Source organism: Eleutherodactylus coqui, chromosome 1 (assembly GCF_035609145.1).
Source record: "Eleutherodactylus coqui strain aEleCoq1 chromosome 1, aEleCoq1.hap1, whole genome shotgun sequence".
In the NCBI taxonomy this organism is placed as follows: domain Eukaryota; kingdom Metazoa; phylum Chordata; class Amphibia; order Anura; family Eleutherodactylidae; genus Eleutherodactylus; species Eleutherodactylus coqui.
The window spans coordinates 109,012,804-109,156,982 of NC_089837.1; the positions used below are offsets into that span (position 1 = coordinate 109,012,804).

Here is a 144,179-nt window from a genome sequence, read left to right on the forward strand (position 1 = left end):
GTTATCACTTGTGTGGGTAGAGTCAGGAATCACATAACCAGGGGCTCATCACTGTATCCAGGAGTCTGGTGATGTGTGGAAATCAGGATGGATGTGGATGTAGCAGAATTGTGTGTGTGTCAATCAGGATGTAGCAGAGCTGTGTGTGTCATGTGTGCGAATCACGATGAATGCAATAGAGCTGTGTGTGTCAATGTGTGTGAATCAGGATGGATGCAGTAGAGCTTTGTGTGTGATGTATGTGAATCAGGAAGTGGCAGAGCTGTGTGTGTGATGTGTGGGGTCAGGATGGATGTAGTAGAGCTGTGTATGTGATGTGTGGGGATCATAATGGATGTACCATGTAGCACAGCTGTGTGGTGTATTGCGACATCAGAAACACCAGTACTATAATTTCCTAATAAATACTAGTATCTCTATATGTGTATCTATCCCCTCACTCCAGCTGTAGAAAACTAAACAGATCACTTGCCTTATAAATTGATATATCTATTGAATAATAATCCAATGCTGCAGCTCCCTCTGCCAGCACATGTGCTCTGAAATCCCCTGAGCTAAACCTTGCAGGGGCAGAAGCATGGACCAACCATCAGCTATCCCTAGAATGTTGGTCAGCGCATTATTTTCAGTTACTATACCCTAAGAAAATAGCAGCTTGTTACATATGCATTATGTAGATGGATGTTAGCAGGTTAGAGGGCATTCACATTATGTTTTCACTGGGGATCAAGACTCAGATGGAACTGCAAAATAAAGCATAGGCTGTCAGTCAAACAGAGACCTTATTGGTTGCCTTTCATTTCCAGAATTAACTGAACCAAATAGAATCTGGTCTGACTTTAATGGGAATCCATTACCTCCCTCCAGCATCATAACCTGTTAAGTGAGGTGACAGGGACTTGGGTGATGTATTTTTTTTTAACTTATCAGCTCCCTTGTTCCTGCGGTTCCACCGCTGAAGATCATGCACTGTACAGCACATCTAACTCTTTTCAGAGTCTATGAGTGGAACGCACATGGCACTCTGAAAAAAGTTGGATGTTCAGTGCCGTGTGTGATCTTCAGCATGGGAAACCGCAGGAACCAGGGAGCAGATGAGTAAAAAAAATATATCACCTGGCTCAAGTGGCCAGAATGAACTCCAGTCAGCCATGGTTTAAATCAGTAACATCCAGCCAAAATATGTAGCTCGAACAACAATTCCCAATAGTTCATATTTCTGATTGATCTCAGAACAATTTTTTATTCAACATTTTTTACATTAATGTCAATTTGCCTTCTTCCTTTTGGTTTCTTTGTACTGCTTGTACGCATAAAACCTATAACACTACAAGCTCTGTATACACATTTGGTTATAAAACCACATTGTTTTCACTTGAGACAAGAATCTTATAAAAAAATTTCCCAGCTGTATTTGGAACCCATCATTGGTAAGTCCCGTCCATTAAATAATGCAAAAGGACAACTTTAGATAAGTGTGGAGTAAAAATGTAAGGATTTAATAGAAAAAAAAGAACTAAAATAATTAAGTAGTTGTGCCTCAACTAAAATTCAAACATTCTTAACATACTGTATATGTAAAATTATTTAAATTGTTCACCATTACTATACCAAAAAATGGAAGTGATCATCTTGAGAACCTCTTTGTTTTTTGGTTTAGACTCTTTGGTGGAAATCTGGTATCTGCCTAGCGACTTTGAACAGATATGTGTATATACACACATATTCACACTCTTTGTAAAAAAAAAAAAAAACAAGCACCTAGAAGGAGTTGGCATCTTGCTGCAAAATTCGGCATGCTGTTACATCTCAGGCAGATGTGCAAATTGGAGTTGTGGTGTGATTAGATGAATGGTCTTGTCAACTGAGGCCCTAAAAGTGATTCCAGCCTAAGCCTATATAAAAAGGCTCTTGGACGCTACTTGTGTGTAGTGATCTCGTTTTCTGCTTGTGTAGAGCTTGTTGACCCCTAAACACCTCTAAAGTGCAATTGTAGAAATTTTGTCCAGTTAAGAGTTTGGGGTGGGGGGGGGGGGAATTAATGGAATGCAAGAAGCAGGATGGTCCTCGTCTGGGCCATTCTGACCAGAGTGTTAGGAGGTGTTAAGACCAGTGGATGCATGGGAGCACACAAACGAGGCAACCAGCTCAGGACACTCTCGACAGACCACCAGTAGAGAGGATGGTCTGATGATCCAACAAGCATGAGCAGCTCCAACTGTTTCATTGTCTGCCGTCCGGAGACAGGTGGTGCCATCATTACAGGCCCCTATTTCTATCGAAACCCTTTCCAGGTGCTTGGCTGAAAGACATTTGGTCTCACAGCATCCATTACGTGTACTGCCTTTGACACCCAACTATCAACGCTTTCTTTGGCAGTGGAGTCATGAATGACAAAACTGGACTGCTATAAAATGGAACCGGGTCATCTTCAGTAATGAATCAAGGTTTGGGCACTGATGATGGCCAGTTTGTGTCTGGAGACCTAGGGGGAAACTGCCTTTGCTGTTGTGAGGGTCTCTGGGGGCCATTACATACAACAGCCAATCAACCCTACTAGTGGTATGAGGGACAATGACAGCTCAATGATATGTTTAGGACATCCTGCAGAGGACACATGTGTGGCAGGACTTCCAAGAGGCATTTCCCAGCAGGATAAAGCTTGGCCGTACACAGCAAGGGTGTCACAGGAATGTCTCCAGAACATTGTGACACTTCTGTGGCCTGAATGATCGTTGGATTTTTCAAGAATAGAAAATACATGGGACCACCTGGGAAGCCAACTTCGACAGCCTACAAATTTGCACGATCAAGAGACTCAATTGCAGCAAGTGTGGAGCAATATGCCACAGGATACCATATGGAACCTGTATATCTCCATATCACATCTTGTATCCAAGCTAGAGGTGGTATAACAGGGTACTAGAGCCTCCATGCCCACTGTATCACATATTGTATCCAAGCTAGAGGCGGTACAACAGGGTACTACAGCCTCCATGACCGACCGTATCACATCTTGTATCCAAGCTAGAAGTGGTACAACAGGGTATTAGAAACTCCATGTCTGCCTGTATCACATCTTGCATCCAAGCTAGATGTGGTAGAACAGGGTACTAGAGCCTCCATGTCTGCCTGTATTACATCTTGTATCCAAGCTAGTGGCGGTACAACAGGGTACTAGAGTCTCCCTTTAAGGGTTCAGTTTTCTACAATTTATTATCCTTTTGCTCTGATATTGTAATCACTTTCTTACATCAATGTTAAAATCACATATAAAAGGTTTCTTTTGGATTCCAACAACTCCTTTTAGGTACTTGGTTATTTTATCATATACACTCATTGTTAAAAAAACGTATTAATTTAGATGTAATACACTGGAGAAAAGCCTTGCTATTCCACCCCATGGGGAGTCATGGAAGCAGACAGCCACTGCTCGTAAACATAAAAGAAAAATAGGCGTTTTCCAGCAACCTGGGTGCTATAAAAGGATTTCTTCATTTAAGCATTCCAATAAAACCATGGATCAAAACCCAGCATGAGTATTTTAAACGCCTACATGTTTCAAGCAGTAGCTCTTAGTCATGGTATAAGGTAAAACAAACAAAAATGTAAAAGCATGAAACATCCTCCCTCCGTTTTTTATGTCCGCCGGAAAAGATAGGTCTGGACCTATCTTTTCAGCCAGAATACTCCAGCCTGTCCAATGGGAGCCTATGAGAGCTGCCAGAAAAGGGAGGTAGGAGGGAATTTAGCAGTGGCTCTGCCAAACTCCCTCCCCGCCCCATGCCAGCTGTTGGTTAAGGGAGGCGGCGGGACAGGGCAGGAGCTTAGCACACTAGGCCCCCCCCCCCCCTCCCATTGCCATCAGCCGGCAAGGGGGAGGGAGTTTAGCAGAGCTAAACTCTACCATGCCCGACGGTATTTCGGGCTGCGGTGTATACTCGCCGCACCCAAGCCATCTGAACAGACGTTTAAATCGGAGATGCAGTCATGACTTGCTGCGGCCATGATGGGGCCGGCCGAAACTTGCAGCGCCCATGTGAAGGAGCCCTAAGGCTTTATTCAAACAAAAGATAAAAGATATAACGCGACTAATTTAGCTGTACAATAAAATCAAAAACAGAAGTCTATGGATCCCCTAGCATTGTGCGGTCCAAAGTTAGGGTAAGACCTATATTATTGCACAGAGAGAAATTTCGGTCACTGAAATAATGTGCTTATGTGTTATATCTGCCGCTTGAATTATTTTGCGCGCAAAGAAAATGTTCATCTGAATGCATAGGAAACGATTGGTTCAGATGGTCATGATTTTGACGCTTGTATGAATAAAGCCTATCACAGAAATGGGGGATCATAAGCATCCCTGTCCCGGTCTCATGCTGCCTGAAATTGGTGGCAGGTTCCCTTTTTAAGTCATCCTAATCTATTAAATGTATTAGGTTGTACCAATGAGGTCCACAACCCCAGGAATACCTCTCCCTGTCTTCGAGATGTGGGATTTTTAACTATCAATTTCCAGAGCAGCCAGCTTAGACAAAACCGTGCTCATCTGTTCTTTATAGTGCATGTATTATTTGTATCGGAGGCTTGAAGTATACACTAACGGTGATTCTTTTAGATATCAGTCCACTACTCAGCACATGCAACATAACAACAGTTTACTGACATGACTTATTTAACATTATGGTTTGCAAGCAGCATTATTGGGACCATCTCATCAGACAGAACATCTGCTGGTGGATTGGAGACTACAGCTGAATAGCCATTGAGACATGTAAATGTTTTCATAAAGGCTTTATTTAAATTGAATATTATGATGTCTTGTAGATTTGTACAGGAAAATCCTGTTATTTGTCTAAATTGGCAACAAATTGTACTTAAACCTGGGTGGAATATTTTTTGTGATCTCTCTACGCCATCTAGTGGACAGTCCAATGTAGCAAAAAAATCAGTTGCTCTAAAATACATTGTTAAAGGGGTTGATGTACAGTTTTCCCTATCGACAAGAGATAGGTGAAAACTATCTGATTGGCGATGACAAGAACAGAGTCCCAAAAGTCTCCAAACAAATGGAGCAGCAAGCATGCAGGCTACTGCTCCATTCATTTCATTGAAATTGCAAGAGCTAGCCAAGTACTTGAACTCCACTAACTCTAGCAGTCCCATTTAATTGAATGCAGTGGCAGCACACCTGTAGATCACAGCTCCTTTCACAATGGGGAACATGGGATCCACATTCTCATGATCAGTGGAGGTGCCAGTGGTCAGACCCCAATTGATAAAACAGTTATGCACTATCATGTGGTTAGGGGAGAATTCTGAATCTTGGCACAATCTCTAACACAACATTGCAAAAATTAAGATGAGTAATCCAGTATCAATGAAACATTAGCACAATATCTAGAGCTCAAGATGAAACCTTGGCCGTGGTTATCAATTAAAGGAAGTCAGTCACCTGTATTTGGTATATGAAACGAAGGTCGACATAAAATGTGCCAAGTAGAGATGAGAGAGTATACTCGCTAAGGGCAATTGCTCGAGCGAGCATTGCCTTTAGCAAGTACCTGCTCGCTCGAGACTGAAGGTTCAGGTGCCGGCGGCGGGCAGGGAGCTGCGGGGGAGAGCAGCCACTCACCGCTCCCCTGCACTGGCACCCAAACCTTCAATCTCGAGCGGGCAGGTACTTGCTGAAGGCAATGCTCGCTCATCTCTAGTGCCAATTCATCCGGGCTCCCTCTCCCTCCATCATTGAAAGTACGCCCCTTAGCATGGATGATTAACTTCTCTAGCTCAGACTAGATCTGCACTGTCTCGCACCGGCACCACAATTCTATCCATCTTCGACACACGCATGTTACATCATTGAAACCATGGAGCGATGAACCATAGAGCATTGGATTTTTTTTTTGTAGCCCACGCTTCCCTATGAAGCCTCCTTGCTTATCGCAACATACAAACTTGCGATTTTCGTGCAATGTATTTTTATCATTAGAAAGTCCTATTGACTTTTGCAGAAAAAAATTAAGCGGTTTTATCGCAAGCGGCCGCCATGCAAGATTATTCTCACAAAAAAGCATCAATATCGCTGAAAACTCGCGGGAACAAAGACGTGATTTTCTCGTGGCAAAATCGCTGTTACCCATGTGAAAAAGGCCTAAAAGTGAGTTAACTTACTCGCCCGTCTCTTGGCCTTTACCTGCGGTGCACTACATGCAACATCACACTCAGACATAGTATCCCACGTGTTACTGTAACACACAGCAGGAAACAGAAGTGTTGCAGCTTGCACTAGATGAAGTCTGTTCGGCCGCCCCTTGTAAGATGGTAGCTGCCATCCCTGTGTTATAGCTGTATGGCGGTAAATGATCATATTAAAGCAACCTCTGCAGTGGTAGTCTAAGATACTACATGATGCTCTGACTGGGCAGCACTGGTTAATCAAAGCAGATGTAGCGTCTTAGGCCAGTCTCACACAAACAGGTCAGATTCCCCATCCATTGAGCCCGCATATCTTCTTTTCCTGTAGTGCGGATAAGCGCGGGCTCTTGCCAGCCAGGCGAAGTACAGATTTTTTTTTTTTTAAATATTTGTTTTTCCCACGTCATCACTACACGATGACGTGAGTACCTGTGACCTAGGCACAATATCAAATGCGGATGGGCTGCGGGTCGGATGGCCTCCATTGACTTCAATGGAGGCCATCTGCGCTGAGTCCGCAGAAAAATAGAGCGTGCTGCGATTTTTCCTCCACTCGTGGAAATCGCAGTTAGTTTCCATGACTTAAGGAAAAAGCAATCTCTACATACCTTCAATGCATGCAATTTCCTGTGGCTCCTTCTCTGTGTGGGCGCAGACTGCAGATTCCATTATTTAAATCCCTCCATGTGAGACCGGCCTTAGACTGTAATGATGCATACTAATACACCGTGTATACCAGGTAGTCAGACAAGCTGGTGTGGCCCTCTTTTTTCCTCCAGGCCTGTAGGGTTGCTCTAACTCTCTCCATGTTCTCACCTCTTCGGTAGAACCTTCCCAGTCTTCAGTCAGCCACTATGTGTAGATCCCCCTTCGTGTGTAGGACCTGTGTATTCATGGCCATGTGACCATGTTGTCACCGCAGGTTCTTCACACTAGTGACTGTAATGCATAGAGCACATTGTGTGCAGCTCGGAAGATAAAGCGGGGGGGGGGGGGGGGGGGCTAGCATTTGCCAAAATTGCCAGATGTACATGGACCAGGCTAGACTGCCCATCAAATTTTATATTTGGACACACAATGGTTTTCTCCCTACAAATTCCATATAAAGAATATAGTTGTGGCATAAAATATTGCAGGCGACATAATAAACGTTCTATTCTAGACTGACTCCTAAAATATAGTTAGAAATTCTTAGGACTGTCATTGCATGCACACATTTTAATCCCTTCAAGGTGGCCCAAAGACTATAAACCTCCATCTCTGCAGGGTGGGGGGGGGGGGGGGGGGTAAAAAGTCCTTGCAGAGAATCCCCCTATAGCCCACCCTATGTGCAGAAGCTCTGTGATCTGAGAGTCTTTTGCTAGCTAAGATCATAGAGCTTTACCTGGGGACCAATTAACATGGTCTCCAAGCATGTGTTGGCCATGATGGCCAGCATCACAGTGACACAGCACTGCTTTGCTCTCCCCCTTCATCTCAGATATCAGGCAGCCCATCTCAGAAAAAGGAAAGTTGAAAAATGATGCCAAAATAATGTGGACATATTGTAAGTGTTATTAAACTAATTTTCCCAAAATGTATTCTTTGTTTTCTTAATAAACATAATGCATACCAACCAAAATGTACCATGGATATAAAGTACAATGTGTCTTGCAAAAAATATATATATCTTAGAATCACTTCAAAAAGTAATACCATGCCAAAGTAATAAGTGGTATAGATTAATGCCACGATTTACAACAGTTCTATGTAGAAATGATAGTAAATATAATTGGCTCTTTCTGCTAAGCCCCTCCCACTTTTTGAAAAGTGGTAAGAGCAGAATAATATATCACACGCACAATTTATAAGTTTTCAGGGAAAGAAAAGAAACTTGCTAATTTTTCTTTTTTACACCAGCAAACTGGTACAAAATCAGATAAATTTCTCCCACAACGCCTGGCAGAGGAACGATGCACTGACACATGGAGTGCCTAGGAGTTCAAGGTATAGACTCTAGCCCCGGTCCCCCTTTCATTACTTCCAAACCCTAATAAAGCATATAAGGTAACCTTAAATTTGACAAAGCTAAAACGTAAATATGGATACTTACAATGGCTGCCATTGCCTGGTCTAGCTTTATGTGACTGCACTAATGCCATTCCTCCAATTATCATACCTCTAATACACATAATTAAGACCCATCAGCATGCATGAAAAGCTTTGTTTTTTGGCTGCTTTCTCAGGGGCTAAATGGCACCGATTGTGTATCACACAGCAGAACACTGTGCGTGTCATTGCAAATTTTGATCCATTTTTTTGTTTTTAAATTTGAACGGCACATTAGCAGTGCCATTTGGCACACAAGACTACAGACTAGAAGTAGTATGATTACTTCATTTGTGTGATTAATTAGGAATACAAGAATTCTTATGGAGGGTGAATGTATAATATCAGACTCCTGTCAGGTTTTTCAAGAAGTCGGTTGATATAGCTCAAAGAGCAAAATATACTACATGTTTTAAAGCCTATAGTTTTTGGTATATCTTGAAGGTTAAATCATTGGACATTAAAGCCCCATTTACACGGGACAACTGTCGAACAAATGATGCCCGACACTCGTCCCCGCATGTACTCACTCATGTACAGTTGTACAGGAGTGAGTATTATTGGATTGCAGTGGGGAGGCTGGAGGAGATTTCACTCCTCTCTCCCCCACCCCTCTCTAGTCACTTTAACAGCGGTCGTTTAGTACTGAACTACTGCTGTTTACGCTACACGATCATCATTCAGAATTTTAAGCTGCATCAAGTCCTGATCGCCGATTATTCAGTGTAAACAGCAGCCATTCAGTACTGAATAGCTGCTGTTAAAGTGAATGGAGAGGGACGGGGGAGAGCGAGGAGTGAAACCTCCTCCAGCTGCCCCTCTGCAAGCCAACAATACTCGCTCCTGTGCAGCAGCACGGTAGGGAGTACAGACAGGGACGAGTGTCGGGTATTGTTTGCCCAACAGTCGTCCTATGTAAATGGGCCTTAACCCTTTCCAATCCACTGTCTGACGTCTAAAGACATTCTGATTGAAGGCTGTACAGCTCTGATGTCAGAAGACATCCAGCAGGGTATTCTTACTGTATATTACTGGCTGCTCTGTTGTCGGGGGCCTCTCCAGCATGCCCCATGCAGCAGTACAGACTCTAGCCAGCAGATGGTGCCGTTGCATAATAGCAGAAAGAAAACCCCCTAGAAAACCCCGAATCCAATATTGGATTGCAAAGGGTTAAGTCACTATTTGTCCTAGCATGTCCATTGTAATGGAAAGCAAAGGATCTTTGGTTGGAATGTTTTTCCGTTTAGAATCATAGATTATGGTCGAATGTGTTATATTGTAGCAAAACAATTGGATTTTTACCACAATTGTCCTTTAACTTTCAAACACACATTTGTCATTGAATGCAATCTCTAGGATTTTTGCTCTTTCTTTATGGGACAGTTGGATAAAAAGCAGGGTCCTTTATTCATCTCCTATAAAATTACGAAGTCTTTAGTAAAGACCTAAAGCAAGTAAATATGATCCTTTTTTTGCTGCCCACATCAGTTATTCTATTTTCAAGAAAATCAAGAATATTTCGCATATTGGAATGCTATGCTTAATATGAGAGGAGGACATGCACAAATCGTAAACCTAGCCGAAAAGTGTTTTTTTTGTTGAGGGAATGGGACCAACAAGAAATGTGCCCCCCCTCTCCAATAGCACCTTTATAGTATGGAAGCCCTTGTGTAAAATAAATAATCCGTCTATGGCTTTATAGAACATTCACACTATTTTTCCAGATTGCATTTGCTCTTGTTTTCATGTCTGATAAGATCTTAATATGTGGTGGTGGTGGTGGTGGTGGTGGTGGTGGTGGTGGTGGTGGTGGTGGTGGTGGTGGTGGTGGTGGTGGGGTGGGGTGGGGTGGGGTGGGGTGGGGTGTGTGTGTGTGTGTGTGTGTGTGTGTGTGTGTGTGTGTGTGTGTGTGTGTGTGTGTGTGTGTGTGTGTGTGTGTGTGTGTGTGTGTGTGTGTGTGTGTGTGTGTGTGTGTGTGTGTGTGTGTGTGTGTGTGTGTGTGTGTGTGGGGGGGGGGGGGGGGGGGGGGGTAATGCTTTCTTCAGTCTGACTCTGAAGATGAACATATTTAGAACTGACAATATAAAAGAGAAGAGGAAGCTATTAATGAAACAGATAACAGACAGGAAGTCATTACTACAGGATAGACCGGAACAAGATGGGAACCAAGATAAACCAAATGATTTATTACATAAAGGCACCACAGATTAATGGGACATTAAAAATCACAATTGACATGTTTTGCTAACAGCTAGTTGCATGAAAACAATTACTGTATTGCCAAATGTCACACACAGATCTTCAGAGATAATTGCTGAATATTTCATAGCCGGGTACAGATTATTACTTATGGATGCGCACAACGTGTTAAAATCCACCGCAAGATCCACATGTCATATGCAGATTTGCCCCAGAAGTGGTGCAAGCTTCACTCTGTAAGTATGCCTGGAGATTTTGAAGTAGATTTGTCCACTTCTCGTGTGATCCCACCCAACCTTTAATGGAAGGCTAACACAAGGTTGTGAGGATGCCTACATAGATCTTGCACTGATCAGCGAGTCGGACCAAGTGATCTTGGAGGTCCATTCTAACTCTACCAGTCTATGATCCCTTGAAAAGATTTCTACTGCAGGATGTTCTCCCCATGGCATGTTTATACTAGCGCAAGGATAACAATGAAATGTGTCGGCAGCTGTTTACACAGCTGGGTGTGTGTTTGCAAATCCCAGCTTGTGTTTAAACAACTCTTGTAGGTCCTTTTACATGATAAAGTGTTAATGGCCATTAACACTTTATGCAAATACATCACTAAATCGTTCAGTCCTTTGAAAGATTCTTTGCATGTAAAAAGGCCTTTAGGAAGGGTGCTGCTCCTGTCCCCACAAAACCAACGGCTGCTGATCATGCAAGTAGATAAGGCAGGCTGAAGGAAACACTCGCTGGCTAGCGATACTTTTATGGAGAAGTCAGAGGCGGTCAATGTAATGCTGCGTTTGTTGGACTGAACCAGGATCAGGCAATGCATTTCATCAGACCCATGTATTTTCCAGAGGTTAGGAGAAATACAAATGTTCTACGCTACACCAGAAAACTGGTTATCCCTTTACCTCTGCTCACCATGCAGAGGACTACATAGGTTATTAAAAAGAAAAAAAAAATTACAATATATATCTCCCCATCTCAAGTGGAATATGATCTCAACAAGAAGAGAGCCACAGATAGTGTAATGCTTGCAACTAAAAAGCTAAAATGGCCAGAGCCATATTTGCTACTAGACATTGGAGGATCTGTGCCTAGGGCAGCTCTTTGAGAGGCACAGTCCCAGCTTTCATAGAGAAGAGGGGGAAAAAAATGTATTTATCCCCATGTTTACCACTGGACTTAACAACAAAATTTGGTAGGGGTCTGTGGAGTGTATTTGTCACAAGGTGGGCAAATCAGGGGCCACGAGGACTGGTTTGTGCAGCAAAAAGTAAAAAGGAAGGAGCTAAGCAATTCTCCTCCTTCCCCTCTACAGTGCAAGCACCAGTTTGTTTGAGAAGCAGGCTTTTCACTGCTCTGCCACTTCATGCATTGGATTGCATTTTTGAGGAAATGCCAGGGCCACTCTACAGGTCCGCTGCTGTGCAAGTTGTACATTTATGTACAGAGATTTCATGGTCTGCAGTTCTTCAGTTTGATTTTATGACTGCCAGAACATGATGAGAAGATTATCCCTCCTTCCACTCATCCATAAGGACAAAGTGTAAATGCAGCACACTGTACAGTCCTGGCCATTTTCATAAACAGGTAGACTTGGAGAAAGAATGGGAGCAAAACTGGTCATGGGTTGGCAGTCAAGTTGGAAACACATGATGGCGTGGCAATGGAAGGATGGAAGCAGAATTTGGCACAGAGTGCTAAGGCAGAAGAAATACAGTCCTAAGCTCTCGCTCATGACTTCAAGGTTGACTCAGCCTTTCAAGGTTAGTAAGAAAAAAAAAAAAAAAAAAAGAGTACCCAGCTTGCTGGGGGGGGGGGGGGGGGGTGAAAGATCATTGGGGAAAGGCAATGGCAAACCACCCCACAAAAACAGTCTGCCAAGAAAATATCACAATGTGACGTCACCCTAGGAGTCAGTCATGACTCTGATTAAACCAGCTTTTTTTTTTACCTTTACCTAACCATACTTGTAACTACATATTATTCTCCATAAACTCAGCTTATTGTATATTCAAAGGTCTGTGGCATTATACAGACATTGCAGAATTTTGCACCACAAGTGCAAAAATACATCTCCATGAATGCAAAGACTATAGGCCTCCATTCTTGTCCTATCACCACATAACTAATTCAAAGCGCCTTGTCACCCCATTACAACATAGCTACGCATTACTTGCACTGTAAACTGCGTACCAACATCTGATATACTGCAGTTTCCTGGGGTGGTGCTCCTTCAGTTAACATTCATCTGTCGTTGTCCCTTTGGAATGCTCATTATTTTAGAGATCAACCTCGCTTGTCCGGACACTTGAGCCTTTTCCTGGTGCATGGCACAGTCATCTGCTTCTGAGAAAAGTCCCACGTGGGAAGAGGGCCTCCTTCTCATTCCACGCAGTGCATAAGGATTTAGCCTTTGTCACAGGCATGCATGGTTCAGCAGCATTCTGCCGCCTCCAGCCACTCTCCTATAAGGTCGTAAGTGAGGTTTAACTTTCTGCCGTACTGTGGTATAAGCCACACACTGTTTATAGGGGGATGAACTTCCCCAGTTTCAAAACCTGTGTTGCGCTCTCCCCTCTATATGCAGTTTCCTCCTTTTTACATTGGGTACTTGCTGCGCCTGGAAAAGTCAGGCTCAGGGAGCGGGGCTTAGCCCCATTCACTTGCCCTATTGCAGGCTGTGTCATCTAGTAGATGAGCTAACCTTCTAACCAATACCACTGAATGTTCACATCAAGAGTACATTAGGTTATAGGCAAGATGAGCGATGCTTTGTAGTGAGATTTTGTAGCCAGTGCAGATGCAGCCTAAAGCCCAGGACCAAGCGCCCTAAACTTACAGTGCTTGGTCCTTAAATGGAAAAAAAAAAAATTGTGAAGATTTTGCATTCAATGCAAAAAGACATTTTACAGCTGTGCACATATATTGATGTGCATGATTTTCCCTAGGACTAGCACCCTTTAGTTGTGAAGCCCAGCAAACGCAGTATGTTAAATTACTTTAAAGACCTACAATGTGTGTGTCAGTGGGTCCAGATCAATAGTAAGTGGCAACAGCTCTGTCACATGAATCCCGCAGACATTCAAGGGCTACAATGACTTACTATCAGCTGTGCTGCATTGTGTGGGACCCCACTGCCTCTGAATTCATAACTTTCCACAATCAGGTACCTGGCTGAACCCGATCACACTACATCAGAAGTTGACTAACAGATTTTTGTTTCCAAAAACATTTTTTCCCCCCAGACATTGAATCACCTTTCTCAGCACCCATAGTCGCTGCTATACGAGAACTGTACAAGGTACTTTCCCCCCCCCCCCCCCCTAATCCTTCTCCGTGTAACAGAACTGTTTGAAACTGGAATTTTAAAGAGTATTGAGAACTATGGTAATGAAGGGCCAAACAGTGGCATTTTATGGTTAGTACAGTTTGGCAAGTTACAGAAGTATTGGCTATTTACTATGCCAGAGGCAAATTAGAAAGAATAGTCACCAATATTTAGTATCACTAGATGCAAGGATAAAATTCATTTATTGGCACAGAAGCTAAGTATATTGAATGGCTTAGATTTTTATATGAATTTTTCTTTTTTGTCTAAAATAAGGAAAAAACACATTCAACTTACTTTAAAGCGCCTCAAACATGAGGTGCAGTCTGGAGTGCTTTATTTGAAAGAACACATGCATCATCTGTTACAGGAAATATATATAAAAACAAAATTACAGTCTAATCTCCAGTTTTCACAGAATACATAGAACTGCCTCCTTAAAAGAAAAAGAAAAAAAAAAAAAAAACTTCGTTTGTAGAATGTGTGTCAAAGTACCACCAATGAAAGCTGGGGTAACTCCTAGCAAACAGCACCCCAGCGACAGATCCTGTACCGTAAAATACATTAGACGCCAGTTTACGCTCCACAATGCAACTGACATCCGAGATACCATAAGGGATGTAGAAGTAAATATACAAAAACCCATCTAAATGGTTTAAAGGGAAAAAAAACTCAGTAGTTAAAAAACACACAAACATCAGCACTGAGTTACTGTATCAAAAATACATACAAAGGTCAATAAAAACAGACATTGTTACGCACAGTGAAGCCTTCCCATTTAAAATAATCATTCACAAAATAAAAACTAGAGCAATGTACAAAACATGGGGTTTTAGGATGCACGATCTTCGTCCTCAAGGTTTGTTGATCTGTCCTGTAAAAAGAACCGCACCTGGAAAAGAAACAGACCACTTATAGACAACCTTCAGGGTACTTCATGTATATGACAAACACCTCCTGCACCTTCTCTTGCAATTGGCAACATAACTCAGGTTTGATGGGGTATGTGGGAAGGGGATGGGGGGCACAGTTTCTCCTTGTGGAGTGCACCAAGTAGGTGTAGGGAGATTTATAGGATTTGCAATGCTCCCCTGTGAAATCTAGTATGCATGTCTCCCTACCGGGAGAAACTGTTCTTTCCCCACCACTCCAGATCTAGAGCAAAGGCCTCTCACACAGCCAATCAGAATCCTGCTTTGCACTAATGATTGGGCAAAAACCCCAAAACCACCATGTGCAGATGGGAATCTTTTTTCCCCCTTTTGCTTATCCAGAATCTTCTCCAAATCTTCCTAGTAATAATACAAGGCCTGTTCAAGTGAATCTGTCGCCACATTTTTTCAATGCTAACCAATGAGAAGGGGGTCTCAATGATTATAAAACTACCTTTGTTTCGAAGCAATGCCCCACTCCAAAATATGCATTTTAAAAGCACTTTCCGCACCGTATGCAAAACACGAAGTAGACCGTCCAATGCCCTCTTCTAGCCCTGATGTTTAAACACGCCTCCCCAACTTCTTGGCCAATCTCTCCAACGGCCAGAGATGGAGCCTTCATGCAATGCAAAGCTTTCACGTGCACAATGTTTAGGACGTGTGTAGCGGGCAGTAATTTACTGTGGCTCGTTAATAAAAATCTTGTAATACAAATGCTGCAGACTACCAATAAGACATCAGTGGAGCAGGTTTCATTATCAGAACAAGAAGCGAGTCCAGACCAGAGCAAGACGTAGACCGCCCATTGGACACTCAAAAACACAAGTTCAGCAGAAATTTTTGCAACTCAGTCAACAAGATTTGCAGAATTTGCTGCTTTAATTGCGGTTTTTATACACGTACTCGTATGTTTACATGTGGATTTTCTGTGAAATGTGTTGCTTTTTGTGATAGAGGGCACGCTGGCAAACACAGACTTCAAAACATATTCAGTGCGTTTCAACAGTAGAAATGCATCAAAATCCACAAAAGTGCATTTGCAGATTCAGATTAGAATAAAACCTGGCTTCACCAACATGCATGCGTTTTTTTTCCTTCTACGAATGCAACTCCGTTGTTAGCACTGTTGCCTTTTAGCGCCTAGGTCCAAGTCCCACCAAGGAGAACATCTGCATGTTTTAAAGGCTTTGAAAAACTCCATATACACGTTGCCCTCGATCAGATTTGAATCTACATCTCCTGCACTGCAAGGCAGCAGTGCCAAGGACTAAGCCAGCAAGCTTCTTCACCGTCCCTCCTCCAGAAGAGGAAAAGATGAATAATAAACACAAAGAATATGCAAACTCCATGCAGATGGTGTCCATATAATAAGACATGAACCTACAACCTCAAAGCTGCAAGGCAACAGAGCTAGCCACCAAGCTTCTTCCTTCTTCCTCCACATGCTTCTTCTCCGGAGAAGAAATACAGCCAAGAAGGAGGAAGAACAAGCACGGTGGTTCAGTCATTAGCACAGTTTCCTTGCAGTGCTGGGGTCCTAGGTTCCAATCTGTCTAAGCCCCCTGTCCACATCCGAGGTGGAATGTCGCTAGAGATATTCTGCTGCGAGGGAGGAGGGGAGCGCTGACAGGTCTCACAAAGAGCATATCTAATAGATAGGTTCACGGCAGAGAATCGCAGCATGCTGCGTTTTGAATCCTGCGAGCCGAGAATCGCAACAATTCTCCACTCATGGACGTCGGGCTGCACCTTCTATAGTTCTCCTATGGAAAGCTTTTCATAGTGTAATCCGTGGGTGATGTATCGCCGTATCGCCGCAGATCTCACAAGGACAACTCTCCGGTGGACAGCCAGCCTAAGGAAAACATATGCATAGAATGTCTGTCTCTTGTCTCCTTTCCCTCCAAGACCAAGTCAAAGTGTGGTGGCTCAGTTCTGGCACTTCTGCCTTACAGTGCTGGAGTTCTGGGTTCAAACCTGTCTTAGGACAACAGCTAGATGGAGATTTTATGTTCTCTAATTATTCTCGGTTGTTTTTCATCTCCTATGAAGCAAGTGTGGTGGCTCAGAGTAGTTTTACATAGACATGCGAATGACTGACTGTTCGATTTTGCAAAAAAAAGGCACAATTTTATCGCCTGGCCAATCACGACAAGCAACAGTTTACAGGCACACACTGTCTGAATAAACGGGACTAAAGAAATATCGAACATAATGATCAATAGGAGTAAATAAAGCAACAATCACCTGTTGGGTTATGCCTGATGAAAAACAAGAATGATCTGTCCACGATAAACCAAGGAGGAGATGATCTTGCTATCAAAATTGCAGCTGAAAGTTAAAAGAAAAAAGTTGCCATTAACTTTACCATCTATTCTACAACTTTGAAACAAACCAAGGGTAAAAGGGTAGGATTGTCCGCATAAGGCAAACCTAAGCAGAGATCAGCACTTATGGGTTTTGGGAAGGAAGAGGGAGGGCTATGAAGGTTTGGATAAAAAAAAAAAAAATACAAAAAACACAAACAAACAGCTCTACACTTAAAATGAGAGTATTAAATAGGGCTTTCTAGTGAGCCCTTGAATACCTGGAGCTAGCTATGGGTGTATATTTTTCACCATGGATTTTGCAGTGAAAGCTCAACAAATCAAGGATGAATCTGCTGCAAAATCTGCATGTGTTACTATGCTGTGCAAAGGGTTAAATCTGCAGCTTTTCTGCAATGCATTGAGCGTGCTGCGAATTTGATAATTAAACATTTACATTGTGTAAATACTTAAAATACCTCATCTACATGTATAGTAGTATGAAATACAACTTTGTATGATAGAATCTGCGTCTATAGAGGCACAGATGGACTACAAGTGCCGCCATATACTGTTGGCTCTGTGCATGAGCACTAACGGTACAATGTGGCTTGACATGTCTAATCTTACAATCAGGATTAATAGTAAATTGGTGATACTCTGAGTCATTAGGAAAGGGTAAGAGAGTAGAGTGAGCTTCAGGATTGTGGTTCTTACTAGTGCCCGCTGAGGCCCTGGTACCATCTTCTTTCACTTCGATTTTAGCTTTCTGCAGCATATGGGAAACATAAACTTGCTCTGCTCCTATAAAAAGTAAAGGCCGAGTGATTTAAGGCACAAACCATAATTGCAAGACAGAACAATTTATAACACGGTCTAGTGTATTACATATTTGGAATCAGGATAAATGAAGCAATTTTTCACCATATATTTTTTTCTTGGTACCTTTTCTGAACTAGTATTATGCGCAAAAAAACAAACAAAAAAAAAAAGACACTTTACACATTTGAAATCCTTAGCACAAACATCAGTGGTTAAAACTACTATTTATATGTCCACTAGATGGCAGCAAAGGATCTGCCACTGAAAATGTATACAGCATTTTGTATTAAACCAGTTACCCATGCCAGAGTGAGTGATCTTGTCATATTAGCCCTCTGTACTTGAGATTGGCCCACTCTTTCAGACCATTGGCACAGATACCTCCTCTATTCCAGTCTACCATCAGATGGTGTCTGCATGCATGAAATTCTCTGGAGGTCCTGTGCAACTGAAATTTGTAGTTCTTTTAACTTCAGCAGGCAACTTTAGGGTGAATGCCCACGGACAGATTTGTTGGCGGAATTCCGCAGCCATTAGGTTCTATTGAATCTAATAGCTTTCTGCCTGCCTTGTTCTTAATCACAGTACTCCCGCGGCATTAATCTGCGGGCGTACCGGCATTGCTCATGGGGATGAGCGCTTACTGAACTGTTAAATTTAGTGACTTGTATCGGTTTTCTGTTGTAACGTTGTTGCTAGTCGTATACTGCTACATCATGAGTTGTAAACACAATATACAAACATTTAAGTACTTGTATGTCCAACATGGGTAGATTTGCAAATTTTCGGTGCAGACTGTTAATCTCAAGCATTTACTGTAGCTTGAAAGATTAAAATCTCATCCACACGTTGAGGGGGAAAAAAAATCCCCTGTGGAAACTAATGAGCCTAAGGCCTCCTTCATAGACTTTACCGCAGCGCTTTCAGCACCGCGCTAATCCCAGTATATCGCTCCCAATGTTTTCAATGGGACCGCTCAGACAGCCGCTCGATCACAGCGCTTTTCAGCACCACGATTTTCAAGCGGCATCTGTTCTATTTTTGAGCATTTAGCGCTCATCAATTATTTAAATCGAGGCGCTTACTGCAGCGCCTGCCTGAGGGAGGCCTTGCAGAATTTAAATCTGCAACATGTCAATTATAAACACAGTATTTTCAGTATGGATTCCACCTATTTAGATGAGGGGTGAGTTTCACACCAATTTCAGTATTAAAAACTGCACCGCATGATTTTTTTTTTTTGGGGGGGGGGGGGGGGGGGCGGATTTTGCCCTGCGAAAATGTCAGCTGCAGACAGTCTGCAGTAAATCCACCCTTAGAGCATTATCATCGGTTTTTACCGTGCGGTTACATATTTTTCTGCACTATGGCATACCACAAAAGTTATAATACTCAACAGCTCTTCATAAAGCGAAGTTCCAAGGAGACATTTAGAAATTCATGCGAAATTCTTGCCTTTCAGAAGCTACCAAGTGACTGTTCATGCCAGCCTGTATCCTTGTAAAGCACTGCAGACATGAACCATCCCCAATGCTCATTAGTGGATGACAGGTCACTATAACGCTGGGTTCACATGGAATTGCCGCGGAATTTCTGTCCGGAAAGTCCACATGGCAAGTCCGCCTGCGGCTCCTAATCCCAAGATTGGGCGGCAAAATGACGAAATTTTACCAAATCTCGTCCACATGCTGCAACCTATCTGTTGTGCCAACACGCACGAAAACGGACAAGCGGCGCGGAATTCAATTCCGCAGCATGTCAATTCTTTTCTCGTTTCCGCAGCAGCCTCTCTCCTCTCTATGGGCAGAGAAAGCTGCAGAGGAATGCGGACAGCGAAACCGCTCCAAAACCTGCAGCTAAAAGTCACGGTTTTTGAAGCCTAAAGACCATTATACAGTTTTTTATTTTACACCCAAAAATCGCGCCCGTAAAAGACATTGTTTTGCTGCAAAACTTGGCATGCAGTTATATCTCAGCTAGATATGCAAATGAGCGTTGCAGAGTGATTAGATGAAAGGTCTTGCCAGCTGAAGCCCTAAGAGTGGTTCCCCCCTTGGCCTATAAGGTGGTTCTCAGAGGCTCCTTGTATGTAGACCTCTTCTTCCACTCATGTAGAGCTTGTTGCCCGCAGCACAGCTCTCATTTTACCTCAGCAGTATAAGGGATGAAAGCTGAGCTATGATTGGTTGCTATGTGCAATAGACTTTCATTTAGTTAGTTGTCAAAGAATCCTGGCGCCACACACTTAGGGCCCCTTCACACAAGTGTATGCAGTTTTTACAGTCTCCCGCATGCGCCATAAAATCGCGTGAATGAAGAAATGACGCGATCAAGTCCCAAGCTTAATTACCATTTTCTCGTCCATTCACACGGCTGGGTGTGATGTATTAGCGGCATAAATCCTAGAAAGGACTTCTAATGCCTAAATATAGAGGCACCTGTAAGCTCTTCCCTGCGTTGGATGCTGTTAAACTCAATAGCCCTACCTTTTCATCAAGCTCCAATAGGAGTCTATTGGAGCCAGCAGCATATATCAGTCGAAAGATAGAGCAGAATCTATTTTTTCAGGCAACGTATAAATTCGGTAACCAATTTTGGTCGCATATGTGCCATTTTTTTTCATGGCAAAGAAAAAAACAAAAACAAATATATTGGAAGCCAATGTTTCAGAGGGTCCCAGTTTTCGGCGGGCGTGAAAACGCAGCTATATAGCCAAATAAAAACACTCATGTGAATAAAGCCTTACCGTGGCCACCCTGTAGTATTATTATGGTGATAAGTAAGAGGCATAGGGTGTAGTTACATAATGTATACACATGAGGGCAGAGTTGATCGATAACAAAACTGTATCACATCAGGATAAGCTGTGCATCACACACACACACACACACACACACACACACACACACACACACACACACACACCCTGGTATAGTCAAATGATACACATTACAACACCAGTATTTGCTAGAGATGAGCGAGCACCAAAATGCTCGAGTGCTCGTTACTCGAGTCGAACTTTCAGTGATGCTCGAGGGTTCGTTTCGAGTAACGAACCCCATTGAAGTCAATGGGCGACTCGAGCATTTTTGTATATGACTGGTGCTCCGCTAAGGTTTTTATTTGTGAAAATCTTAGCAAATCACCAAAGTCATGTAAAAAACACAGAAATGGATAGGGCAGGCGAGGAGCAACATGCAGGGCTGTATTTCGGGCTCCGAGGTCTCACTATTAGGCCACAATAGTGGCCCCCCCCCCCCCCGCACTGTCAGCATAAAGATCGTTCTCCTCTGCCACAGCTGTAACAGCTGTGGCAGAGAAGAATGATGTTAGCCCATTGAATTCAATGGAGCCAGCAATACAGCCGGCTCCATTGAAAGCCATGGGCTGCCGGCGAGCGTGGGATGAATTTTCAGGAAGGGCTTAAAAAAAATGTAAAAAAAAAATATATACTCACCTTGTCCCTGCAGACGGAGTTCAGCTGCGGCCGGCCGGCAGTTCTCCTGAACTGCTGTGAGTAGTATTCAGCAGCCGGGGATTTAAAATCCCCGCCTGCTGAATGAGCTGCCTCTGATTGGTGAGGCTGTGACCAGAGGCAGCTTTCACTCACCCATTCATGAATTCATGAATGGGTGAGTGAGTGCTGCCTCTGATTGGTCCCTGCGCTGAGCCAATCAGAGGCAGCACTCACTCACCCATTCATGAATTCATGAATGGGTAAATGAGAGCTGCCTCTGATTGGTGAGGCTGTGACCAATCAGAGGCAGCTCATTCAGCAGGCGGGGATTTTAAATCCCTGGCTGCTGACTACTACTCGCAGCAGTTCAGGAGAACTGCCGGCCGGCCGCGGCTGAACTCCGTCTGCCGGGACAAGGTGAGTATTTTTTTTTTTTTAAACACACAGTTTTGGATGATTTTCAGGGAAGGGCTTATATTTTTAAGCCCTTCCCAAAAATTCATCCCGAGATCACCGGCAGCCCATTGCTTTCAATGGAGCCGGCTGTATTGCCAGCTCCATTGAATTCAATGGTCAGTGCTCGTTTAATCGAGAAGAGTACTGCGTGGTGCTCGTCTCGAGTAACGAGCATCTCGAGCACCCGAATACTCGAACGAGCATCAAGCTCGGACAAGTATGCTCGCTCATCTCTAGTATTTGCACATGATCTGTGAAAGACTTCAGTCGCTGACCCCTAAAGCCTTACTAACCATCGAATTTACCATGGCATGTCCAGAGAGGCAGGGCTAGAGCTATCCATGCAGACTTACACCTGTGGTAGACGCATTGCCCCCTAATCGGTTTCGCCATATCTGGCTGACGAGTTGTATAAGGACTTTAAGGTGTGTTTACACAGAACTATCATCAGAAAAGTATTCAAATGAATAAAACTGAATCATGCAGTCTAGCAAAGGTTGCCCGAGCGAGGACGAGCAGGTGAGGAAGTCACCAGATAGTTTGCACAGGCAAACAAGAATTACGAGAGCCTTGTTTTGTCTAGAAGGGCCATTCATGGCTAGCTTTCCCTTGAGGGGGCTTAGCAGGGCTGTCTGTTGCAAGGTGAGGCTCTGGACGGGGTTATCCATCTCAGGGCGATAACCCCTTAGTTAGGTGCATAGGGCTCAATAGCCATTACAAAGCTTTAAGAAAGAGTTTCTTCTATATTACTCTTTGCTCCTTGAATTGTGGAATGACGAGAACCACAAACTTCAGGAACCAGTTTTTTTTTTTACAGATGACAAGCACAGGCTGGTGTTGCAGTGTGTATCATGACGATACCAATGTATTATTTATGAATACTGTATACTTGTCAGCCATGCTGTGCATTCTCTGTGTGCCTTTACTCATTAGGTTCGTCTTTATTGCTATTGAGTGTAGAGAATACCCTTTTAGCTTCTAGTGCATTAAAAGGGGTTTTCCAGGACTTTGAATATTTATTCTATTGCTAACGTATCCTGAGGATAAGTCATCAAAAGAGGATAGTCAGGGGTCCGCCACTAGTAATCCCACCAACCAGATCGTGCTGCCCATACTGCATCAGTCTGGGTTGGTACGGCAGGCACAGTTCCCATTGAATGTGAAGCCCCCATCCTGTTCTGACTGATTCTCCAAATTCAGAACAGACCACTGCATTTAAAAAATAAATGAAGGTTAGAGAGTTTAAAATAAATCAGATTTCCAGAGCATTTCTTTTTATTTTCTTTATTTTTAAGTAGCCAGCCCCTTAAAGTAACAAATCCTGGTCTGTGCCAAATTTCCAACTTTTCTTGGCATTCAGTTTTAGAGACTACTGAGAAAGAATAGGGTATAATACCGAAAAAGGCCGTTTTGATAGCTCTGTGTGAATTTCTAATTTTCAGTCTATTTTTTGACTTTAGGACAGCCCAAGATGTGACAAATGTACTAACTGGCATGGACCTTTAGGCCTCCTTCACATGGGCGACGAAGTCGGGCGATTTTCATGCAGTGCAACAGTGCTACAAATCGCATGTATGTGAAGCCCATGCTTTCCTATGGGTTTCTTCACATTTGCGGAGTTTTGTAGCTTGCGACATTGCAAGTCACAAACCTCTTGAGTTTCGTGATATGCATGTGACTCGCGAGGTTTCGTAGCCCACATTTCCCTATGGAGCCTTCCTCTGTTGCATCGCATGAAAACGCGATTTTCGTTCAGTGCAATGCAGCTTTGACAGTAGGAAATCCTACAGGCAAAGCACTAAACTAAACCCTGGCTGCAGAAAAAAAATGAATAAATAAAACCAATCCCCTAAGAGGGGCTGTCATCTCTGGCACGGGTCTCCCCTGAAGCAACCCAACACTTGCTTGAAGTCTTCTGCCCACCTTTCCTGGATTGGAGGATTAAAATCCCCTTCTCCAGCAGCTACAGGCTCTAATTGGTTGAGGAGCTCTGTGGCTCAGCCAATCAGAGCCAGTGCTCATTGAACCAATCACTGGTTCACAAGGGCTTTGGATCAGCCAGTCACAGCCAGCCCTTCCTGGAGGCGGGGATTTTGATCCTCCATTCCAGGCAGGGCTAGCAGAAGACTGAAGACAAGTGCCCGGACATGAGGAGGAGACCTATGCCGATGCTGACAGCGCCTCTTAGGTGATGTATTATATTTTCTGCAGGTAGGTCTTATTTTTAGGGTAGAGCTTCTATTTCAACAAGTTGCACAACTTTGTAGCACCACAAAATCGCGGTATTGCCGCGACAAAATGCAGAGATGTCACACGGACCACCGACACAATATCACTGCGATTTTCTCTCGATGATATTGTGTTGCCCATGTGAAGTATGCCTTAAATAAATTTGCTGCAATTCATGGCCTTTGTGGAGGGGGTTATGTATTGTAGATTTAGAAAGTGAACCATTGAAAAAGCTTTAAAACCGAGTGACATGCAGTGAGAATGCAGCGACACTTAGGAATCAGGCTCTATCAACTTACTAGTAATCCTGGTAAAATTAGCCTTATACGAATCAAACATATCAGTGATCCCAAGATTTCTAAGAGGTTCCTTTAAATCAGCATCAGCCTCCACTGTGAACCTAGAAAGCATGGATTAAAAAAAGGGCACGAGGTCACTAGCATGCAAAATTCTAGTCATAGTAGAAAGTAGTAGTAGGCAGTTGAAAGAAAAGAAAAAGTTCAGGATGCCAAAGAACAAGATACAAACCAAGACCACCACAAATAGGTCAACCGCAGAACTGAAAGAAGCGGTGAAAGACCAAAATGCATGGAGAATGTTGATCCATAAAGTGACCGAAGGTTGGTTATGACTGAATGGATCACCATCAGTCATAGTAGCGAGTTAAACAGTAAGTTTGTGACTACCAAATAGAAAACACCATCAAGTCATGGCAGTTTTATTTAAAGCTTGATTCTGGTCCAGCACACACAGTACCAACGCATTTAAACCCAACTAACTTTATTACTAATTAGCCAAGATGGCTTCACCGATTTGGGTACTGTTAACCCAACTAGAAAGTTACACATAGAAAGACGTGCCAATGCAAGACTGTTACAATTCCATCAGTAAATTCCAACAATCCATACATTTCTGAACAGTCCATGGATTTTTCTTAAACTCGAGGAATTTGTGTAGATTGTAATCATCTTCGAGCTCACACTGAATGCTACTAATGGGTTTCTCAGTTTCCTGGGCTGTAGTTTCATCGCTTATATTCTTTATGATTTATTATAGTTCTCCAATGTGTCCATAAAACATTGTGCTGGCCATGATTTTTCGATAAGTTGTACAGAGGGGGTGGGAAGTTATAAAAAAAGGTTTGCAACCCTGAATTCCATACTTCTACAAGCTACCACTTACTGCATGTACCATGTCAAAACTAAGAAACAGTAACTTACTTAGGGAGAATCAGCTGTACTCTCTTAGGGATCATGGTCATCCAGATTTGCAGGGTTTTTGTACTAATATGTGGTATGATTGCAGATAGTGGTGTACTCTCATCTGTAGGAAGGGCTACCAACATGCTGACACTCCCACCATGGTAAGGCAGCTCGATTACCTTGTACATTAGGCCACTGGGGGTATTTGCCGATCCTAGATTGTAATAGAAAAAGTATAACAAAGATAAATGTAACTACCAACAATCCAAAAGTTTCTTAAAACTTCCTAATCTCACAAATATAAATAATAATAATCATCTTTATTTGTAGAGCGCCAACGTATTAATTAAAAACAATTGCAAGGTTGAAAACAGAAAAATGTGGTTTAATACAACTGAGATAATATTCAAAGACGCCCAAAAGACAATCAAGTGCTTTTGCTAGGAAAGCGACCTCAGCCATTCAGTCCTCAGGCTAATGGATGGAGACCCCACTCTAAACCGAATACACTCTTACAGTGCATATGAAAATGGCTATAGAGACTTTGTAGTGCTTTTAACTATTCAGCTACACTTATACTGAGTTGTGTGAAGTCTTGTGGACTGCAGCGATCACTTGATGATAAATCTGCCATATTTATAAAGTTAAAACAGGGAGAGTGCAGTGTAAATTATTTTGCTCAAGCAAAGCTTGCAGCAAGATACAACAACTTTTTGCAGCATATGCCTGCTAACACCACTTTTCTGAGAAAGGGGAGTGGCTTGTCTGGAAGAGGCATGGTCACTGACATTTAGTTTCCTGCAATATCACCTTTTTCCAGAAAGTTTGGAATCCCCTTTAATGTCATTATACATATATACACATACACACTAAGTCACAGCAGATTAGACCTCTTTCTCCTCCTCCCTTGCGTGTCTGGGTATAAAACAAATGTCTGCAGAATGGAGCCTGCACTCTACTGTCATATGAAAGAAAAAATATTACAAAAAGGAGTTCTATCCTGAAGATGGCTCAATAGCTAAAGGTGGAAGGTCACCAATAGCAGAGGGTCAGCCACTCACGACACCTGGCAATCCGCTATTTTTCAGGGCCAGTACTGTATGTATGGCGCCTTCACAGACAACTCTTTACATACACTGCACAGTGGCCACAGCTGGTACTGCAGGCTTAGACCCTTTCACTTCTATAGGACTCAGCCTGCAATACAAGCCGGGGCCACCGTGTAATGTACCAAAGCAGTCTGCTTCAAAAAGCTGAAACAAAAAGCTCCATATTACACAAATACAAGTCCAGGGGAAACAGCTGATCACCAAGAGTCACAAGGAGCGGCAGACCCCCACCAGTCTACTATTGATGACATAGCCTGAGAATAGCTAGAGGTGGGAAAACTCCTGTCAGCCATGCCCCTTCTAAGCTCTGTCCTCCTGCAGGACTTTAAAAAGTCCCGCAGGGTGAAATGGCACATTTTTTTATTTTTACCATTGAGAATAAATGAGGAAAAGTACAGATTATAGCAAGAAAATGGAATTTCATGAACACAGTACATACCACACCGAAACAGAGAAAGTTGGGCCAGCATCGGGACTTGATAAGTCTTTCCATCAGGACCATGGAAGGTCCGCTTTTTAGTGTTCTCTGGCTGAAATTGCGATTTCCAAAGACCCTTGAAATACAGGGCATTGATTACAATCAATCTGGTCATCGAGCTGTCTAGCAACTCCGGAGATATTAAATTGTCGATCATACCTGTAAGACATGGAAAGAGATGAATCTGGATGGTAAGTGCACATCAGTCCCCAGTGTCATTAGTCCATGTATGGTTTGTGTTCCTGATCTTCTACTAACCAGATTACTATAAGCTTATACTGAATGACCAATTGTACTGATTTCTTTAGAAGTACAAGAATTTCTGCACGTTATGCTTATTTGATAAGAGATCTCAAAAACACACAGTATTATATGTAGATTTGCAGAATATAACTCTTAATGTAGGACATCTGCATGTTTTATGGTCAACAGTTTTTATAGAACTAATGATCCAGAATAGTATTCTCCTTTAACCAACCCGGCTCACTATCCCAGAGGGTTAGATTTGCAAGTACTACAGAGTGTAAACATATTGGCGTATTTTAAAACCTCTAACTATACAGTTTTCTAATAGATATTATACAGTTTATCCACAATTTTGAATTTTACCCTCTTAGCGACAAGCTTATTTTTTGCCTTAAGAACCAAGCGTTTTTCATTGTTGCAATGCAACAGTCGCAACTCATTGACACAGCTGTATGAGGGCTTGTTTTTTGTTTGTTTTTTTTTTGGGGGGGGGGGGGGGAGGGGTGTTGGAATGAATTGTACTTTTTAAATGGCACCACTCTGGGGTACAAATAATTTTTCAAATTATTTGTATGGCATTTGCCGTGCAAGATAACTATTTTTCTTGTTTATGTGATTACAGTTTTGCAATACCACCTATTAGGTGTTGCTTTTTGTTTTATACACTTTTTTGTATTTTATTTGTGGGGAAAAGGTAATATATATATATATTTTATTTTTATTTTTTTAACTGGATTTTTCTTCTTTAAAATGCAAAACTTTTAACCTTGGACACCATTTAGTCCTTGAAAGAGGCGATCATTCAATCACTTAAAGGGGTTGTCCCGCGCCGAAACGGGGTTTTGGTTTTTTTTCAACCCCCCCCCCCCCCCCCCCCCCGTTCGGCGCGAGACAACCCCGATGCAGGGGTTAAAAAAAAACACCGGACAGCGCTTACCTGAATCCCCGCGCTCCGGTGACTTCTTACTTGCCCGGTGAAGATGGCCGCCGGCATCTTCTCCCTCGGTGGACCGCAGGGCTTCTGTGCGGTCCATTGCCGATTCCAGCCTCCTGATTGGCTGGAATCGGCACGTGACGGGGCGGAGCTACACGGAGCTACACGGAGCCCCATTGAGAAAAGCAGAAGACCCGGACTGCACAAGCGCGTCTAATTTGGCCATTAGACGGCGAAAATTAGACGGCAACCAAGGAGACGAGGACGCCAGCAACGGAGGAGGTAAGTGAATAACTTTTGATAACTTCTGTATGGCTCATAATTAATGCACAATGTACATTACAAAGTGCATTAATATGGCCATACAGAAGTGTATAGACCCACTTGCTGCCGTGGGACAACCCCTTTAAATAGTACACTGCATTGCTAATAGTAGTGCATTCTACTTAGCCTATGACAACAGCTCAATAGATTCTGCCGAAGGCAGGGTCTAATAGGTTGAGCTACATGTCAGACATGGAGGCCTTTGTCAGGCTTCCAGCTGCCATGAGAACCCATTGGTACCTTCCAAATAGCACTGCGGAGTGCTGATAAATGAAAGTGGCCCCTCCCTTGGTTATCTTCTTATATGCTGCAGTTGCTATTGTTTGTGGCATGTAAGGGCGTTAAATTGCCAGGATCTGAGGTCTCTCTGCTCATAACAAAGCAGGAGCCTGGCTGTCAGTAGTAAGCAAAGTTACCGCTGAAAAGATGTATGTGCAGGTTTAAAGCCCATTAGTGAGGTCAAAAAATGGCGTATTGGTCGGCACTAAGGGGTTAAATCTTAAACTTTTTTTCCTTTAACTAAATCCACATGATCCATTGATAAGATTCCCTTGCTGTATATCCTCAGTGTACAAGGCTGACATTAGTAAGTGTAGCACATCTGTGAGCTGCTCACCCTTTGTCTCATTCTTTACCCACTGGTTGATCATAGAGGCAGCTGTGTTCCTGTCCTGGAAGTCAACACTTCTTACTTGACTGTGAAAGACCTCTTTATTTTTGCTGACAAAGGCTTCCTCCATCTTGAATCCGCTGTTGGCAAAGACTGCATTGGCTGTGTTCACAATATCTTTATTCTTCTTTGCTACTATGGCCCTGTTGATCCTTTTCAGTATTTTCCCAACAACTGAAAAATATTTTCTCTTTAATGAAATAACACGTTCAGCAAAAATGTAAAAAAGGATAAAAAGGTTAAATGACAAAGAACGAAGCAGGGGAAAAAAAACACAACATTTTTTTATTGCCATGCCGTTATCCTGGGACACATTAGGCAGTCTACATTGGGACACAGATTATAGGACTGCCGAAATAAAGGGACATTTAAAGTCAGGCAGAAGTTCATAGTAATGCATTTCTTAAATGACAGATGCTCTTTGAAAGTCAATGCATCAACTATACTTTTATGTATACATTTTTTTAGTTTTCTACTTTATTTTGCGATTGCAGATTTTTTAAATTCTATTTTCTGACTATGGGGCGGCCATTTTGCCTGAGCTGCTTTTAACAGCATTTACAGACATGCTTTACAGCAGCTTTATAGGCCATTCACACAACAGACAGGATCTGATCCACATGACTATGGTAGATTGCTCTAGCTATCCCCTGTGCAGAGCTCATTCTGCAGGGAGAGGGAGGAGGCAAGGTGTAACCTTCACTTTAAAAGTTTATGATACTTTCACATAGATCCAAAACTATCCTCTGGCCCTTTTACATGGGAGAATTTACTGTGAGTGATGCCAGCGATACCCGCTCCTCTGCCTGACAGCTTGTACTGTGTAAAAGAACCATTTGTTTTTATTACAGGGGTAAGCCTACTTTAGCGTATCTTTTAGATATGCTATAAATGTCCAAAGTGCAGTCGCAGACAAGAGACCTGTGCATCTGTGGAAAGTAGGGGTCCCTAATCCACCAAAGCTAAGTGGCTGCCACATCAAGGTGAAGCATGTATGGAGAGTTAGGCCTCCCTCACACAGGGATTTTTGCACAGCGCTAAACGCTGTACAACACTCCCATTCATTTTAATGAGGCTGCTCACACAAAAGTGTCAAAACGCAGCATCTTCAACGCTGCATGTTCTATTTTAGGCAGTTTTCAGCTGTGCGTTGCCCATTGAAATTAATGGGCAGCTGTTTCAGCACTGCCGAAAGCGCAGCACAACTTAGTACCATGTTTTTGAAAGTGCTTAACGGAAGCCCTAGCTACACTACCTTTATAAAAAAAACAAAACTAATTTACCTATCTGGCATCTGGGTTCCTGTCGCTGCTCTCCAGGGCTCCGGGCAGGCTTCTGGGCACTAGTCATCGCCGACAGAGCATATTTTGCTAGTGACAGGGTTTGAAGACCCCTCCTCCAGCAAGAGACTGCTCCAATTGGTTCCTTGAGTGCTGGCTCAAGCAATCAGAGCCAGTGCTCGATGAACCAATCACAACTGTGATTGACAATAAATGGCATTGGTGCATCCAGCGCTGGCTCTGATTGGCTGCCAGAAGCCTGCCCTGTGCTCCAGAGAGCAGCCCGTTAGAGGAGTATTGCTTTTTTTCCCTGCTTGCTTGGCTGTGTTTTCAACTGTGTAAACGCAGCCAAAATGCTATCAAAACACATCCCAGCGCTGCTGAAATAGCAGTAAATGCAACGTTGAAAAACACTGCGTTTCTGCAAACGCCTGTGTGAGGGAGGCCTTAGCCATGCATTCACACTGCTGTCTCCATTCACTTAGGATGCCTGTCCATGAGTATTTGGTTATTGCGTTTCCCAAGGCGATAATCCGGCCGCGGGTAACGCAGTGAACACTTTCCATAGCGTTGCTATGGAAAGTGCAGCTGCCGCGTGTACGAGCGGCGAATCATAGTGATTCTCCACTCGCGGGATCTAAATCTGTCTGATAGGCTTACCCCCTCCTCCCCCGCTGGCGATATTCCACAACAGCCGTGGACAGGGGCTCATATGAGTGTTATGAGGAGTAGACAGAGAAGCACATGTACAGTCACCACTCTATTCTCTACCTATGCAGCCACCTCACCAAGGCAGTCAAGTGACCCCCATTCTTCACATAGGTGCAAAGGTGGGACAGCATCTATCAAACATTTAGAACATATCCTGCAGAAATGCAACGACTGTCCAGGGTGGGAGTACTCCTTTGAATACAGGCTTATAAAGATTGACTATATTGAAATCAATAGAACACTAACATCTTCTCTCAATTCACACTGTACATGTAAAACAGTTCTTCCATTGTAAGCCATGCACACCCAAAAATTCTGATAAACTAAATATAAAACAGACCATTCACTTTATACCGCATTGCCGTTGTCAGCTGCTTTTTCGTCTTGCCATCTGCACCCAGCTGAAGCATGCCGAGCACCGAAGCAACTCCATGGGGGGAAATGACCACATTTTCATGAGGCTTGTTCTTTACCACTTGGTTAAACACCTGGATTCCAATGTCTGAACCAAGCTCCTCAAGAGATAATAGGTTGATCTGGGATTGCACAGAGGTCAAGTACACCACTGTAAATAAAGCCAAGAGCAACTTCTTCATGATCCTTAAAAGCTATCAGGCCCACCTAAAAAAAATAAATAAAGAAATAGAGAAGACATAGTAAGTATGAAGCTCTTCCATGAACACGTAATATCAGATTCTGTGACTACTAATTGAAACCAGTCAAGTATATTGACTCCTATAGGATGATGTACAGCATGCAGAGACCTACAGTACTAATCTATTCAGCTGTATATCCAAGCTTCTATATGACTAGAAAGACAAATGCATCTTGGACGTGGAAGAGGATTTATGGATCATCCACTTATGACTGCAGCAGTACTTCAGAGACAGAATAAAATTTAGTAATTCTGCTCTTTCCCAACCACTAAGTAGAACGAGCCAGTAACTCTGAACCTGGTACCATGCCAGTTCAGGAAAGAGAGGAGAGAGAAGCCTAGAAAGAATTGAACTAGAAGGACTTATAATCAGCTAAAAATGTCTGGAGAACCAAACTCCGGGAACCGCGTCAAATACTTTGATTATAGCAGTATACAGCCAAGGCTTAAGAGAGATGAAAAGGGAACATAACACTGGGTGATCAGTCAGAAGTGTCATCCAGCTTTCGATTTAAGCTACAACATTAGGCCGGCTTCAGGCGCGCAGATTACAGCACATTTGTATATCCATAACAGAGGGGTGTCCCAGGTCGACCACGGGTCTACTGAACCAAACTCCAATCATCCAGTATAGCTCATGTATAAGTCATGTATTCATGAATCAACTGAATAAAATAAAACATGGCACCTATAACATGATCTAGTGTTTTCCATGATGCAAAGTGTTCTACAGCTGTGAAATAATTGTCAGATCACTAGACCATCCTGCTTTCTTTTAACAGCAGGCAAACATTGATCATGTGAATTCTGCCATGTTTTGTCCTAGTTCGTTAACCCATGGATAGATTATATTAGACCATGCCATTACTTTGCAGTGAGACCAGACTCTGTAGGTATTATTTTACACAAATCTATTAGAAATGTGTAGGTTTTCTTGTGAACCTTTTCTTCTTTTCAACTGTAGTAACAATCTCCATGCCAAGACAATGGCAGTTGCTTTTTAACCCAGGACCTAACTGCAGAATGTCAAACCACTTTAAAAAAATAAAATAAATAAATACACGACTTATCACCAATCTACAAGATTGGGAAAAAGTCTGATAGTTGGAGGGTGGTCTCTTACTGTGAGGTGCTTGAATGGAGGAGCGGTTGAGAATGCCTGGTATCCCCTCATTTTCAATGGGGCCGATGAAAATAGCCAAGTAGAAGCTCTTGGCTATCTCTGATGAACATCACCGTATACGCTCAACCACCCCTCTGTAGTCAATCTTCACGACACTATAGGGGAAAGCAACATGCCCGCAGTGAGGAGAGGTTATGGGACCTTTTTCTTGGGATTGCTGTGGGACTCAGTGGTGAAACCCCCACGATCAGACATTTATCACCTATCCTACAGATAGGTGATGTCGATTTCAGGACAACCCCCTTAAGCTGGTCATACACAGATAAAAATTGTCCAAACTCATAGATTTCAGCAGCATGATCAAATACATTATCGCATGTATGCGAGCCTCACTTCTTCCCCAGTGACAGAGGACAGGATATATAAAGGGATGGCGCACGTTAGACTTTACCATGCCTGATCCTCTTGTCCGGCAGGAGACAGACTGGTTTAACAGGGGCTTCAGCCTCTTAATATGTATTAGCATACAGCAATCTATATAAATGCATTATTTCATTGTAATACAAAAATTTATTTTTTTAGTCCAGAATAGCAGAACATTTACAATGGACAATTAGAAAAGCAAATGGGGCTACTGAGAACAAAAGCTCTGTGTGTCTGTACTGAAAGTTACATTATTACACGAGTCATAACTGGAACAAATTGCAACACAAAAATTACCATCCACCTGAAAAGGTCACACAGCAGTCTATTTCATCATAAACCGTTATGTAACCTCTACTGGACATAAGCAATGGGCTAAATTAAGAATCTCTGGCACCTCAAAAACCACCCAGTAGTTTCTTCATAACTTTGTTTAGGCTGGTCTTAAAATACTCTGAAATCCAGTAACAGGAGGAAGAATAAACAGTATAAAGCATGACAAGGTCCGGAAAAAAAAAAAAAAAAGAGAATTTTAATGTACAAGTTAGAATAATCCCGTTAAAGATACCTTCTATGGGCCATTTTGCCAAATGTGCCTTATTCATGGTCTACATGGTCGGCCATGTATTTGACTGGCCTGCATATAATTCTCCATTTCTCCTGCAGGAATGTGTGTTCTAGATACAACTTCCCACAGCAACAGCTAAATCAGAGAAACCTTAATGGCTTATTTCAATTACTGGATGAAGTTTCAAGTTTTTATCCATGCACTGGACGGGTGAAAAACAATCGACTGGTGGGGTCCGACCACTTGAACCCCCACCAATCCCAAGAAAGGGAGTCCAGTTTCTTATCCCATGTCAATAAATGAAGCACAGATCACCCAAGCGCACAACTGCTCCATTCAGGGTCAATGGGTCTGCCAGAGATACTGTCCCATTGAATGGAGCGAGAGTATGCTTAGGTGACCTGCCCTACACATCAATGTGGAAAAAGAAAGCAGGAAGTGAGGACGACAGGAAAACTGGACTCTCAGGATTGGTGGGGGTTTCAGTGGTCATACCCTCACCTATCAGTGGGTGGAAACTAGAAATTTCATACCCCCTTTAAGGTCCCCTTAAAGATTCAGCAATAGTTGGCCAAACCCTCCATTTTCTTGGGACCAACTGATAGTTGTATGTGCACAGGGCTCCCCCCCCAACAGATTACATTCAAATTTCAAAACTTGATCTTTTTGTCACTCCTAGAGATAAGCCACTGCAGGAACTGTCCAATATTAGGAGTTCATATGCATGGGGTTAAGGTGTTGAAGTCAGGAGAAACAGCTGTAGGTTGAACAAGATTTTGGTCAATAGCTATTGAAGCTGTATAGGCACTTTTAAATACAGCTACAGATTTGAAGTTTTGTTTCGTTTTTTTGGTTTTTTTTTTAAATATAAAGACAGACCTAGTTGGTAGCTCAATCTTTGTCATAGAGGGACAAAAATCAGCCAACTACCAAGTCTCCCCCCCCTCCCCCAAGATAAAATGCTCTTAAAAAGTGTCCCACAGATGTAAAAATAAACCATCTGATACTTCCCGCTCCCTGCTTATCCCCCGTCAGTGGCTCAGGCTTTCCTTGCCGATGTATGGTTTACAGACTGCAGTAGCCTGCAATGTCCTCAGTGATTGATCGCAGGCTGCTGCAGTCTGTAAGCAATACATCAGCAAGGAAAGCCGGAGCTGGGTGCAGATATAGAGCAGTATAGGCAGATTTGTTATTTCTACATCGGTACTGATGCATCTCGTCTCCACCGGATGCATGGGTGGAGACATGGGTTAGGTGGCTTGAGATACTGGGGAGGGGCAGGTGACGCAGACAGGTGGCTGATGCACAATGTAGGAACCCGCTGTCGGTGTGCCATGTCCGCTCGCATGTGGCCTGGAAACCCAGCTGCTCGCCACGCTGGTCTGGCGACACCGCTGCAGACATCTTCAGGACCTGATGTTAAAAGGAAAAAAAAATTTTTTATCTTGGAAACCCCTTTAATGAACAATACACTTGTGTGCTTGAAAATGGATGCACAGGAGGTGCTTCTCAAAGCTGGGAGAAAGTTTAAATATACATTATAAACGTCCGGAAACCTGTAGGCAACCTGCCGAGTTGTGCAGTGTAGAGATCTAGTCATGCATACATCTCAGATTCATCTACATGTTTGATGATACAGTCCGCTCACAAGAAGCAGTAAATAAGCAGTCTGCATCTGCAGACAGAACCTACAAGAAGCAGAAGCGTGATGACCCTGGTGATAAACTGATCCCAGACAGCAATCCCCATAATCAGTTGCTCAAACAGGTATCCCTTTCAAGTCCATTCTACCATCATAAGGTTAGTTTTACATATCTTTCAAGCCATATGGTTTGGTATACATGTTTGAAGAACAGCAGCAAACATAATCCCCAGATGTATGCCAGTTGCACGTATTGGCCAGTAAAACTCAATGGGCACATCAGACGTATGGCTCATGCATTTATTTTTATTTGCGCATCGTTTTTTTTTTTTAACACGCTGTAAATAAAACCTGTGGAGGATTTCAATTGGTTCATTCTCATGTGCATATTTTTTCACATGATTTTTGGTTGCGTTGAATATGCAACATGTCCTATTTCAGTGCATCTTATACACCAAAATAGGCCATTGAAGTGAATGGGCAGGAAACCTGCGTATTCACGCAGTAAAACGATGGGCTCTTCTGCATATTTTTTTTTTGACATGTGTAAATAGTGTATTTTCACATCCAAAAACCGGCAGGAAGAGCCGACATACACAAGGCGATATGATTTTCTGCTGCTTACATACATATACGTCTGTGTAAACTAGCCCTTATACACTGCACACAATGCTTGAATGTAGCCCCTATATATTCTAGTTATGTTGCACAATCTTCTGCACTGCTCAGTGTGTCGCAGCAGGAGTGAACATGCATATAATAAACCAGTTTTTAAAAGGAGACCAATAACCAAATTCACGCAGCCCAAACCAGGGTCAGGTATATACAGTGCATCCATGCAGGTCCTATTGTGAAACACTGGTGTTTCAGAACAAACATTCTTTGACACTTCACTTTGAACAGCACTCCGAGTCATGGAGGCATGATCAGACCGGCCAGTGCCTTCCCATAGTTGGACCAGTTGAGTTGAACTATTTGGCAGATGTCCCTTTAGGTCTCATCACCTTTTGCCATATACCTGCTCCTAGATGGGTTCATGCCCATAAGGCTGGCACTGCAGACTCTCATGGAGTATCCCCCAGCTCCTCACAAAACAGCGTAGCTGTGTTCACTGGGCACTTCTGGTGACTTTTCACTTAGCTGTTCCTATCCCCTCTTAAAACCCAGATATTACCAAATGGACACCATAAAATAATTAAAACTAACTGTGCCCCACCCCTTCCCTCCTACATATACTCCTGCTTTGCATGTACAGCACATATTTGCAGAGTTGCTTAAGTTTTATATTACATGCATGGCTGAAAGTAGTTGCAAAGTGTACATATCCGTTGAACTGTTAAGGCACTGCCACAGATGAGCCTATGAAGTATTTTATGCTGTGAAAGAAGGAATATGAATCTACTTAAATTTACTATTTGCATATGCTGCTTATGAAAAATCTATTATTTGTGTGGCCATAAGAAAACTCACAGCTGTTAAATCACCGCACAGCGATACGAGTTCAATCTTGGATTCTGGACCAATAAATTTGTTTTATTGTCAGTAGAACAGGATGTTTATGGGTCTGAAGAATAAAATAACAGCTCCCCATCTACTCCAAAATTCCCTGATGATTTCTTACAGGCATGAAAAAGTGCTGAAGTACATTTTACTGCTCTTCAGAAGCCCCACAAATTATTTTAGCCAGGATGGAATTACATATCAATATCCACAAAACATTCATGTCAAATGACTAACATTATGTGTGGCCTCAATAAAAAGAGTTTGACTTGTATAGTTTCTACATGTTTACTTCTTACAGTTGGCAGCATATACATGAAAAGTTAAGAAACTTTGTATCTCCACTGTAGGTACACCCTTGACAGTATTTACAGAGATATCAGCCAAACTTAGAAGCCTTTGGGTCTCTCTGGGCACCAGGTTCTATGACACATAAGCAGTGGCAAAGCTATAGGTGTTGCAGGGGGTTACAACTGTGACCCGGCCTCCAAGCCCCTCTCAACACACTAAGGCCCAATGGCCATGGGTGGATTTTAATTATAATATCCGCACGTCTCCTAGGCGGGAGATCTCCAGATCTAAATGCCCATGGGGTAGGGGGTAAGAAGAAAGAAAATTTGGCCACGATGGAGGAAAGCCCCGCAGCGTCTGGACAGGTGAGCAAATGTCATTTTTGGCCTCATGGCTGCGGTCACGGGTGGAAACCATGCGTGCCCGTGGACATGAGGCCCAACTCACTGATTGCACGGGGTGTAATACTATGAGCAAGTCCTCCGCGTACTGCCAGCAGCCTCAACTACTTAGGGATAATCAGTGCTTCCTCCCTGGCCCAGTCTCTTCCCTTCTGATGAAGTTGGCCACACTGTGATGAAGTACTGCTCATAGCATTAAACCATGCTCTGAGAAGAAGAAAAAAAAAAAAAAAAAAAAAAAAAAAAAAAGTGTACATGCACATGTAGCAGGGAAAAAACATGTGTTTTTTTTGTCTTGATCAATTTTTCAGTCCCTAAAGGGCGCTTCAAGATTAAGATCATTCAATCATTTGGATAGTACATTGAATTACTTATGTAGTGCATTCTACTAAGGCTATGACAGCAGCTTACTAGACTTTGCCAGATAGGCTGAGTTACATGGCAAACATGGAAGCTTTTAAAAGTGCTAAGCAGAAGTTATATAATTATAATCACACACACACACACACACACCACACTTTTTAAAAAGGCCTCCAGTGCGCATAGAAGACACATTATAAAAATTAAGCATGACCGGTGAGGGGCCCCATTACAGATTTTGCAGTGGAGCCTAGGAGATTTAAGTTCCACCACCGAAAACAAGTCACGCCTAAAGTAGATTGAGGTACTACTGTATCTTGTCTCCACCACAAGTGTGGGTGGAGACCTAGTGATGGGCTGTATACGCCCACAAGCTGATTGGCTGGTTGGCACAATGTCCTAGCAGCGTGGGGAGTAAGTTTTGCCTTGGATGGAGGGTTAGGCTTAGTTTCAGTGTTAGGCTTACATTATTAGCTGTAAATGCTTCCATGTGAGAGCAGTGCGCATTAACATGGAAACATGTACAGGTAATAATGTAAGCCCAACACCAAAACGAACCTTAACCCTAACGTTCCATCCCAGCCAAAACGAATTCCCCACACTACTAGGAGCTTGCCGCCCATCTATCACCACCTCCCCTCCAGCCTTCCCCTGCTGCTACCGGGGTCATGCCCCTCCATCCAGCCATAGAGAGAACCGCCATTAGCAGCGCAGAATGAGCGAGCCATGAGCGCAGAAGGGAGACGGTGGGAGAAGGGGGAGTGGCAGGACCCCAGGGGCCGTGGACAGGAGCAAGCTGTGCAGTCAATCAGGGACTGGGAGAGTCACCTAGCTGTCAAGCAGCCTTACCCTCATCTCCACCCATACTTGTGGTGGAGACAAGATACAATAGTACCTTAGATTGATTTACAACTGATCAAAGATTCACCTCACCCATCTTTTTATAGTAGTGGAGTAACAGAACCATAGCTCCACACACAGAAGCCACAAAAAAAGAAAATAAGAAATCCATGATCCATTTACTTCTGATCATACTCAACGTTATTGAGGACTAATTTGCAGTTAGGGAGACCATACCCTACTTCCATGTGCCTTCAATATGACAGATTTGCTTTTCCTGTCTCGTTCCATATGAATCCAACAGAGAAAAGCTGCATGGATAATTTTTAATTGATAATATAAAGGGACTCAGCCCAACTCATATCAGTTGCAAACCAGCAGATTTTTATGCACGTGCAATTTGTTTTCTCTTCTCTTAAAAGCCAAAACAACAAACAAAACAAAACACAAAACAAAACAAAAATCACACACACACACGGGCAATAAATTGCACCTTATACAGCAGCCCTGCATGCTGCCAGAGTTGTTTTCTTCTATGCATGGACCTTCTATTGGAGTTTTGGTTTGAACTCATTTCTGGCTGTTACATTATGTAGCCTGACCCAGAGTGGGAATATTGCTGGTGCTGCTGGTAAAACACTATTTTCTCTTTGAACTTGTATGTGCATGTTCCGCCCCATAGGAACTAATGGGGGATTCCTGAACAGTCACACAAAAATAGGACATGCTACAGTTTTTTGATTTTGCAGTATCAGTGAAAAAAAAAAATAAAAGAAATTCATTTGTGTAAAATCATACTATGGGTTAATTTTATGTCAATGTATTGCAACCATTACAAAACAGATGGACTAATTGACTTAAAGGGGTTGTCCCGCCCCGAAACGTTTTTGTTTTTTTCAATAGCCCCCCCCGTTCGGCGCGAGACAAACCCGATGCAGGGGTTAAAAAAGAAAACCGGACAGTGCTTACCTGAATCCCCGCGCTCCAGTGACTTCTTACTTACTTGGTGAAGATGGCCGCCGGGATCTTCACCCTCGGTGGACCACAGGGCTTCTGTGCGGTCCATTGCCGATTCCAGCCTCCTGATTGGCTGGAATCGGCACGTGAGGGGGTGGAGCTACGAGGAGCCGCTCTCCGGCACGAGCGGCCCCATTCAGGAAAGAAGAAGACCGGACTGCGCAAGCGCGTCTAATCCGGCGATTAGACGCTGCAAATTAGACGGCACCATGGAGACGAGGACGCTAGCAACGGAGCAGGTAAGTGAATAACTTCTGTATGGCTCATAATTAATGCACAATGTACAATACAAAGTGCATTAATATGGCCATACAGAAGTGTATACCCCCACTTGCTTTCGCGGGACAACCCTTTTAATTTCTCATGTTTGCATTGTTTTTGTGCAGTGAATATCTATATGGCATATATGTCTAATCACTATATTCTTGCGTAATGGCATCATCCATTGTTGTAACAATAAAACGGGAAGATATATTCTCAAAAGACTAAGCTTGAGATATATAGATATAGATATATAGGAAAGCACAGATCAAAAAACACAAATTGATCCCTGAGGGAGATTCCCCATGGAGTATAGGGTAAGGTACGCGAGAAACAAGGGGAGAAAAAAGGGAGAAAAAGAGGGGTGTAGCTAGATAAATAGGCCGAACCCCATTTGCCAACCACTGTTTAAACCCAGCCGACTTGGGGAATTCCAGGCATCCCTCCCAAATGGCACAATAAATTGAGTATTTGTCATCATCTCGAGCTGGCATCTCTTCCATGCGGCCAATCTCATCCAACACCCAGCTCAACCGTGATGGGGAGGACTGGGATCTCCAGAGCCAAGGGATCACTATTCTCATGACTAGAATAAAGAACCTTAAAAATGTTCCTTTTATTAATGGCAATGGACCCTGGCAGGACTGACAATAGCAATTTCAGGAGAAAATGACAACGAGCCACGGTTCAAGGTATTGTATAGGTCTTCAATCTCCTTCCAAAGTCCAGAGACTAGTGGACATGACCACTAAATGTGCAAGTGCCTCTCCCTTTTAAGCATCTCCAGCACAAGTCAGATGTGCCCTGATGGAACCTAGATAGTAGTGCCGGGGTGCAATACCCCCTTGTGAGCAATTTGCAATTCAGCTCTTGGTGGGAACCTGAAGCCAACATCTTGTGAGTCAGAAGCCAGGACCTAGCCCACTCATCGTCTGACAATGAACGTCTCAGTTCCCTTTCCCAAGCTCTCTGAATCCCACCTCTCAAGTCGTGCCCCCCCCCCCCCCTCCCCTCTTGCTAGCCACCAGAATAGAATAAACAGCATAGATCTGGCTCCCTGAACGACACAAGCCAACACAGCGCTCTTCAAAATTGCATATATTTTTGTATCTACATTTAGCAGAGATATGGAGTTATCGTTCCTGCAAGACATAGGATCCCTCCCTGGTTTTGACAGGACCGCGATTGTAGCCTGTAAAGCCTGGCACGGGAAAGGGCAGCTCCCCAAGACTGCGTTGAAGGCCTTGCTCATTATAGGGGCAATAAAATCCCCACAAGCTTTATAAAACCTGGGAGTAAAGCCATCTGACCCAGGGCTCTTTCGTATTTTCAGATTCCGAATTTCCTCCAATATCTCCCAATCCAAAAAATCTTGCTCTAGTAGCTCAACACTTTCTGAGGTTATAGGTGCCGGAGAAAAGTTGTTTAAGTATTGGTCAGTGCCTATTGAATTATTCCCTGTAAGCGATTCCGGAGCCCTCTCGATATTGTATAGCTCACTGTAATACTTCTGTAAACACTCAAGAATATCGTTAGTCGCATAAACCTTTCCTTTATAGGCTGAATTCAGTGCAAATGTGTAGGACTGGCTTTCCCTTGGGTTCAATGCTCTTGCTGGCCAAGAACTACATTTGTTCCCATATTCATAAAACCCTCCCTTTATTCTATCTCTCGTGCATAGGTGGGCCCTATCCAGGATCCGTTGTTGTAAACTTGAGATCTCCGCATTTAAGGCTGGGGGTGCCATCACCTTTTTTGCTTGTTCGGCTTTGCCTAACTGACCTCTATGGGTTAATTTTACCTTAGACATGGTAAAACTGAAGGTTGTAATAACCTTTAGTGGCCAATTTGAAGAATTGCATCCAGATATTGCCTCCCATGTGCTGTGCTTGAATCAGAAGCTCACATACTTGGAAGATACTGGAACATACAATGAACCCAATAAAAGGAAAATTGTGAGCTGCAAATCGGAAGGAACCAAAAAAAGGTGTGAGCCAGTATGAAGGGCAGCTGCTGTGGAAATGAGCAGTAGCAGACACCAGGACAGAGAGCACAAGTGCTGCAGGGCAGATGAGGCTTGCGGTGTGGTAGCTGGCAGAAGGACCTCAAATACAGCAGGCTGAGCAGCAGGGGCTGTTGAGGGATGCTGAGACCCTACATGAACTATTGGAGACTGCCTGCATCTTCTGAAGGACTCCAACACAGTGACAACATTGTGGAGAAGTGATGAACTACAAGCGAGTTTGAATTGCGCTACAGATCCACAGGAGGATATTGAGGATTTCTTCAGCATCAGGATTGTAAGTGAGGCCAGCCTCAATAAAAGCCAAAAAGAGTGCTCACATAGTGACTTTCAGAGATTAGCAGGTTGGTAAGAGTGTAGGGAGACAAGAGTCTTGAACTGCTATGAACTGTTGCTGAAACTTCTACCAAGCCTGTGAACAACCGTAGAAGGCCAGAGAAGACACAGTGCGTCGTTATTGCCGACTTTGTACGTTAAGTCGCAACAGAGAGTGTTTTAATACTCCATATTGAAGTGCGGATTGCTAGATCATAGCTGTATGAACCTAATACACTTTGTATAGCATGCTGCATTATATTGCCACTCTTTATTGCACATAACATAATTGTGGTTGGCCTTAGACACGGTTAGGAGTAAACATGTAACATCTTATTTGTGCTCTAATTGTTTTCTAGATTGCATAACCATATTCCTTTACAGTTCATTAAAATAGGTTTCTATTTTTGTAACCCCATCTGCTGCATCATATACTGGAACACCCACAACATTGAAATACATTAACATTATTGATTCATTTTCCAAATTAATAAATAATGGGTTAAGTCTCATAACATGTTGAGATAAAATAAGGCCCTTTTTGACACATTAATAACCATTTATCACTATAAAATATACCGGTTCTCTTTACAGTCTACTTTAATCAATGTTAGGGAGTAGTCAGTCCAAAATAGAGAACATGCACAGATTACCAATACAATACTTACTATTCTTTATAAAACATACTCACAGTAGAAAGAAGAATAAGAGTAAATGCTGCTTTTGTATACTCCAAACCCATACAACGTTTTCTTGGCTGGCATTGCCCTCAAAATACATTATTTTTGGTTTTGTTCAAATTCTATTTACGGGACATTACATAAAAGTATTTTATTGAGAAAGCATATTAAGAAAAAAAAAATTGAGGTTTGTGACAGTCAAGTGCACCTCTGAAGGAGTAAAAAAAAAAAAAAAAAAAAATATCCAGAAGCATATGCCATTAAACAAAAAAACAAAAAAATGACTGATTCATGGGTAGATAAGAACTTCCAAAATGAACCCTGCAACCACTGCAAAATAAATAAATAAAAATTTGTGATTTTTTTAATGAAGGTTGTACTCAACTTTCTCTCCGATAGTGCAAGGCAGTGTTCCCCAATTGGTTGCTATGGGAGTGAGGAGTTATTATCTTATCACATGTGCTGGCAATGGACATTATTGCAGACACTACTTTCTAACCAAACAGTGCCAATTCCGATGGCATAATACTGGTGCCGCATGTCACACTGCGGGTCAGCGGTTGCGGCAGCGGGACAGCGGTTGCGGCAGCGGGACAGCGGTTGCGGCAGCGTGTGAGCGGAGTGTGAGCAAGGCTATCTTCACTACTTCCACAAGTAAATTGTAGATCCCCATTAGGATGAGCTCCATGCCTGGCAATGTCATCCAGTGTGCTACTTGTGCAATGTATGCGGTCCTTGATCAGCCGATCGAGGGTGCATACTGTTGCGCAAGATGCGTGCACGTTGCAAATTTAGAAGCCCAATTCTGGATCTAAATGGGCAACTGGCAACACTGAGAGCCATTGACATCATGGAAAGGAGTTTGGTGCTCACTGAGCAGACACTCGCTGGGGTAGAGGCGGGGGCGGATGGTAGTAGGGAAGAGCAGGGGGAGCAGGCAAGAAGCTGGGTGACAGAAAGAAGGAGGGATAGAGGGAAGAGAACCAGGGAGGCTAGTCCTGAACTGGCACAACCCAACAAGTCTGCACGATTGGCAGATGAGGGGGATGCCATTACAGAGCCAGCACCGCTGCAGCACGACACGCCCTCTGAACGCCAGGGGGATGACTGCTCCAGTGAGACGGGGACGGGGAGCGCAGGGCAGGCTAGACAGGTTCTAGTGGTGGGGGACTCAATTATTAGGGGGACAGAGAGGGCAATCTGTCATAAAGACCGGGATCGTCGAACGGTGTGTTGTCTTCCTGGCGCTCGAGTTCGACACATCGCGGATCGGATTGACAGGTTACTGGGAGGGGCTGGTGAGGATCCAGCAGTCATGGTGCACGTTGGCACCAATGAACAAGTTAGAGGTCAATGGAGGGCCCTCAAAAATGATTTCAGGGACTTAGGGTCCAAGCTCAGGGCGCGGACCTCCAGGGTAGTTTTCTCGGAAATACTACCTGTACCTAAAGCCACACTAGAAAGGCAGCAGGATCTTAGGGAGGTAAACAAGTGGCTCCGGAGTTGGTGTAAGAAGGAGGGATTTGGGTTCCTGGAGAACTGGGCTGACTTTGCGGTCGGCTACAGGCTCTACCGTAGGGACGGGCTGCATCTAAATGGGGAGGGTGCAGCTGTGCTGGGGGAAAAGATGGCTAGAAGGCTGGAGGAGTGTTTAAACTAGGGACTGGGGGGGAGGGTAAAATGAGAGATAGTGGGGTAGCAAGTATAATTAGTGATCTGGGTCCAAGCAAAGGGAATGGGGGACGAGCAGGGGGTGGGGTTAGTACAGTTAGAACTGACAGATCAGCCATAAGTACGAATAGCAACAAAACAAATTTAAAAAACAAAAAAAATGAAATAAATTGTATGATCACGAATGCACGAAGTCTGATCGGTAAAGTGGGCGAGCTTGAAGCGAGAATGACTGATGAAAACTATGATATGGTCGGAATTACTGAAACATGGCTTGATGATAAGTGCGATTGGGCGGTGAATTTGCAGGGGTACAATCTCTTCAGAAGAGACCGAAGGAACCAGAAAGGGGGAGGGGTATGTCTGTACGTCAAATCGAACTTGAAGCCGAGGCTACGGGAGGATATAGGGGTAGGAGACGAACAGGTGGAATCTCTGTGGGTAGAAATACAGGGAGGAAAAAACAACAAAATCCTGATAGGGGTCTTCTATCGACCACCAAAAGCAACAGCAGAAACTGAAGACTTACTACTAAGGCAGATAGAGGAGGTGTCAAAACGAAACGAAGTAATTATCATGGGGGACTTTAATTACCCAGATATAACATGGGAGAACGAAACCTGCAAATCTCACAGGGGGGATAAGTTCTTGAGAGTAATTAAAGACAATTACCTGAACCAACTTGTGCAGGAACCAACAAGAGGGAAAGCCATTCTGGACCTAGTGCTAACTAACAAACCGGAACGTATAAAGGGGGTGCAGGTTGAGGGGCACTTGGGGAACAGCGACCACAATATAATCAACTTCCAGCTGTCAATCAATAGGATGCCTTATCAAGGAGTGACAAAGAAACTAAACTTTAGTAAAGCAAAATTTGATGAGCTTAGAACTACTATCGGTAACATTAATTGGGACAACATCCTCAAAAATATCAGTACGGAGGAAAAATGGGAAAAGTTCAAAAGGATCCTAATCGCCTCATGTGAGCAGTTCATTCCCTTCAAAAATAAAAGTAACTCAGCTAAAAGGAAACCAATGTGGCTCGACAAGACGGTACGAGGGGCAATAAACGAAAAGAAGAAAGCGTTCAAACTACTAAAGCAACAAGGCAGCGAAGAAGCGCTAAAATCATACAGGGAAAAAAACAAAATATGCAAAGATACGATCAAAACTGCCAAGGAGGAAGCAGAAAGACGGATCGCAAAAGAGAGCAGAAACAACCCGAAGCTATTTTTCAACTACATAAACAGCAAAAGGATCTGCAGGGAGAGCGCTGGCCCTTTAAAAAACAATGCAGGAGAAATCATTGATGATGACGAAGGGAAAGCAAATCTAATAAACAGTTTCTTCTCAAGTGTGTTCACCAAAGAAAAGGAAATGCCACACGAGGAGCAGGGGAATAAAACGAACCCCTCACAAAATATCTCATACCTAACGCAGGAGGAGGTGCGGAAGCGTCTAAAGAAAACTAAAATTGATAAATCACCGGGCCCTGATGGATTACACCCAAGGATACTAAAGGAACTAAGTGACGAGATAGCTAGGCCGCTATACCTTATATTTCTAGACACTATCAAGACCGGAGTAGTACCATTGGACTGGCGCATTGCCAACGTGGTTCCAATCTACAAAAAAGGGAGCAAAAGTGAGTCTGGTAACTACAGGCCAGTAAGTCTCACTTCAGTAACGGGAAAAATTTTCGAGGGGATTCTGAGAGACGCCATCGATGAGTACCTCAAGGAGATTAAGGGAATAACTCCTCACCAGCATGGATTCATGAAGGGTCGCTCATGTCAGACAAATCTGATCAGTTTCTACGATGAAGTAAGCTCTAAGCTGGACCAGGGAGAATCTATTGATCTTGTATATCTGGACTTCTCTAAAGCCTTTGACACCGTGCCACATAATAGGCTAATATACAAAATGAGGCAGCTCGGACTGGGCGAAAACGTGTGTAAGTGGGTAAAAAATTGGCTCAACGATAGAAAGCAGAGGGTGGTAATAAATGGTTCGTACTCTGATTGGACCACAGTCGCTAGCGGGGTGCCACAGGGTTCAGTATTAGGCCCCACTCTGTTCAACATATTTATTAATGACCTGATAGAGGGGCTGCACAGCAAAATATCAATATTTGCAGATGACACAAAATTATACAATGTAATTAATGCAACGGAGGATAATGTGCGGCTACAAACGGACCTGGATAAGCTGGGGGCTTGGGCAGATAAATGGCAAATGAAGTTCAATGTTGAAAAATGTAAGACTATGCACATGGGCAAGAGGAACGGATGTCACAAATATTCACTTAATGGGGTACCACTAGGGAAAAGTGATATGGAAAAGGATCTGGGGGTATTAGTGGATAATAGACTAAACTGGAGTAACCAATGCCAGTCAGCCGCTGCAAAGGCAAATAAAGTCTTGGGGTGCATCAAAAGAGGAATAGGGGCGAAGGACGAGAACATCATCCTCCCACTATATAAGGCACTTGTCAGACCTCACATGGAATACTGCGTACAATTCTGGACACCGGTGCTCAGGAAAGATGTCACAGTGCTTGAGGGGGTTCAAAGAAGAGCGACTAAACTAATACATGGAATGACGGGACTGGAATACCCAGAGAGGCTATCCAAATTGGGACTATTTACTCTAGAAAAAAGAAGGTTAAGAGGCGACCAAATAACCATGTATAAGTACATGAGGGGACAATACAAGGATCTCTCCCGCGATCTGTTTACACCCAGGACCATGACGGTAACAAGAGGACATCCGCTACGATTAGAGGAAAGTAGGTTTCATCACCAACACAGAAAGGGGTTCTTTACTGTAAGAGCAGTTAGACTGTGGAACTCTCTACCGGAGGAAGTGGTGATGGCAAAATCCATAGAGGAGTTTAAAAGGGGACTTGATGTCTTTCTGGAGAAGAAGGATATTACAGGATATAAATATTAGGTTAAGTGTCAATCCTGGTATACAGGCAGGTAGGAACTAATAGGGGTTGATCCAGGGAACAGTCTGATTGCCATTAGGGAGTCGGGAAGGAATTTTTTCCCCAAAAGGGCTAATTGACTTCTGGCCTTGGGGTTTTTTGCCTTCCTCTGGATCAACACAGTAGGATAGACAGGCTGGACTAGATGGACAATGTCTTCATTCGGCCTTACATACTATGTTACTATGTTACTATGTTAAGGGTTTGCAATTCACAACTTGTTTCTCCACATTTAGGCCTAATATACGTGAATGCGGTTGTGTGGCGAATCACAAGTAGCTGCAAACTAACAACTTCAAGAAACCCATCAGGTTTGGATTTCTGGCGATTGTTGGGTTACAGCTACTTGTAACTGAATGTAATCTCTTTGCGACTCACAATAGGATGCAGCTGGGCCATTGTATGCCCTTTGATCACATGATATGCTTTGCGGCAAAGGTCACCATGTAGCCCTAAGAATTACCCTGCTCCATTTCAGACTTGAATGTGGCAAAACTGAATATGGCAACACAGAAGCCTGTGAATCACGATGATGGCATGATTCTACAGAAAATAAGCAACTATATTGCTGTGGAAAAGTAGCACAATAGTTACATACAGGCTGTCCACATATCCAATCAAATATATATATTACACACGCATATACACATGGGAATCAGGTATTGTCTGCAGTCCTTTACGGTAGCAACATTTGTACAATGAGCCTCCTTTATCCAGTATCTGAAGGGCAGTGATGAGCAATTATTGGAGGGGGGGGGGGGGGGGGGGTCGACGACCCAATCCCCAATTCCAAACAAATTAGGCCGTTACTCATTTAGAAATGGATGACAGCAACACATTGAAAAAAAAAAAAAAGTTGTGATAGGGTTAACAAAAAACTCTAGAAGAGTAGTAGCAATTAAAAACTGGAGGAACAATTTTATACCAAGTCACGTGTCAAAAGAGCATGTTAAAGAGGCAGAAGCATTGAATTGCTGTGATCGGTTCATCGAGTGCCGTCTCCGATTGGATCACGAGCGCCATGGCTCAGCCAATCACAGCAATCTCTTGCTGGAGACAGGGTATTCAAGCCCTGTTACCAGGAAAAGAATGCGCTCTCAGCACTGAGGACTACACAGAAGACTGTCGAAGCGCCGCAGCCCAGCGCGAGGTACCCGAACGCAAACCGGTAGGCGAGTATTAAGATACCCCCGAAAATAAGACACTGCCTCTTTTGGCGCAAATAAGACTTATTTTCAGGGAAACAGTATCCCGATATTAGCAATGAGGGGGGAGGAGGGGGAACATTTTCACTGCGTTCCCCGCAGCCGGATTATCGCTGTGGGGGACGCAATTAAAATACGCCGATGGACAAGCAGCCTTATGGTAGAAGATCCAATATAAAACATGTTACCTTATGAATTCCTGGCACAATTTTGAGGAAGTATTAAAAATGATATTTATAGAACAACATTTTGAGATATTAGTGTCAGATTGCTGGGGGTCCCAGATTGAATGGAGTGCTGTACTCTGCTGCTCTACAACAGTCCCATAGAGTTGAATGGAGCAACAGTGCATCAGCTGCTGTTCAATTCAAGCTCCATCTCCCAAGGGAGGAAATTGGAACACAGGACGCCAGTTCTAGCGATTGGTAGAACTGCCAGCAATTAGACATTGTTTTGACGAGGTGGGAATACCTTTCATTTATAGCACTACACTACCCAGCAGATTCAATTTCTACAGGTAATGGAACTGATAAAGTTGGGCTAGTTGCACACAGTGTAAAATAAATGCTGTGAATCTGCAGTAAAACTTCGACACAGATACATAATGAAAGCTGCACAGGATTCTGTTGCAAAATAGCTGCCGATTTCACCCATTGCATTGAAATGAAATAAATCTTTGGCAAAAGTCTGCAACATAACAGAGAGCATGCTGTGGATTTTCAAATCTGCAATATAACTTGCATACTGTGGATTTCTTTTTTCACTGAGTGAATGGGATTTGTTAGAAGAGCCAATTAATATGAATAAAAGCCTCTCCATGAGGAAGCGAGGACACAAAACCCACTAGAACAGCAGCAGTTTAGTAATGGTAATCTCTTGCTTGCACTTTATTCAGCCTGGGATCGGATTATGCAACATGTGCACAAAGCTGGAATTAATTGTAATGTCATTATAGCTTTCCTTTCCTAGAACAGCAAGAAACACCCTAGTGCTGCCTGCTGCCAGATAAGGAGCAGCGCTCACAGGAACATCAAGCCAAAGATCCAAGTACTGCTCTCCAAAGAAGCAGATTCCTTAGGAAACAAATTCAAGTCCTAGGCAGATAACGTAGCACACACAGGAAACCACGTCACTGATGAGCGCAGGACGTGGAAATTCTTAGAAAGCACGATTAGTATAATGAGTGGGTTGCAAGAGTCAACTTAAGCCAACAGAATTGTGAAGGTAGCTTATAAAGCATGATGTAGCTTGGAATTGGCCCATGATCTGTAAAGCATTGTACTTTCAAGGGTTGTCCAAGTTGTAATATCTGTGAACAATCCATTCCCCTACATGCAGTAAGACAACAAATGGTCATATACTCTTCTACTGTCTCACGATGGTGCTCTATCCCCTTCTCCAGTCTCGGTTTTCGGGACATCACAGGGAGTGCAGGCAATAACTGAGCTTAGCACAACTACAGTTGTAAGAGAGCATAGTCGCGAGACCCTGCGGGAGCAGGGATGGACTAGTTCATCACCGTTATACTACTGCATGGGGAAAAGGGGTGTCTGAGCTGTAACATTTGAGGTAGATTATATCTATGGATAAGGGCATGTCCACCATTTACAGTTGCAAGAAAAACTGAACCATTAAGAATTCTCTGGATTTCTGCATTGGTTACTAATAAAGTATGGTCTCTGTTATCCAAGGGCTCGTTCACATCGCTCTTTATTAACCCCTTCCAATCCAATTTTGGATTCAGGGTTTCCTAAAAGGCTTTCCCTTTTTGTTGTTATACAACAGTGCCATCTGCTGGCTAAAGCCACTGTGTGTGCGCCAGAGAGGCTCCGACAGTGGAGTGGCTGGCAATAGACGGTAAGAATATCCAGTCGGACGTCTTCTGACATTGGAGCTGTACAAGCTTCAATCAGAATGTAGAAAGACGTCAGTGGATTGGAAAGGGTTAATTCCATTTTTCCTGTCCTAGGATGGAACAGTTTTCCTGCTGCCATGCTATAATGGAACCAAATGGTGCTAAAAAAACCTGATGAATTTTTAATGGCGGTCCATCCTGCTTCCGTATGTACTCCAGAATTTTTCCAGACAAAATAGAGATGCATGCAACATTTTGTTCTAGATTTTTAGCAGAAATTTGCAACAGTGGCTCCAAATGGAACCATGGAAGCAGACGCAAACAAGTCCCTAGTTCCAATTCTAGACAAATGGTTTTTGGGGAAAAAAAAAAAAAAAGCAAGAAAGGGCCTAAGGGTAACCTCAAAGCCTCTACAAACTGTCAAAGCCTTTGTTCACCATTAGAAAAAGTACTGAATAATAGTGTACTGGAGAAGACCACCATGAAAGATGTGGCCATCATCAAAACCCACCACACCAACACCAAAACCCATCCCAGTTGAGAAGCATGGTGGAAGGAACATCATGGTTTGCTGAGTTAGGATCAAGAGAATCTACAGGTCATTAAATTCAGGTACTCACTCCACCCCTCCCCCCTACACTGTGGATACCTACTCAATGAGTTCAGTAAGGCCCAATGCCCACGGATGGAATTTCTTTCATTCCATACTGCCATAGGATTGCATTAGTTCATGCAATCCTATGCTGACAGCCGGAATTTGCCCCCATGAAAACTCACGTGGTATTAAAATCACGGCATGTCCTATCTCTCGCTGTTCTGTGCATGCGCCAGCTGGCACAGTTGCAGAGCGGAGAGAGAAGACACCCCCGGACAGGTAAGCGGGAGGTCAATGCCGTGGCACGGGTCACATCCCGTTTCATGAATCTTGCAGTCAGAATCCGACCCAGCCGTGAGCATGGGGCCTAAAAAGGCATAAAACAGTACAACAGTGTATTTAGTTATATTGTGTCTATAATTGTAACTAAATCAGACCACACTATTAGTAAATCATAGAAATCCAGGAGATTCCACAGGGTTCACTGCGATTTTTAGGCAACTGTGTGAGCTCCGAGTTTGGGTCTAGTCTAAAAAGGACACTAGTCAAAGTAATAATAGAACTGTAGTAAAACATTTTTCCCCCGGGCATGTTGGTAGATTGTACTAGAGATGCACAATGAGCTCACAAAGACAGTAACTGGATGTAACACGAACAGCAATTTCATAAGAAGTGAAAGCTTGCCCGCTTGATTTTGCCAGTGGCTGCCATGTTTTAAGCCACTAGCAAACATTATTAATACCAGTCTCACACAAACACATTCGAGTTACGGAATCCGCGATCGGCACCCGCATGGACGATCCACGGTAATATCTGCCCATTGGAAGGCATTCACTTGCGCAGCTTGGCTCACATGTGCGGAAGTAAATTGCAATTTCCACAACCAGAAGGGGGAAAAAAAAATACTCACAGCATGCTCTATTTTAGCGCGGTTGCGCACAGACAGGCTCCATTGATCTCTATGGGAGTGTTTGAAAATTGCAGTGCATTCGCAGTTACATAGCAGATGGGTGCAGATTTTAACGCGGACTGATTTTTTTCAGAAAACACACCATTGTACATTGCAGTAGCCAGGGTATTCGATATAGGCAGATTCATTGCTCTCATGTAGGACTTTCCCGTGATCTGGAACAGCAAGCGAACACGACAATGCCGTTCTGAAGGCAGTTCTGAGCTCTCATGACGACACAATCACAAGAGAATGTCATCTGGGCATTTAGCTTTTGTATAGAAAGTAATTTCCAGGGGGTTGGGCAACTTTCTAATGCAAGCACCTGCTTACAATCTATTTTTCCATGTGGCTGATCCACATGGAAAACCACTCACAACCGCGATTAGTTTCAACGATGAATCGCAGGTCTTCCACTGCAGAAATAGACCCGTTCATGTGAGACCGGCCTAAAGCATACTAGTTAACATGTGGCACAATACATATACTACCCATTTAAAAGTGTGCAACAAGAGTACCTACTTTTTTAAAGTAATGATTAAAAGTTTCATACAGCTCCTATGAAGATCTGTGTCTCCATGGTTACCGACAACAAACCTCAAGTTGTTCAATTCTGTAGTCTTACTCCCTTCCTCCAGTTCTCTACTTTTTGTTAACTTTCTGAATGCGAGTTAGCAAGATGTAGGAGACAAATTGAAGGGATTACCATGAGACCTGAGCCTGCTGCTTCAGGCAGCAGTCTGCAGGACCTCATAGGGTGGGGGTGGGCTGCTCAATGCTATCCTACGTTTTATGTCTAGCATATCCAGACACTGCCCATCATGCTCAATTTTTCAACCAAGGAAGATGAAATCTCGCACACATTCTATGGTCTTGTTGATTTTTATTTAAATTTGGCCATATTTTGTAGTTGTCATGATTCTGGTCTTCTTTAAATTTAGGCTTTAGACCAGCTTCTGCAAGCAGAGTTGTGTCATCCGCATAACGGAGGTTATTGATTTTTCTGCCACCAATTCTCACCCAGGTTTCCAATTCTTCTAGGTCAATTTTCCACATGATCACTTCCGCATATAGGTTAAACAAGAAGAGTGAGGAGATGCAGCCCTGTTGGATGCCTTTGCTGATCCCAAACCAATCTGTGTCCCCATACTGTGTTCTCACAGTGGCTTCTTGATTGGTATAAAGTGATTTTATTAGCTTGACTAGATGTGCCGATACGCCCAGCTCTTGTATGGTGTGCCATAGCTTGTCATGGTCAACTCAGTCAAAGGCCTTGATGTAGACGATGAAGCACATGAGAATACCAAAAGACTATCTACAAGCTTTTCTATGGTTCATCTAAGGTTTGCAATATGGTTGTGGGTGCCGCGTTCTTGCCGAGAATTCCGTCTGCGCATCCGTGAGTGCCACTTCATCTACTGATCTCAGTTTTTCTTGTATAATTTGCTGGCATGCGGAATGAGGGCTATTGTTTGGTAGTTTGAGCAATTCTGAGAGTCGCCTTTCTTTGGTAGAGGGATGAAGACAGATCCTTTCCAGTCCCGAGGCCATTGTGTGGATGCCCATACTGCCTGGCACAGCACTGTGATGGTTTTTATTGATACTGGCAGCAATAGCTCTACTGGTATGTTATCTATGCCTAGCACTTTATTTTTGGCTAGTTTCATTGCCATAACCACTTCTAACGGGGTCACTACTATTGGGCAACTGAAGGGGACACAATTACTCTGACTTTGCGTCAGGAAGCATAAAGGATGGTATACACCTGGCTTTCCAGGGCTAGACTACAAACCTTTGGAATAAACTGGTATAAATTATATAAAAAAACCTACTCCAGCTCGGAGTTGTTGTAGGTTTTCATCTGGCACATGGAGAGACCAGATGAGAAATTTATTAAGATGCTTGTGTCTCGATATATATGTCACTCACATCTCAAGTACATAGACCCCATTCTGTCCACAGCTCCTGTGCAGAACTGATAGCAGATTTTTAATTAAGAATACCAATAGATCATTTAATTTTATTACTTGCAGCAAGTTCTTTACGGTCATTTTCAGGCTGCTCCAATTAGAAAAACCATACTATCTACCTAGGTTGAGAGGCAGAACAGATGTTCTTTCCTTGTCCCATCTGGGACACTGCCAAGATCACGCAGTTCGAATGAACCTTAGCACCATTTAATATGAATGACATTTATATTTGAAAATTGTTTTATGACCCTGGGTTAATGTTTCGGTTGTTAATAACAAATCGTGTGATCATTGCAAAACAGTAAGGTTGTTTGCACTGTTGATAAATAGCATCATGTTATGGTTACAAAATATATAAAACTTTGCATGTCATTTATCTGGTAATACATTCTGTTGGGCAATATTTTATGGCAAGTATGTGTAGAAAACTTCTGTGCCAAGAAAGGCGCTATTATAAGTGCTTGCAACTATTATTTATCACACCTGAAATATATTGATTGTATAGAGTTTTCCTAAAGGGCAGCACTTCCACCCAATCGACATGAAAGGGACTTGTTATTTGTATAGCGCCAACTTATTCCGCAGTGCTCATTTTACCAACATTGGGAGGATGGAAGGCCAAGTCAACCTTGAGCGGGCTACCCGAAACATGCGGGGATTAAACTCACAACTTTCAGGTTGCGAGCTTCAGACTGCATACTGCTGCCTTAAAGGAGATGTCCCGAGGCAGCAAGTGGGTCTATACACTTCTGTATGGCCATAATAATGCACTTTGTAATATACATTGTGCATTAATTATGAGCCATACAGAAGTTATAAAAAGTTTTATACTTACCTGCTCCGTTGCTAGCGTCCTCGTCTCCATGGTGCCGACTAATTTTCGCCCTCCGATGGCCAAATTAGCCGCGCTTGCGCAGTCCGGGTCTTCTGCTCTTCTCTATGGGGCTCCGTGTAGCTCCGTGTAGCTCCGCCCCGTCACGTGCCGATTCCAGCCAATCAGGAGGCTGGAATCGGCAATGGACCGCAGAGAAGCCCTGCGGTCCATGAAGACAGAGGATCCCGGCGGCCATCTTCAGCAGGTGAGTATGAAGACGCCGGACCGCCGGGATTCAGGTAAGCGCTGTGCGGGTGGGTTTTTTAACCCCTGCATCGGGGTTGTCTCGCGCCGAACGGGGGGGGGGGTTTAAAAAAAAAAAAACCCGTTTCGGCGCGGGACATCTCCTTTAACACTTTGTGCCATACGAGGCCCCTGATGATAGAGTAGTTGTACATGATTAGAATATGGGTGTTTTTTCAAGATGTAGAGCCACATCTACCCCTTGGCATTTAGAAGTTCTGCTTAAGCAAAGAGTCCACAATATCTTCTCTTAGGCCTCAAATATTTAAAGAGGAAATGAGGCATATAATCAGTTTCTAGAAAACACATGGCAGTGTGTTGAGATGCATTTTCAGAACCCAATTTAGCAACATAGCACATTTGGTAATTATGGTAAAATACTGATCTGCCAAAACAAGGTGGAGTGATAGGGAGCATATGAACCACATACCCCACAACAAAAGCTTTCAAACTATGGCAAGACCTAGTTTGGGCGGCATTTTTTAATCTACCCAATGGGAGGAAAAGCAAGCGCAAGGATAAAACATTTATCGGCCACTGTTTTCATGGTCGGCCAATATACGCTACCATCTGTGTTAAAGCTCCTGAATGGGCGCACAAATCTAACGTTTATGCGCCTGTTCACATGGTCTAGGTCCCGGCGCATATACGCCGAGGTCATCATGCCGTTGCCCCTTACTCCTCTCTCGCCCTCGCAGGCTCAAGTCTGCATAGCTTAGCTCTGTCCCTGTCCCTTGTCCACAGCCAGCAATGGGAGGAAGCAGGGGGGGGGGGGGTGCTATACTTAGCTCCACCCAATTGGGTTGTAAAGAGTGAGCGGGGAGGATAGCAGAGGGAGGGAATTTAGCAGCCACGCTGCTAAACTTCCTCTCACCTCCAGCCGCTGACATATTCCAGCTCATAATATAGTTCCAGGAGTATCATTTGGGCCTAACGTAAAAACGACTGGCGCTATATTGGCAGGCCGGGCGCTTTTACGTCACAAGAATACGGCCATGTGATCTGATGCATTGGAAGCCAATGCATCAGATCACAGCATATATCAGCCGGCTGTGAAAACAGACGGCCGATATACGTTCATGGGAAAGAAGCCTCAGTCAGATTTTCTAGGTGAGAACCTGTTGACACTAGCATCATGGGTTCTATTCACATGGCAAATATTGGCAGATTGCAGTGACTTATAATAAAGGTTAAGTTTATCTTTAACTTTTAAAAAGGCACATCGAATTTTCAGGAACAAAATGTCATCCAGCTGAGCCAAGAGAGCTTTGATAAACAGCTTCATATCTGGTGCCCAAGGGTGTGAAGACTCAGAATTAGCTTTATTCCATACTAGATCGCAATACTTGGAGACCCTGGGGAAAGCTTAGCTCATTAGCAAACGATTTCATGTTATTTGGGCCATAATACAAACTATAACTAAAAGCGTGAGGAACTTATCCAATATCCAAGACCTAGGTCTACAGCAATCTCTATTCTCCTAATTTCTTGCCTTCCCTTTATTCATGTTACATCTTATTTCTAGAATATTTCAAACTTTATTACTTGGTTTTAATGAAAAGATATTTCACTTAAGACACTGGTAGATATAATGTTCTGCAGTTATTATAATGTATTTATGCCACAAGTTTTGTAAGAGAGGATTTGACAACCGGGGTGGAGGCAACAGATGGCTTTAGACATGATGACTAAACAGTGATCACATACTATTCTCCAAGTACAGACAGATATTCTATTTCAGTGTAGTAATGTATGCAAATATTGACAAATAAAATGGATGGATGGATGGGTGGATGGATAAGAGGGCTGATACAAGAACATATGTTACAATTGCCTAGTAATTATATAATTTGGGACCTGAGACAAAAGAACTGTAAAAAAATCTGCCTGGTTTCAGACTGATATGTTTTCCATTATGGAATTCTATTTGCAGTAAATAAGTCCATAAAGGCTCAAGTATTGAATAATGGATTCTTATTTCTGCCTCTATGTTCTTCTACACAGCAAATATGGCTCTGTACTAGTAAATAACAATTGACGAAATGGCAACTAGATTTACTTCTTTCTCCTCAGAGTGGTATAAAACTTTTAGAAAACAAAGTTTCCAGTCGAATTCTAAATATAACATGCAGCATGTTCACAAGTTTTTCCTTCAGGTTGAACTCCAATACTGCATATTAAATCCTACAGTAATTGGCAGATTTGCAAGTTGAACAAGTGCTGCAAACATTTGTTTTGTGGTTTTAATTAACGAGTGAACAACAACAAAAAACAACCAAACTAAAACTCCATATTTCTGGGGTAAACAAGCGAGAAGTAAGTAAACTAAAAATGATAGTCTTGCTGGCTTTACAGAATGTGGGAGAGACGTGCTCAAAATCTAAATGTGAAATTAGCATTTAAAGTGTTTGTTGGTGTTTGCAGATTGATGTTAGCATGACCCTGAGCACGAACAAAGAGACAATTCCTCCATCCTTTGAGTATTCCTTAACTAACAAATATTTGGAAATAACATCACGATAGAACCTGTAGCATTCCAGAACAGTACACAGAGTCTCTTTAAAGTTTCCTGCACTGCTGACATTTCAAAAAGGCCACCTGAAACTAAAATACAAGGTGACAAGCCAAAAAGAGTTTTGTGATGCTCAGAAACAAAAACGCATCATTTTTATACGACATTAAGGGGTTTAGGATAAAAAGGTCAAATTGTATCGCAGTACGTCAAATCAAAAGAATGAAGATGGTGAATAATGATTAAAGAGACTGAGAACACATTTAATTTAGATCACACTCTTCCAGTACTAAATAAGAATCACTCCAAATTATTGGACTTGACCTGTACTAATTATATTATATATATAAAAATTCGTAAAAAAGTACTTTTTCATGGGACGACCATCTCACTGACCACCAGTCCACTGCTTTCAAAGTCGTTCAGAGAATGAAGGCAGAGAGGGACGGAGATCTCTTCCGATATTAGTGTGTGACACTGGTTTTAATCCAGCTGCCTGGATTATACAAAAAAATAAAAAACAAACAAAAAACACACATACTAGGAGAATCGAATGATAATACACACAAAAAATTTTTTTCAGTGGGTTGAAACGGATCAGAGGTTATCCAGATACATGTATTTAAAAGCTACTGAAAATTTGAAGGGGATCTCCACTTTGGGCAATTCCTACTTGTTGTTTATAAATGGTTCCCTTTCAATCACACTGCTGATATTAGGAAACATTTTGATAAAACTGTGTATCACTAGTGTACTCTAAAGCTACCCTCACACGGGCGTTTTTCCAACGCTGCGGTTTCAGCAGCATTGTCATGCATTTTTAAAAATATTTTGACTGCGTTCTCAGGGGCAATTACTGGACCATGTAAAAGGTGCTTATTTCCCACCCCAATGGCTGCCTGTCCACGGGCGAGTTGTCATTGCGTTATCCGCGATGAAAATCTGGCCGCGGGTAACAGTCAACGCTTTCTATAGGAGAACTTCCATTACTAAATATATATATATATATATATATATATATAAAAATTCGCAACCAGATGTCCACCAGCAGAGACTCAGATTCTCTGCTCACAGGATGCATATCGTGGCATGCTGCGATTTGCCGCGGTGAGCCTATCTACCTATTAGACCTGTCAGTTCTCCCCCCTGCTCCCCCGCGGTGAAATATTGCTAGTGATATTCCACCTCAGCTGTGGACAGGCAGCCTAAGGCCTCATGTCCAGGGGCAAAAGAAGAATTAAAATCCACAGCGGATTTTAACTCTTCTCCCGCCCGCGGATCCGCATCCCATAGGGATGCATGGACCACCCGCGGGTAGATAAATACCCGCGGATGGTCAATAAAAGTGATTTTAAAAAAGGCTTCTATTAAAGCCTATGGAAGCCGTCTGGATCCACAGGAGACAAAAAAAAAAAAAAAACGGAATTTACTCACCTGCTCCGGATCTTCAGTTCGCCGCGGCTTCATCTTCTCTCCATCGCAGCCGGATCTTTTTTCTTCGGGCCGGTGCATGCGCGGGGCACGCAACCGACGTGCCCTGCACATCCGCCGGGCCGAAGAAAGAAGATCCGGCCGCGACGGAGAGAAGATGAAGCCACGGAGAAGGGAAGATCCGGAGCGGGCAAGAGGTGAGTTAATTCTTATATTTATGCCTCATGTCTGCGGGGCAGGAGTGACCCGCTACGGATTCTACATGGAAAATCCGTAGTGGGCCTGATTTTCCCCATGGACATGTCTCCCTGTTGGAAACTCCAAAATACACAACATGTTCCCTTTTCATGTGTATTGCACACAAAAATAGCACGTATTAAACTAACTTAATCGTCCATTGAAATCAATATGAGCATGTGCAAATACGCAAGACACGCTCGCAAAAAATACAGTGTGCATTAAAGCAGTGCGCCTCGCACAAATATAGCACGAACGCACGGACGCAAATAAAGCCAGCCTTTGGTTTTAGCCATTTGTAGCAGATGAAACCGCTGCAATGCAGCCAAAACTGTGCGGCAGCACAATTTTGCATATAGTTTTACCTTCTAAACTGTCAATTTGAAAACCATAATGATTTCTTGTGAAACCCCATATTGGTGCCGTCTACAGACACAACGTGTGCACTAAAAATGCATTAATTTTTTGAACATGATTATAGTACGCACACCACCTATCTGTTACGGAAGTAGGATGTTAATACATTTTTGATATCTTGCCCAGACAGGTTTCTTGCTTTAGTCTTGGTTGGGACTTTGATACCATTCTCTCTTCTGTACTGTCCAGGACATGCCATTAGCATTTGTGGAGTTTGCTTGTTCCTAACCAAGTTACGAATGGTCACAAGAGAAGCTAGTGAGCGGAGTCCCCTCACTGCCCCCTGCCATCCAAGCAGATTCACAACTCCCAGACTCCACATCTCTAGACCATCTCAAGGGGTGAGGACTGTATTAGGACAATAGAGAAATAAGTTATAGATCATCTGTGAGGTATAGCCCGAAAATAACCATATCCCCAGAACTACACGATGCTGCCAAGTTCAACGCATCCACTATTGTCGTGTGTCCAGGTCAAAGTTATAGCTTCTAAACGTGTAATCCGTTATGTCATGTTTAGGGTCTATGAATGGATACAATAATGCTACAAAGTATTGCAGCTATACATTTCACTCCTAGTGTCACTTCTGGGGAAACATAACTGAAATATTGAATTGTATTTCCATCTTGGCGTTTTGCATATCTAAATCAGCCTGCCCCTCCCCTAATGTCACAAGCTGGAGGTAGATGTTGTGGCTGGGAAATGTTAAAGTTGCAGCACCCCCTAAACCCAGATAGGTGTATTAATTTTGACAGCTGGAAATCCGTAAAGGTCCTCGCCCAGTAAGCAAATAGAATCTAGGTGACTGACCTGCGTTGTAGTAAAGAAGTTCAGGGATAACAGCAAATAGGACTGTGTCAGGGGTGACCTATGCTCCATTTCACAATGAGTGCAGGATTGAGGGAATGGAATTAGGGCTCCTTCCCACGGACGGATTTCCGCCGCGTAATTTGCGGCGGAAATCCGCTGCGTTGCCCACAGCTATTAGGTTCTATTGAACCTAATAGCTCAGGGCTCATGGTGCGGAATTCCACACCGTGAAATCACCCGACCTGACCCGCGGCATGCTCTATTTGCTGCGGGTGTACGCACGGACGGCTTCCATTGCAGTCAATGGAAGCCGTCCGTCACGCTATCTTCCGCTGTAGCACGCCGAAGCTTCATGCGGGAGAGAGGACGCCGCATCCGCATGTAAGTTTGGGGGGGGGGGGGGGGGGAGGGGGGGTCTCTGGGCGGGCACCGTGACGGGCTCCGCCAGGGTATTCCACGGCGGAGCCCGTCACTGCCATTTGCAGCCGGCCTTATTAGGGTCAGTCCTCTGTCATCCTAATCTACTAGAAAGCGTTTTGTGGCCTTAATTCCTCCCCCCAACCGTCTCCCCCTCTATCATGCAATGCAGCCATCATTTTAAATTATGTGTGAACTTAATACCGAATATCATTTAGAATGGATCAAAATATTACTATAATTTCGTGGAGTGAGAGGCAAAACTAAAAGATATGCGGTTTTCTCATCTATTCATTCAACAATTTTAACCAGCTATTGTTTGCCTGTCTATTAGAAAATACTTAACAGGAGATACTGTAAACCTGCCTCACCATTCTGTATGGGCATGTTTTTTTTCATTTGGCGTACTTGAGTTATTCACGTGGAGTAAGTATACCGATTCACCAAAATCTCTTTATGGTTAGTCATCTTTTATAGATTCTATGGGGAGGTTTGTTTGTCTTAAATGTATTATAGTACAAAAGAATTTTTTTTGTGACAATATAAATCCTCTTTCCCTAATCCAGCAAGTGTATTAAGAAGGTGATGGGATTTGTGGCTATGTGTCCTGCTGTTCCTACATTAATTGTGAGCGATTTTAATAATGGTTTGCGTCCTTTTTTGAATAAATTTAACAGAGGCCCTATAGTGGTTTTTCCTTTCCCAACTAAATTTTGCACATTTATTAATAGAACTAAGTTAATGTGATGTGTGGAGGTTAATAAATCAAGAAGTTTGACAAAATCCTTGTTAGTTCAGATAATACACCTTCTTAGCATTGCTAAGCGACGTTCATATCAAGTGCTTACCAGTTTGACTGTTGCCATGTCCCAAAAATGTGGAAGACCCAGCTGTGGACGGCAAACAATTTAAGTCCGAATCCTCAGCCAGACAGGTCTGAAAACACTATATTTTCTCTCACCAATCAGGTAGTAATTAAACAAACATACCTTAAGAAGCAGAAGATCTTTGAGGAAAGGGCAGTAGGGGTGGGGTGGTCTTCCAAATGACAAGCGATACCAGAATATGCTTCTACCACACTTTTTGACTGCGTTTAATGAATCATTGCATGAAAGCATACTTCCACCACCAATGCAATGCTATGATTGTCTTGATTCCTAAATTGGGAAAGGATTTTTCTCTTCCAGATTCCTATTATCTAATATATCTCTGTTGACCACGAATGTTAAAAATCTGAGTGAAGGTACTTGCGAATAGATTACCTTTAGTAATAACTTATTTAATATATGAGGATCAGTCTGACTTCATGCCAAACAAAATCAACTACTATTAATTTAAGGAGGTTATACCTGAATCTTCAGGCAGATCAGTGAGTTTGTGGAAACAGGGCTATTTTTTCACTCAGCGCTGCCTAAACTTTTGACAGTGTCAACTAGAATTATTTGTGGGCTGTTCTTCATAGGATATGTTTCGTGAGAAATTTGCGGCTTGAGTTAAACTGCTGTATTCAATTCCAAGGACAAGAAGGAAGGTAAATTGTTATATTTCAGGGTGGATGGTGTTGGAGAGGTGAACAAAACAGGTGTGTCCCTTCTCTTTGTCTTGGTAATCAAGCCCCTGGCAAACCAAGGGCACCTGGTGTATGCAATAATCAGATCAAGGGAAGTATAGAGATGGATATTGGAGTACCATTATTCTGCCAGAGAACTATCGAGATTTGAGACGAATTTCACATAGGCAAAATTATTCTGCAACAATGTGAGAAAAATCTTGCGCAATTCTCGCGCCATGTGAAAATAGCCTTAGGCTACCTACAAAGGCAAGTGTGATATTGAGCTGAGAGGTTTTACTTGTAGATGCAATGCGATTCACAAAACACGCCTTGCATCCCTTCTGTGAAATTCCTATCCTCTTGCACAAGTTTCATGTGTGATAGAGGATCAGTAGTGTTTGCCACTGAGCAATCTGCTGCCCGGCATGAGAAACATACCCCTTCCAAAGACAGTAAAGGAAGGGAGCAGTGGAGATAAACGATGTGCGAGGTCCAGTACATCAGGGTGTGGGAGAGGGTAGATCACTACGTTAAGTGCACAGAACTTCAGAAAAGCAGTTGATAAACACCTTGGCTACAGACAGCCGGTTGCCCTCTTACCTGTCTTCTTGGTTGGATAGGTTCAGATGTGTGTTGCACAAGAGGACCAGCTTTTTGAAACATGATTTTGCAACACTGTCATGAGATCTCTATCCTGTTTGTATGGCCACCCAGTGGTTGTGATGCAAGTTGCAGCCTGTTGAGTTTTTTTTGCTAGCATTTCATAATATTGTGTTGAATTGGTTTCATAAGAAATTGCACTCCTTAATTAAATTAGAGCAAAGGAATGGTGGACACATCTGTATTCTAGTAAGTGATTCACCTTGGTGCAGTTAAACCATTGGCACACATATAATAAGTGGAAGTATGAATAAAACCTTATCTACTCTCAGCCTGATTACTCTCTACTGATCATGCTTCCCCTCTCCAATCCATCCTGCATGCAGCAGCCAGGCTCAGTATTAATTAGTGTATCTTGACGCCATCAGCATTTGCTGGTGGAGACAAGACTGACAGGAGGGTAACGCCCCCTGTACGTGATTGGCTGCAGAGAATGGTCGCTTACAGGTCCTGGAAAGCCGCTATTTAGTTGCTGTCCCATCTGATGGTGAAACTATTAGTGATTCCTATGTGCTCATTAGTCCCTTGCCCTGTGGCTGTCAACTAGCAGTATCCTCCTCTCCGCTGTCAGTACGCCTGTTGCTTTGCTGGGTGCTGCAGCTGCATTTTCCCCCCTGCTTACCAGGCTCACTGTGTTGGCACTGATGTTCGGCCCCCCTCCTCCGCTTCACTTAGGTGTTTTGGCATTAGTCTTCCGGCGTGACGTTCCCTTATCCTGTGCTGCCACCTCCCTCGCCTGAGCTGTCACTTACTCTGGGACTCAGGGAGGTGAGCGGACAGAAGTCAGGCCCAGCAAGATTGTGAGCAGCCGTCACAGAGCACTGCTGCGGCGGCCGGTAGCCTTTCCCAAGTGACTTGCAGCAAATGCACGCTGAGCGGCAACATCACGGTCAGCGGAGGAGCGGCAGTCAGCGACCACAGAGGTAGCAACTGATGCCGGTATGCAGCAGTGAGGCAGCGGGAGCACGGGAGGCGGGGACGGATGCTTCGCTTACAGCTTTCGCAGGACACTGTGGACTGATTATTAGCTGCCCTGCTACCTTTGGCTGACGGTGACTTAGCTTCTTAGTCGTACATTAGATTTGAATGCTGACATGTTACAGTGGTAACATGCGAGCATTTACACCTGTTAATGTAAGGCAAAGAAGCGAAGTCACCGTCAGCCTAAGGCAGCCAGTAATCAGTCCAAGCATCCTACCAGGACCTGGGTGCCATGACCCAATCGGCAGCTAGGGGTGTGAGAGGGGCGTTCCTCCTGTCAAACCCCTAGCTTTCGGTGGCGTCAAGGTACACCAATACCGCCAGGCTCATCTTGTCAGGCCGCTACACTGATGTTTCCACCCTGTGCCAGTCAAATATAGAATAGAATTTAAAGTCACCACTCATCCATAAAGCTCTTCAAAGTGCTGCACCACCCTATAGCTCCTCCATCATCATCTCGGTCTACCACCCTACCAATGGCCTTTACCTAAATTCTTATCCAATCCAGATCTCCCACTACATCTCAAAGATTTTTCTTGAGCTGCACCAGTTCTCTGTAATGTGCCACCCCAGACAATCAGGTTAGTTCAGATCTTCCATAGCTTTTAGTGTGTCCTAAAAACACATCTTTTTAGGGAGGCCTATCATATTCCCCAATCTAAACTCGTCTTCATCCACCCTGCTTCTACACTTTACCTTTGAAACCTACATTCCTTCTTCCCACTGCATGTCTTCTCTGCTTAATCATAAACACAGCTGGTGATAGACTCAAAGCTTTATGCATGCAGGTATAGCACACTATGTATGTACTTCCTTATAGTCTGTGAGCTCTTGTAATGCTTTAACAATAAGGTTGAGGGTCCTGCTCACAACAGTTTAATACTGTATGCCATGAATCTGTGTAGGTTTCCTCAGGTTTCTAAAGTGCTGTGGAAGTTGTTGGCACTATAGGAATGAGTTATTTTTATTTTCATCATTGAAATCGGGGGGGGGGGGTTATTCTATCTTTTTTTCCATTAAAAAAGCACTACAAAGATCCAGAATCTGCAAGTGTGAATTACCACTGAGGGCTCATTCACACTGTATTTGATCAGTATATTTAAAGGGGTTGTCCCGCGGCAGCAAGTGGGTCTATACACTTCTGTATGGCCATATTAATGCACATTGTGCATTAATTATGAGCCATACAGAAGTTATAAGAAGTTTTTCACTTACCTGCTCCGTTGCTGGCGTCCTCGTTCCCATGGAGCCGACTAATTTTCGGCGGCTAATGGCCAAATTAGCCGCGCTTGCGCAGTCCGGGTCCTCTTCTTTTCTGAATGGGGCCGCTCGTGCAGGATGCCGGCTCCGTGTAGCTCCGCCCCGTCACGTGCCGATTCCAGCCAATCAGGAGGCTGGAAGCGGCAATGGACCGCACAGAAGCCCTGCGGTCCACCGAGGGAGAAGATCCCGGCGGCCATCTTCCGCAGGTAAGTAAGAAGTCACCAGAGCGCGGGGATTCAGGTAAGCGCTCTCCGGTGTTCTTTTTTTAACCCCTGCATCGGGGTTGTCTCGCGCCGAACGGGGGGGGGGGGGGGGGGGGGGGGGGTTGAAAAAAAAAAAAAAAACCCGTTTCGGCGCGGGACAACCCCTTTAATCCTTTTTTAAGTGGTCACTGACTTTTCAAACATGTTGTGCTTACATGGTAGCAAATGTGATAACTAGCAAAGTATATATTAAGTTATTTACTCAAACGTTTTCATGTTTAAAAAAACCCTCTAATGTACTGGCCACTGGGGGTCTCCCCTCCTAATTTGATCTCCACTGCACCAGTTAAAACAGGGAACAAGAAGTGAAGGAGGGCGATGACTTATGCTGTCCATAAAAGTCTATGGGGAAAGAAAGCAGAGTCGCACACAGATGTACTGTTAGCACTAATTACATGTTATTTACTCACATCTTCACTGCTCAGTATTGCAGTACACTGTACTACATGACATGTCACTGTGTGTCACACAACAAGGGAGCAAAATCTGCTGCCCTCTCCTTGTGTATTGTATAAAAGGCATAACAGCAGCCTCCCCCCAACCAGTTCTGAGAGAACTTTGAATAAGATGTACAGTCTGCAGAGAAGAAAAATTGAGAAATGCAGGATATAATGGCCAGCTAGTGTTATTCCTCATACACGCACACAGGCTTACACGGCAGCTTACTCAATAAAAATTTTTTTAAAAAGTCAAGTCAGGTATGCTCTGAGCGTTTCAATGAGCCAACTAGCCTATTCTGATATCGATTCTGCATTTTCCTTAACATATTTCAGGTACATATTCAGTCAGGGGAACCTTGGCACTCAATGCTTTTTTTCCCCCCTCTCTTTGAGTGCCAATTCTCCAATTACATAGTGCAAGTATATGTGCATTAAAAAAACCCACTAGGATCTGTATTTGTTATGATAACATCACCCACCAATAGAGTGTTTTAGCATCAGATTACGGTTTTGAGGAAATTTAATAACCCATTATACTCACAAACTTTCTTCTGTTTGACTATAGCAGCCCTATTATGTCAAAATCTAAGCCCACTAGAGAGCCCAAGCTATGATCTCAGCTTACATAAGGACTGAAGATTATTACAATTCAAAGGATATTACTGAGTTTAGGTTCCTGGGCAGAAATGAAGCATTGAGCACCTACCCTGTTATATTGAAATCACATAAGAAAAAATAAATAAAAGCAGCTTTTGTGACATTTTTTTAAGCCAGACATAGGACCGGATGCAACAGAAGAGGTGGCCCAAGCAGTACTACCTCCAGATCCCTATAGACAGACTGCCCTAGTGGGGAGGAATACCAACAGAACAGAGGTTCAACAGAACAGAGGTTCAACAGAACAGAGGTTCAACAGAACAGAGGTTCAACAGAACAGAGGTTCAACAGAACAGAGGTTCAACAGAACAGAGGTTCAACAGAACAGAGGTTGGCCTCTTGCTAGATGGTTTAAAGGGGTTGTCCCGCGCCGAAACGTTTTTTTTTTGCATAGGCCCCCCGTTCAGCGCAGGACAAACCCAAGGGATGTGTTGAAATTTAAAAAAAAATTTTTACTTACCCAAATCCCCTCTCTGCAACTTCTTTCTTCTTTTCCTCCAAGATGGCCGCCGGGATCTTCACCCACAATGCACCACGGGCTCTGTGCGGTCCATTGCCGATTCCAGCCTCCTGATTGGCTGGAATCGGCACACGTGACGTGATGGGGTGGAGCTATGCGATGACACGTAGAAGGGGGCAGAGCCAGAATGCCGCTCGTGCCTGCACCGACCAGAAGGGAGAAGACCCTTCTGCGCAAGCGCGTCTAATTGGGCGATTAGACGCTGAAATTAGACGGAGCCATGGAGACGGGGAAGCCAGCAACGGAGCAGGTAAGTGAATAACTTCTGCATGGCTCATATTTAATGCACAATGTATATTACAAAGTGCATTAATATGGCCATACAGAAGTGCTTAACCCCACTTGCTTTCGCGAGACAACCCCTTTAATTATTTTAAGTTAGGGGGTGGGGAGGGGAGAATCATATGCTTTGCTTGTAGAATCAATCAACTGAAAACTGCAACATTTTGTTTTCAACATACAATTTATGTGCACATCAATACCACTTACAGATGCCATTAAACCACTATAAAAACCACCCAGGATAAGCAAGCCATTTAGGAACAAAGCCTAAGGCCAGTTTTATATGAGCGTATTATGGCCACATTTGTGCATTTATAATACAAACAAGTGTCCCAACCCAACTGCGGGTCTACTGACATGAACTCAGAATATCATTGGGATCTGTGACGATCTGAATTTGATTCAGTAGACCCCTTGTTAGGCTGGGTCACTTGTTCATACTACAGAAGTATAAATGCAGCCGTAATACGCTAATGTGAAACTTTCCTTGGGGGAAAAACAATTGCTCATTGGCAATAGGACCATCATTCACAATGTCATAAGTAGATATAGCTGGCAGTAGACAGTAGTAGGCACAACTAAGGGAACATTTATTAAGGCCAAAACTTAGAAGGCCATTTCACACCACTTTTCTTAAAAGTGGGTAGCCGTCGATGGAAGAGACCACCCATGGCCCCACATATTTACTAAAATTTATGTCAAATCTATGCCAGCTCTAAACTGGCATAGATTTGACTTTCTGGTGCATGGAATAGCTAGAACTGTGACAAATTTATAAAAAAAAGGGATACACCTCTCAGATCTATTGGATCTAACTCCAGTAGGCTTTTCACCAAGATCAGCATATGAAAAGCCAGACTAGTTTGTCAGAGGCATAAGACATGAATGCAAATTGGACTCGGGAGGCTTAGGTGTAACTTGTATTGGCGCCAGTCTGTGTGCTGTCCAATTTGCATGGACAGGTCTTATTCCTTGTCCGAGAGTCATAAGTTCTTTGGCACAGACCATCCGCGCGTCTATAAGAATGTCAATGTGCATTGTTACATAGCCTTATAATGGGACTGTGTGCTGTCTGTGGATTAACATGGACAGCTCACAGCCCCAAATGTACTAGTGTGCATCTAGTCTTAATTGTAAAACTACATTTACTAAAACTCATATTAGGAAATACCCAATGACTAAAGCTACAGCTTGGGGGTTGAACCCATCTGAGGCCACATCTGATCTGCAAGCCCTTCCAATGATCATATGGCTTTCATCTATATACTCTGGTTTCCCCAAAGAAACGCTCATTAATTGGCTTACCATGAAACTGGCCCAAGATTATGGCATAGACTTACTAAGGGTCCTTTCAGAGAGGACGATGGTAGATCGTTTCACACAGGGGCGATAATCCTTCAGCAAATAGAGACGAAGCACACCAGAGATTACCGTTAAGGGAGACACCCGGGAAGAAGGAAACAGGCAGTTGTTCATAGATGAGAGATTGCCCGTTTACACAGGCTGAGCGAAGGATTTTTATGCCTGCAGAAACTGAATGAAAAAGGATAAGCGACCGAATCATCGTTTGTTGTTCAGTCACTGCCAATGTTTAAACGGAACGATTGTCAGATAAACAATCCAGCTAAAAAGGCCTTAAGGAAAGTATATGCCAGAATTCAGGCAAAATTGGCACCAGAGAAGTGGAATACATTGCTGTTGCTTTAGACTTTTTGCACCTTCCACAAATCTTGGAAGAGGTTCTAGAAAATGGCTGCAGCTAAGTGGAGTTCCAAAAAGGCCCTAAATTAACAGTTTTCAGCACTGTTGTAGTAAGTGCTCATTCACAGGATTCTGTTTAAACCCCCATCACAGATTTCTGCTAAAATCCATCTCCATTTATCCTAGATAACGCAGGAGAGCATAAGGGTTCCTTCACACTGGTGAGGGCAATATCAGGCTGTGAATCATGGCCCAATATCACCCTGACGTGAAAATAGCTTCGCATCACTGCAGAAATGAAGGAATTCTCCCGCCACAGCTGTCACAGCCACAGCAGAGGATCGCAGCGCTCTCCCATTGCTTTCAGTGGGGCCGGCGCTGCTGCCGCTGACACCATTGAAAACAATGGGCGATATTGCAGAAAGATAGGACATGCTATGCAGGGGACCAAAAAAAAAAAGGCGCAGCATCGCTGTACCATGCAGGAAAACATCCCTAATGTGAATGAACCCATTTAAAAGAATAGATGCATCTCACAACGCACAAATCTTGTACGATTTCCTTGGCAGTGTGAAGGCAGCCTAACTGAATCTGGATGAGTCACATTATAGGCAATTGGGTCTGTCTGCTGTCTGGTATGTGCCGGATCGAGTACTTCCAGTTTAACTGTCGTTCAGTTCCCAGGATAGAGCAACATAATAGAATCATACAGCACTAGTATGAACAAGCCTTAAAGCATAGGCAACTGCTAGGGTTCTTCAACATGTCACGATGACGAGTGCTGATTAACAAGCTCAGTGCTTGTCTGCCTTCCCTTTAAATAAGAAGGTATGGTGAACAATCGGTTATACATACAATCATTTGTTTCCCGATAGAGTTTCATCACTATCAGCAGTACATAGAAGAAGAAGAAAAAAAGAAGAAGGTTGACCAAAAGATCAGATCAGCCAATGAACAAGTGTTCCTTGTTCATGGGGTACAACTTCAAATGGCCTGAAGATCAGGCAAAAGGAACATGCAACCATTCTTGCCATATTAGCAGGCTGTGCAAAAAGAGACCTTGAGCGCGTCGTCCCATGTTTTTCCATTTTAGTTAATGCGGCTCATTTTGCACCATGTCCCCCCAATTCTTCAAAGTTATGCATTTTAGGGCACCATTGCTAACTATTCCCAGCAAGTCTATACTTAAAAGGGCCCATATCTTAGATACCTGTGGCTGCTACTGTATACCCTGGAGGGCTAATCAAAGTACAGCTCTTATGTGCTACTTCAGACTACATGGAGACTTTTCTCATCTTATTACAACTCAGAACGAACATTTGCCAATCACAAATCTTTCAGCATCAGAACATTCAAATACATGGTGAAGTATTTGGACCCACAGAAGTCTGGAAGGGCGAAATCCAGAAACAGAGAGTGAAACCTAAAACCTCAGCTGCAGGTCTACCAGCCAGTTAATTAAGCACTTGAGTTTGCACAAACTAATAGCAGCCAAATAATGAACAATTATAGGTAGACTGCCAAACAAAGAACCTTTCACTATGAAGAACAGTATACAGATATAGCAGAGGTGGAAGGATTTAACTCTGAGGATTCTTCATTCATTCACCTTGTTAACTTACTGAATTAGGATAACACAGCAGGTTTATGGGAAAACTACAAATAAATCACACTTCATTGTGAAAACATGAAAAAGTCAGTTCGAATGCATCACTTAACCTAGTTGCTAAATATTATGATGGTAGCTCATAGACAAAAGAAATGACTAGCATTAGACTAACTGAATGGTTAAAGTGAAGGAGTCTTTCCTGACTGCACAGAGGATACATTCATTCGTCTACATCTAAAGGCACAGAGAACAACTCCATGAGTAAAGCGCTTCCTCACCTCCTTGTTGAGCTGTAGTTTGTCTCCTGTGCCTGGGTTGAAGGTTTGCATTCAACTGATGCTTCTCTTGTGATTTTCCTCCAGCCATCCACTTCATGCCTCCTCCTCCTCCCCCCACCTCTAGATTATTAAAGTCCACCCACCCTCCTTTCCTCCTCTGACACAGCCCCTCACTGTTAACTGGAAGACTTTTTGTAAGGAAGGAGAAAAAAAATGTAACATTTTGTAACCTTTATTTGCAACTTTTGGAAATGATTGCCTGTGATTACATAACAGCTGCTGTCAGCCAGTGAAATCTCTTCTTCTGAACTTAAATGAGTAATGTCTGGGTAGTGTGATGTGCTACAGTTTAGGGGTAAGCAGGGGGCTTATTACTGGGGTTGGCAGGTGAAAGGAGATTTCAGTGCAGTGAACAGCCTCTCTTATTGAATATCTTCCCCAATTGACATGCACACATAGATCTCTTGCAATGTCGCACCAGATTATTTTACAGTGTACAAGTGGCAGCAACGGCAATAACGACTCTCTAGTGTCTGTCTATCCGGAGCATATCCTGTCCTGATGTCACACACATGCAGCTTTCAGTTAGGCCAGCTTCACACAAGCATATTACGGGTGCGTGAATGCGACTGTCATAAGAACATATGTTCCAAATGCTGGGTTTACTGACCCTAAGGGCTCCCACCCACTGGCGATATTTTCTTTCTTGCGCTGCGAGAGCACGAGAAAACTCTTGCATCGCAGCTCAAGAAGGAGGCCTGTATAGAACCGGCATATCGCAAGTGGTTTCAATGGGGCCAGCGACAGCAGCGCTAGCCCCATTGAAAGCAATGGGCTAGAATGCCGCGGACTTCTGCCACAGCTGTGACAGCTGTGGCAGGAGTTTCTTTCATCCCCACGGGGATGAAGGAATCCTCTGCCACAGCTGTCACAGCTGTGGCAGAAGTCTGCGGCATTCTCCATCTCTTTTCAATGGGGCTAGCGCTGCTGCCGCTGGCCCCATTGAAAAGACTGGCGATATGTCGGCGTCATGCCGATATGTCGGCGTCATGCCGATTTTTTTCTCGCACTGCGATGCGAGACTTTAACTTTAGTCTCGCATCGCAGTGGTGAAAATATCGCCAGTGGGTGGGAGCCCTAATTCGGAGCATCATAGATCCCCAGTTGCTCCACCAAGCATGAGCAACATGGCATCCTTATAACCGTGTGCTTCAATGCTACTATTAGGCCGGTTTCACATCTGCATTGGACGTTCGGTCGCAGATCCAGCTCAAAATAGCAGAAGAGAAAGCGTGCACACAAAAGCCGCGCACCTGAGTGCAAACTGAACGGACCCCATTATAGTGAATGGGGTCCATTCAGCACTGTTGGTTTTGCTCCCTTGCGGGGATTTCCCTTTCCTGCTCCCCAAATGAAGCAGGAAAGCGGAACCCTGGGCGCAGGTGTAAAACCATCTTTAGCTGCCCCAATCACTCACTACGTTCTCTTTCACCTGTCACCCCCTCTCCCTCCCCCCCCCCCCCCCCCCGCAGTAATCAAGGTGCCCATTGATTTCAATGTAGATTTGCAGACCTGCGCTGTCTGCTCTATTTTACTTAACTCTATTAACTCACCTCATCATACATCAGAATGATGGGAGCGTTAAAACCTGCTGTTGGAGGCAGGAACCTGTGTCTAAAAACGAAAGTAAAATTGGGGCATTTTGCTGATGGCATGTGTGAGAGTGGCCTTAGGGTACATTCACATAGACGCACTGTATTGTCCACAGCTGCAGATGGGCGGAAATTCCGTGGTGGGATTCCCCGCAGAATTTCCGCCCATACTCGCCTGCATAAGATTGCATTACAATACGCAATCCTATGCAGACGGCCGCGGTTTGTCTGCGCGAAATCCCACGCAGAGAACAAACCGCGGCATGCTCTAATTCTGTGCGGGGCTCACAGAGCCCCACACAGAAACGTTACTCCCTGGTCGCATGCCGGCATATGAAAGAGCGGGAGCGGGTGAGTGCCGCGCTGCTCTCTGCAGGCGCTCGGGTCGGGTCCGGCTGCGAGAATTCTCGCAGCCGGACCCGACCCGGCCGTCTGCAGGCGGCCTTAGGTGTAGATTTGTCATGGATTTCAACCCCTTAATCAAAAGCAGCATAAAGTGATTTGCTGTGGATTTAAAATCCACATCAAAGTTTTTTTTCACAGCAGATTTTTTGAAATCTCAACCACTTGGCTTCTAGCATAATATAAAGTGTATTTTCTGCACGTAAATTTGCAGCAGAAATTATGCAGCATATATGCCGCATGTGAATACCCTCACACTGGTACTACACGTGTCAGTCAATACATTGTATTCTCCATAGTACTGTGCAACATTTATATTATACAACACACAAGAGCAGATTTCCTCAAATGAGATGACATCAGTAATTCATGCCTAGCATCAATCACAACCTATGAGCTACTGCTGGTGGGATCTTCTGATGTAAGACAATGATATGTCTGACGAGTGTTAAAGGGGGAGTCTAACCCCCTAGACTCCCACAAATTCCGAGATCGGGGTTTTTGTCACTGACGTAACTGTAGGGGATGCGGTTGCACCCGGGCCCAGGAGCCTTGGGGGGCCCATAAGGCCTGTCTTCTCCACATAGGGAGCCCAGTACTATGAATAAAGCATTATAGTTGGGGGCCCTGTTACAGGTTTTGCATTAAGGGCCCAGGAGCTTCAAGTTATGCCTTTGTGTTAAGGGATTAAGTGAAGCTGGTGGCCCCAAGACAAACCTTTGCACCTGAGCCCATGAGCCTTTAGCTACGCCCCTGGTTTCTGTGTCTGCCTCTTCTCATAACTGCGGGCTCACTGCACACCCCCCTTCCCTAGCAGTAAGGAGAAGACTGAAACTGAATAGAGTGGAGGTCATTCTGAATGGGACTGCTGGAGATAGCTCAGCGCTTGTTCTCAGCTATTTTCGTCAACTTCATTGAAGTTAATGGAGTGGGGCTGCTTATGTGCGACTGACACATGGGACCAAGCAGAGGCGTAACTTGAAGCTGCTGGGCCCCAGTGCAAAATCTGAAACTGGGCCCCCAACTATATAGCTTCATTAATAGTATTGGTTTGCAACATGTGGAAGAGAGACTTTATGGGCCCCCTAGGGCTCCTGAGCCCAGGTGCGACTGCACCCCTTGCACCCACTATACGTATGCCCATGGGACCAAGGACAGGGATATTGGGGATCTCAGTGGTTAGACCCCAACTGATCAAACTTTTATTACCTATCTTGTGGATAGTTGATAAAATTCAATCTTGATAAACCCAACAGCTTCACTTTAAAAAGTAGAGTAAGATTTTATAGCGCAACAGTTATTTCACATGACTTTTCAGAATAGGCTGACATGTGCATACCGTACATGTGGGATAACACTATTTATGCCTATTACATAATATTCTGCATTGTTCAGCAGTTTTCCCCTCTGCAGGCTCCATACCGAATTCTCAGTTTCCCCTATGTTTGCTGTAATACAACTGTTACATAGCATACACAGAGGAGATTCTGCTCTGCTATCACTCATATACGGAGAAGCAGTGCATTAAATTCATTGTAGAGAAGTACTGAGCAGTGTAGATGTGATTCCAGTAGCTGAAATGTAAAACACTTACAACTAGAGCCAGCAGCGTGTGTGTGTGTTTGTACTTAGGTGTTTGTCTCTCTGCTTCTCTCTCACTCAGCTCCTCTTTTTCTTCTCCTTTCCAAAGACTTCAATGTGCAGCATGTAATCTGAGCTAGTACTTTTTTTTTCAGTATTTCACAGTAAATGAATCATTTACAAGGGAAGGAGAACAGAAGATGGAGCCTGGTAAGTGAGGAAAAAAGTATTTTTCTTTGGTAAGATATACAGTATTATAAAATGTGTTATATTTGTCTGCAATATTGATTTATGCAATGTTTGTTGAAAAGACAATGCCCATCTAAGGTTTTAAAGCTCAAAATTAATCTTGGCTAAATTCAGTCAGATTTCTTCCTGGAAGAGACGTACAAAGCTCCAGAGAGTACATAACAATATCAGCCTAATTCCTTTGCTGAACATAGGAAATAATAGGATTGGACAGTGAAAATAATAGGATTGGACAGCTTAAAATCCGACGTTGCTTTGTAGAGGATAGACCATATGTTGCCAACCAAATTAATAACAGTTTTTAAATAGTCCCAATTACCATTAACAGTAAACAAATTCATAAATTTGCCCCATTGCCATAAATGTAAATTAGAGGTCACGCACAAAGAAATGCCATGTGCATTGATCCTGTACAGGATTGGTCCTCTACCGTATAGTTTACTGCATTCATCCTGTACATGATTAGTCCTCCACTGTATAGTTTACTGCATTCATCCTGCACAAGATTGACCATCCACTTATAGTTTACTGCATTGATCCTGTACAGAATTGGCCATCCACTTAAAGTTTACTGCATTGATCCTGTTCAGGATTGGTCCTCCAGTGTATAGTTTACTGCATTGATCCTGTATAGGATTGGTCCTCCGTTGTATAGTTTACTGCATTGATTCTGTACAGGATTGGCCCTCCACTTATAGTTTACTGCATTGGTCCTGTACAGGATTGGCCATCCACTTAAAGTTTACTGCATTGATCCTGTACAGGATTGGTTCTCCGCTGTATAGTTTACTGCATTGATCCGTTAAGGATTGGTCCTCCAATGTATAGTTTACTGCATTGATCCTGTACAGGATTGGTCCTCCAATGTATAGTTTACTGCATTGATCCTGTACAGGATTGGTCCTCCAATGTATAGTGTACTGCATTGATCCAGTACAGGATTGGTCCTCCGCTATATAGTTTACTGCATTCATCCTGTACAGGATTGGTCTTCTTCATCTGTATAGTTTACTGCATTGATCCTGTGCAGGATTGGTCCTCCAATGTATAGTTTACTGCATTGATCCTGTACAGGATTGGTCCTCCAATGTATAGTTTACTGCATTGATCCTGTACAGGATTGGTCCTCCAATGTATAGTTTACTGCATTGATCCTGTACAAGATTGGTCCTCCGCTATATAGTTTACTGCATTCATCCTGTACAGGATTGGTCCCACAATGTATAGTTTACTGCATTGGTCCTGTACTGGATTGGTCGTCCAATGTATAGTGTACTGCATTGATCTGTACAGGATTGGTCCTCCGCTGTATAGTTTACTGCATTCATCCTGTACAGGATTGGTCCTCCAATGTATAGTTTACTGCATTCATCCTGTACAGGATTGGTCCTCCAACGTATAGTTTACTGCATTGATCCTGTACAGGATTGGTCCTACAATGTATAGTTTACTGCATTGATCCTGTACAGGATTGGTCCTCCGCCGTATAGTTTACTGCATTCATCCTGTACAGGATTGGTCCTCCAATGTATAGTTTACTGCATTGATCCTGTACAGGATTGGTCCTCCAACGTATAGTTTACTGCATTGATCCTGTACAGGATTGGTCCTACAATGTATAGTTTACTGCATTGATCCTGTACAGGATTGGTCCTCCGCCGTATAGTTTACTGCATTCATCCTGTACAGGATTGGTCCTCCAATGTATAGTTTACTGCATTACTCAAATTCCGCATTATGAATCCAGAACAAAATACAGAACAATTTATGTAGGAAAAAATGGCGCGGACGTAAGCGCATGCTGCACATTTGAATAATATAGTACATTTCCTATAGATTTGCCAGAGATTTAACATACTGCAATGCAAGGGGTGAAAAACACGGCGGTGTATCATTACATAGCGGTGGTCAGTAGAACTTATCTAGCCCAGAGCATCAACAAAAACACCCTAGGCTCGTCAAACACCACCAGAAGTTCTAACCAAATAGAAGCAAGAGGAGTCAGACTATCATAGGAGAATCCACAGCAGCCACAAACACATAATAGTCTACTGCATTTGTGCTCATTCAGTAAAGACTATGACATGGTTAACACTGTAGATGTGTGATACTACACTTTCATTAGAAGGGCTTTATATAGACCCCTAGTGGTAAGTTGTACAACATACTTTACTCACACCGAACAAGCTTACAGTACTTGTAATATAGTAAATGTAGTGCAGACGGCTTCTGATAATACCAATCAAGACAGCTAAATCAATTGCAGCAGCTCAATCCATACTGAGAATCACACCTTTTAATCAAAGACATAACAGAAAAGCTACTTAGATCTAAGGCCACATCTAAGTCCACCAATGCAAATACTGTAATACCAGAGACAATAGTGCAGCATGCAGAACTCCTTTTTTTTCAATAAAATGATGTGCCACATAATAGAAATCCAACATACCCTATTATCGTTAATGGGGTTGTTCAGGCACAGTTGGTGTCTATAGTGACAGTGTAGTGGCCCAAAGTTATAGTGTCTCTCTGTGACGTTTGTCTCCTTTTTGTGGATTGTAGTCTGTAAGTGTATTGGTGTTTGTGCTTTGTGTTAACTCATCCTATACTAGTTACGTGTTCTGTGTCCCTAACCTGCAGATCCTGTTCTCTTAGAGTCGGCGGTGGTCTCTTGGAGTTGGTGGTTCCTCCTTTCATCTACCACAGTAGGATGCGCAACTGAGAAACTGAGTACCCAGAGGGATGAATTTGATTGTAACAGAGACAAGTGAAGTGTATGCGGTATGTGTCCACCAAGTCATAGAATCATAGAATGGTAGAGTTGGAAGGGACCTCCAGGGTCATCGGGTCCAACAGATAACTTGGACTGCGGATATTCAGAGTGGAGAGTGACTTCTAAAAACTTGTTGGGGGAAGAATCTGCCCAGGAGTGTTTGCATTGTAATGCCTAAGACTGTTAAATGCTGTTTTTTGGAAACATTTGCCCTAACCATACAAGTAAAAGAAAACCGTGTGCCTCCAGTTTAAAAACTCCCTTTGACTGTGGACTTTATTATTCATCTTATATCACTGTGAAGGGGCACTGGCGTCACGAGGACAAAACAGGTAATCAAGTTTTTTAGTTCACTATTCCCAGGTCCTGTCTGCGTCTGGGTCGACTGCACCTTGGATTTTTGGGAAAGGATGGTAGAGCCACCCGTGACATATTATGAGATTTATCCCCGCCACCTTTCCCAGTCGAAGGACTGACCCTGCCCGCTACAAAAGATTCAACATCTTTAATTTTCAGTACTCCTATTACAGGACAGAAAATTGGAAACGTAAATGAAGATGTGAAGCTAGCCTAAGCTGATGACATTAAAGTAACTTTTAATGAGCCAAAACCCGAGTATCTGTTATCTTATCCATGGTACATACAGATCTTACTAATACAGGTTAAGGCCTCCAACATGCTATTGTATTTTTATCTGTATGTCAGATGTGAAAAAACGGATGACATGCAGACAGCATACGGACCCATAATATCAAATGAGGCAGCATACACGCTAAGCTTTTTCACGCAGACATGGATTGTGTGAAAGAACTCTTCACATGTCCTATTCTTGTCCTATCACAGATAAGAATTAGGACATGAAAATGCATGTCTGTATGTAGGCTGTCCGTAGATTGGACAGCACACTGCTGGCTGTGCATGTGGTGTCCGAACACAGAGCAAATATGCATATGCTTGTGTGCGAGTTGCACACAAGCGTATGTGTACTTGCTCCGTTTTTTTACAATGTGTATTTGTGCATCTAAGTCCTGAATAGAGATGAGCGAACGTGTTCGTCCGAACTTGATATCCGTGCGGATATTAGGGTGTTCGGGATGTTCGTTATTCGTAACGAACACCATGCGGTGTTCGGGTTACTTTCACTTCCTTCCCTGAGACGTTAGCGCGCTTTTCTGGCCAATTGAAAGACAGGGAAGGCATTACAACTTCCCCCTGCAACGTTTAAGCCCTATACCACCCCCCTGCTGTGAGTGGCTGGCGAGATCAGGTGTCCGCCTAATATAAAAGTCGGCCCCTCCCGCGGCTCGCCTCAGATGCCTTGTGAGTTAGATGAGGGACAGTGCTGTTTGTACCGGAGCTGCTGTAGGGAAAGAATTGGTAGTTAGTGTAGGCTTCAAGAACCCCAAAGGTCCTTATTAGGGCCACTGATAGCTGTGTGTTGGCTGCTGTTAGCAGTGGCAATTTTTTTTTTTCTCAAAATCGCCTCTGCAGAGCGTTGCACCCGGCATTAGGGACAGAAGTGTTGCATAGGCAGGGAGAGTGTTAGGAGTGAGTGTAGCCTTCAAGAACCTCAACGGTCCTTTCTAGGGCCATATTTAACCGTGTGCAGTACTGTGCTGGCTGCTGTTAGCTGTGCTGCATTTTTTTTTTCTTCTCAAAATCGCCTCTGCAGAGCATTGCACCCTCCATTGATACTGCAGGGAAAGAATTGTGTAGGCAGGGCCACAACACAGTTATTATTCATTGAATATACGCAGTGCGGCCTTTTGCTTGTAAAACAAGTGAAAAAAATTCTATTTGACCTGCCTCTGTCCGTCCTGTGGAGTGTGGACACGTGTGAGCTGCGTGTACAACGTTAAAAAATCAGACGCACCCAGCTACGGTTTACTGCTGGCTTCGCCATTTGCTTTCCTTAATTGGGAAAAAAATACCTGCTCTGCCAGAGTTATAATAACTCTGCTACCCTCACGTTCTGTGACACATTAGCAGGGCCACAGCACAGTTATTAAACTTCTCATGTTCATTGAATATACGCAGTGCTGCCTTTTGGTGGAAAAAAACTGAAAAAAAAACTATTTGTCCTGCCTCTGTCCGTCCTAAGGGCTGTGTGTACGTGTCGGCTGCGTGTGCAACGTTTAAAAATCAGACGCACCCAGCTACGTTTTACTGCTGGCTTCGCCATTTGCTTTCCTTAATTGGGAAAAAAATACCTGCTCTGCCAGAGTTATAATAACTCTGCTACCCTCACGTTCTGTGACACATTAGCAGGGCCACAGCACAGTTATTAAACTTAGATTATTCATTCACTAGAGGCAGTGGGGCCTTTCGTTTTCAAAAAAGGGAAAAAATTATATTTGGCCTGCAGTCTTGCGCCAATTTATTTCCTGCCTGTGAAATCAAATCACGGGTAATACAGCATGCTGAGGGGTAGGGGTAGGCCTAGAGGACGTGGACGCGGCCGAGGACGCGGAGGGCCAAGTCAGGGTGTGGGCACAGGCCGAGCTCCTGATCCAGGTGTGTCGCAGCCGACTGCTGCGCGATTAGGAGAGAGGCACGTTTCTGGCGTCCCCACATTCATCGCCCAATTAATGGGTCCACGCGGGAGACGGTTATTAGAAAATGAGCAGTGTGAGCAGGTCCTGTCCTGGATGGCAGAAAGTGCTTCGAGCAACCTATCGTCAACACGCAGTTCTGCGCCGTCCACTGCTGCAAATCCGAATCCTCTGTCTGCTGCTCCTCCTTCCTCCCAGCCTCCTCACTCCACTACAATGACACCTGCTCAGGAGCGGGAACACTCCCAGGAACTGTTCTCGGGCCCCTGCTTAGATTGGGCAGCAGCGGTTCCTCTCCCACCAGAGGAGTTTATCGTCACTGATGCCCAACCATTCGAAAGTTCCCGGGGTCCGGGGGAAGAGGCTGGGGACTTCCGCCAACTGTCTCAACAACTTTCTGTGGGTGAGGAGGACGATGACGATCAGACACAGTTGTCTTGCAGTGAGGTAGTAGTAAGGGCAGTAAGTCCGAGGGAGCAGCGCACAGAGGATTCGGAGGAAGAGCAGCAGGACGATGAGGTGACTGACCCCACCTGGTGTGCAACGCTTACTCAGGAGGACAGGTCTTCAGAGGGGGAGTCAAGGGCATCAGCAGGGCAGGTTGCAAGAGGCAGTGCGGTGGCCAGGGGTAGAGGCAGGGCCAGACCGAATAATCCACCAACTGTTTCCCAAAGCGCCCCCTCGCGCCATGCCACCCTGCAGAGGCCGAGGTGCTCTAAGGTCTGGCAGTTTTTCACAGAGACGCCTGACGACCGACGAACAGTGGTGTGCAACCTTTGTCGCGCAAAGCTCAGCCGGGGAGCCAACACCAACAGCCTCACCACCACCACCATGCGCAGACATATGATGGCCAAGCACCCCACAAGGTGGGACGAAGGCCGTTCAGCGCCTCCGGTTTGCACCCCTGCCTCTCCCCCTGTGCCCCAACCTGCCACTGAGATGCAACCCCCCTCTCAGGACACAGGCACTACCGCCTCATGGCCTGCACCCACACCCTCATCTCCGCTGTCCTCGGCCCCATCCAGCAGTGTAGTTCAGCGCACCGTCCAGCCGTCGCTTGCGCAACTGTTGGAGCGCAAGCGCAAGTACGCCGCCACGCACCCGCACGCTCAAACGTTAACCGTCCGCATAGCAAAATTCATCAGCCTTGAGATGCTGCCGTATAGGGTTGTGGAAACTGAGTCCTTCAAAAGTATCATGGAGGCGGCGGCCCCGCGCTACTCAGTTCCCAGTCGCCACTACTTTTCCCGATGTGCCGTCCTAGCCCTGCACGACCACGTCTCCCGCAACATTGTACGCGCCCTCACCAACGCGGTTACTGCCACGGTCCACTTAACAACGGACACGTGGACAAGCACAGGCGGGCAGGGCCACTACATCTCCCTGACGGCACATTGGGTGAATTTAGTGGAGGCTGGGACAGAGTCAGAGCCTGGGACCGCTCACGTCCTACCCACCCCCAGAATTGCGGGCCCCAGCTCGGTGCTGGTATCTGCGGAGGTGTATGCTTCCTCCACTAAAGCACCCTCCTCCTCCTCCTCCTCCTCTGTCTCGCAATGAAGATGTGTTAGCAGCAGCATGTCGCCAGCAGTCGGTGTCGCGCGGTGTGGCAGCACAGCGGTGGGCAAGCGTCAGCAGGCCGTGCTGAAACTACTCAGCTTAGGCGATAAGAGGCACACGGCCCACGAACTGCTGCAGGGTTTGACACAGCAGACCGACCGCTGGCTTGCGCCGCTGAGCCTCCAACCGGGCATGGTCATGTGTGACAACGGCCGTAACCTGGTGGCGGCTCTGCAGCTCGGCAGCCTCACGCACGTGCCATGCCTGGCCCACGTCTTTAATTTGGTGGTTCAGCGCTTTCTGAAAAGCTACCCACGCTTGTCAGACCTGCTCGTAAAGGCGCGCCGACTCTGCGCACATTTCCGCAAGTCCCACACGGACGCTGCCACCCTGCGCACCCTGCAACATCACTTTAAGCTGCCAGTGCACCGACTGCTGTGCGACGTGCCCACACGGTGGAACTCTACGCTCCACATGTTGGCCAGGCTCTATGAACAGCGTAGAGCTATAGTCGAATACCAACTCCAACATGGGCGGCGCAGTGGGAGTCAGCCTCCTCAATTCCTTTCAGAAGAGTGGGCCTGGTTGGCAGACATCTGCCATGTCCTTGGTAATTTTGAGGAGTCTACCCAGGTGGTGAGCGGCGATGCTACAATCATTAGCGTCACCATTCCTCTGCTATGCATCTTGAGAAATTCCCTGCAAACCATAAAGGCAGCTGCTTTGCGCTCGGAAACGGGGGCGGTGGAAGACAGTATGCCGCTGGATAGTCAGGGCACCCTCCTGTCTATTTCTCAGCGCGTACAGGAGGAGGAGGAGGAGCATGAGGAGGATGAGGAGGAGGGGGAAGAGACAGCTTGGCCCGCTGCTGACGGTACACCGGCTGATTGCCTGTCATCCTTTCAGCGTGTATGGCCTGAGGAGGAGGAGGAGGAGGATCCTGGCAGTGATCTTCCTAGTGAAGACAGCCATGTGTTGCGTACAGGTACCCTGGCACACATGGCTGACTTCATGTTAGGATGCCTTTCTCGTGACCCTCGCGTTGCACGCATTCTGGCCACAACGGATTACTGGGTGTACACACTGCTCGACCCACGCTATAAGGAGAACCTGCCCACTCTCATTCCCGAAGAGGAAAGGGGTTCGAGAGTGTTGCTATACCACAGGACCCTTGCGGACAAGCTGATGGTAAAATTCCCAGCCGACAGCGCTAGTGGCAGAAGGCGCAGTACCGAGGGCAAGGTAGCAGGGGAGGTGCGGAGATCGAGCAGCATGTACATCCCAGGCAGTGCAACAGTCTTTAAGGGCCTGGACAGCTTTATGGCTCCCCACCAAGACTGTGTCACCGCTCCCCAGTCACGGCTGAGTCGGCGGGAGCACTGTAAAAGGATGGTGAGGGAGTACGTAGCCGATCGCACGACCGTCCTCCGTGACGCCTCTGCCACCTACAACTACTGGGTGTCGAAGCTGGACACGTGGCCTGAACTAGCGCTGTATGCTCTGGAGGTGCTTGCTTGTCCTGCGGCTAGCGTCTTGTCGGAGAGGGTGTTTAGTGCGGCTGGGGGAATCATCACAGATAAGCGTACCCGCCTGTCAACCGACAGTGCCGACAGGCTAACACTCATCAAGATGAACAAAGCCTGGATTTCCCCAGACTTCTCTTCTCCACCAGCGGACGTAAGCATTACGTAGGCTGCACCCGCGGATGGAAGCTACGTTCTCTCTCACCATCCAAAACGGGGACATTTCTGCTTCATCAATCTGTGTCTAATATTCCTCCTCCTCCTCCTGCTCCTCCTCCTGAAACCTCACGTAATCACGCTGAACGGGCAATTTTTCTTAGGGCCACAAGGCTCACTCATCTAATTTTTCGAAACAATTTTTATATGTTTCAATGCTCTTAAAAGCGTTGAAACTTTAACTTGAACCAATTTTTCGTTAAACTGGGCTGCCTCCAGGCCTAGTTACCACTTAAGCCACATTAACCAAAGCGATTAATGGGTTTCACCTGCCATCTTGGTTGGGCATGGCCAATGTTTACTGAGGTACATTAGTACTGTTGGTACACCAATTTTTTGGGGCCCTCACCTACAGTGTAATCATAGCAATTTGTATGTTCTTCGCCTGCACTCATGGTACAGAAGTGTGTGTGGGGTTGGCCTACACTTTAGCTACATAAATGTAACTTGGGCCTTGGCTATACTAAGGCTACTGAAATGGAACTAAGACTGCGCTCCCACTATACTGCTGCTTCAGAATTGTTACTGGGGCCTGTCTTGAGTGCTACTATTGCTGACATGGAACGAAGACTGCGCTCCCGCTATACTGCTGCTTCGGAATTGTTACTGGGGCCTGTCTTGAGTGCTACTATTGCTGACATGGAACGAAGACTGCGCTCCCGCTATACTGCTGCTTCGGAATTGTTACTGGGGCCTGTCTTGAGTGCTACTATTGCTGACATGGAACGAAGACTGCGCTCCCGCTATACTGCTGCTTCGGAATTGTTACTGGGGCCTGTCTTGAGTGCTACTATTGCTGACATGGAACGAAGACTGCGCTCCCGCTATACTGCTGCTTCGGAATTGTTACTGGGGCCTGTCTTGAGTGCTACTATTGCTGACATGGAACGAAGACTGCGCTCCCGCTATACTGCTGCTTCGGAATTGTTCCTGGGGCCTGTCTTGAGTGCTACTATTGCTGACATGGAACGAAGACTGCGCTCCCGCTATACTGCTGCTTCGGAATTGTTACTGGGGCCTGTCTTGAGTGCTACTATTGCTGACATGGAACGAAGACTGCGCTCCTCCTATAATGCTGCTAGTGATATGTTAGTGGGGCCTGTCCTAATGCTACGGCTGAAATGTTACTAATTATGGGCTCTGCCTATACCGCTGCTAATGGTATGTCTCTGGGGTGTGGAAACAGAGGCTTCCCAAAGACATGATGGCGGCGAGGCCATTTCCCACCAACGCGGTTACTGTTAAGGTGCATATAACCACGGACACGTGGAGAGGACACGTAGTGCCTCAAAAACATCCCCCTCCTCCTCCAACAGGGAAAACATTCTTGGCAAATGCCTTTGCATTGGTTCGTCTGGTGGCAGTCCAAGAATTTCACCTTTACCGACACTACAAGAGAGACCCCCCACCATCCCCCCGCCACGGCCCACTTAATCCTGGCCACATTCCGAAAACCAACAAAATAAAACCGCGCTACTAGGTCCGCAGTCACCACCACATTACCACCAACGCGGTTACTGTTAAGGTACATATTACCAGTCTGATTGGGGCATGCAGACACCTTGACAGAATGAATAGTGTGTGGCACATAGGTTCCCCATTGCTATGCCCACGTGTGCAGCTCCTGATGGCGGTGGCACAGGATTCTATTTCTCATTGCTTCTGTACAGCATTGTGGGCTATCGCCCCGCCCCTTTTAAAGAGGGTCGCTGCCTAGCCGTGCCAACCCTCTGCAGTGTGTGCCTGCGGTTCCTCCTCATGGCAGACGCACTTCTAAATAGACATGAGCGTGGTGTGGCATGAGGGCAGCTGAAGGCTGCGCAGGGACACTTTGGTGTGCGCTGTGGGGGGGAGGGGGGCGGTTGGTCAGCATGTAACCCAGGAGAAGTGGCAGCGGAGTGTCATCCAGGCAGTGATTGTGCTTTGTTGTAGCTAGTGTGGTGCTTAGCAAAGGTATGCCATGCTAATGAGGGCTTTTCAGAAGTAAAAGTTTTTGGGAGGGGGGGGGCCCCACTCTTGCCGCTATTGTGGCTTAATAGTGGGACCTGTGAACTTGAGATGCAGCCCAACACGTAGCCCCTCGCCTGCCCTATCCGTTGCTGTGTCGTTCCCATCACTTTGTTGAATTGCCCAGATTTTCACACATGAAAACCTTAGCGAGCATCGGCGATATACAAAAATGCTCGGGTCGCCCATTGACTTCAATGGGGTTCGTTATTCGAAACGAACCCTCGAACATCGCGGGAAGTTCGTTTCGAATAACGAACACCCGAACATTTTGGTGTTCGCTCATCTCTAGTCCTGAGCAATTGTGCACAAAAACGCATTAATGCTTTCAGCCATTGGAATGGCCAAATAGTTTAATAAGTTCAAGATGTGTTCTTTTCCTGCGCAAATGCACAGAAAAATAGAGCGTGCTACATTTTTTTTCATAACGCAATTGAACACACAAAATATGTGCTGGTGAACAAGCCCCATGAAATGAATTGGTTCTATTTTTTGCGTATGGTTGATGTCACCTGTCAGATGCCCCGGTGCCAGACTGCCGAAACTGCGGTCAAGCGCTACGGTGAGTATATTCCTTTTATATAGTTTTGGGCATGGGGATCCAAAGACTATAGAAAAGAAATAGCTTGTAAAACATGTTTAAAGAAGTAACAGCTCTTTTATGTTAAATTACTATATTAAGTCCATTTTACTAATTATGAACATGTGTCGGAGGTTTCCTTTAAGGCCTCCTTTGCCCGTAGACTTCATATAATCGCATTGAAGAATAGCTGCGATCGAGTCCCGATCCTTATTTGTGTATTTTCAGCCATTCATACGGGAGCGACTGCATATCGTCAAAAAATACGAAGAAGCGATGAAAACCATGTAAAATGCTGTAAAATGCTTGGAATGATCAATAATGCTTAAATCTTTTCCCAGGATTGTACGCAGGGTAACTCCCTCCCCCTCCCTTTTTTCCGAATCCCATTAAAGTCTATGGAAACTTCCTGCGTATCTTGGCCAAAGTATGGGCAAGATCTATCTTTTCACACCGCGTATAAAATCATCGTATGTGCTAAATACCTGCATTAATACAGTTGTGTCCCAACATGCATTATTTTGGGGTGTACATTTGAATATGATTGATTCACTTCCCTTCATTTGGGCCCATAATACACAATATTGGGTTAGCAGGTAAGAGGGGAGTGCATGCTGTATATGTACAGACAGTAGATAGTGAGTGTTATGCTTCATGCACTGTCTACAGGAGTATATGTAACGCTCATGTTGCATTACTAGGCATTGGTCACAAAATAATTTAGAATGAAGTGAAGTATTGTATGTGCCTGAATTCCCTGGGACCACAGACATCTGTCTTCTGAGTCTTGAAATCATAACTACACCCACCCATATGGTCATTTCTTATTCATCCTCGGGCTTCCAGGAAACACAGTGATTGTCTGTTAAACATATTACTGTTACTACATGTTTGTAGTGATTCACTATGACCTAAGTGATTTACATCTTAGACGTAAGAGAAGGCAATAAATTACATTTGTAATGAGTCCATCCTGTCCTCCTTTGTCATATTACTATATTACAGATGTAGCAGAGTTCAGTCTATCATTTTGCATGGTGTACAGGAATATCACTGGCTTTTTCCATAGAGCTACAAGAAAACATGTTCCAAAGAAAAACTCTAGGAGAACTTCATAGTTACAAATCTGCATAAAATGTTGAGCAACTTTATAAATACTTTGCGTCACTTATTTGGTGTTCATTGTGAACTATTTTGTTTTGTTTTTCCTTGCTGTCTAGACTAAATTCAAAATGTTATTAGTTGTCTCTTACCTGAATGCAATGCATTGTGGGAGCTCAAATCAAATTGAAGGCTGTGGACACCTTTCATACAGAAAAATGTTTTACATGTTAAGGACCTCTTACACACAAAGATGATCGCTCAAAAGATGGCTTTTGAGCGATCATTTTGCATAAACTACTACTTGGTACTAATGCCTATTAGTACCAATTAGTAGCAAGTGCAGCTGCCCGGGAGCTGTATTCAGAGAACAGACCACTCGCTGTTCTCTGAATAAATTCCCTTTGTTCTGCAATGGGGCTGACAGCTAAGACAATGTAATCAGCGCTCCCTGGGCAGAACACAGTGTGCGGTCCCTCTAATCAGCTCTTCTGCTGAACAATGGATTTCATGCCTAACTGAAAATCATCATTCGACAGAAAAGTGAAAGATGGGCACGCAACGATTATCGCTCAAAAGATGGCTTTTGAGTGAATTTTGAGTGATAATCGTTGTGTGTAAAAGGGCCTTTAGGCTACAATCTTCTTTCACTTTTAGTCCCCCTGATATGTAATTTGCAAGCTTCTCCTCATTTCAGACATTTCGTGTGGCCATGTCAATGCAAGTAATACATGCTGAATATGGAGTTTGTGTGTCCAGGACGCCACTGCCTTCACTAGCTCTCACATAGCTTCATTTCTTTACTGATCTCTGTAATGTGCCTTCCTGTTCGTGTAGCTGCAAAGATCCTTGGTGTCAGATGCCACTGCTTGTGTCATGGTGGTGGCAATATAACTTGATGGGTGGTATATAGGCAGAGTGCACACACAGCCATACAAACAATTCATAACAATCAATTGTGTGTGTCTCTTTAAATCTAGCTTTGGTATTTCCTGCTCTTCTGGTTGAGTCTGATTGACAAATCAATCAATTTACCTCTTTCTTATAGCTGTCAGCATTCTATTTAACTGACTTGTTCTCATTGCCTTTGCCAGTTACTGAATCTAGCTGTTGTGCTATTTGTATTATATCGTCTCACTTTCATGTTTCCAACTTACTTGCTAACTCTTCTGGGTTACTTTATTTTGCTGATACCTGAATTCTAAGCTTGGATTTTCCTGGCTACATGTTTGTCTGCCATTAAGTTTTTTTCACCAACTGGATGGCAACATTCCTGCAAATCAATGCCTGACCCTTTATACAGGACTGTAGAGCAATAATAGGGAATTGAAAACCAAACCAGAATCCACACACAGACAGCTGTTTCGGGGTGTTTGCCCTTCATCAGTGTGCAGTAGGATACTGGTTTGGCTGGTGAGAGGCCTATGACGTGCGTTTGAAGGGTTATCTTTACTCCTTGAGGAGAGCACCTAGGTGAGTGAGGAGACTTATAAGGCCATGTTGCTCTTCTGGGAAATATATATGCAAATAAGGAAGAGGGAACAATACCTCTATAGTGTCACCTATTGGATGATGAAAAAAAGCACACCCTTTTAGGGACCTTTCACAAAATCGAAGTATTTCCACATTATGTACACTAACACGCAGCTTAATCTGCTGCTGCGGATTTCCACTCCATCTTCTATATATTTTTTAATGTCTGTTTGTTTGTTGGAGCATCGCGCACAAACTGTATGACTGATTGACATGAAATTTTGCACATACGGTAGTATAATCTTGACCCCGAGAAGCTTATAGGCTAAAAAAAAATAGGAAATGTCTTGGTAACCTTATTTGCCTTTTTTTGCCTTTGCTTGAATTTTAATGCAACAGCCCCCTAATTTGCTATCACCAATGGATTCTACATACTCAATTTAGTAGTTCTGGTTATTTCAAATACGTAATTCCCACTAGAAGAGTCATACTCAGCGTTGATTTGTGCTTCAGGACTGCTGTTTAGCTCCAGTCTAACCCGGGTGGAGCCACCAATCATTGGCCCATTTTGTCCTTTCTAATTCCGCCTTGGATGTCCTTGTGGATAACAGTTTGCAAAAATGATCTGTCACCAGACAGGAATACATGGAGCAAATTTATGAACACCGGCCCTCATTTATCAAAACTGTGAAACAGTAAATAAACAAACATAAAAAAATGTTTTTGTTGCCCATAGCAACCAATCGCAGAGCAGCTTTCATTTTATCTCAGCACTGAAGATTAAAAACTATTGCCCATAGCAACCAATCACAGCACAGGTTTCACCATCGTTTGGACCGGATGTGCAAAAAGGGGAGGATGTATTAATTGTCAGAATGCAAATGATTCCGTCAGATATGCCATTCGATTTCAGGCGTCTTCAGTTCCCTGTTCGTTTGGCATTTTGCATGTCTGTCAACAAAGCACAGGGCCAAAGTAGAAGGTGGCAGGAATTAACCTGGAGGAGTCCTGCTTTTCCCACGCTCAGTTGTACGTGGCGTTTTCAAGAGTTGGGAATGGAAAAAATCTTTTTGTTTACGTTCCAGATGGAAAAACCAGAAACATTGTGTATCCAAAGACCTTGCAGTAAAAGTTATATAATAAAAGGTCCCTTATGAGACCCTGGACAATCCCTTTAATTAATCCTTCTCACCTTAATGAATCATGCACGCACCAGTATTTATGATCTCTGTAACACAAATCTCAAATGCTGTGTTTATGGGCATCAGCTTGGCTCCTATCGTATTTCTGCTGAGACCCTATTGCACCTCTGCCAGCCTCTAATATACACAGTAGGAGAATATCTAAGTAAAGTATCGTGGTATGCTCCAATGCATCCCAGGTGATGGAACTATTCTCCTCAAGAAGCTTTCCGGGTGCATCATATAAAGGCACACAGAACTAAATTTACAATGCATACTATACGCTGCTATGATTGAACTTGAGCTTGAAAATTGTATAAAAGTAGGTTTCCTCCACTATAGTATTAAAGATTAACTATCCTATTGATTAAAGGATAGTCATCAATATAAGATTGCTGGGTGTCCAGTGCTCGACAGACACCAATCAGCTGTTTGCAGGAGTTACTGTGCGCCAGAGCTAGCGCAGCTCCATATATTGTGCGGTGACTAGAACGGTGCTACAAGTTCAGTCCCATTCAAGTGAATAGGTAAGAGCTGCATTACCATTCCAAGCCACTGAATAGTGTATGGAGCTGTGCGAGTTCTGATGCACAGAGCCTCCCGTGGCTGCTGGGTATTGAACCCCAATGATCTGATATCAATGAACTAACTTTAAGGCACTTACTTGTCTGTGTTCCCACAACTATCTTTGGGGTTGGGTACCACAGTAGTGGTACTAATAGCGTTAGGGAACCTGCTGGGTGGCATTTGGGCAGAGTACATGACTGTCCAGATGATTCTGTATAATGTATTCTGATGTCTATGTCTCTTTAAATCTGAGTTTGTAGTGACTTATGACTATTCCTGTTCTTTTGTGTGGATTCTCATTAGGCCTTACATCTATCTCTACTGATCACCCAGTACTGACCAATGACTTGTTGGTTTTCTCTGTTGCCCGTTTGCCTCACCAGTCAGCAACTGTAATGTAGATGCAGTGTAAAGCAGGGGTGATGGTGGCAACACACATTTTTTTGTAAAACAACTGAACTTTACTTAAAGAACATGAAATAGAGTATTCACTCCACTGGTGGCTGTGTAATATTTGAATGTTGCTTAAAAGATTGTTAAATGCAGCGTAATAGAACAATTATCTTGGACCAAGCCGCAAGAAGTTACACCTCCAAAACCCATTAATTCTTCTGTCCAGGGTCCTCACTGGAACTATCAATCTCTATGCACATGAAGACTTTATTACTTCTAAACTGTTAGCAGGCCTGCTTACTAATCCTCAATTCTCTCACATGGTGTACACCGATCACTTTAGTTGTAGGCCATCTTACTCATGGTCTGATGTGCCTCATGATTCTTTACTATGCCACACAGGTCCATACTCTCACTGGACCTTGGTGTCCTCTCAGGCAGTCCAAATAAAGTCCTTAATCCTCCCTGTGGAATCAGCTTCTCCATGGTGCATATCTCTCTGACAGCTGCAGGACAGTCTCTATTCTCTGTGTGTCTCTTTCACAGCTTATTGCAGCAGCATCACACAGTGATTATATATTTGGGCGAATATTCGCTCGGGCGAATAAACATTTGCAAGAGTGAATAAATATTTTTGAATGCTTTTGCATTACCCCTTCTTACAGCAGAATAGCCAACCACAAGTCTGTCTGTGGCAGCACAATTGCTAGACAGACAATTCCTCTGACACAGCAATGATACACTATTCCGGGGGTAGGTCGTTAATAGAGATGAGCGAACGTACTCGTCCGAGCTTGATGCTCGGGCAAATATTAGGGTGTTCGGGATGTTCGTTATTCGTAACGAACACCACACGATGTTCGGATGTTCGGGTTACTTTAACTTTCTTCCCTGAGAAATCTTTTCTATATGCGCTCAATGGGGCCGGCGGCAGCAGCGCCAACCCCATTGAGAACATATAGAAGACAAATCGTTCTTCTCTGCCACAGCTGTAACAGCTGTGACAGAGAAGAACGATGTTTGCCCATTGAATTCAATGGAGCCGTCAATACAGCCGACTCCACTGAATGCAATGGGCTGCCGGCGATCGCGGGATGAATTGTCGGAAAGGGGTTAAATATATAAGCCCTTCCCTGCAATTCATCCAGAAATGTGTAAAAATAAAAAATATATATATACTCACCTGGTGCCCGCAGACGGAGTTCAGCGCAGCAGGCTGCAGTTCTCCTGAACTGCTCTGAACAGCTGTGAGTAGTATTCAGCAGCCGGGGATTTAAAATCCCCGCCTGCTGAATAAGATGCCTCTGAATGGTCACAGCCTGACCAATCAGAGGCCAGCCCTCACTCACACCCATTCATGAATTCATGAATGGGTGAGTGAGGGCTGCCTCTGATTGGCTCAGGGGCAGCTCTCCTGCCCCTGAGCCAATCAGAGGCAGCCCTCACTCACCCATTCATGAATTCATGAATAGGTGTGAGTGAGGGCTGGCCTCTGATTGGTCAGGCTGTGACCAATCAGAGGCATCTTATTCAGCAGGCGGGGATTTTAAATCCCCGGCTGCTGAATACTACTCATAGCTGTTCAGAGCAGTTCAGGAGAACTGCAGCCTGCCGCGCTGAACTCCGTCTGCAGGCACCAGGTGAGTATATATATATTTTTTATTTTTACACATTTCTGGATGAATTGCAGGGAAGGGCTTATATATTTAACCCCTTTCCGACAATTCATCCCGCGATCGCCGGCAGCCCATTGCATTCAGTGGAGTCGGCTGTATTGACGGCTCCACTGAATTCAATGGGCTAACATCGTCCCTATCCGTTGCTGTGTCGTTCCCATCATTTTCTTGAATTGCCAAGATTTTCACACATGAAAACCTTAGCGAGCATCGGCGAAATACAAAAATGTTCCGGTCGCCCATTGACTTCAATGGGGTTCGTTATTCGAAACGAACACCCGAACATCGCGGGAAGTTCGTTTCGAATAACGCGAACCCGAACATTTTGGTGTTCGCTCATCTTTAGTCGTTAATAGAGATGAGCGAACGTGTTCTTCCGAGCTTGATATTCGTGCGAATATTAGGGTGTTCGGTATGTTCGTTATCCGTAACGAACACCATGCGGTGTCCGGGTTACTTTAACTTTCTTCCCTGAGACGTTAGCGCTTTTTTTTGGCCAATATAAAGACAGGGAAGGCATTACAACTTCCCCCTGCAACGTTTAAGCCCTATACCACCCCCCTGCTGTGAGTGGCTGGGGAGATAAGGTGTCCGCCTGATATAAAAGTCTGCCCCTCCCGCGGTTCGCTATGGATGCATTCTATATGCGCTCAATGGGGCCAGCGGCAGCAGCGCTGACCCCATTGAGAACATATAGAAGACAAATCCTTCTTCTCTGGCACAGCTGTAACAGCTGTAGCAGAGAAGAACGATGTTTGCCCATTGAATTCAATGGAGCGGCAATACAGCATGTTCCACTGAATGCAATGGGCTGCCGGCGATCGCAGGATGAATGGTCGGAAAGGGGTTAAATATATAACCCCTTTCCTGCAATTCATCCAGAAATGTGTTACACTAAAAATATATACCGGCGTATAAGGCGACGGGGCGTATAAGACGACCCCCCAACTGTCACCTTATACGCCGGTAATACAGTGGAGCAAAGAATAAAAATCATTACTTACGTTTTTAGATGATCTGCGGCGCTCCTGCAGGCTGTCACTCCCTCCTAATCCACGGCAAAGTATTCCTTTCTCCACGAAAGGCTTGAAATCCCCGCCTCCAGAAACACAGCCAATCACAGCCATTCAATGACATCATTGTCATTGGCTGTGATTGGCTGAAGGCACGTGTCTTTCTGGAGGCAGGGATTTCAAGCCCTGCCTCCAGAAAGCAATACTCTGCCGTGGATTAGGAGGGAGCGACAGCCTGCAGGAGCGCCGCAGATCATCTAAAAACGTAAGTAATGATTTTTATTCTTTGCTCCACTGTATTACCGGCGTATAAGGTGACAGTTGGGGGGTCGTCTTATACGCCCCGTCGCCTTATACGCCAGTATATATTTTTAGTGTAACACATTTCTGGATGAATTGCAGGAAAGGGGTTATATATTTAACCCCTTTCCGACCATTCATCCTGCGATCGCGGGCAGCCCATTGCATTCAGTGGAACCTGCTGTATTGCCGCTCCATTGAATTCAATGGGCAAACATCGTTCTTCTCTGCTACAGCTGTTACAGCTGTGGCAGAGGAGAACGATCTTTATGCTGACAGTGGGGGGGCACTCTTGCCGCTATTGTGGCTTAATAGTGGGACCTGTGAACTTGAGATGCAGCCCACCATGTAGCCCCTCGCCTGCCCTATCCGTCACTGTGTCATTCCCATCACTTTCTTGAATTGCCCAGATTTTCACACATGAAAACCTTAGCGAGCATCGGCGAAATACAAAAATGTTCGGGTCGCCCATTGACTTCAATGGGGTTCGTTATTCGAAACGAACACCCGGACATCGCGGGAAGTTCGTTCCGGATAACGAACACCCGAACATTTTGGTGTTCGCTCATCTCTAGTCGTTAACATTATAGTCTTAGAAAATCCCTTCTGCCTGCTGCTAAATTTCCGATGGCAGCTGTAGAGAGCGCTGAAGCTTCTTCTGCTCCGCTGAGCAACATCCTGAACTGATGTCTCCAAACTGACAGCTTGTCACCTGATCAGCGTGGACTAGAGGCGGGACTACTTAGCAGAAGAGACCAATCGCCAATTCCTGAAAGGAGTGCAGTGGACATAAACAGTGGTAAGAGGAAGTGACTTACCGGAAGAAAGAGCAACCTGTAAATGCCCATATGGAGTTTGTGCTTGGCTCTGCCTCCTGCTCTCCAACTATGTGATGCTGTACAATTGCTTAGTATAGCGTGTGCACATATTCTTTCTAGCACTCGTTATTTAAAAGACTTTGCATATCTGATTTAAAGAGACTCTGTCACTATCTTTTTGCACCCCTCTCTGAGAGCAGCATAAGTTAGTGCATACCACACTCATTACAAAGATATGTCCGTTGTATGGATCTGTGCAGTAGTTTTGGAGAAATTTACATTTTATAAGCAGCAACACATGCACAGAGGACTACTTAAAGTAGTCCTGGATATTCATGAGCTGCAGTCTAGCTACACCCACCCCGCCCTCCAGCCATTGATTGATGACTGTCTTCCTATTACTGGGCACAGAGAGATAGCTGCAATCAGGGTGGGTGTGGCTAGCTGCAGCTCATGAATATGCAGGACTAGTTCTGTGTATGGCTGCTACTGATAAAATGCAAGTTTCTCCATAACCACTGCACAGATACAAAAGTAAGACATACAGTATCACTGCAATCAGTGTGACAGGCACTACCTTATGGCGCTCTCAGTGAGGGCTGCAAAAAGATGGTGACAGTGTCTCTTTAAAGCTGTTGAATACCAGTTATCCTTACAGTCACTGTCCAATTTTTAGTAAAGTATTGTTTATTTGGTAAACCTATGTAAAGCCTTTCTATATATGACATCACATTCCACACCTGTCACCCATTGTATAATACAGCAGCACGGTGAACAAATGCTGGCAGTGGACCACAAAGCTGTTGGGGAAGAAACAACGGGAATTGGAGAGGTAAGTAAATCATTGTTATTTTAACAAATATTCAGCTTAGTGGCCAATCTTTTAAGCTTGTGAAATCCCTTTGAAGAGAATATGTCATCAGGAAATAACCTACTGCATAAATCAAGTTTTTATATGAAACATACTTTTTAAGAATATCACCGAGGGAATCACTAATGTTAAAATTTAACTTTTATTTGAATAATAAATTAAGATGCGTGAAAGCCTCGTTTTTTCCTATATAATAAAACCTCTATTAAACTAATATGGTATTCTGAATTGGTTTCAATAATTGCTTGTATATATATATATCTTTTATGAAGGAGATACTTTTATAGTAAGGAGGGTGTCTATCACTGCTTGAAAGATAACTAATAGCGTTTTAGCGCTACAACGCCAAATGGTATCAGTGATATATAATACCCCCAGACCAGACCAGTCTCCTATTAAGAGCAAAATTTATTCGAACACGACGTAATTGTACTTCTCTTGATGACTATGAAGTAAAATCTAAAGAGATGAGTCAAAGATTTGCCGATAGGGGATACCCACAGGAAGTGGTGGCGGTGGCTGAGGAATTTGCTAAAAAGTCAAGCAGAGATGAATTTCTTAAACCTAAGAAACGTCCTACTGGAGACGGTAAAATCCGTCTGATTGGTACGTACGACGATCAGTCACATGAGATAAGATATATCCTAAATAAATATTGGGATATCTTGCGGAGAGATAAAGATCTTGTGGATTATCTTCCTACTAGACCTCTGATAACCTACAGACGTGGACGTAATTTAAGGGATAGACTGGTCCATAGCCTATTCCCACCTAAGATATCGACTGCATCTTGGCTAGGATCGGATTTACCAAAAGGCACATACCGGTGTGCGGGCTGCAAAGCCTGCAAATATATCAAACGTGGTGCTACCTTTACATGTTCGGTCACGGGTAAACAATACCAAATAACGGACTTCATCAACTGTAGATCCGTGGGCGTCGTATACAAGGCTACATGTACATGTCCGCTCGATTATGTAGGAAAGACCACCCGCCAGCTCAGGAGACGAGTATTGGAACATATCGGGAACATAAATCGTAGCGAAAAGACAAGCCTTGCGATGCATGTACGTGAGAAACATAATAACGATCCAGAGTCGGTAACATTTCAAGGTATAGAGATTATCAGAGACAATGGAAGAAGGGGAAATTTGGACAGGAAACTGATGCAAAAGGAGACAAGATGGATTCATCGATTAAATTCATGCGTGCCTAAAGGCCTTAATGAGAATTTATCTTTTGCGGCATTTATTTAAATTCTCTCAGTATGTAATCAGGCTGCATCATAGATTTAAGTGCTAGCAAGGAGTGTTTACTATATCATCTATGATAAACTATAGGTAGCCACGGCATAACGATGGATTGTCAATTAGTTATGCCCTAGTATATAAGTTGCATGACCAAGATAGGCATTGTTATTATAAATAAAACTGATAGAGGGATTGGCCCTATTAAAATGATAATTAAACAGATGAGTGTCATTAAATAATAAACACACTATAAATGACCCAAAATATATATCTGATTTTTATTGATCCTTAATTCAATGTTGAGATCAATGCATCATGGCCAAAAAGAAAATAGCAATGTCATCTTTTCAGTTAACACTTACTATGCTTGTTCAGTTTAATATATGCATAGTGCCCTATAGTATAACATTGAAACATTACCTGAACAAACTCCTTTGCTGCACATCTATGTACAGGAAAAGTCCGTTCTTTAAAAGCCCATCCGGGGATTACCTCAGTCCGGCGATCCACTACTCCGCGTCATCATGCTGCGCTTGGTTGCCGGGTAACGCGGCTGCCTCCACGTCAGTGGTTGGCAGTGGTTGGCGCCGCTTTCCCGTCGCCAGGGCGCATGCGCAGCGACGCCTCGTCATCGCGTCCATCGCACTGCGCTGGGTTGCCGGGGAGCGCGGTGGCTGCCACGTCACTGGTTGGCAGTGGTTGGCGCCGCGCTCCAGGCGCCTATGCGCATGCGCAGTGATGCCTCACCACCGCGTCCTTCGAGATGACAGCGGGGGAGGTGGTTAAATGCCTATTGGCTGGCCGTGACGAGCCCCCGGTAAGGGAGGCGTGGCCTTTCACTTATAAGCCTCTAGTTGAGGTGAACCTACCAATGCTGCTCAGTTGAACACAGCCGTCAGGCTGTACGTGTCTGCACTTAAAACAAACCATCCTGATGACACAGACATAAGAGAAAGATCTGTAGAAACGCGTCGATGGGGCTGTTAGAGTAGTAATAGGGGTAACATTGGGCATTTATATATATTGTGGATGGTATTCTTGAGAAAATTTGAACCATCACAGCCTAATGTTTCCCAGACAGATTGGGTGACAAACATCTAAAAGGGGTTGAAGCACTGAGATATTCCTGCAAAACCAAGAGGAATCTCATCATACCCATTTGTTTGACCACTCGTATGCATAAAGGCATTAGTGTAAGAAGAGCAGAGGCGGCGCTTTTTCATTGCCGCTGCAAAGGAAAAAGACTCAGCAATATATATCAGATGCTGGGTTCCTTTCCTTTTAAATATATTCTGTTAATTGGCCTTTCAAAAGGAATCTGATATGCAATCCCAATGAGTCAAATCCGCACATGGTGATTAAGGGGATGTAAACTTTATCAACAGATTCTTTTTGAAAAACAATTTTGCTCTTAATAGGAGACTGGTCTGGGGGTATTATATATCACTGATACCATTTGGCGTTGTAGCGCTAAAACGCTATTAGTTATCTTTCAAGCAGTGATAGACACCCTCCTTACTATAAAAGTATCTCCTTCATAAAAGATATATATATATACAAGCAATTATTGAAACCAATTCAGAATACCATATTAGTTTAATAGAGGTTTTATTATATAGGAAAAAACGAGGCTTTCACGCATCTTAATTTATTATTCAAATAAAAGTTAAATTTTAACATTAGTGATTCCCTCGGTGATATTTGTTCTAGAACTTATTCTGGGAATTGTTCTGTCACGGTGACAAAATACTTTTTAAGAATGTTTGATTTTTTTATTTTTTTTTTTACTTTTGTATTTGCTTATATTAAAAAAAAAACCAACTAAAATCCTGCAATTTTCACATAACAGGCTAACAGGCTAGCACTTTCCGATTTTGTAGAGAAAACGTTTCCCTTTATCATCACAGGCAGGATTACAGTGAAAGGTGATACCTATATAGAGATCCACCATTCACAATAGGTTATAGTCATAGCTCACATCCTCCCCCTCCCTGCACAATGACACCCAAATTTATAGAGCATGCTCATAACACTCTCCCATATAAAGAAGTCAATGGATTCCCTCCAGTCTATTGTGCATATGGCCCATGAGGCTGCTGTAAAAGCATATCTATATATGCTGTTTACTGTCGCTCAGACAAGATGGTCATCCCTATAGAACATGTACAGACAATAGAATTTAAAAAAAATCTACAATCAAAGAATAAAAAAAGTTTAGCTAAATTCAATACGTTTCACAATCTGGTTTTAATTAGTAAAAAAATATATATAGGTTTAAATTTGAAACAACAGGAAGCACAGTGAGCATATCCTGTAGTGGATTGTCATTGGATTCCGTGTCACAGAAAAATTGCTAATAACGTTTGGTGGGAATAAAGGTACATGACATTTACGCACACCTGGATTCCTCATCAAATTCTCTATCAGATATATGTCACATGCAGCCATTCATGTTTCAAAATATCAACTTAGTTCTTAGAGGCTGGACAGACATCTCTCTGGGATGATTTAGTGATTCTGCAGTGAGCAGGGTGTTAGACCCGATGATCCTGGAGGTCCCTTCGAACTCTACCCTTCTATGATTCTTTCAAAAGGGCCACCGTGTTGGTACCGTCCCCTATAAATTTGCCCCCTTCCTCTTAGCAACATACCACACAGACAATAGCATTCCCAACCATCGTTTTCCATTTATTCAGGTGTCTCCATAACTTTGGACTACCCTGTATATACTTAGTTTCCTTAAAACATTATAGTACAAAGCCTTGGGTTGAGAACAATGGAAGCATGTAGTGGAAAGGAAAAGCAAACAGATAACCCTTGTTGGACTACTCAGGGTGTTCAAGAAGAACGAGAAAAGGCTATTTCACATTCAGTTGGGATATCAATTGCAATAGATAATTAGGATTCCTAGATTGCCAGAAGGGGGGTTCGCGACTTCTCTAGTGCAGTGGTATTTGCAATGATGAGCACTTGGGTGGCTAGGTCCCTCTGTTTGGCACAAAAAGACTTGGACAGAGTGCAGAGTAGAACCGCTGGAGCAGTTGGTTAGTGATCTCCTTTATAAGATCAGGAACCTCATTCCAGAATTATTCGATCTTTGGGCAACCAAAACAAATTGGTGACACAGTGCCAGAATGAGAATTACACTGCCAGCATTTATCTGAATGGAGGAGGTTAAAGGGGTTGTCCCGCGCCGAAACGGGTTTTTTTTTTTTTCAATAGCCCCCCCCGCTCGGCGCGAGACAAACCCGATGCATGTGTTGAAAAAAAAAAACGGATAGTACTTACCCGAATCCCCGCGCTCCGGTGACTTCTTACTTACCTTGCGAAGATGGCCGCCGGGATCTTCACCCTCGGTGGACCGCAGGTCTTCTGTGCGGTCCATTGCCGATTCCAGCCTCCTGATTGGCTGGAATCAGCACACGTGACGGGGCGGAGCTACGAGGAGCAGCTCTCCAGCACGAGCAGCCCCATTCAACACGGAGAAGACCGGACTGCGCAAGCGCGTCTAATCGGGCGATTAGACGCTGAAAATTAGACGGCACCATGGAGACGGGGACGCTAGCAACGAAACAGGTAAGTGAATAACTTCTGTATGGCTCATAATTAATGCACAATGTACATTATAAAGTGCATTAATATGGCCATACAGAAGTGTATACCCCAACTTTGTTTCGCGGGACAACCCCTTTAATATTATATAAATGGCCTGGAGTCCAGTACTGTCTAGCAAGTATCTTAAATACGTTCTCTGGATTTTAACATATCTGGAGAGGCCGTGGAAATGTTTTATAATAAAGGTAGTATCTCCTTTTGAAAAAGTAGTATGTAATTTATTTTCCCAAGCAAGAAGATAGCTAGGTTTATTAGGTAAGTTACCAAATAGAAAACCTATATCCATTTTGGAAAGAAGCCCCTTGGAGTGTTTCAAGTCAAGAAGGTTTGCAAAGAGTAGGGAATTTAGATATGAATTGTCTGCTTGCTTCCAGTAGTGCATGTTTATGTGAATAGTACCTGATTCTGGTGTTCCCAGAAAGCCTTGAGCAGGGCTGGAACTGAACCCAGTTGACTCTGTTCACATCTGCATCAGAACAGTCTGTATTCATATTCCATCATAGAAATAGAAAAGCGGAATTCCAGCCGAGGACAGTTCCATCACATGATGAACATGTACAGTGCCTGATGAATCTCATTAACCAGGATGAGGTGTAATGTGCTATGTCTTCAGGTTCTACTGCAGCCAGATGAATACTTCAGCACTGCTATGCAATTGATAGTATTGGATTCCAAATATTTAGGCAGCAGATTGTTGATGTCCTGAAGGTTGTACTCCCCCGTTAATTTCTTCTGTTTCCCTTTATTTTCCATTATTAGAATCAACCACTAACTGCGAATATGATTAATAGTGGTCTAAGGTTTAGAACTCTTAAGTGGCTCTTCTTTAAATGATTATAATCTGAGTGTTTTTATTAAGGAATTTTATTAAGGAATGGCATGTAGTACTTGTCACTAAGTGCTGGACTTTCTCACCAGTTGTGAGTCCACATGACTTAGGGCTCGTTCACATCTGCATATGTTTTTCCCATTTTAATTCTGTCTGGCTCTTCCATTTTTGGAGCAGCCAAACAGAATTAAAATGGAAAAGAAACAATTTGGGTTTTTTTCTTATAGTTTTCAATGGCTTTTGAAAAAAATGGGAGTGCTTCTGATTGTTCCTGTTCCGTTTCACTTTTGTTTTTTAAAGTGAACCAATAACACAGTCAGCAAAGCTATTTGTTCAGTTTAAAAAAAGGAAATCAAATGTAACGGAAGCAAACTGAAACACTTTCATTTTTTTCAAAACCTGTGGAAATCAAAGGGAAAAAACTGGAAATGTTTATCCAGTTTGATTCTGTTTGACCGACCTAAAGACAGAACAGCAAGATGGAATTGAAATGGAAATGACAAATGCAAATGTAAACAAGACCGTAAGGCCCATTTAGACCAACAATTCTTGCTCAAAATTCGCTCTAAGTCATCTTTTGGGCAATAACCGTTGCATCTAAATGCACAGACATCGTGCAGTTTTCGTGCACGATTCATTCCTCGCTCAATTCTAGTTTTCTAGAATTGAGCGATGAACTCTTATCAGCGGTGCAGGCTGTTATCACAGTCGGCAGCACTGACAAGATTCTTTCAGCTCGTGTCTCGCTGGTAGTTCACAGCGGGATGCGAGCTGTAGGCACAAAGAAGAATGCAGCTGTTTGCTTATGCAAAACAGCTTTATTGTTTGCCGAGCAATAGCGGTGGTGTCCCTATCTGCCTGCATAGCTCTTTAGTAGCTAATTAGCTACTATAGACTATGCAAAGTTGATCACGCAAAACTGTCACTCAAACTTTCGTTTGAGCAATTTTTGAGTGGTCATCTTTCAGTGTAAATGGGGTCTTAGCAGTTGTGTGCTATCACAAACATGTACGTCTGGTTGCAGTTCTGTTTTTACTATTGACCTCACTATAACTTTCATTCAAACCATCACCATTCTTCCCCAATCTGTAGATAGTTTCTAAATTCTCTCATGATAATAGTAATTACCATGCACACATTACATCATAATATGGGAAAGTGGGTAAATGTCAAAAAGAAAACAAACTCTTACTGAAAAGACTTTTAATATAAATCCAAGGAAAACTAATTCCCCCTCAAAATAAAGTTCTTTGCAATGACCAAAACTTTGCATAATGTCACAATATATTTTCTTCTATAGTTCTTCTAGCTGATTAAGAACTGCATTGAGGGACACAAATAGTTAAATTCTGCTAGCTTGAATCCTTGGTAAGAGCTGGAAAGGCATGTAGAATATAAATAGTGTATACTATACCACAAGCCTCTCTAGGGTGAAGGGTTCAGACGTATCCATTCAGAAAAAGCATCTTCTCACATTAATGGTTATCAAATGCTGGCATCTGGGATCCTTCAGGCTTCCAGCCTCAATGACTCATTTCCGTCAAACTATTTTCACTTCCACCCACAACATTTAATTTTTTGTCTCTTGGGAAAAGGTTAAAGGGAGATGTGCTCTAGTCTTCATCAATGTTAAAACAACGAGACAGCACTAGCATGGCCCTTATATATCATCGTAATCACACTCTATATGCTGTAGTACAAAATGGTACAAGTGTATCTGAGATAAGAACAGTACTGTGTAAATGTTTTCGGCAGGTGTGGGAAAAATGCAGGAAAGTAAGAATTTTTTTTCAAAAATAGAAAGCATCGATTGACTCCAAATTTATTCTGCAGCAGGCCAACAACCCCAAATATCCAGCCAATGTCATTAACAACTATCTTCAGTGTAAAGACGAACAAGGAGTCCTGGAAGTGATGATACGGCCCCACAGAGCCCTGATCATCATCATCCAGTCTGTCTGGGATAACATAAAGAGACAGAAGGATTTGAGCAAGACTATATCCACGGAAGATCTGTAGTTAGTTCCCCAAGATGTTTGCAACAACCTCCCTACCAAGTTCCTTCAAAAACTGTGTGCAAGGCCACCTAGAAGAATTGATGCTGTTTTGAAGACAAAGGGTGGTCAGACTAAATACTGATGTGATTTACATTTCTCTTTTGTTCATTCACTTTGCATTTTGCGAAGTGCTAAAAAACTGTTAACTATTTTTGAAAGTGTTTTTCCTTTGCAACATTTTTTTCCACACCTGCCTAAGGCCTCCTGCAGACGGCCGGATCAGATCCCGCTGTAAGAATTCTCGCAGCGGGATGCGAGCCGTGCCCCCTGCAGTGACCACCGCGGCTCACCTCCTCCCAGCGTCTTTTCCGCTCTGCTATGTGCCAGCTGCTGCCCAGCCGGCATATGCGCAGAGCAGAGCTGGCGCATCAGCTGTGACATTTCTGTGCAGGCCTCTGCAAGGCTCGCACAGAAATAGGACATGCCACGATTTATTTATCACGCGAGTTTTCATGCGGTCAAATCGCTGCTGTCTGCATGGGATTGCATTATCAATTTCTGCCCGTGCCCACTGCCATAGGATTGCATTAGATCGGCGTTCCCCAACTCCAGTCCTCAGGGACCACCAACAGGTCATGTTTTCAGGATATCCTATGGTTAGAACACCTGTGGCAATGTCTGAGGCACTGACAATAATTACATCATCTGTGCAATACTGAGGAAATCCTGAAAGCATGACCTGTTGGCAGTCCCTGAGGACTGGAGTTGGGGGAACACTGATCTAATGCAATTCTATGGCAGCGGGCATGGGTGGAAATTCTGCGGGAAATCCCGCCACAGAATTTCTGCCCGTGTGCAGGAGGCCTAATACTTTTGCACAGTACTGTATATTATTTTCTTTAACTCAAGAAAGAACAACATGGAAATGGTAAACACAATGCATCAAAAGACCCTGTTAGTAAACATGGTGTACAACATGAATGAAGAGGACATGTTTATTCCTTTTTTCATCTATGACATACATGCACGTCACAGAGTTGGAGGTTGGATATAAGGTGAGCAGGTGCCGGCTGTTTGAACTAGTTGACATCCTTCACAAACAGCTGTTATAATGGCTATTTCCAATAGCAGCTGTTTGACAGATGCCCTATTAATCCTAACTATAGTTTGTAAGAAATCAATTGGAGAGGGGAGTCCCCCCTTTTTGATTCACCATCGCTCCACTGGGATGCAATCAATGTTTGCCATGGCTGACATCTTTTAAACTCTATTAGGCCCTGCCAGAGGTGAACATCAAAAATAAAATGTACTGCAATACAAAAGTATTGCAGTATAGTGTAGAAGTGATCAGTTGATCAAAAGCTCAAGTTGCTTAAGGGAACAAAAAAATTAAGTAAAATGTAGTCAAATAAACGTTGTTTTTTTTCAATACAAGACAGAGCATGTTCAGCAGTCAGTATAACTATAATATATAGATGCGCCCTTCTCGTGAGGGCAAAGGTAGGAAAAATAGGGAGACAACTTGAGCGCCGGTTCGAGATTCCAGCGCAGCTAAATTAGCCAGACTGCTTAACACATTAACGTTAAAAGGAAACAGCAACATCAAGAGAAAGAGAACCGTAACCATGATAGGGAGAAGCGATGAAATGTCAGCGCTAAAGATCTTAGCGTGGGAAATGGGAGGGGGGAGGAAGGGTCTAGAAAGGAAGGACGGGGGTGGGGGGTCAGGTGGGAGGGAGAAAGAAACATCTCAGTTCATGAACATGTCCAAGAGCCTCAAGCTACGCCACGGACTCCAAATCTTGAGAAATTTGTCATGGGTGCCTTTATTCCAACTCGATAGCTCCTCGAGGTTAGAAAGCATATCCACTTTTTCTTTCCATTGTTTCAGAGAGGGGGGTGTATCACATTGCCAGTGCAAAGGGATCAGAGCCTTCGCTGCATCAATGAGAAAGGCCATTAATTTGTCTCTGCGGGGATGGAACATCGAGGTGGGCTTCCATAAAAACAGCACCTCAGGTGAAAGAGAGAAATTATGTTTAATCTTCGTCAGGACCTCCCCCACACCCCTCCAAAAGGGCAACAAGGACGTACAGCTCCACCATAAGTGGAGGTAGGAGCCCACGTCACTATTACACCTCCAGCATTTGTCTTGTGCTGATAATTTATAAGCATGGAGCCACTGCGGAGTCTTATACCAGCAAACAAGGAGCTTATAATCGGTCTCCTCTGCCAGAATGCAAGGAGAAATTCCAAAAGAGGTCCCAAGTATTGAGTTAATGTCTTTCTGTGATAAGGATATGTCTAGTTCTTTCTCCCATGAGGAAATGAAAGTTGGTTTGGTAAGGGTCTGTGGGACAATGAAACATTTACGAATCGATGAGATTCTCCTTGAGTTAATGTCATTGCTTCTCAGGGTGCTCTCAAACGGTGACAAAGGTCTGGTGGATCTAAAGATCTTAATAAAGTCTCCCAGCACTCCGATCACTGAGGCCTGGCTTAGGAAGGAAAGTTTATGTGAAGGCAACAGGGTTTGTAACATCTCCAATGGTGGGAGATGGGCTAAAGCCTGCAGGTCTCCTACATTATACCTTCCAAATTTTTTCCACACCAAAGTAGAGGCTGAGTCTGACTTGAAGCCTAATAATTTGTGGACTAAATTTAAGGGGGTGACCGGCGAAGGGGTCGGGGCCAGTCTATTCCTCAAGCTATCCCAAACCTCACAGGGGCCTCTTAAAAGGGGATTAAAGTTTTTTGCTCTGTACCGTCTTTTTTTTGGGCACCACAAGTCTTCTATTACTGTTTCTCCACTGTAGCCACAGGCCAATGCCGGGAGTATGCCATCTCTGGTCGGGTGCACGAAGTTCATTCAATAGCTTAGCTGAGCTGCCCGATAGTAATCGGGAATATTGGGGAGATCAATGCCACCCTCAGCACCCCTCTTAATCATTAAACTATAGGCTAGCCTCGGTCTCCTCTGCCTCCAAACGAATCCCGAAAAGATAGTGCGAAGGGTTTTAAATAAGCTTGATGGGAGATGGATAGGGAGCATCCTAATCCTGTATAGGATTATGGGGAGAACATACGTCTTCAGAACATTCTTCCTACCGAACCATGAAATGATCGGAATGTCGTAGGTTCTCAGAGGATTTTTGATTTTGCTTATAAGTGGAAGGAAATTAGTCCAAAGAGGTCTCCGACCACGTGAAGGGGGAGGCCAAAGCCACGGTTCTAGAGACAGTTAGGGGTATGGAAATGTTAAGCACTGTGGACTTGTGGAAGTTTATTTTAAAGTTTGAAATTTCCCCAAAGAGGTTCAGCAGTTCCACAAGCCTGGGGAGGCCCTCCTTGGGATTTGTGATCAAAAAGACAATGTCATCTGCGAAGGCAGCTGTAGACAATAATTTATCCCCTATAAGTAAGCCCTTTATATTCGGGTCCTGTCTTTTTTGGGCCAGGAGAAGTTCAAGAGCCAGGATGAATAATGTGGGGGAGAGAGGGCATCCTTGACGAGTTCCGTTTTTAATCTCAAACGGGTGGGACATGCAATCATTTATTTTTAGTCTCGCATGCGGGTTGGCGTATAATGAAAAAATAGCAGAAACAAAATCTTGAGGTAGATTAAGATGAAGCAATACGCTTTTTATATAAGCCCAGCTAACTCTATCAAACGCCTTTTCAGCGTCAGTACTTATAAAGGCTAGTGGTATATTATGGCATTGGGCATAGTTAGCCGCATGGAGAAGTCTATGCCCTCTCTCCCTCTCACAAAGCCGGCCTGCTCCTCGTTGATCAGGAAGGGGACAAATGCTTCAAGTCTCTTGGCCAAGAGTTTCGCCCATAACTTGATATCAAAATTAATAAGAGAAATGGGCCTATAGCTGCCACAGAGAGTGGGATCTTTATTTTCTTTATGAATTAAATTATTGTTAGTCCGTTGGGAACCGGGCTTTTGTTGGGCGGGCAAGAAGCTAATAAATCCTTTACCGTGTTCTGGGAGATGGGCGACATCAAGGTGCTCGCCTCTTCTCAGCTTAATTCGGGCAAATCCAGTTGCTGAAGAAAGGAATCCATACGTTCCTTAATTTTTGTCACCTCTTCTATTGGGGCTGAACCCTGCAGATATATATGTATAGATCAGTGTAAAAGAGCTGGAACTCCTTGGCGATTTCCGATGAGGAGGTGACCAATCTCCCTGAAGAGGTTTTAATGGATCTAATTAAATTTTTTGCCCGCGCTTTTTTAATTAGCGACGTCATAAATTTGCTGCCCTTGTTACCTTGGGCGTAAACGACATGTTTCATGTATAAATTTTTTTTATTGAACTTGGATTCCAAGGTGAGACGCAAATCCTTCCTCAGTTCACCTAATTTTTCTAAGTTGGCGCTCGTTTGCGTAAGTTTGACATTTTGTTCTAGCTTTGCTATTTGAGCAAGCCTGTCGTCTATTTCTTTTTGTAATTTTTTCTTGATCCTAGGGCCCAGTGCTATTAGCAATCCTCTTACGCAGGCTTTATGGGCCTCCCAGACTGTGGAGATGCCGACCTCTCTGTTCAAATTGAGCAGAAAGTATTCTTCAATAGCCTTAGTGAGGGTAGCATTGTCATTTTCAAAATCCAATAGTGAGGGGTTGAGCCTTCATCTCCATTCTCTGTGCATTTGTTGGAGTGGGCGGAGTATGACATGGATAGGGGCGGGGTCGGAGACAGTCATTGGATCTATTATGGCTCTGTCAAGGGACGTGAGGAGGCCAGAGGAGATCAGAAGGTAATCCAACCTCTGGAATAAAGAGTGAATGGGGGAAAAGAAGGTAAAGTCCTTCACCGCTGGGTGGAGGAGACGCCAAACGTCAACCACTCCTAGCTCCTGGAAGGCACAACCGAGTCGCCTCAGCTTTACCTCGGGGACCTGAGAGCGGCCAACAGAAGAGTCCAAAAGTGGATTTAGGGTGACATTGAAATCCCCTCCCAGAATTATATGGCCCGATGCGAAGTGTTTTAGTACTTCTAGCTGTTTAAGCAACCAGGGTACCTGATCTACATTTGGGGTATAGATATTGGCTATAGTGATTTTTATGTTATCTATGGAACCCTTAAGAAATAGCACCCTTCCCTCGCCATCGGAGTGCTGAGAGTCACAAGTGAAGTTTACTGATTTATGGAAGTATGTGGAGACCCCCTTAGAGGCCGAGGTGGGGTGTGCATTATGGAAGCCTTGAGAGAAATTTCTGCCCGGCAATGCAAAACACCTATCCCCCTTGAAATGAGTCTCCTGAAGGAGAACAATTTTTGATTCATACCTTTTTAGGAGGAGCGCGACATTATGGCGTTTCAGAGGAGAGTTGAGGCCCTTGACATTAAATGACGTGAGACGTAGGTCTCCCATATCTTGCTGTCTTTAGTAACGGGAGGGTCAATCTGAGGATAGAAAACACCGTTAAGTAAAAGAGAACTGTCTGAAACTGAGAGATTTCGACCCACCTGAGGGGCAGGGGATTGAGAGTAAAAGGAAAAGGGGGGAGGGTAGTACAATAGAAAGGAGAACTAGTTACCACCAGTCCATAATAAGAATAGACTAGTGTTAACACTTATAACAGTATTAGAAGAGGGATCAACCGGATCAATACGTAATGTCTAGTAAAGACTTCCTCCTGGGCAGACAATTAAAAGAAAGTTCCTCTTTTTTTCAGGTGTCCATTTCCGCCGACTCATCTCTTGGCTTCTTTTTCTTATTTTTTGGTGATTTATGGTTGGAGACTAATTGCCAGCTCTCAGGTGAGGTTAACTTGGGAAACTTCGGCAGGTCCAGTAGTGGGAGCCACCCCAGGAGCTGTAGAGGCTCAATGTCTAATAGTTGCCAGACTTGTTGTAATTCCTCTCGGGAGCGGACATTGAACCTACGTCCTTTATGTGTGAAACCTAGTTCGAAGGGGAATAACCAGGCATATTTTATGCCTTTATCTCTGAGTGCTGCCAGGAGTGGACGCAAGGCCCGGCGTTTGGCCAGTGTTGAAGGAGCCAAGTCCTGAAAGATTTGTATAGGGACGTCAGCATAGCATAAATCTTTTTGTTGTCTAGCTGCTCTCAAAACTGCTACTGCGTCCAGAAATGCCAGCAGCTTACAAACAACATCTCTTGGTGGTTCCGATGCGGGGGGTAGAGGTTTTAGGGCTCTGTGTATCCTTTCTATGACGATAGAGGAAGCCCTTTCAACACCCAGCAGGGCAGAAAATATTTTGCTAGCCACTTTAGTCAGGCAGTCACTAGCCCATGACTCAGGAAGACCTTTAATGCGCACGTTGCTGCGCCTGCTCCTGTTCTCCAGGTCTTCCTGCATGGTGAGAGTTTTGTTAAGTTGGTTGTGCTGTGCCTTTAATAATCTTTCCATCTCACATGAGTGCGCAATGGGTGAGGCAGAAGTGGCCTCTAGATCTTTCACCCGGCGACCAGTATGTTTAAGATCCTCCTTAATTTCCAGGAGGTCTGATCTCAAGGGGAGTAGCGCCTGTAAGAGTAAGTCTCTCATAAATGCTCTGGAGACATTTTCCCCCTCCTCTCCGTCTGAGGAGGCCCCGTGATCCCCTTCCTTACTGTGCAGTGCTGCAGCCTCGTGAGCTGGCACCATCTTGAGCTGAGCGCTAGGGGAGCGGGTGCTCCGTTCTTTGAGGTAACGCTGGAGATCTGTCTGACCTTTGTGGGAACGCGGGGTGCCCAGGGGTTCACCCCCTCTCTCTCTGCTCGTCTTGCCCATCGGTGCTGCTTCTAGCCGCTGTAATCAATCACGGTGTGCGCTGCTGAGACGGAGCTCTGTGCCTAGACCTCCATCACGCTCAGCGGTCAGGCTCTGCCCCCCCCAAATAAACGTTTTTGAAATGAAAAACAGCAAAAAAAAATTCAAAATTCAAAAAAAAAAACCATTCCCTATTCAACAGAATGCAGCAGGGTCTAAGCAGACCATTATTAAGGCCTCATGTCCACAGGCGGATCAGATTCCACATGCGGTTTTCCGCAGCGCGAGATGTGTAGAAACCAATTGTCGGAGATCGCAGATGTAATGGTTTTCCACGCGGATGCACTGTGGATCATCTGCGCGGTAAAAAATAACCAACAACCCCAGCTCCCAGCCTTTTCCCCACCTTACTAATTGATTTTAACCTTCAAATCCACAGTGCATCCACAATTGTATTTGCGGATACACTGTGGACCATCAGCACCCATTGACTTCTATTGAGCCCGTCCGCACAGAATCTGCACTAAAATGGAGCATGCTGCGACTTAATTTCAGCACCAAACGGTCTGCAAATCAAATCCACATGCTTAAATTCAATTGTGGATGCCAATGCTTCCCTATGAGCATTTTGAATTGTGGGTGACCCATGCGGATTCTGCAAATCAAATCCGCCTGTGGGCCTTAATGTACTATAAGTTACTTCAGAAACTTGTATTAAATATTGTGCAAATCTTCACCCACTCATTGGATCAGGACTAATCTCTAAAGATTCGGGTGCCTGCGGGGGGCGGGAAGCGGCGGGGGAGAGTGTGGAGGAACGGGGGGGAGATCTCTCTCTCCCTCTCTTCCCCCCGCTCCTCCCTGCTCATTCCCACAACTCACCGCTCTCGAATCTTTAGAGACGAGCGGGCAGGTACTCGCATAAGGCACTACTCGCTCAAGTAGTTTGCATTAGCGAGTACGCTCGCTCATCTCTAATCAATTCACCTGTCCAGCCCTATATGGGTGAACGTTGTGCTGCTGACATCAGCTTGCTATTCCTCATAGCGGGTATAGATTTAATTTTCTGATGCGTAGACAGACAGCTCAAGATGCATGAGATTCCATATGCACACCAACATGGCCAGACTTGCCAATCAAGGCAGGGTTCGGCAGGGTGGTGTGCATACATTAATATCATCAGTTTTTAAAAACTGTTGGACGGATCAAAATAAGTGGCAGACCGCTGAAATGAATGTGTCTTTCCCTATCCTGTGATGAAAGACTTAGGGTACTTTTACATGGACCGACAGTCACCTGGGTGATTGCTAAAAAGAGCGATTATGGGTGACTATTGTCCCATGTAAATATGGGACCCAACAAGGCAAGTGAGTGAGAATCGCTCACTTGTCAGAGTCATTTGATTTTTATCTCACCTAAAAACCAAGCGATTCTCAGCCCATGTAAACAGGAAGTCATTAAGCTATGAACAACTGCCTGTTTAATTAAAAAAAATTACTCATTTAGAAATTGATGGCAGCCACACATCTCACAAAATGACAGGGCCATGTCTACTATTGTGTAGTATTCCCTCTTCTTTTGACAACAGTCTGTAAAGGTCTGGGAAGTGAGGAGATCAATTGCTGAAATTTTAGGAGAGCACGCTGTCCCATACCTGTCTGATGTAGGATTCTAGGTGCTCAACAGGTCTGGGTCTTCTTTACTGGATTTTCTAATGTTCCAAATGATTTCTATTGGTGAAAGATCTAGACTGCAGGCGGCCATTTCAGCACTTGGACTCTTCTTCTGTGAAGCCATGCTGTTGTGATGGATGCAGTATGTGGTTTAGCATGGTCTTGCTGAAGTATGCAAAGCCTTCCCTGAAAGAGACGTTGTCGGGATATGAGCATATCTTGTTCTAAAACATCTATATACTGCTCAGCACTGATATTGCCTTTCAAGATGTGTAAGCTGCCTATGCCATAGACACTAATACAATCCCATACCATTAGAGATGCAGGCTTTTGAACTGTGAACTGATACCGATATGGTCCCTCTCCTCTGTGGTTTCCAAAAAAAAATTTCAAATTTTGACTCCTCTGACCCCAGAACAGTTTTATATTTTGCCTTCATCCATTTTAATTGAGCTCTGGCCCAGAGAAGACGTTGGCATTCCTGGATTGCATTAATATATGTCTTCTTATTTGCTTGATACGCCTTTAACTTGCATTTGTGGATTGCACTATGAACTCTTTTCACAGACAATGATTTCTGGAAGTATTTCTGAGTCCATGCAGTGATTTGCATTACAGAATCATGTCTGTTTTTAATGCAGTGACGCCTGAGGTCCTGTAGATCTCAAGCATCAAATATTGACCATCAGGCTTGTCTGTTGTGCACATGAATTTCTCCAGATTCTCTGACTCTTTTAATAATATTATGTACTGCAGATGATAGGATATTCAAAGTCTTCCCAATTTTATATTGAGGAACTTTTAGATGCAGTTTTTCAGATTATTGAACCTCTTACCATCTTTGCTTCTGAGAGACTCCGCCTCTCTAACGTGATCTTTTTATATATGATCAGACCCTCCAGCTGATTTTCATTAGTAACACGTTCTTTTCTAGGCTTTTGTAACCCCTGTCTTAACTTTTGTGACGTGTTGCTGCCATCAATTTCTAAATGAGTTAATTGTTTTAAGTAAATGAGAAAAATGTCTCACTCTCACCTTATGATGTGTTCTGTTATGAATAAAATATGCTAATATGAGATTTCCAAATCATTTCATTCTTTTTTAATATATATATTTTTTTTACATTTTACACAGAGCCATAACTTTTTTGCAATTGGAGTTGTATATAAAAACAAAAATCTGGCCCAGTCTCCATCTGTCAACCTTTGCACTATCCTGAACCTATGTCGCACCTCCCCCTGCGACACTAGTACCAAGCAGAAGCCAGAGACAAAGTCAGACCTGGTTGCCAACTTGAATCACTAATTACATTAATACACTTATCCACCACTTATGCCAAGTCATGTTTGAGCCTTCAACCTCTCTGCATCGATTATAACCCTCTGCATCTAGATGCCACTGCACCATTATTATGCCTCAATATGTATCTGGCCCCTGCTCATATACTACTATCAATGAATTACTCTGCTAATAGGTTTTGCTGTGTCAGGCTATTTTGCTACATAAAGTACTGTGCAAATTGATTTCTAATTGCCGCTTCAAAACTACTCTGATTGTTCCCTGTGGTGAGAAAAGTCACAAACAATGATGATGTAACCTTTCTCTCAGTTAAATAAGTAGCCACATCCTACTATAAATGAACGATCTCAGCAGTGCTTGCTATCCCACAAGCCTTAATGGCACTCATGCTTTTCCAAAAATTGCCAAAATGAACTCGCGTGTGCAGGTGCAGCCAGTAATTAGAACTACGTTGCGAGCGGTAGGAGCACTTGCCTTTACTGGTCCTTTTATTTAGCATTAATAGGTAGTACTAAATAATTATGGCATTAAAATAATTCATCAGAAGATTTTGAACTGTATGTCAGTTTGTTAAAACAGCCTTAAAGCAGAACATTGGATAATCATACAGAAAGTGGCATTTATCCTTAAGTGCAGCATTGGCACAGAGCATACAAAAACCGCTTTTTCACTTTTTCATTCACTTTTACAATATCTCCTGAGATTCTTTCAAGAACACAACACAATGCATAATTATCTGTTACAACAACCAGCAATGAGCACAAGATCCAACGATGGGAACATGTGGCTTGAATGAAGGTTTAAAAGCAGTCTTATTCCTTGTTCTTGCATTTTGTGGACGGAACGTGCCTACAGCACTATTCAAAATGTGTCCCAATGCAAAAATGACTCATTACCTCAAAACAAGTTAACTTCTCAATGTGGGAAAGTGATTTTCAAAACTAAATTAGAAACAGAGCACAAAGACCGTATATATCACAGCATAGACCAAACAATAACATTACAGAATATTATGTAGGTAAAAGCTGGTGCAATTGGACCCACAAACTTTGCATTCTATTATCAAGTAACTAAGTACTTAAAAGATGGGCACCAGTGGAACAGACATTTCCACAAGTTTCCCTAAAGTGCTTAGCATACGTTATGGACCTTTACAGATATGATACAGAGACGTCCTAATAGGACCTATATTTAAGGTTTATTCTAAAACTCTATTGGGGCTCTCCCCTTTTGCCATCTCTGATGTTTCCAATTCTGGGCTTTCCTTATTTTATCCCTGGAATTGTGGACTCTGTTTTTAGAAATGAGAAAAATCTAGGATTATAGGTAGAATGCATTTTTGTGGATTGCACGCTTGTTGTCCATATATCAGTCTCTAGAGAGGGTAGTGCCATGCCGTTTTTGCAATGAAGCAGGTGCATAAATTGATACAATAAATATCTGGGTTGCTAGATATCGGGTGATACACAGAGAATTGATAATGTTTGGAGATGTATGTAATAAGGGAGAAAAAATATATAAAACTATATATACACATGTTTTACAACTGTCTCAGACAATTTGTACAGTTTTGGGTTGAAACTTTGTTTTTAGTTAATGCATTCCAAATTTTTACAACACATTAAATTTTCTATACCAACAATCAATGGTCTTTCCTGCTCAGCTATTGTTACTCATAGATGCTCCCAGTTCATAATAGGAGATCAGAAATTTCCCAAGCTAACTTAGGGCAAAGGTTGTGGGCACAACACCTCTAGTCAATAAATCATCCAATTCTTCTGTTTAAAAACTGCCAGTTACAATGCGTTTCGGGGATACAGCCCCTTCTTCAGAAATGGATGTGAGAGTGTGGGAGGTATATGCAGAAGAGTTGGCTGCCATACTGTGAAGAGGAAACGCGTTAAACTGTCTGTTTTTAAATATTAATAAAGGAAAACCAGGCAATTCCCTTGTTTGGTTATCTATTGACTAGGAGTGTTGTGTCCCCCAGCCCATGTGTTTTACTTCCCCTCAAACTAAATCATTACGCCCCACTAACATAGTCGGTAAACAGTTGGGAGGTCGCACCTTCCTTTTTTCTTTTTACTTGTGCGAAAAAGAAAAAACATTGCAGAAGTTGCTCCAACCTGTTTTCTCCTCTTATCTTTGGGGCACAAGTGTATGCTATAATAGAACTGGATTTAAGATCACTGAACAGTTTAGCACAACCCACACACAACCCAATAATAAAAAAAGTTGATATTGGTGCATCTGTAAAACCCTAATTTATTAAAATAATGGTAAATGCCCTTACAAAGCAATAAGAAATGCTAGAACTGGGGTTTTTGGATACCCCATCTCCAAGAAAAAAATGTATAAACGTTATCACAAAGTTGAATGTGCCCCCAAATAGTACCAATATAAAGTACAGCTCACCCAGCAAAAAGAAAAAAGGTTTCATACCTGTTTTTTAAAGGTATTTTTTTAAGTAGTACAACATAAAAAAACGATATAAATTGCTGTAATCGTACTGACCCACAGAAATAAAGATAAGATGTTTTACTGCACCATGAACACCATTTAAACAAACTCCACCACTACCACACCTATATAGCAAAATGACAGTGTTTTTTAATTTCACTTCACTATTATTAAGCCTTTGCAATCTAATTTTGGATTCAGGCTTTCCTAGGGGGCTTTCTCTTGCTGCCATTATAGAATGGCATCATCTGCTGGCTAGAACCAGTACTGCAGTATGTGACATGCCGGAGAGGCCCCTGACAACAGAGCGGCCAGTAATATATAGTAAGAATACCTTGCCGGATGTCTTCCAACATTGGAGCTTGTACAGCCTTCAATCAGAATGTCTTCAGATGTCATACAGTGGATTGGAAAGGGTTAATGTTTAGTTAAATGGTAACATTGAACAATACAGCGCCTACCTAAGAAAAACAAGCCCTCGTGTGGCTATGTTGTCAGAAAAATTACAAAGTTAAGTTGCTTTAATTTTCTGTTCAGACATTTTTACTGAAGAGAAGTTCTTGAATACAACAATTAAGGGTATAATTAGTACAAATGTCTGTGAACATATGATTTGACACATATAAAATAAACAGCAATACAATGTACAAGATTTTACATGTGCTGCTGGGATCTGTAGTACTAAGGTTCCTAGCAGCACAGCTCCACAGGTGAAGGTTAATTGAGCTGCTGGGTGTGGTAATCTCCAGAAGGCAATCCCCTTTAGCCTTCAGTACATATAAACCCAGCTCCTGTCAGTAGTTGATGCTGGTCTTGTACTGTTTGGATGTATCTGTTTTGTCCCCACTCAGATCTGTGTTTGCATGCAGGTCTGTTGTGTCTCTCTGCTTCCCTAAAGATGGTTTGAACACCTGTAGTCCTAGTCTGCAGCACATGCAGCTCCCCTTTTCCCTTCCCCTGACAGGTGCGGCCTCCAAACGTCTTATGTCTCGCTCTGTGTGTCAGTTGGTGGATCCTTGACACAGTTCCCTATGTCAGCTCTGTGGCTGACTGTCTATCCCCCCTTGTATGAGGACACTGTTAGATTTGCTGTGGAGTTTCATCTGTGTGCATGTGAGCTCTGGGTGGAGTCCGCGTTGTATGTACTACCTGTTGTAGTCTGGTGTGAGCAGTCCTGTTTAGTGCTCATTCTGTCTTTGTCTGTGGTATGAACAGGTTCTATGTGTGGTGGCTGCAAGAAAGGTTGTGTTGCAGCTTGCTGTGTGACCTGTGTTCTATTCCTGCCCTGTTGCAGCTTGCTGTGTGACCTGTGTTCTGTTCTGTTCTGTCCTGGTGCAGCTTACTGTGTGACCTGTGTCCTGTTCTGTCCTGGTGCAGCTTGCTGTGTGACCTGTGTCCGGTGCCGCTGGACTCCTGGTTAGTGTAGGGACCAGCGGTATATCCAGGAGCCTTAAAGTGGCCTGCTAATACCTGGTATTTATATTCAGCTCACCATCTGCTATTAGTGTTTGAATTTTGGCAGCTGTATGCTGGTGTTTTCTGGCTCTATGTGTCCTGCAGTTCTGTCAATGTCATGTGGCATGTGTATGTATCCTGTTCTGGTGCATGGTTCCTAAGAGCAGCTAGGACCCAGATCCAAAGACCGCTGGGCCGCCCTTTATCGGGGCGATGTCCCCGCTCAGGTAGAGCCATGTCATCCTCCCTGTAGTTCAGGGCCAGTTGTCCAAAACCCGTGCGTATCATTCTCTTGGTCACAATCTTGTGGGCCCCATGCTTAGTTTGCCCACACGATCGTAACACAAGATTTACTAACCCTAATTAAAGAAAAAAACAAAAATGTATGAGAGATGAAAAACAAAAGCATATGGGGAGTTACAACAGGGAGAAGGTTCAAAGAGAAAAATAATCCAAGAGTTCAACATCAGGTAATATTTATGGAGGGTGTTATTTCGAAGGGCATAGATCTTTTCATGTGACCTATGGTCTGATATAAGGGAGATCATGGTTAAAGTAGAAGGAGACATGAGGAAATTCCAATTACTAGCTATAGTCAGTTTTGTAGATAGGAGTATATAAGATATCAATTTCCTGAAGGGAGAAGGTATTGAGTTAAAGTTTAGCAGTAGAAGTACCATTACTAGAGACAGTCACTGCAGTTATATTTCTTAATAAACATTATACTTCTTACCAATAAAAGGTCAAAAATGGACAGCTCCAAAAGAGGTGGGTTATGGTGGGACGAGGGTGACCGCAATTTCTCAAGCACCAATTGCTTGAACTAGAGAAACATTTAGCAATTTTAACTGGAGTGAAGAACCACCTAGTTAATAGCTTATAGTGTACCTCTATGAGGGCAAAGCTAAGGGAGGATTTGTTAACCGAATGTTAACACTTAAAACCATTGGCTTAAAGAAAAATTACTAGATACATCTCTTTTCCAGTTAAGAAAATGTTAAGATATTATATAATGTAGTTTTGAAGGGATGACATCAAAGGTGTTAAGAATTTTTAAAAAGGGAGCAAATCTGGGTATATTTAAAAAGATCCATATATGAAATATATGAATTGCCGTTGTGGAAAATATCAGATACAAATATAACTCCTTTCTTAATCAAGCTGGTCACTCTCAGGTCAGGAACAAAGTACTCAAAAGTTTCCAGAGGAATTTTAACAGCTATTTTCACAAAGCTCTGATTTTTTTTCCTGAAGACAAAAGTTCCAGGCTTGTACAGTTTCCAACATGGGGAAAGAACCTCTCTGGGATGGGAAGAGAGGATGAACCCTTACATTTATGGAGGTCAACGTGTGCCCAATTAAATGTGATTTTAATAACCTATTGTCATTTAAATATAATTATATAGAAGGCCAACTAGAGCCTGAGGAGCATGTGACCCATTTTTTAATTGGTTGAGAATTGTAGAGTGATAGTAGGAGCATAAATCTGGCATTCCTAGCCCCCCCCCCTCCCCTGTTCCCTGTTAGGAGGTAAGTAAGAGATGAAGCAACACTAGGTTTGTTATTGTTCTGTGTAGAATTTGATAGCTGCATACGGAATTTCCTTATTATGGAGTGGGGATAGAAATGGTTATTGTACAAAAGTAATACAGAATTTTAGAAAGAATTAGTATCTTATAAAATACAACACGACCCAACTAAGAGATTTCATGGTTTGAGAGAAGGTTTAATTCTATTTGAATAGAAGACAGAAGACACAGGAAATTTATAGGAATGAGATTTGCTAAAGGGAAGCAGAGTTTAATCCCTAAATATGGAATGTTATCTTGTCAATGGAAGGGGAATTCCATCTGAATGGACTCTTTAATCTCTTCTGGAATATTAATGACAAGGATTAGGGATTTGCTAATATTGAGTTTATATTAGGCGATTTGGCTGAAATGATAAAGAGAGTCAAAAGCTTCTCTTAAGCAAGAGGGGAACCTGAAAAAATCAATAATACATCATCCCCGAATAGGTTTATTTTGTGTTTTGTAAGACCATACCTTTGATGTTGGAATTTGATCTGATCATTTCTGCAAGAGACTATTATTATGGAGGATAATTAAGGAGAAAAAGGATAGCTTTGACGTCTACTATCGGTTATTTAAAAAAGATTGGGAGAAAACCCCATCCACCAGCACCTTGGCAAAGGGAGCACAGTGTAGGGCTTGGATAGTATTAAAAATATTGACGTGAAAGCTGAACTTGTGGAAAGTAACAAAAGCGAAGCCACAGTGGAGCCTGTTGAATGCCTTCTCCATGTCTAAAGCAAGAGGCAAGGAGGCAAATTAGTTGTAAGGACAGGCGGTTCGCGGGTCCCTCATGCGCTCACCACCGGATCTGTCACACGGGCTGCCGCTGTGCGGCGCAGGGGAGCCCCGATCCTCTGCACCTCCCCTGGCCACGGAGCTCCTCCTAGCCGCCGGGTTGCTAGAGGCGCTTCACGTCCTCGGTATTATGGCAACCAGGCATGTGTCTCCTTCCCTGCCTCCTGCAGGGCTGGGGGCGAGTCCCCCAGTGCTGCTGGGTGCATTCAGCTGTTGTCAGACTCCCCGCCCCAATCAGCTGCTAGGGCGAGAGCTCTGACAGCATTTAAACCTGCTTGTGTCTGCAGACCAGTGCCAGTGTTAGTTTGGTCTTCCTGCTACACCAGCGTACTTTGTGTTTTGACTCCTGATATTGACTCTCTGCTTTTGGACCTGACGTTGCCTTTGCCTGTCCTTATACCGCTTACCCTCTCGTTGCCGACCTGGATAGTCTTACTATCCTTGCTGTTGTTTGTTCCAGTGTCTGTCCGTTTGTTAGTCCCAGTGTTCCCCTTTCTTAGTGAGTGTAGGGACCGTCGCCCAGTTGTCACCCTGGGACTTAGCCCAGGGGGGCAAGTAAGTAGGGACAGGGGTTGCCAGTATTTTCAGGGACTTCCAGTTTCCCAGACCCTGAGTTCTGACATTAGTTTTACCATTCTCCTAGTAGCATCCGGGACCTGCTCTGTTTTATAAACACCACTTGGTAAATGTGGATTATGTTGGGAAGTACAAGTAGAAGTCTTTTTGTGCTAACAATTTAGAATAGATTTTAGTATCACAATTGAACAGATATATTGGTCTGAAATAAACTGGGGAGTCTAATAATTTGCTTGGTTTGGGAATTGTAACTACGGAGGAAATCATTGAGTAGACAGCCACAAGAGACTGCTCTATTAAAAGGTGATGGAAATTTATGGGATCAAATAATTTATAATCATTGGCAAATCCATCTGGTCCTAGAGTTTTGTGATATTTGAGAGATTTAATTATTTTTTAAACTTCTGAGGGGGGACAATGGGAGCATTTGACTTTGTAAGATGGTCTGAAACAATAAGAGAGTTTAATTTTTTGGAGACACTCTTTTATCAGAAGGAGTGTAGGTTGAGGAGTAGATAAGTTATCTTTCTAATTAAATACTGTTAGTTTAGAACAGAAGTCACTAAACTAATCCGCAATATGTTGGGGATGAGTGATCTTATCAATTGAACTCCCAGATTTATAAAGGAATGGAATTTTGTGTTTTGGGTTGTCTAGATTTGACGGTAGGAGCCATTCATTTTGAGGGTTTATTATAAGAGGAGTAATATGAGGCATGAAAGAATTTTAAATCCTTTTCTTAATCTTCTAAAAGCAAATTTTTAAGCTCATTACGTAGTTTAAGAAGTTGATTAATGCTAGAATTAGAGGGAAAGGTTTGTAATGTGAGTTCAACGTTATTAATTTGTGAAAGAAGGCCATTAATACGAGCTTGCTTTTGTTTCTAATGTTGCGAGCTAATTTTATCCATCACTCTGTGTATGAAAGCTTTGTGATCATTCGAGATTTAGAATGAGTCTGTTTCAGGCAAGTCATTAAATAGAAAGTGTTCTTTAGGTTTTGCATTTATTAATTTATTATAATGGGGGGATTTTCATAAGAAGTACATTATTTCTCCATGACCTGACATTATGTAGTGATCTGTATAAGGATACGGTTAGTGATATAGGAGAATAATCATACCATGTGGCGTTGCGGATTGTTGAAGAAGTAATCGAGGAAAATGTCCATCAACCAAAAATAAGTCTATTCAAGAAAAGGATTTGTGATAAGTAGAGTAAAATATGTATTCTCTAGAACAGGCATTTAAGCAATGAAAAGTATCATTTAGGGCTTCTTTACAAAGTCAGGCAGAAAAGGTGGGGTATGTTCTAATTCAATGGCCTGTTGAGTCTACATTTCCTTCGAGGACAATATTAAAGTCACCGCATATGATAAGTTTGCCCATATGGAGTTTTGTTGGGTTTTTTTGACAGTTTTAATCAAAAATGAATTTGAAAATAATTTGGAGCATGGACATTGACTATAGAGACAGGGGATTTGTTTATAGACCCTATTAAGATAAATATTCTTTTTGGATTGATCGCAGAGTCGGTGAGATTGAAATGAACATTCCCATGAATAGCAATCAGAACTCCCGCTTTCGTTTTGTCAGAACATGCTTTAAGGATCTTTGGATATTTTTTGTGGGAAAATTTAGGGGAAGCGAGTGAGGAAAAGTGTGTCTCTTTTACGCAGAGGATATTAGTTTTATTGCCTATAAAACTGATTTTTCTCGAGGGGAAGAAAACTTTGCCTGGCAGCACATAATCTCATTAGGTGGATGAGAGTCAAAATCTCCTTGGGCAGAAAACTTCTAAGACCATTCACATGGTGATTTGGTGGGATGAGTCTGGTGCTATCTTCAGGTTTGTTGATGACATGTGAAGAGCTGTTTTTTTGAAGCAGGAGTTTTGTGGGTAAAGCCCATCTGTTCAAGAACTTAGACTCTTGTAAAATAGCTGTAACATTGGAAAAGCAATCTCCTGGTCTGGATTGTTGCTGCAGAAAGTTCAGAGAAGAGGAAAATACCTGTGTAGGGACTGGGAAGCCTGGAAGCAGAATTTGCCACTGACGTTAAGGCATCTTTATTGTATTTGGAGCAAGTATAGAGTCCTCCAATCTGAGTCTCTGCTTTTCAGGGCCATCTGAAGCTGAAGAGACAGAAGCCACATGTGAATTCTGCGCCATGTGCTTGGGTGCCATTTTAGCCTGCATAGTGGGGCTGGAAGAAATCGGTAAGATCCCCTGTTCACTCACCAGGTCTGATGATGCTGGATGGCTACAATGATAAGCATGCTTTGAAGGAAAACCTGGTGAGCTCTGCTAGGAGTTGCGATGAACCCCTTTGCCATCCTGAGAGCAGCTTGGTGAGGAGAAGCTGTCAGCCTCAGCCTTGGAGTTCCAATGGAAAGCACGGGTGGTAAAGAACTCAATGAGTCGCTTGGGCTGTGCCATTGAAGTCTTGCAGTTCATGAAGGTAATAGCAACGGGAAGGGTTGTGGATGAAGTGCCCGTGGGTAAGCTGCGATGTCACTGGAAGAGGAGAGAACTCAGAGGAGCTCAGAATGAAGCTGCCCTCACAACTGCATCCAAGCCTTGCCCCTCCCGCCAAGTTATGTTCTTTTGAAAACGGGGAGTTAAAAGGAAAACATAAAGCAAAAAAGGGCTGCAATAGTAAGGGGTTAATTCCAGAGTGTTATACATATGAAAGAAGGGGGTTAAATATATTAGATATGAAAACAACTGAAACAGTAAACATGGACTAAATGACTTACAAATTGATACAGAGGGAGAGGACCTTGGCTGGGAGTGCTCAAAACTTACAAGGGAAGGGGCAGAAGTTGAGGGTAGATGGTGCTTCTGTTGTGGTGGTGGCAGGGTAACTGTAGGTTGTAGACTTTTCTGAAGAGGTTGGTTTTCAGGCTCATTTTGAAGCATTCCAAGGTGGTGGAGAGTTTCATGCGCTGGGGTAATGAGTTCCATAGTATAGGTGACATACTAGAGAAATGTTAGAGATGACTGAGTGAGGAGCAGATCAGAGAGGAGCAGAGGATAATGACTTGTGATATCTGAAGATTATATGTGGGGAGCTATTGTGATAGTAGGTCAGAGATGTATGAGGTGGACAAGTTGTGGACAGTCTTGTATGATAATATTTTGAACTAGATTCGCTGGATGATGGGTAGCCAGTAGAGATTAGCGAGCATGCTCGTCCGAGCTTGATGCTCGTTCGAGCAGTAGCATGCTCAAAGCGAGCACCACGTGGTGCTCGAGAAAATTTCATTCTCTCCTCCCCTCATGTTTAGCGCTATTTTTTAGCCAATAAACATGCAAGGCAGGCTTTACCACTTCCTGCGGTGACGTTCCAACCCTGTGCACGTCTATAGCAGTGACTGGCTGGGCTGATCAGGTGACCTACGAGTATAACAACTCAGGTCACCTGAGGCTCACCTCACATGCATGCTGCATGAGCTGATGGATAGAGCTGCTGCTATTCAGGGAAAGCAATAATGTAGGGTAGAGGTTGCAGTTAGGCAGGGATCCTTGCTCCAGGAACCCAACAGTCCTTTCTAGGACTATAACTCCTCTCATTGTGTGCATCAGCAGTTTGGCTGGCTGGGAGCAGTAGTGCACACAAAGTATTCTCAAGCATCTCGGCTGTATACTGCATACTGTTACTGGTTTAATGCAGTATACTGCTAGTGGTGTACAGAGAGTAGATAGGAAGTAACAAAACTCGTATCACTTTTAATTTTTTTGGCCGCTGAAAGCGTACGCTATATACCCGTGTGTTAGTGCTGTCAATCTACGCTATCTAACAACAGTATGCACAATTAAAACATTTTTTTGCCTGCTGAAAGCATACGCTATATACCCATGTGTGGGTCCTGTCAATCTACGCTATCTAACAACAGTATACACAGTTTAAATTTGTATTTTTGCGGTTCAAAGTGTACGCTATATACCCGTGTGTGGGTGCTGTCAATCCACGCTATCTAACAACAGTATACACTATTTATTGTGTATATTTTGGTGACTCAAAGCGTACGTTATATACCCGTATGTGGGTCCTGTCAATCCATGCTTTCTAACAACAGTATACACCGTTGATTGTGTCTATTTTGGCCTATAAGCGTATGCAAAAAAAATCGCATTTTGTGTAGCATTTTGTCGCAGTGCATTATCCAACATGATGAAGACTAGGGGTAAGGGTCGAGGTCGAGCATGTGGGGGTCCGAATGAGGGTGTGGGCAGAGGACGAGGTCCTGGGCGGGGTGAAAGAGTGCCTGTTGCTGAGGCATTAGTAGAGTGCCGCGTATCTACGCTCCCTAACTTCATTTCACATTTTGCAGGTCCGCGTGGTAGACCATTATTAAAAGAACAACACTGTGAGCAGGTGATGATGTGGATAGCGGATAACAAGTCCATTAATTTATCCAACAGCCAGTCTTCCACGCAGTTCACTCACGCTAGCCAAGGCGCTGGACATCTGAATCCTCAGGCTGCTCCTCCTTCCTCCCAGCCTAGTCATTCCTGGAAAAGGAAAGATTCAAAACAGGCAGACTCCCTGCCCTGAGTTGGAGAAAATGGTTCATCGGCCACCTGAGGAGTTTGTGATGACCGATGCCCAAATTTTGGACCTTTCACAGTCTCATGGTGATGAGGGTGGGGACTTCCAAGTATTCTCTCGAGGTATTTGTGGATGATGATGATGAGACACAGTCGTCTATCAGTGAGGTTGTTGTTAGGGCAAGATCAGCAGGGGAGCCACCACTACCAGCCTGACCACCACCAGCATTCACAGGCATACGATAGCTAAGCACCCGATGAGGTGGAACGAAGGCCATTTACCCCCTGCGGGTCACACCACTGCCTCTTCCCTTGGGTCACATCCTGGCACTGAGATGTGTTCCCCCTCCCAGGACACAGGCACGAGCGGCTTCCGGCCTGCACCCACTCCTTCACCTTCACGGTCCTCCACTGCCTCCACCAATGTGTCCCAGCACAACATTCAGCTGTCCATAACCCAAGCATTGGAGCGCAAGCGGAAATATACAGCCACCCACCGGCATGCTCAATCGCTAAATGTGCATATCTCCAAACTCCTGAACCTGGAAATGCTGCTATATACGCTGGTAGAAACTGAGGCTTTCCTCAGCCTCATGGCGGTGGCTGTCCCTCGGTACACGGTCCCCAGTTGCCACTATTTTTCCCGCTGTGCCGTCCCTGCCCTACACCAGCACGTGCCACAGAATATAAACCGTGCCCTCACCAATGCGTTTACTGGGAAGGTCCACTTAACCACCGACCCTTGGACAAGTGCTGGCAGGCAGGGACACTACATCTCCCTGACGGCACATTGGGTTAACCTGGTGGAGACTGGGACCGAGTCTCACCCTGGGTCTGCTCACGTGCTACCCACACCAAGGATTGTGGGTCCTACCTCGGTCATGGTTTCTCTGGTTTATTATGCCACCTCCTCCTCCACCTCTCAATTACCATCTGTGAGCATGCTGCCCTAAGTCGGTAGCTCGAAACACTGCAACACTTGTCGTGGATTTCCTTTTTGTGTCCACGGCCTACTCAATTAGGAATGTTTACACCCTTCCAGATTAATTATGAATTGATTATGCGCATAAGAAGATTTCACACTGACACAGGTTCAGCATGTATAAGCTTCCTCAATTCTGCTTTATTGTTGGGCGCGCAGCCTCTTTTAAAGAGTTTAACATATCTGCCCATCTAGGCAAGTCAAAGATTACATAGATACAACGTATTGTTTAATTATTGGATAAGTATCTTGAAATTCTTCCATCCCCCGGTCATCTGCCATTGGCCATCATGTGGTAGCAGGACGAGATGAGTGGGTTGTCTTGGACCCACGTGTGGTTCCTCCGATATGATTGGATATTACAGCTTGAACTATTAATTGCATAAATTTCCCGTGTTATTTGCATAAGTTTCCAGTAAAACTGCTTGGGTTATTATTGCGGTAGCTGCTTCAGACTGCGGTTATTTATGTCTGATTTTACTTCTTCTAGAGTTACTAACTGCTGGCTTTGCTTACAGAGTTTAGTAAGCGGAAAGTTTCATGATATGAGGAAGTGGATATATTGGATACATGAAAGAATATATATCTATATTCGTAGGAAAACAGACAACAATGGAAAAGTACTGTCATTTGGTATACAGAATGCTTAACATATAAAAACAGGTCCACTGTCCACTATCCAAAATATAGATATATTGGATTTCCACTACAAACCCCCCTTGAAACTATCTGTTTCACTAAACTCACTACACTAAGTGTTCCTACACTACCACATATCATTCTCAACTATTGACCCTCCTCGACATCCCAGATCGTGATAGGCACACAATGGAGCAGGTAGTCATCAGGGTGGAACAGGTAGTCATCGAGGTAGGAATACACTGTACATAACAACAACAAATAGAAATTAGGATGACTATAAAGGTGACAAATATAATTAATAACTTCTTTATCAGAATAAACTCTAGTGTAGAATGTTCTGAAAACTCAGTAGAGTGGACGGTCTTTCACAACTGTCGCTTAGGCTATAAATGCCCCTCCGATACCTAGGTGTGGGCTCATGGCAATCGGGTCTTTGGTACATAAGGATACTTAGCCGGGACAGTGCACACGGCCCTCCTGGAATATTGGTGGGGATATTTGTGTAGGAAAGATTACCACAGGACCAGACCCATTCTGCTTTAACTTGATCTCTGGCTTTATATTCATCTGGTACCCTCATAGGTACCCTTACGGCATCTCTGTATAATTTATAAACCGCTGCTAATTATAATAAACATAAAATGTTGACTAGATTAATTATTTACCATAATGATCAGGAAAAATGGACTTGAATCTAGCTTTAACGTGGTCTCTAATTTAAAAAAAAACTCGTCAGGTACCCCCCTTGGCTGTCCTATGACGTCAATGTACACGTGTAGATCAAAACTACCACCAGGAGTCTCTCTTCTTGCTCTAGTATAATGTTACAATACTAGTACTGTGCACAGGTACGCACGGCGTGGGACTCCCTGATCTTCACCCATACCAATGTCCCTCCTGGAGATAGCCCTGAAGGTGGACAGGTCCAGGCCGCCAACACTGACCCTACACTACCTAGTGACAAGACTGGAAGGAACCGCCGTACCTATGCAGAAAACAAGGATAGACCAACATGAAAAGAAAACCACAAAACACAGACAGAGTTGGATCGAGATAAAGTAACTATTGGGGATAACCTTATTATCCCAAATGCTGTCTGACAGGATGTGGAGGAGCATAAGGGCTTTACTAAGGCACACTCTCCTGTCCAATTACCTTCCAGGCGGGTCCTCCACCTCATGTCTCCACAAAGCCAGTAAACGTCTCCTAAGGACTGGACCTGATTCTACTTCCATTCCCCTCCTATCGTACCGTAGGAAGAGCAATACCCGTTAGTGAGTTCCTCAAAAATCTCCCTCCACCCTGTCCATTTGTCTGGCAGGTGTAGTTTCCAGGGTAGTCAGTAATACTCTCTCTGGTGCAAAACACTTAAGTAGTTATAGAGTATTCCTTCTTCCACTTCTCACTTTTTAGCGTGCCACTAAGTCTCTCCACCTTTCCACTACTCTAAGGATGGTAGAGTGTGTAAAAGGCCAGGGATACACCCAGAGCAGACATGATGTCACATTATTTCCCCTATGAAGTGTGTACCTTCGTTTAACTCATTCACTTCCGGTACCCTGTATCTGCAGATTACCTCATTCATGAGCTTCTGTGTGGTTACCTGCTCATTTACCTTAGTATCAGGGTGGGCCTCCAACCTGAAAAAGACTCCAGCAACAACAAGCACATATTCATACTCCCCAACAGGTGTGAGCTGAATGTGGTCAAATTGGCAATCTCTGAAATGGGTAGAGTGGTCCAGGCAAGTGTTATATGGCCACCTTACTTCTGTCCTGACTCACATATGGCAAAGATCATGCAAACTGGACAAATGATGCAGCAGCTACAGAGAACCCAGGTGTCACCCATTCTCGTTCAGTGTCGACGTCATTGCTGCTTTTGATTCTGTGTACCAGTTGGGCCATCATGGGGGACAGGGACCTCTGTAGGCAAGTTCTGCTGACAGTTCGCCATACGCCGTCCTGTTCTGTTGCTCCCGTCTTTTAGCCCATTTTGCTTTCCTTCCTCGTTGACTTGTAACTGTAAAGTCCTTGGCATATCAATGTCCAAAGTTTTTATCAATGTCCAAAGGTTTTATCAATGTCCAAAGTTTTATCAATGTCCAAAGTTTTTACCACTGACTCATGCTGTCAGTATCTTTTCTTCTTTCTTCCACGGCTTGAGGGCCGCTGCCTTTGCTGTGCTGTCGGCGAGGGTGTTGTCTCTTGCTTCTGCATTGTAGGAATCGGTGTGAGCTCCCCATTGCCAGGTAGTAGTAGTAGGGTTTCCATGAGACTCTTCACCGCTGCACCATTCTTAATTGGCTGTCCTACTGAGATAAGAAACTGTCTGGCCTTCCATATTGGGCCGTAATCATGAGCAATGCCAAATGCATTCCAGGAGTCAGTGTAAAGGGTTGCCGTCTTACCTTCTACCACTCTATACGCCTCCGTGGGGAAGTGTCAGCAGGCCGTGCTGAAACTCCTGAACTTAGGTGACAAGAGGCACACCGCCCAAGAGCTGTTACAGGGTTTGATGGAGCAGACAGATCTGTGGCTTTTGCCGATGAACCTCCAACAAGGCATGGTCGTGTGTGACAATGGTCGTAAACTGTTGGCAGGTCTGCAGCTTGGCAGACTAACACACGTGCCATGCCTGGCCCACATGTTCAATCTGGTGGTTCAGCGCTTTTTTAAAAACTACCCCAATTTGTGTGAGCTGCTCAGCAAGGTGCGTCGCGTGTGCGCACATTTCAGAAAGTCCACCACAGATGCTGCCTCCCTCAGGACACTGCAACAGTGCTTCCAGCTGCCAGTGCACCAACTGTTGTGCGACGTGCCCATGTGCTGGAATTCAATGTTGTACATGTTGGCCAGGGTTTACGAGGAGCGTAGAGCCATCGTTGAATACCAGCTGCAACATGGCCGTCACAGTGGTAGTCAGCCTCCGCAGTTCTTCACAGAGGAGTGGGCATCGATGTCTGACATCTGTCAGGTCTTAGGAAACTTTGAGGAGTCAACACGAATGGTGAGCAGCGATGCTGCCATTATCAGCATAACCATCCCGCTGCTTTGCCAGCTGAAAAGGTGGCTGCTAAGCACAAAGGCCAACGCTTTGTGGATAGAACAGGAGATGGGGTATGACAATACGTCACTTGATACCTAGACCACCCTCACATCTGTTTCTCAGCATGCATTGGAGGAGGAGGAGGAGGCGGGGGAAGAGACTGCTGCCCACACTACAGAGGGTACCCATGCTACTTCCTTCACATCTGTTCAGCGTGTATGGGCTGAAGAGCAGGAGAAGGAGGAGACTGAGAGTCATCCTCCTAGTGAGGAAAGCGATGTGTTGTTTACTGGGACTCTGGCACACATGGCTGACTTCAGGCTAAGCTGCCTTTCCCGTGATCCTCGCATTAGACGCATTCTGGCCAACATGAGTGATTCAATACCACAAGGCCCTGGTGAAAAAGCTGATACTAAAGTTTCCATCTGACAATGCTAGCAGTAGAGGACGTAGTTCAGTGGGCTACTAGCAGGGGAGATGAGGGGAACAGGCAGCATGTCCAGCACAGGAAGGGGAACACTCTCGAAGGCCTTTGCCAGTTTTATGTCTCCCCAGCCAGACTTTGTCACCACTCCCCAGTCTAGGCTAAGTAGGAGGCAACACTGTATAAAGATGGTGAGGGAGTACATAGCTGACCGTACCAACATCCTCCATGATCCCTTTGCTCCATACAACTATTGGGTGTCAAAGTTGGACTTGTGGTACAAACTTGCGCTGTATGCCTTGGAGGTGCTGGCCTGCCTTGCCGCTAGCGTCTTATCAGAGAGGGTGTTTAGTGTTGCTGGGGGGATTATCATGGATAAGCGTACCTGCCTGTCAACTGACAGCGCCTACAGGCTTACACTCATTAAGATGAACAAAGCCTGGATTTCTCCTGACTTCTCTTCTCCACCGGTGGAAAGCAGCGTAACATAAAGATTCTTTAAGCTGGAACAGGAGAACCATGCACCCTCTATCACCCCACAAAAGGGGAGAAGTAGCTTGGTCTATCCTTCTCTGATCTTCCTCCTCCTAAACCAGCATGTCAGTACGCGGAACAGCCAGTTCTTCAGAGGGACAAAAGGCTCTGTAAAAACGAATTTATTCGGAGGGCTGCCTCCAGACTGTTAGCAAATTAAGCAAGTACGAGCTCTATGTTAAAAAAAAAATTCAGGGTTTCACCTGCATTCTGGGTAAACAAATTTTTCAGGGGTTCGCCTGCACTCTGGGTAAAAAAAATCTTTTGTTTTAGAATGGGTTGTTGAATTGTGGAGATTTGTAGAAGTACTGGCATCTGAGTCCCTTTATGCCCACATTTGTAGCTCATGAAATTTAGTGACGGAGGTGGCATGGGATTGGAATTATTGGAACACAACTGTCCTTTTTAGGGCTACAACTTCACTTTTGTGCATCATCAGTGTGGCTGTCTGGGACTAGAAGTGCGCACAAAGCATTCACAAGCATCCCGGCTGTATACTGCATACTGTTACTGGTTCTAGGAACTAACAAAACTCCTCTCATTTTTCATTCTTTTATTTGTTTTTTGCTGAAAGCATCTGCATAATAGGCCCAAGTGTGTGTCCCGTTGATAGAAATAGCTTGCTCTATCCTTCTCTGATCTTTCTCCTCCTCCTCCTCCTCCTCCTCCTCCTCCTCCTCCTCCTCATCCTAAACCAGCATGTCAGCATGCTGAACAGCCAATTCTTCAGAGGGACACATAGGCTCTTTAAAAACAATTTTTTTGCCAGGGCTGCCTCCAGCCTCTGTCAAAACAATTTTTTCTAAGGGTCGCCTCCAGGTTCTCGCCACCAATTTTGAAGAGGGTCACCACTACAGTTCAGCAAATGTACTAGTTCCAGCATCATACGCCCACAGAGTCCACAAATGTTACCCAGCGCAGTGTCCAGCTATCTGACACCTAGACAGAATGAATTCTCCTGCTTTGGCCACTCAAATTGCTTTATGTGTCCCACTGTCCTTGTATTGATCAAAGGAAGCGTAACTGATTTCATGAGACATTGACAGTTTCACTGTATACCTGTGGTGGAAACTTTTTTAACACCTCCTGCTTAAAACAAATCTTTTGTTTTAGAATGCGTTGTTGAATTGTGCAGATAGTTAGAAGTACTGGCATCTCAGTCCCCTTTATGGCCACGTTTGTGGCTCCTCATAATTTTGTGACGGAGGCGGCATGGGATTGCAATTCTGATAAGCACTGTATAAGAAGACAGAACTCATTGCACACTGTCTGTTTTGGGGTTTAAACGGACGTAAAATAACCTGAGTCGTAAACAGCCGGATTAGTTTGGGCCTGAGAAACGCACGCATACCTGAAGGTCTGCGATCGTCTGTATGTACAATCTGCTCCCGATCCATTGCACAGCACGGGGTCCTGCTTTGGCCACTCAAATTTCTTTATGTGTCTCACTGTCCTCGTAGCAATCAAAGGAAGCGTAACTGATTTAAAGAGACTTCCCCAGTTTCACTGTATATCTGTGGTGGCATTTTTTGTGACACCTCCTGCTTCAAACTAATCTTTGGTTTTAAAAAGCATTGCTGAATTGTGGAGATGTCTAGAAGTACTGGCATCTGAGTCCCCTTTATGCCTACGTTTGTGGTTTATGAAATTTAGTGAAAGAGGTGGCATGGGATTGGAATTATGATCATACGTTAATTTATCAGCAATTCTCATCAGCATTGTATCGCCCACAATTTCAAAGAGGTTCATTGTCAGGCCCTGCCAACTTTCTGCAGTGTGTGTCTCCTGTTCCTCCTCATCCAATACGCACTTATAAATAGACATGAGGGTATGTGGCTATCAAGCAACCGTGTGGCATGAGGACAGCTGAACGCTGCGCTGGGAAAATTTAAGTATGCTGTGGACACAGGGTCGTGCCTGCATCCCAGGGGGAGATTGGACAGCAATGCTAGCATGTAACACAGGAGAAGAGGCAGATATGTCACCTGCAGGCGGTGATTGGCCTTCATTGCACCTAGTGTGGTGCTTAGCTAAGATGTGCCAGCGCGTGTGCCCTGCTGATTATGGTCTGTCCTAACTAAATTATTAGGTGGGTGACCACCAGGCCAATTTGGCATAAGAGTGCGACCTGGGAGCCTCAGATGCACCCATTCATGCTACCTCTGCCGTTCCCTATCCGTTTCTGTGGTGTTTCCATCACTTTCTGATGTTTTCAGGTGATTCACACAACCTCCCCTATACAGAGCATAGGTCACCTTGAAAAATGCTTGAGTCTCCCATTGACTTCAATGGGATTCGTTACTCGAAACGAGCTCTTGAGCATTATGAAAAGTTTGACTTGAGTAACGAGCACCCGAGCATTTTGGTGCTCGCTCATCTCTAGTAGCCAGTGAAGCAGATGGCAGAGGGGAGAGGCAGGAGAGTCAGGTGGGGAGAGTTGGGTTTCTTGGGCTGCGGGATTGTAGTGGCGCAAGTGTGTTGGATGGGAGGCTGCAGAGAAAGATGCTGCAGTGATCTAAGTGGCAAGTGATGAGGGCATGTACTAGCCTTTTTCTTGATTCTGAGTTGAGAAAAGATTGTAATGGAGAGACATTTTTGAGTTAGAGGTGGCAAAGGTTTGTATGTCTGGTTTAAAGGACAGGGCAAAATCAAATGTTACACTTACACAGTGTAGTAAGGGAAAGTATAAAGTATTGTGTATGAAATAGTGACTTTTCATATGGCTTTTCACATAATTTTCTTAAATCTATCGCTTGCATAAGCTTCTGAGGAACTGTATGCACGAGTCACTAAGGAGAACAGGTCACTGTAGTATAATAGGCTGAACTGGATGGACATATGTCTATGTTACTATATTTTGTTCCTCATGAAATAATACTGGAACATCTTTTCATATAACTCTGTGTTGCCTGATTCCTGTTATTCCTCCGGAATATTTATGAATAAATTGACAACTAGGCGATATTATCCCTCATTGCAAAGCAGTGTGTCTCTACACTGTCAGCTCTGATTTAAACAGTCACTTATTCTTTGAGCGACTGCCTATTTACAGTGAATGGAGTCAGGCGGCCGGATGTGATCTCCAGCTGTTCCGCCTTCATTCACAGAACGACTATTGCTCCTGTGTAAAAGCGCAGGATCAAGAGTTGCTGGTGTGGCTGTTGGGCACTTATGCACCCTATAATTGTCTTGTGTAAAGGTGCCTTAGGGCATTTTACACGCCTTTGCAAACAGGTCTTCTTTCCATTCTGTATAGCAACATCAAATACCTTTCAACATCAAATACGTTTCAAGAGGTCAAGTTATCCCTTATGCTACAATGGGAGGATCATATGCACTGCACCCTATCTCCACAATGAGAACGTAGCTGTCAGCGTCCTGTAGAAATCAGTTCAGTTTACAAGCACACTGGCCTGGTGAACAGGTGATCAGTGGGGGTCCCAGGTGGTAGACTATCCTGCAGATAGACCATTAATAGTTTACAACTGGACAACCCCTCTAAGGCCGAATGTCCACGTGCAAATTTGATTTGCAGAATCGATGCAGGGCACCCGTGTGGGGGATGTGCAAATCAAGCCACCCATAGAAATGCATAGGTGTCTGCAAATAGTTTAAAATATGCAGATTTGATTTGCGGACCTTTTGGTCCGGAAAACAAATTGCAGCATGCTCCATTTTTGTGCGGTTCCCGGCTTCAATGGAAGCCGTCCAATCCGTGACACACCCACAGCTGACACTGCAGACGTGCCATTGATCCACTGGAAAGCAGGAGATTTAAAAAAAATAAACTGTACTGTGCATGTCCGACAGTGATCCGTGAGGATCATACACAGTACAGCGAACCCAGACGTGGAGGGATCCGTGCGGACGCCACTGCCAGGGAAATGCAGATAAACAGGGCTCACTGGCCGCGGGCAGTACTGGATTCTATGCGGGATTCCCTGCACGGAATCCGCGTGTACCGTGGACATGAGGTCTAACTATCTATGTCTTTTCAAGTAAGAGTTTCATTCACGGGGGGGGGGGGGGTTCATGGTTGTAAAGATATAACAATTTTAAATTTGGTCCATCTTTTTGAAACATCCTGTACAACAACATAATATAAACTAACCCATAAAAAAGATCATTGTTCCTTCTCTAGCAAACTTTACAGTTGGACTATTTGCATATTGAGCATTATCCTCACATCCATCCCAGATTCATACATCAGACAACTACATTGGGAAGCATGATTCATCACTTAAAATAACATGTGTCCACTACTTCAGAGTCAATGGCAATGAGCTTTCCATCACTTCAGCTGACACTTGGCGTGTTGCATGTCAGACTACTTAGCCATGGAACCAAGGGCGTAACTATAGGGGATGCAGAGGATGCGGTTGCACCCAGACCCAAGAGCCTTAGGGGGCCGATAAGGCCTCTCTTCTCTATATAGGGAGCCCAGTACTATGAATAAAGCATTATAGTTGGGGGCCCTGTTACAGGTTTTGGATTAGGGGCCCAGAAGCTTCAAGTTATGTCTCTGCATGGAACCCAATATATGATGTTTCCAACAATTAGTTCTTGTGCTACAGTTGCTTTCAGATGCTATTTAGAACTTGGTAGGTACTGTAGTGCTGCAATCAAGGACAGATGATTGAACTAGAATGTTAATATTCCGTGGAACAGATTTGGCACTAAGCTGTTGTTGCCCTTGTATTTAACTACACGTCCTTGTACTTACCTACATGTGCCTGGTTTCATCTCATTTGATTTTCCTTTATCATGTGAAACAACAAACCAGTACCTAACACATAGGGCCTGTTGGCATTAGTGGCTAATGACCCATCTGAGGTAATGGAACAGTAGGATTTCCTATGTTCTGTTACTGTAATAGAAGCAAACTCATGTTGCATTCTGGCACTATTATTTATGCTGTAAAGACCTGTAATTAAGAATGACAGCCTAATTTACTTATACGCCAAGGTTGAAGTCTTTCACAGTTCGTTCATCAGCCAGGTCGTTTCTTTGCCTTTTGTATGAAGCTAATTAGGTAAATGAACTGTCAACTTTCCAATCAAATAACAATTGCTGCTTGCACGCTGGGGGGGAGGTGGGAGGCAAAAAGTGCTAAAATAGGAAAATAATTGTGACCTTTATGAATATGTCATAGAATCTATTACATATTTTACTGGGTGGAGACTCATTTTAACAAAATGTATAGAAGATATTATTATTTACAGTTAATTAGTTTTAAAAACTATGCATTAAAAGCAAATTCTACCCCGTCTAAGACTAGTGGAGCATTATTAAGTGCTGCTTCCAAACTGCGATCTGCAGTCACTTAAGCGGTGAACTAGTTTAAAGAAAGGAGTCATTCAATCACCCTGATGGTTATTGTTTAAATCATTCAGTCATTTACATTGAAATCACATACACGGAACCTTAAAGAGAACATCTGACCTTGATCAGCATTTAGTTTTTTGTTTCTAAATAGGTGCAAAATTCTGCACAGATTCATTTCTTAATATATCGTTATAGCAACCGGAGTTTCATTGTCTGATAAAGAGTTCCAAAGGACTCTGCATAGACATCCATATAAAGGATAACATGCTGGCCGCCTGATTAGAGGAAGCTTTGGAGCTTACTGACTATGGTTCATACATGAACCTCAGTGGTGGCTACAATCAGCCAGCTTGATATCTTTTACACCTACAGTATGTCTATAGGGATCCAGAGTTCTGTATGCAGAAAAAAGATCTCCGACCTCTATAATGGTATATGTGGTTCTGCTATAGTACACATGATGCATTTGGCTTGAAATTCGGCTCTCCAAATAGAAACATATTTCAAACTATATTGCGGCTGGTAGGTTTTAAGTAAGGTGTTTTTCAAGAGAGCTCAGCCTAATATACAGCATGCAATGAAGCATGGTTGTTGATCCAGAGCTTCATTCTGATTGTCAGATCGGAGTAGGGAAGGAAATCTTTTTCTCTAATATGAGCAAACTTGGCTTTTATCTCATTGTGGGTTTTTGCCTTCCTCTGAATCAACATGGGGGTAAAAAGCTGAACTAGTTGGACATGTGTCTTTTTTTTAGCCATTAACACTATGTTACTAGGGTGCCTTTTCCTTTCAGACATCATATTTGGGATGCTGTGATTTAGATTAACTAGCAATAAAGCCTGTTGTGTGGAAAAATACAATGGGTTTTACAAAACTGTTGTTGGTCATTTCTTTCATTTTTCATGAAACATTAAAATACAAAATGCTTACACATTTGCAGGATGATGATCCTCCCGGGGCAAGAGACATGCATTGCCCTACTGCATTTACATTTTATTTTAATGGTTTTACAGGTTTTTTTTGTTGGTAATATTTCTATAGCTTATGGTTTTTATGCTTTTTAATTTTTTTTTTTGTCTTCTAGGATGCATCAATTATATATCATAGAATCATAGAATGGTAGAATTGGAAGGGACCTTCAGGATCATCTGGTCCAACCCCCTGCTCAGTGCAGACTTCACTAAATTATCTCAGACATTCCATCAACTGTTTACAAATCAGCCATGAACTTTGAAAGATTTTTTTGTATGCAATATTTTTAATAAAGAATTTGTCAGAATCGTGAAATAATTTGCCATCCTCTGGTCCATAGACATAGACAATTTGAACTCTTACATCATCAAAACTTTCTTCTAAGGGGAAACATAATTTTAGAGCCAGGCACATACTTTTCAGGGGGGATACATTATTTGAGGGATACATTCTATCCAGGGAGAACACATCCTTTTCAGGGAACATACTTTTCAGGGCAGACATATGCTAGAGCAGTAAATGTATGTCAATTTTGTCTCTAGTATCCATCTCGTATGCTTCAACATGTCATATTGTTGACCTTTTCCTTTACAAGAACTTTGCAGATGTACATCTAGTACATAGACTTGCTTGGTCAAAATATCCCATACGTTTAGCAGTTTGAGACAAGAAACCCCGACTACACAACCTTGGTGCTATCAGTGTCAGTTCTCATGTTCTAGCCTAATTGCAAATGTCTTTGCATACATACTTATGCTTGTTAATAGAATAAACAGATGACTTCCAATGCTAGGTACCTGTATTGCCAGAGGCCCCTCTTTAAGGGAGAGGTACTATTTGAGTTGCTGCTTGATCTGTTGTATTACATAGGTTTTTAGCAGCATACCCCGACAGGTGTGGAATGATTGAGCTGGCTGGGTGTGTCTTGCTCCAGACAGCCAATCCCCAATGTCTGTGCTCATATATATATTTATATATATATATATATATATATATATATATATATATACCAGCTCCTTTGCTAGAGGCTGCTGGTCTTTCTTCTGTCTATTCTGGTGTGAGCAGTGTCATGCTCCTGCATCTCTGTACAGATTCTGTTCTGTGTGAAATGTGTCATGCTTCTCCATGTTTGTTCTCGTCTGTTCTAGTGTGAGCAGTCTTGCGTTCATGCTTGTCTGTGCAGGCTTCACTGTGTTAAGTAGGAACTGTGCTGTGTTCCTTCATGTCTGTGCAGTCTTCTGTATCTTCTGTGCATGTGCTGGACATGAGGTGTCTGTGCAGCCTTCAGGATGTTCAGTATCAACAGTGTCATACTGCTGCATGTCTGTACAGCAATCAGGATGTTCAGTGGGAACAGTGTCATGCTCCTGTGTGTCTGTGCAGCTCTCGGTATGTGTAGTGTGAACTGTCTCGTGGTGGGTCCTTTATCATCTAGAACGAGGTAGGTCCTTAGGTTCCAGTGTGGGATCATCCATATCAGGATGATCGCCCCACATTGCAGGCAGGTTTCCTGGGGTTAGTTGTCTGATTAGTGTAGGGACCCTTGAGACAACGAGGACCCTTGAAGTCGGTCTTGCGGCTTACGTATCCTGGCCAAAATATGAACTAATACCTCATACATTCTATAGTTATTCCATCTGGCTATGTGTACAGGTATGCAGGTGAGTGTTTTGAGCATTTGTTAGTCATTGGTTTATGTCTGTCTATGAATATAAAGTCCGTTTTGCAGTTCTGCTGTTCCGTCTAGTTTCCCCAGTTCGTGAGTGGCGTGGCATTTATGTCTGCTGCTCAGTTATGTCCACTGTTTCAGTAGTCCAGTCGGCAGTTCTGCAGCTCAATCTAAGTTTACCTGCCAGCGTGTTTCATGTCCAGTTTGCAGTTCTGCAGTTCACATGCCGGTAAGACTCTGCTGAGTGTACATGTTCCAGTTTGACGTTACATCCAATCACATCCAATGTGTGTGTGATTTGTAAGCTTCTTCAAGCTCGAATATGTGTAGGGACCCACAAAACAATGAGTTGACAAAATGTGGTTTTAAAGAGTTTGATGGCAAGGTGATAACATGAGGTTTATGACAACTATGACAGAAAGCATCCTTGTACCAATCCTGACTATATATTGACACAGACAGTTAGCGATGCACCATATTGGATATGCAAGTGCTGTGAACAACAAAATCCTGATGAGATACAGACCTGCTTGGCTTGTCATGCAGGATGACTATCCCTGCCCCTTTCATAAGCTAGTGTGAGTAAGCAGCTCAAACAGTTAGCCGGGCTCCAATGGGTGGATGTAAGGAAAGGGAGTATGCAATGGGTTTGCCCTAAAATCACATACATGTATGGATCAGGGACACACTATAAGATTAGTAACCCAAGGGAAATGTCAGAAGTTTTTAAACGATTCTACGCAAAACTCTATAATCTGAAGGAAGACCCTCAGACAGTGCAACCCAATGAGAATAACATACAAGAATTTTTAAATAATATTAATCTCTCGACAGTAAACCAAAAACATCTAGAAACACTTAACACCCCAAATACTGAACAAGAAATTTTAAAAATAATAAAAGCCCTTAAAAAAGACTAAGCACCAGGACCAGATGGGTATTCAAATGAATATTACCAAATATTTGGAATGGAATTAACCCCAAACCTAAATAGAATATTTAACGAAGCAATGAGCAGGGGGAACCTTCCAACAGAAATGCTTCAGGCCTCAATAGTGGCAATTCCTAAGACGGATAAGGACACCTCCTCCCCAGCAAACTTCCGGCCCATATCCCTATTAAACAGTGACACAAAGATATATTTTAGCCCAAGAATTACTGAAAATTATTCCAATGTTGGTCCAAAGCGACCAGGTGGGTTTCATCCAGGGTAGACAAGCGTTGGATGGCACAAGGAGGTTTATAAATCTGGTTACTCGGGCGATGGCTCTCCGGACGCCTTCTCTGCTCCTTACTTTGGATGCAGAAAAGGCGTTCGATAGGATTTATTGGGGCTATGCTTTTTTGGTCCTGGAAAAATTTGGAATTAAGGGCGGGATATTAAGAGCAATTAAAGCCATATACTCCTCCCAATCAGCGAAAATTGTAGTAAATGGAACACTATCTAGTCTCTTCCAAATTACGAATGGAACTCTTCAGGGGTGCCCTCTTTCTCCCCTACTTTTTGTCCTGACAATGAAGCCGTTTGCAGAGAGGATTAGGACGGATTCTGACATAAGGGGTGTACCTCTACCATTCAGACAACATAAAATAGGGCTATTTGCAGATGATGTTGTGCTGCTCCTGACCCAACCATTGTCTTCTCTGCAGACAGTAACCAGAATGATAGATACTTTCAGACAAATCTCATACTACAAAATTAATTTCCACAAATCTCAATTACTAGGCATAACATCCCTAAATCTCTTAAGGAAATTATTAATAAAGAGTTCTCTTATTTGTGGGCAACAGGGCCGGTTCTGTACTTGGGCATGAAGATCTCCCTTCCACTTAGTAGTATGCCTACAGAGAATCTAATTTAATTGACTGACTCACTACAAAAAGAATTAGCCAAATTTGAAAAAGCGGAACCTTCTGGTACTCTATAAAATGATCGTGCTCCCAAAAATTATTTACATATTCAGAACTATGACAGTTCCTTACCCCCAGAAATATTTAAAGACGCTTCAAAACCAGATGCTGGCATTTATATGGAAAGGAGAAAGACCACGAATAGCAGCTTCCATACTGTACTCCTCCAGAGGAAGAGAAGTGATGGATGTTCCAAACCTTAAAGCATACTATAGAGCCAATCTAATGCAACAAATTAGGTCCTGGTGTTTTCCTAAGGAGGCCATGAGTTGGCCAGCAATCGAAAAATCTTTAAGAGGGGGTTGGGATCTTCAGTCAGTACTACTAGCTGCATCACTCAATCAAAGTATGCATTTATCAAAATGCCCTACTATTGAAGCCCCAATTGAGGTGTGGAATTATTTAGTAAAAATCTCCAAATCCCACTCCCCTAGACGTCAAGTACCTATCCCAATAGAGATCCTAGAACTTCTAATCCCTAACTTAACAACCAAAACTTGGTGACAGAAGGGGATATATTTAATTTTGGACATACAAGATAACTCAGAATTAAACCATTTGAAAAGCTATGCAAGGTAAATGGCCTCAGTTGATACGATTTATTTTAATACCTACAAATTAAAAAGTTTTATGACATCCCAATTACAACTTACACTAATGCTACCTGTTTACTTGTATAATTTGTTATTTACCTGGGATATCCCAAAACTATGTATGAAAAACCTATACGATATTTTTACCGGAGAAGCTGAGGAGGAGAAAAACCAACAAAAAAAGACCACCTTCTTAATTGGGAAAAAGATTTGAAAACGACACATGAATTAGTGCAATGGGGTTAAGCTTTTAGATGGGCCCATAAAAGTACCATTTGTGCGAGTTCACTGGAAGTACACCATAAGGTGTTAACTAGAGATGAGCGAGCACCAAAATGCTCGGGTGCTCGTTACTCGGGACGAAATTATCGCGATGCTCGAGGGTTCGTTTCGAGTAACGAACCCCATTGAAGTCAGTGGGCGACCCGAGCATTTTTGTATATCGCCGATGCTCGCTAAGGTTTTCATGTGTGAAAATCTGGGCAATTCAAGAAAGTGATGGGAACAACACAGCAACAGATAGGGCAGGCGAGGGGCTACATGTTGGGCTGCATCTCAAGTTCACAGGTCCCACTATTAAGCCACAATACCGGCAAGAGTGGGCCCCCCCCCCCCCTCCCAACAACTTTTACTTCTGAAAAGCCCTCATTAGCATGGCATACCTTAGCTAAGCACCACACTACCTCCAAGAAAGCACAATCACTGCCTGGATGACACTCCGTTGCCACTTCTCCTGGGTTACATGCTGCCCAACCCCCCCCCCCCCCCCGCACGACGGTGTCCACAGCGTACACCAAATTGTCCCTGCCCAGCCTTCAGCTGCCCTCATGCCACGCCACCCTCATGTCTATTTATAAGTGCGTCTGCCAGAGGAAAAGCAGGCACACACTGCAGAGGCTTGGCATGGCTAGGCAGCGACCCCCCCATAAAAGGGGCGGGCCGATAGTCCACAATGCTGTACAGAAGCAATGAGAAATCCAATCCTGTGCCACCTCCATCTGGAGCTGCACACGTGGGCATAGCAATGGGGAACCTATGTGCCACACACTATTCATTCTGTCAAGGTGTCTGCATGCCCCAGTCAGACCGCGTTTTTTTATATATAGTCACAGGCAGGTACAACTCCGCAATGGGAATTCCGTGTGCACCCACAGCATGGGTGGCTCCCTGGAACCCACCGGCGGTACATAAATAAATCCCATTGCATTGCCCATCACAGCTGAGGTAATGTCGTGGTTAATGCAGGTGGGCTTCGGCCCACACTGCATGCCCCAGTCAGACTGGGGTTCTTTACAAGTGGACAGATGTAGTAACAACTCCCTGTGGACCCACAGCATGGGTGGGTGCCAGGAAGCCACCGGCGGTACATAAATAAATCCCATTGCATTGCCCATCACAGCTGAGGTAATGTCGCGGTTAATGCAGGTGGGCTTCGGCCCACACTGCATGCCCCAGTCAGACTGGGGTTCTTTACAAGTGGACAGATGTAGGTTCAACTCCGTGTGCACCTACAGCATGGGTGGCTCCCTGGAACCCACCGGTGGTACATAAATAAATCCCATTGCATTGCCCATCACAGCTGAGGTAATGTCGTGGTTAATGCAGGTGGGCTTCGGCCCACACTGCATGCCCCAGTCAGACTGGGGTTCTTTACAAGTGGACAGATGTAGGTTCAACTCCGTGTGCACCTACAGCATGGGTGGCTCCCTGGAACCCACCGGTGGTACATAAATAAATCCCATTGCATTGCCCATCACAGCTGAGGTAATGTCGTGGTTAATGCAGGTGGGCTTCGGCCCACACTGCATGCCCCAGTCAGACTGGGGTTCTTTACAAGTGGACAGATGTAGGTTCAACTCCGTGTGTACCTACAGCATGGGTGGCTCCCTGGAACCCACCGGCGGTACATAAATAAATCCCATTGCATTGCCCATCACAGCTAAGGTAATGTCGTGGTTAATGCAGGTGGGCTTCGGCCCACACTGCATGCCCCAGTCAGACTGGGGTTCTTTACAAGTGGACAGATGTAGTAACAACTCCCTGTGGACCCACAGCATGGGTGGGAGCCAGGAAGCCACCGGCGGTACATAAATATATCCCATTGCAGTGCCCTACTCAGCAGAGCTAACGTCAGATACAATACAGGTGGGCTTCGGCCCACACTGCATGCCCCAGTCAGACTGGTAATATGTACCTTAACAGTAACCTCGTTGGCGGTAATGTGGTGGTGACTGCGGACCTGGTAGCGCGGTTTTATGTAGTTGGTTTTCGGAATGTAGCCAGGATTAAGTGGGCCGTGGCGGGGGGATGGTGGTGGTGCTCTCTTGTTGTGTCGTTAAAGGCGAAATTCTTGGACTGCCACCAGACGGACCAATGCAAAGGTATTTGCCAAGAATGTTTTCATTGTTGGAGGAGGAGGGGGATGTTTTGGAGGCACTATGTGTCCTCTACACGTGTCCGTGGTTATATGCACCTTAACAGTAACAGTGTTGGTGGGAAATGGCCTCACCGCCATCATGTCTTTGTGAAGCCTCTGTGTCCACACCCCAGTGACATACCATTAGCAGCGGTATAGGCAGAGCCCAGAATTATTAACATTTCAGCGGTAGCATTAGGGACAGGCCCCACTAACATATCACTAGCAGCAGTATAGGGGGAGCGCAGTCTTAGTTCCATTTCAGTAATAGTAGCACTCAAGACAGGCCCCAGTAACATTCCCATTGCAGCAGTTTAGGGAGATAACAGTCTCTTTCACATTTCAGTAGCTGCAGTATAGACAAGGCCCCAGTTACATTTATGTAGCTAAAGTGTAGGCCAACCCCACACACCTTTCTGTACCATGAGTGCAGGCGAAGAACATAGAAATTACTATGATTACACTGTAGGTGAGGGCCCAAAAAAATTGGTGTACCAACAGTACTAATGTACCTCAGAAAAAATTGGCCATGCCCAACCAAGATGGCAGGTGAAACCCATTAATCGCTTTGGTTAATGTGGCTTAAGTGGTAACTAGGCCTGGAGGCAGCCCAGTTTAACGAAAAATTGGTTCAAGTTAAAGTTTCAACGCTTTTAAGAGCATTGAAACGTATAAAAATTGTTTAGAAAAATTATATGAGTGAGCCTTGTGGCCCTAAGAAAAATTGCCCGTTCGGCGTGATTACGTGAGGTTTCAGGAGGAGGAGCAGGAGGAGGAGGAGGAATATTATACACAGATTGATGAAGCAGAAATGTCCCCGTTTTGGATGGTGATAGAAAACGATGCTTCCATCCGCGGGTGCAGCCTACGTATTGCTTAGGTATCGCTGCTGTCTGCTGGTGGAGAAGAGAAGTCTGG

General features: G+C 43.7%; 1 protein-coding gene across 1 annotated transcript; it reads right to left on the reverse strand.

Annotated features, from left to right (window-relative positions):
• Nucleotides 1-13,985: 13,985 nt before the first annotated feature.
• Nucleotides 13,986-71,552, reverse strand: SERPINE2 (serpin family E member 2). The gene is made up of 9 exons (XM_066598963.1): nucleotides 71,456-71,552; nucleotides 31,316-31,596; nucleotides 28,931-29,158; nucleotides 26,772-26,969; nucleotides 25,242-25,437; nucleotides 24,321-24,421; nucleotides 17,775-17,861; nucleotides 16,999-17,082; nucleotides 13,986-14,708 (listed from the first exon to the last, which is right to left on the reverse strand). Exons 2-9 carry the CDS (start codon nucleotides 31,569-31,571, stop codon nucleotides 14,671-14,673), a joined length of 1,188 nt encoding a protein of 395 aa, XP_066455060.1. The 5' UTR covers nucleotides 31,572-31,596; nucleotides 71,456-71,552; the 3' UTR covers nucleotides 13,986-14,670.
• Between the last annotated feature and the right edge of the window lie 72,627 nt (nucleotides 71,553-144,179).

Excerpts from the sequence above, each read along its gene's own strand:
- SERPINE2 (XM_066598963.1), bottom strand. The coding sequence starts at position 31,571 with ATGAAGAAGTTGCTCTTGGCTTTATTTACAGTGGTGTACTTGACCTCT. Across the intron at positions 24,422-25,241 it reads GTACAGCTGATTCTCCCTAA|GTTCACAGTGGAGGCTGATG; the intron begins GTAAGTTACTGT and ends CATGCTTTCTAG. Across the intron at positions 14,709-16,998 it reads CATCAGGCATAACCCAACAG|GTGCGGTTCTTTTTACAGGA; the intron begins GTGATTGTTGCT and ends TTTCTTTTCCAG.